The sequence below is a fragment of the Plutella xylostella genome, chromosome Z, assembly GCF_932276165.1.
Source record: "Plutella xylostella chromosome Z, ilPluXylo3.1, whole genome shotgun sequence".
NCBI lineage: Eukaryota > Metazoa > Arthropoda > Insecta > Lepidoptera > Plutellidae > Plutella > Plutella xylostella.
The window spans coordinates 101,912-230,358 of NC_064012.1; the positions used below are offsets into that span (position 1 = coordinate 101,912).

Genomic DNA, 128,447 nt, shown 5'->3' on the forward strand with positions numbered 1-128,447 from the left:
GGCCGGAAAACCGGGGCAGAGCTCCGTGGAGGCTCCTCCCCGGGCAGCAGCAGTGGTGCAGAGAACAACCGGCGCCAAGACACCCCCGACACAAAAATATAAAAACAAGACGACGGAAGCTAGAGCCTGCCTGACAACTGCAAAAACCTGGCTAGGGAAGGCGAGGAACTTGAGGACCGACATAAAAAATGAAGTGACGTAATTACTGGAACGAATGTACCAGCTGGTGAAGGATGCTGAAGCTTCAAAGACTGGTCCTCTTGAGGCTCTTACACAGGCGCAAACACCGTCAGATATCCAGGCAGACAAAATTAGCCCACCCGACACGCAAGAAGGAGAGGCTGTTCAAACAAGCCTCATTAGGGAAATAAAAGAACATGGGAAGATGCTGCAAGAAAATCGGGTGGAAATGGATAAACTCAGAGGAGTATTACTAAGGCAGCAGGAGGTGGCAGAGGCGGTCAAGATGACTTATGCAAGTGTCGTGGCCGCTCCGCCCGCAGCCCCGCTGACGGCAGCTCGAACCCCGGCTCGAGCATCTCTTCACTCGGCAGTTGTTTCCTCAAGTGAGGTGAATGACACGAGTGGAGAGGTGATTGAGAAAATAAGATCTGCGGTGGATGCCAAGACCAGTGGCCTGCGTGTGGACCAAAGAAGAATTGGCTAGATTAACCGCAAAAATAAGAGATTCTAATCATCATCTGCAGGTAGACGAAGTCCCAAACAAGGACCCGTTGGTGATTTTCAAGGACGTCATGACTTATAACACCGACGAAGACATGCTCCTGTCCTTGAGAAATCAAAATAGTCGTCTCCTGGAAGGAATCCCAACAGAGGAATACAGAGTGTCGGTGAAGTATCGGCGGAAAACCAAAAACCCCCATACAAACCACGTGGTGATGCAGGTGTCTCCAAAGATCTAGGGCAGACTCACGGAGGCGCGTAAGGTTCATGTGGACCTGCAGCATGTGAAAGTCACTGATCAGTCTCCGTTAGTGCAGTGCTCTCGCTGCTTAGGCTACGGCCACGGCAGGAAGTTCTGCACCGAAACCGTCGACTCCTGCATACACTGCGGTGGACCCCATATGAGGGCCAAGTGTGAGGACTGGATCGCCAGAGCAACTCCCAACTGTCGGAACTGCAGCCACGCAAAACTGGACAAGACTGACCACAACGCCTTCGACGCGCAATGCCCGACTCGACAGCGCTGGGACGCCCTCGCTACAGCATCAGTGGCGTATTGCTAAGGTGGTAATGTGGACCGTGGCTAAAGCAATGATAGGACTGATACCACTGGACCTGAGCGTCAAGGAGGTAGCGTCAAAGGAAAAGATGGAGTTAATTAAACCAGCTCACCAACATACACAAATATGTTTAGTTTACGGGAGTTTGCCCAATATAAGATACGATAGATTCAATAGGTTTTTCTCTTCTTTTATAGATAATAATCATATAGCAGTAGGATGTAAAATAACAAATGATAGAAATAGTCGAATAGTGTGTAAATTTATTAGTCTTAAGATACCTGTGGAACCCAGTTGTAATATAATGATAATATATAACGAGTGTGTTAGAATAGGTAAATTAAGTACAAGTAACTTAGAAACATAGGCTAAGAAAACTAATACGCGCAATATAGTAAATATATTGTATAGTGTTAGGTTAAATGTAATAGATTAAGAAAAAATAAAAACTGAAAAGAAAAATTTATACATATAAAATACAAAAAAAAATTAAATAAACAAAAGAAAAGAAAAAGAAAAGAAAATAAAAATATCCAAAAAAAAAAAAAAACAAAGTATATAAACAAAAAAGAATATTAAAAGAAAATCTGTTGTTTTAGTTTTAAGACGATCGCCCGCGCGGTCACCTTTAGTAAATAAAAAGTCATGAAATTGTAAGATTTAAATTAATAAAGATTAGATATAAAAAGTCCCAGATTATGTCCGGGGAAAACTGGAAAGGGAGGGGTTTTAGTCGGTGAGAGTCCGACACTACCTGACAGTACGGGCTGTCAGGTGTCCATTAGGATTTCCCCTCCCTACGAAAAAAAAAAAAAAAAAAAAAACCTAACCTAACCTAACCTAAACACTATTGTGTAGAGACAGGGTTCCCTATTGAATCTTCAATAATTCCTATAACAGTGTTCACTCAAAGTTCCGGACATGTTTGGGCACCGTACGCCACCTGTACATATAATGTCGGGGCAGCGAACAACCGCTGAGCCCCAAGAGGCGAAGCAGGGATCCGCCTCACACATCAGACGCAGCATCGAGGAGTGGGAGGCCGGAAAACCGGGGCAGAGCTCCGTGGAGGCTCCTCCCCGGGCAGCAGCAGTGGTGCAGGGAACAAGCAGCGCCACTACACCCCCGACACAAAAATATAAAAACAGGACGACGGAAGCCAGAGCCTGCCTGACAACAGCGAAAACCTGGCTAGGAAAGGCGAGAAAGCGGTGGAGCACGTCCTCCTTGATTGTCCGGTCTTGATTGCTTAATTATAGGTAAACAATTAAAAAATAGGAATAAGTAAATTATATATAGTGAGTCATATGTACTGCATCCATACAACAGTAAATAAGCATTTAAAATAGATATGAGATTATTATGATAAGAAAACCCTAGGTTATTAAAATATGCTATTGTTAAGATAAGATTAAAAGTTCAGTTTATTTAGTTTTAATTTAGAAAAGTAAGATAAAATTGTATTAGAATGTAACCAAAAAAAAAAATATTTAAAAAGTAAAAAAAAAAAATGAAATAAAGCTATAAATTAACACTACCTGGGACATCTTCCCAGGTGTCCATGATGATTTTCCTCCGTCGGTAAAAAAAAAAAAATAAGAGCAGAAAAGGTCTCTGAAAAAATTATCAGAGGACAAAAGAATATAAAAAAAAAAACCTAACTTAACCTAACCTAACCTAACCTAACCTAGACCTGGTTTCTCATGATTCTGTTAGTTACAGTCTCAATCACGGATTTGCTGACGACGCGTTTAAGGATTACTTAATACCCTTGTTAATTACATGAGCCCCATGACGAAAATCTAACAGACCATTCATAAATCAAGCATTATGTGAATCATTCACTCACACTTCATTCAATATTCTGTCATATTCATTGAAATTGGTGTCTATGTCTCTATAATGTCAAACAACCTCAAACAACCAAACTTTTTGGTTTTGAGGTTGCCATGGTTACTATTTCTATCGAGGTTGTTTTTTGACATCCGTCATTGAAAATAATATCATTACGCCATGCCCTTTGAAGAACAATACAACGAACTAGATGGAGTGTCAGTGCAAAAGAAAGGACTCAACAAATAACACCTCAATTTCTAAGTAAGGTCTTATTTTAAAATATTTTGTTAGAAGATTTTTCTCTTAATTCAATAGTTCTCATTAAGTCATTAGGTTTAACTTCTTATATCTACTTCTGTGGTCTAGTGGTAGAAGCTCAGCTTCATCACCCAGGGATCCCGGGTTCGATTTCCAGGTAGGGCCATCAATTTGTGTTTCTATATTGCGGTTCCAAGATATGTTAGGACATTAAATTAAAACTTTTATCTCGGTTTTTGACATTATATAAAACCCAGACAGTATTTCGCTTCATTTTTTATGTCACCCAACATCTAGTTCGTATATTGTTTATCAAAGGCTCTGTTCATTTTTCCATCTTGAATTCTTGACAGGTGTGTCAAAAGTCAACAACCCGTTGCCTGGTTACCGGTCTTAACCAAGTCTTAGCGGAACCCCACAGCAGCAATTAAGTTTATAACCCGATCAAGGGAGTTAACCCCTTGATTTGGCATGGTGGGACACTCACTAACCTCGGTCCATGATGTAACCAAACCGAGGTATTTTTAACCTTAACCTAACCGAATGGTGTGAAATTAGGCCCTAACCTTCTTGTTTTGAGAATCTTGCAAATTTTTGGTCTTCCATAATTAGTAAATAGTAAGTAGGAAATTATTTCAGTAGGTATTTGTTTTTTTTTCAGTAAGTATAGGTACCTAACTGTTGTTTTAAAATTGGTTTCAGGAGACTCTGGTTATGCTCTACGGCCATGGATGTTAACACCTATCCTCAATGCAGCTGTAGGATCCCCAGAAGAACACTACACTGATCTACACTGCCGTGTCAGAAATACTGTGGAGCGGTGCATTGGGGCCTTTGGGGCCCTTAAAACACGCTGGAGATGTTTGCTGGCACACCGTGTGCTTCACTATGAGCCCACCAAAGCTGCGAAAATAGTAAATTCCTGCTGTGTGTACACAATATAGCAAATACACACAATATACAAAAGAAGTTGTACCAGTGACGACAACTTGCCAGCTGCTGGTAACATTCGGGTGCAGCATATTGGTAACGTGGCATATGGTGCTTCTGATGCAGATATGCAGGGCGCATGAGGGCCAACCTTGTCCAGAGGCTGTGAATTTCAAGGAACTAAAATAACCTGACTCTCATAGGCTGATTTTTGCTGTATATATGTATAATTTAGTAATAAAAAACACATTTTATATTAATGGCTTTTATTTTTTATTTTAAATCACATTTCTACCTATCACATTTTGCTTCAACCAGTCTTACTATAATCATTATTAAAATATTTTTTCTACTTTTACCTTTAAATTATGATTTCACATTGCCACTTTACATGTGAATGCCCGTCAGAATTTTTGACCAATTGCGACCAATCCATTATACCACTGAGGAAAAAAATACTACGTTATAATTATACGACGACGAACACAACCTGCGCGGCACAATGTAGAAGCCAGAATGAAGCGGACGCGCGAGTGTAATACCCCATTTACACTCTCGCCTCGGCCCTCGCCTCCTCGCTCGCCTCGTCACTCGTGCGGAGGCGCGAATGTAAACACCCTGTGTTTACACTCTCGTGCAGAGTTCAGTTGTCTTTGAGCTAGCAACGATGGAGGACGTCGAAGTTTTAGCCGCAACAATAAAGAATTTATGTATGATCACCGATTACTTCGCCGTTTATGGACCGATTTTGAAAATTCTTTTTTTATGTATTGGGTTGAGATCCCATTTTTTTCAAATTTTGATTCCACCTCCAAGGGTGGGTAAAGGGTTAAAAACAGGCTATGAATTTCCATTTTGGGTACCTATTAACCGATTGTAGTTAATGAAATTTAGAAAGTACATAGATACAAACCTATATTTTTAACATTAAAAAAAATATGATGGTGACCTTGAGCTGATCTGATGATGGAAACGGAAGGTAGTCAAGGGAACTCCTCAACGGTAGGTATATAGCAACTACTTCTACTACTGACTAGTAGGACTTATAGGTATCATTTGCTTCTTAATTTTGATTGTCAATTATTGCAAATAAACTAAGTATAAATAAGTAATAAAATAAAATAATGATAAAAAAACGACTTCAAAAAACCACTAAAACGTAAGAAATAATTTAAGGTTTGGACATGGTTTAGACCTATTCTATGTGACAGTACTAATATATCTAAGCAGGTAAGTACTGCTTTTATTTCTTACGTTTTAGTGTTTTTTTATTATTATTATTTTATTGAAATATTTACCTATATGAAATTAAATGTTTCGTCTTGCGACCAATCCATTATACAACTGAGGAAAAAACACTACTTTATAATTATACGACGACGAACACAACCTGCGCGGCACGATGTAGAAGTCAGAATGAAGCGGACGCGAGAGTGTAAACACACGCTCGCGTGCGACGCGAGCTCGACGCGAGCTCCTTTGACTCGTGCCCCAAAAACCGCTCCGGACGCGAGCGCCGCGAGTGGCGAGGCAAGCGAGGAGGCGAGCCACGAGCGTCTGTTCACACTCGCGCCTCGCCCCTCGCCTCCTCGCTCGCCTCGCCACTCGTGCGCGAGTGTAAATGGGGTATTACGGATACCACTAGCCGACTGAAATCGGCATCCTACATAGGCCAAGTGTAAACAGCAGCCTTACTCCCAGCGATTAATAGTTGCTATCCAAAAAAGCCAATTAAAACTCAGTTCAAAAATTTAGGCCGATTCAGTTGGTACCACCACCTCGGTTTTGACTGAGCCGCGGACCAGGGACAACGTAGAAAATATATCAAGAAACGACTAGTGATTATTTTTGAAACGGTAGCCGAAGTAAGCCGATATCAGGCCGATGTTGCGATCGTATTTCAATAGAGGTGAAAGAAAGAGATGTCGCTCTATAAAATTGTATAAGATCTTGTGTTTTTTCTCGCTCTGACAAGGAAAAAATTGGTGTGCGTTCGAAGTACTAGCGAAGCTTGAAATAAGAAATCCGGTAATCATCAGTCCATATTATGTTTTTATTTTTTCAATGTTAGTAAAATATTAATTAAAATACTTATTAAACACTAGTTTAAAGTCATCACTCATGCCATTTTTTACTTATTATTCACAAAAACTTAACGTTGTAAACGTTAAAATTTGAAATTAGGGGCTTTTGAACGCATTCAAACTAAAAATCAAATTACTCTGTGAACCTGTGAAATTCATTCATACAACATACAATAACAATGATAAAACAAAATTACAAATGGAGTTTCCTGAGTCACGAAAAAAAAGCGCGGGAACCATTGAAAAGACCAGGCGGGATTTTTGAAAAATTTATTAATAATATTAATTAAAACTACTGCAAATACGTAAATTACTAAAAAAAACCAATAAAAAGTTTGTTGCATACACAATAAATTAAAAAATAGCAATGGGGAAGGTGAGAACAAGAAAAAAAAGGAAGAAGGATGATGAGGGTGAAAAGTCCGACGTCGATACGACGTCCTCCGAATCAGAGGTCGAAGTTTTGGATATTTCAAAACCTTACTTAGTTACAGATTACAAGAGGCGTTACCCAGAGGATTCCGGAGCTGCAGAATTTGTAGTTTTCGTAGAGTCGTCTAATGCGGAGATGCCCATCGGAACCAGAGACCTTATGTCCATATCGAGTTGCATTAAACGATTCAATAAAGGGGTAAAATACTTAAGATCGATGAACAAATTTAAAATTGCAATTTATTTTGAAAAGGCCAGCCTTGCAAATGCCTTTCTGAATAACTCCACGTTTCTAAAGGATTATCAATTTAAGGCTAACATTCCAGCACAAAGCACAGAAATTACTGGTATTATTAAAAATGTGCCTACCAACCTGACTAACAAAAAAATCTTCACCATGCTGTCTAGTTACAAGAAGATCATATCTGTAAGGAGATTTACAAAGAGGACAAAGATTGACAACAATTTTATTCTACAGCCCCTGCAAACTGTAGCCATCACCTTCGCGACGTCAGTCCTTCCAGACTACGTCGACTTGGACGGATGGCGGCATGATATTACAGCGTATGTTCCGCCAGTCAAGCAATGTTTCCGGTGTCTCAGGTATGGCCATTTAGCAAAGTTTTGTAAGAACTCGGAACGCTGCTCCATCTGTAAAGAAGAGCACTCTTTCAAAGTATGCACAACACCTATTGAAAAGGCAAAATGCTTCCACTGCGATGGCAATCATGTCAGTATCTCAGCACAGTGTCCAATCAAACAAAAAAAAATCCAGGAAAACAGACAGAAAGTTAAGCCACCATCATTTGCTGACATATTCAATAATGAAAGTTTCCCCCCTCTAGGTCCAAAGAAGCCTCTTGATCTTCTGTCTTTATTGAAAAGTAACGACAAGGCACTAAACCTTTTAGTGCAAAGCATCATAAAAATGATAACATTAAATAAGACCCAAGATACCCCAATATCTTCTAAAAATGTGTTAGAAGTATTGAATGATATTTGCAACCCCAGTGAAACAAAAAATATTAGTTCCAATTCACAAACAAATTAAAGATTGTACAGTGGAATGCTCAAAGTTTGCTATGTAATCGACATATTTTTACAAAATTTTTGTATGATAATAATATTGATATAGCTTTAGTTTGCGAAACATGGCTTAAGCCTACACAACGCTTAAATATTAAAGGATACTCAATAGAACGCAATGATTGTGGTAATAAACATAATGGTGTTGCCATAGTCATTCGCAGTAGTATAAAATATAATAGATTAAATACATATTATGATGACTCACTCCAAAATATAACAATTAAAATAATATATAATAATAGCTCTCTCACCTTAGTTAGTATGTACATACCAACAAATTGCACGCCATCTTTTAAAAAAAATAAGTTAGTAAATTTAATTGATTCCTTACCTAAACCATGTTTTGTATCAGGCGATTTTAATGCTCATCACACCATTTGGGGCTGTCAATCCGTCAGTGCTCGTGGAAGAGATGTCCTGGACTCTATAAATGATTGCAATTTAGTTTTATTAAATGACACTTCACCAACCACAGTAGGAACAAATATCTGGAGACCAAATGGTTTAGATTTGACAATAGTTAGTCCTTCTATAGCTCTTAATTGTAACTGGACAGTTCATGATGATCCCCTGGGAAGTTATCATCTACCCACAATAACAGATATTCTATATAATACAGTTAGCGATCCATCTTTAAACAACTTTACTTCTCAAGATGACATAAAAGAAGTAAAAAGACCAAACTTACGTCTAATAAATTGGGCAAATTACTCAAAGCTAGCCAATAATTTAATTAAAGAATTTAATGTTAATTGTTCCGATCCTTTACAGTCGTACTATGACTTCTGTACCATTTTAAATAAAGTGGTAGATCTATCTATGTTTAGAACTAAATCCCATAATGTAAATAATAATAGTAAGCCAGCAGGAAACCATCCTAAATATCGATATTCTCCTCTTCCATGGTGGAATGAAAAGTGCGCTAATGCTGTGCAAAAAAGTAAAGAAGCATTTATTGCATTCAAACAGGATCCTAGTGAATCAAATTATATTAATTTTAAAAAGTTTCAGGCTGAGAAAAAACTAATTATTAAGTTAGAGAGAACAGATAGTTGGAATAAATATTGTTCAGACTTAAATAGATCAACTCCTATTTCAAAGATCTGGCAATCTATGCGTAAATTTAATAAATCTTACAGTAAAAATACCAAACTCCATAACAATAGTGAATCATCTTGGATTAATAACTTCTTAAGAAAATATACACCTGATTTTGTCTCACAACCACTGCATTTAAATAATACCTCAATTAACCCCACCAATAGTTACATTAATAATCCTTTCACTTTAGATGAATTAAAAGCAGCAATTAAATCACGTAGAGACACCACCTTTGGCTTAGATTGCATTTCATACAAAATGTTACAGAATATTAATACAGATAGTCTACACAAATTTTTACACATTTTAAATTTACTTTGGGATAAATCAATAATTCCTAAAGAATGGAAGCAAGATTGCTTGGTTCCAGTTCTTAAAGCAGAAAAAGACCCAAATGATGCAGATTCTTACCGACCAATAGCTTTAACATCCTGTTCAGGCAAACTCTTTGAGCAACTAATAAAACAGCGTCTTGAGTTTTATATTGAAAGTAATCATATCCTTCCAAGAAATCAATTTGGGTTTCGTCGTGGTCGTTCAGCAAGAGAAAGTATAGGTCATCTCTTCCACGATATTAACACTGCCATTAACAGTAATAAACATCTTATATGTATCTTTTTTGATATTGTAGGCGCATTTAATAACATTAACCATTCAGTTTTATGTACAACTCTTTCTTCTTTGGGAATACCTGAAAAATGCGTAAGGTGGATTCATGAATTCATTAGTGGAAGGGAAGTTTATGTAAAAATTAGCTCTAATTCAATTTTTGGACCCAGATTATCTACTAAAGGCGTTTGTCAAGGTGGTATTTTGAGTCCTCTTTTGTATATACTTTATATCCATAGGCTAAATGAAATGTTAGGATCAGAAGTAAACAATTTACAGTTTGCTGATGATTTGGCTATTTATTGCAGTGGTGATAACATCTCAGACACAAGTAAAAAACTAAATTTAGCTTTAAAAAATCTTCATAGTTACTTTCAATATTTAAATCTAGAAGTTAGCCCTACTAAAAGTAAAATAGTTGTATTCTCAAAGAAAAAAGTTTCAACAGTTAAGATACAGTATAATAATAATTTGATACCAATTCATCCATATGCAAAATTTCTGGGAGTAATATTTACTCATAACCTGTCTTGGTATAAATATGTCGATTGCATAGCAGAGCGAGCTCTACGTTCTACAAATATTTTGAGATCTTTGGTTGGCACTCAGTGGGGGGCCGATTCCAAGATTCTTTTAACTTTATATAAAGCCCTAGTTCGAAGTCACTTTGACTATAGTTTTTTCTGTTACTGCATAGATTCAAAATTAGTAAGTAAACTTGAAAAGATTCAAAATATTAATTTAAGATTAATTTTGGGTGCCTTCAAATCAACTCCTATTAACTCAATGCAAATAGAGTGTAACTTGTGTCCATTAAATATCAGATTTAGTCATTTAAAATACAATTTTATTCTAAGATTGTTGTCTGAAACTGACAATCTTCTTCTTTCCAAACTATTGAAGTATAATTCTAATCATTTCCTATGTCATAACATCCAACAAATTTTAACATTTAAGAGTGAATATAATATTCACAATAGTACCACCTTGCCCTGCTATGGGGGAACATATGGAAGCAAATTTTGTAGCCTTAACATTGAAATAGATAGGACACTGACTGACAAATATGCTGTTTACAATAGATTGGATGAATACAGAGACTTTAAGCAAATTTATACAGATGGCTCTAAATGTATCGATAACGTTTCTATGGCATATTATGTTCCTGATTATAAATTGGGTCATGGCTTAAGATTACCTTCTAACGCAAGCATATATACAGCAGAAGCTCAGGGCATTTATGCAGCCTTAGAATACATAGAAGCAACTAACCTCAATTTCAAGAAATGGTTGATAATTTCGGACAGCATGAGTGTATTAATGGCTTTATCAAATCCTTCTTATAGTAGTGGCACAAATTACATCATATACAACATTAGGCAGATTTATAGCAGGCTTTGGCTCAATCAAGACAGAGAAATCCGTTTTATTTGGACACCTTCACACATTGACGTTTCGGGTAATGACCTCGCCGATAAACTTGCCAGTTCCATAGTAAAAAATCCCAATATCCAACAAATACCTATTAAAAATATTAAGTTGCCAGGTTCAGACTGCAAAGTTTTAATCAAGAATATTATAAAAGACCAATGGATGACTCATTGGCATGAAACAATCCAAATTAAAGGAAAATGGTTCAGCTCTATCAACTCCGAGATTACTCAACCCTGGTTCATCAAAGGAAAATTTATAAACAGAAACTTTTATTCAACTATTTGTCGTTTAAGACTTGGACATGGCAGATTCAATGAACACCTTTTTAGATTAAAAATGATACCTTCCCCAAATTGCACATACTGTAATAACGATATAATTCAATCCCTGGATCATATATTTTTTGATTGCTCTGCATTTAATATACAAAGGATTATTCTTATTGACAATTTACTGGATTTATACAAAGAAGCCCTGGATGTCCCGCGCTCTATTCAGGATCTTCTCAAGAATACGGATACATTCTACCCCATTTATGACTTTATCAAGAACACGATTGGAGTTATTTGAAAAAATAACAAATACCGGAGAAATACTTAACGATAGATAAGGCTATAAGCCTCGACAATATAATACTAAAGACTTGGTTTCGACCTTATATTTACAAGAAAATTTGAAGACTACAACGAAAGACAAGGCCTTTGGCCTCGAACAAAATCACATAGAAGACAAAATTAAATAAGACCAGGCGGTATGGGATAATGCCCTTAGCCTTTTCCGTGAAAAGGAAAAAAAAATACCAAAAAAAAAAAAAAAAAAAAATGGAGTTTCCTTATTTAAATAGATATTTGTGCACTAAATACATAATAATATGATGTAAGTATAGTATTCTGATGGAGTGGTTAAGTTGCAGACTCAGATCGACTCGATTTATAAAATAGACCGATAAAATATTACGATAATTTGTTACAAAGTTATAGATATTAAACTATCAATCATTGTTTACAGAAAGAAGAAGAAGACGTTGCGTGTCACCGTATAGCCAAGGAAATATCTTGTGAAAGTTTTAAATCAAGGCGGAAATTTATTGAAAAAATACTCAACATAACCTACAATTACAGTGAAATACTAACAATATCTTGTACCGTGATAATATTTCTGAATAATAAGTGCAAACCCATTCTCTAAGATCGTGCTTTCAACCACATACTTAATACAATTCCATAATCATATCGAAATCCAAAAGTTCGTAAGTCGTAAGTGATCATAGTTTAGGTATGTACTTATTAGACTCATGCATTGTAAACTCTATAAACGATTACTCGTAATGTATTAATCATATTAAAAGTTGAATGCGGCTGTTTTATTTTTTATTCTTTATGTTTAAAGCAGTTCTAAGTAATGACTAGTAATAAGAGTTGTAACAATATGCATGGACCAAGTGTCTGCTTATTTAAAAACACAATGTTATCATGTAAGTAAACCCTGCTTTAAACATAAAAAATGTGTCTACCTAATCTTCATAAAGCAGATAATGCTAACACCCTGATTACACCACCAAGTAGAGCGGCCCGAGACAGTGTCCTCCGCTGAGCACTCTTGTTAAATTGTGATCCGCGGAATGGTTTAAGATCGAAGAGTACTGTCTTGCCACTCTGCTCAGTTGGTGAAATAGCAAGGGTATAACATTGCAACAGGTAAGGTATCCATATATTAAAAGTACAACTTACAATGTTACATACTTATACAATTCTTCCATGTTGCAATGTTATCATTGCCGGACTCTTAAGAAGAAATACTTCCTATCAAGCCTTTATAAATCAATAGGATCATGAATGACCTCTTAGTCAAGTGCAACATCAACAGGTAAATAATGAAATGAAACATGGTTTTTGCTGTATTTTGTATTTATTAAGTATCATATTAAATCACATCACAATTATTATTAGTGTTCTGAAATATCAAGCATAAGGTTCTCTTCTATTAGCTAAAAAACTGCTTCTTGATTATCTGAAATAAGATAGAAATATAGATTAATAGTAATTCTATAGGTTAGGATATAATAATAATATATTGTACAGTCAACCAAAGAGATATGTATGCCACCCCAACGCAAGCCCTTAGATATTATGACCACTGATAGGTAATATTTATGTAACATGGAAAATAATGATAACTAATATTAAGGTAAGTAATACTTAAGTTAGTAAGTATAGATAAAATATTATTATTCCACCCATGAGGATCAAATTTTTGTTACTGGGGTGGCATAAATATCTATTGCTGACTGCACTATCAAGGTATTGATACAACTTTATTTAGTAGATTTTCTATTCTATTCTATTCTGAGAGGTGGTGAAGCTCCTGTACGTGGCTCTCTTGAGTGGAACCTTTGTACATATCCCCTTAATTTTAGCTCAGCCAGCCTTGCTCTCAAGTAAAATGGAGCAGCAAGCCTGGGTGTTCCAATAGCTGAGATAGGCGTTCTGTTGGTCCAAGAATAGATAGTCTTGTTTCTGTAGTAGGCGGAGATTGAGCCAGCATAGGTATATTTTTTTACTACAAACAATACCCACCGCAGCACTACAGTTTAATCCTAAGGTACTTAGAAAACAGATGAATCAAATAATATTTTATAGATTTACCCCCTTATTCATAGAGAAGTTACAAGACGTTTTAACTAATAAACTGTTTTGTCCCTCTCCGACAAGGAACAATTTGTTCTTTGACAGAGAGGGACAAAACAGTTTATTAGTTAAAACGTTTTGTAACTTTTCTATGAATAAGGGGGATAGAATCTAGATAAGCAAGCCAAGTAAATTATTTTTCATACTGTCAGTGCATCATAAAATTAAAGTGTTTGTGCTAGGGTTTTTTTGCTACAAATAAGAAAATTGAAATCAGCTTAAGTGACTTACTCAGTAGCAGAATGATATGCCAATTTAGTTTCTTATGTAGGTAGGTATTAACTTCATAAGATCTTAATACAACTTGTTGTTAAGTACTTCAGATAGGCACTTGAATATTTAGTCTTGGTTATAAATTCCAGTCTGGAGCCAGTTGCAACGCAGTAAAAACCTACGAATACCAAAATTCTGGTTAGTATCATGGGGTTTAGGTTACAGACATTATGATAGTATAGGAAGGTTTATCTTATTATTATTATTAGTAGGTATATATTGTTAGCCACTGGACTTGGCTGGAGCGAGACCAAACATAGGTGGTTAAACAAAGATAGGTGGCAGATGTTATGACACCTCTGGGGTGCCATAGGACTACAACAATGGTAAAATAAGGTTTGTCTTTGTTTTGAAGGATATTTCCTTTAAGGCTTCTTCTTCATGCCTTAAGAACATGAGTGTTAAGGCGGTCATCCACTGGCGAGGCGACGGTATAGATTGTTGCTTGTTGGCTTGTCGAATCTCGTTGGTGATCCATGAGCGAACCAAACAGTCTACACTCATCATTGGCAAAGTCGTGGCGTGCTTCCAGACCAAGGGTCTTTGTCACTTTACTTCAGCAAACCTTCTTTTTGTAACCTCGTTGGAGGTTTTTTAGACCGCGGACTTAGAGGTTATTGGAGGTTTTGCTCGCGAATAGATCACCGCCTTTAGTTGAAGAAACTTTCACATGTACCTCTATTATGTTCGTGGATACTCACCTTATTTGTTACGCTAAAATCAGCTAGTTTCATGGAGCTAAAGTCTTCAATCAAATTGTCCGTCAACTCCTTTGAATATCTAGGGAGACTGGTTTGCAATCCTCACGTATTCTCAGTAACTACTTTCACATCACTTTGTAGGTATAATTACAGGCTGTTTTTCTTACAAAAATAGGAAAATTAGCCATTGTAATGGCTTTGCGTTGCAAGAATAAGAACTTTTTTCAAAGGGGCGGCTCAGTGCAATTTTGACATTATAATCTAGTCTGTGTGATGAGCTCGTGGTGCGAATTTCTGGCTTAGTAACGCTATAATTTTCACTGAACGGTTTGCGTGACGTCATAACACAATGAGCCGCAAAAATGTGCGGTGGGAGTACGATATTAGCGATTTTGTTGAAATCGATTCAGCCACTCATCGCTGGGAGTAAGGCTGCAGAACGTCCTAAGTCCAACTTGTAGGACGCCAATTTGTAGTCGACTACATGTAGTCTAGTCTAATCGCCGCTTATACAGTCGCCGGCCAACGTTCGATGCGTGAGGGTGTAATATAGTATGTAGGTCTATGGGTAGTGTTATTTTCTTTTATAGTCTATGGTGTGGAAACATTTTAAAAAAACCTCCAAAAGCATGGTATCCACAGAGTAGGTAGGTAATATAGTAGTAAGAGACCGGACTTCCTTAGAATAAAAACACAAAGTTTGGATAATGAATCATTACCAACCTGTGTCACTTAAACCAGTCAGTGCTGCCAACATTACAAAAACAAAATAGTGATGTACCAAAATAGTGATGTACCAAAATAGTGATGTACCAAATTAGTGATGTACCTAGGTATTATTTCATATCGATAATCGACGCCTCTTGTAATTGTTGACGTAGGTATACACTACAAGAAATCGTTACGATTATTCTGCATAGTTCGAACGGTATCGATAACTCGTAGCATGTATGTTATAAAACTGTACATTAACATATTTACAACGAATTATCGGTGCTCTTAGAACTGTGTAGTCTGGCCGTAACGATTTCTCTTTTTTTATATGGCTAAAGCTAGTCAGTTTTTAAATGCTTTTCTTTTTGTTTAACTACTATGCAGTACCTATACGACTTGTTTTAGTATGTATGTCATCAATCCCCTTATAAATTAGAAGTTAATCAAAAAGTAAAACAGTTTTTGATCAGTAAAAGATTTGATATAAACAAAAACATTTTTTTATTTAACAATATATATACATTTATGCATATGTATTAGCATTTCCCGCGAGCTTTGCTTCACCTTGAAAGATTTTCCCGTGGGAAATATTTTTTCCTGCTAACTCCCATTCCTGTAGAAATTTAGCAATATCCTATTGTAACTAAGCCTTAAGTTTACGGTACCTGAATGCCAAATTTCAAGCGTCTAACTTAGATTTGGTTTAGATTTTTCATACAAAAATATTATCCCGCTAATTTCCGTTCCCGTGGGAAAATCGGAAATTTATTTCTTAGTGCTCACCTACACTACCTAAGGAACCTACTTGCCAAGTCTCATCATTGTAGCTTGAGCCGTTTGGCCTCTACGTCGATGTCTATTCTATTCTGGTAGGGGGTGAAGATCCTGCACGTGGCTCTCTCGAGTGGAACCTTTGTACATATCCCCTTGATTTCAGCAAAGTCCTGTCGTGTCGTGTGTACTTCTACAGCACATTGTACTGGTGGAATATTGGTCATATTATTATCTGTAGAACATGATGCACCTTGTTCTGTAAAATAATCAATTAAGAAATAGTTAGAAAAACATAGGTAAATGCCACTCAATGGAACAAATTCAATTGTAATTGTACAGTCCCCCTCACATATTAACAATGCTTCTGGGAGGGGTTAGGTTTCTCTGCCCCTGGGTGTACATAATGTGTATTATAAAATCTACCAATTATACCTACTCTTCTTTCATAGTTTCAAAGGAAATTCTTTTAGTATTTCATCAGAGAGTGGCTTTAGAGTTAGTCTTAGCCTTGGAACCGCAGTTTTTTTCAACCGACTCCTCTTCGTATTAAAATCTCTAGCATTGAAGTGATTTCCAAATATAAATTTTAGCTGGTTCAGTTTTTCAATGGGAACATATACTAAATCTTCCTAGCCCGTAGCTATTACCCATTTTTTACACCTGAGAAAAATATCGATAGTTTTAAAATTGTCTCATCCCAACACTATATTTTGAAATGAAACGGAGCAAATTATGTTTTCTTACAGAAATATCCCTTTATATCGAGGAAGATACGTTGCTTTAGAAAGAAAGAAAGAAAGAAAGAAAATACATTTATTTCACACACACACGGAAACAACACAAAAATAAATAATAATAAAACAAATAATAAAGAGGTTTAAATAAAGAAAAATGAGCAAGGGTGTTGCTTCCCGGTGCAGAAACGGGTTCTAGCTCAGCTTGGTGCTATGATAAACCATAGCGCTGGTTTTCAGCTAGAACCCTGGGTGAAGTCACGGACTGACTTGACATAAAATATTTTAATCAATTGAGCACATAAAAAGTAAACAAATAAGAACTTTAGTTATAGATAGATACATATACATAAATTATATACTTATGATTATGAAGCGTCGAGAGCGCGAGCATAAAGTGGGTCACAGGGGAACGCGGACGGGCGGGGGGGAAGGGAGCCGGCGGCGTGCCTCAGCCTGCGGCGGCGCGTCGAGCCATTTCAGTCTGAAAAAGTCGCCCACGCGTGTTTTGAAACTATACAAGGCCAGAACGCACCCATAGTGTACTAGCACTGTATAGTTTCAAGTGAAAAAAAATATTATTTGACTTGAAAATATACACGATTTGTGCGTACTAATCGCGTATACTTTCAAGTTGGGAATTACTGAATCGTTCTTGAAAATATACATTGCTATTACGCACATTGCTTTATTCGCGTACTTGTCGCATATAATTTGTACCTACATGCTGATTCAGATTTGCTTAACTATTTTGGTAAATGTACATGACTACAATTTACTTTATCTGCCTGTCATACTTATAGAATGTTAATAAATAAAGATGAACAAGCTCTAATTTGATTGATAAATTGATATTTATAGCAATCATACTTGCAAGTTACTTACTTATATCTTATTATTTATATGAATTAATAGTAATACACTCACGAGCAATGAAAAAGTTTCAGTGACGATAGCTCGTCGGCAATATTAAAATACATTTAACAGCGCATCAAAATATTATTAAAACCAACTAAAAACGTACATTTTGATCAAATTCTAAATTAAATGTTTAAAAAAGTTGGTGTTGACTTTTTGCTACTTGGACTTATTTATTGCTCGTGATTGTAGTAGGTATTACCCTATTACAAACCTATTTTTATCAAGTTTTGAATTCACCGTAATTGTCTTTTATGAATTGTTCTACACCCTCTTCTCTTTTAATATTTACAACAGTTCTACAGTTTAATTTAAATCAATTTACTTTGTAACTGTACGATGTAAACAAAAAACGCGTTAAGAAAACATTGACAAGTGCGGAATAATGATGCAATGTTTAGAAAGCAATAGACTAATTACTATTTCGCATGAAAGAAAGAGAGAGCAACAATTCAAAAGGGCTACCTGGTAACTAATCATGTATAGTTTCAAGTGCTCGCATTGCCGCTTGGCACTTGAAAATATACACGATTAGTACGCAGTGGTAACTGCTACAGTATATTTTCAAGCCATAATTTTGGCCCAACTTACTTGAAAATATACGCGATTAGTGCGTAATGGCCTTGTATACTTTCAAGTAAATAATGGCACCATTTTAATTTGAAAATATACGCGAGCAGTCCCAACCTCTGCGTTCTGGCCTTGTATAGTTTCAAAACACGCGTCGCCCACGCCTGGAGCACGTCCGTGCAGCTCACACCCCGCTCCCCGCGGCGCCGCGTGTTTTGAAACTATACAAGGCCAGAACGCACCCATAGTGTACTAGCACTGTATAGTTTCAAGTGAAAAAAAATTATATTTTACTTGAAAATATACACGATTTGTGCGTACTAATCGCGTATACTTTCAAGTTGGGGTTTACTGAATCGTTCTTGAAAATATACATTGCTATTACGCACATTGCTTGATTGGCGTACTTATCGCAAATAATTTATACCTACATGATGATTCTGATTTACTTAACTATTTCGGTAAATGTACATGACTACAATTAACTTGTTCTGCCTGTCATACCTATAGAATGTTAATAAATAAAGATGAACAAGCTCTAATTTGATTGATAAATTGATATTTATAGCAATCATACTTGCAAGTAAGAATACTTATATCTTATTATTTATATGCATTAAGAGTAATACCTACTACACTCACGAGAAATGAAGAAGTTAAAGTGACGACAGCTCCTAAACGGAAAAGACTAGCTTAATGACGGCGTCGGCAATATTAAAGTACATTTAACAGCGCATCAATAAGCGTAGCAAAACACTGGAGGAAGTTAGCTTAGTGCATTTACACGATAGAAGAAGAAGAAGCGCATCAAAATATTATAATAGCCAACTAAAAACGTAAATTTTTATCAAATTCTAAATTAAATGTTATTTACATTTTGCAACTTGGTATTGATTGCTCGTGAGTGTATTACCCTATACATATTTTTCATCAAGATTTGGGGAGCCTACCCTATCTATCTATGGGTATTAAATATAAAAACCTACTACCTGGTAACTAATCACGTATAGTTTCAAGTGCTCGCATTGCCGATTGGTACTTGAAAATATACACGATTAGTACGCAGTGGTAACTGCTGCAGTATATTTTCAAGCCATAATTTTGGCCCAACTTACTTGAAAATATACGCGATTAGTGCGTAATGGCCTTGTATACTTTCAAGTAAATCATGACACCATTTTAATTTGAAACTATACGTGAGCAGTCCCACCCTCTGCGTTCTGGCCTTGTATAGTTTCAAAACACGCCGCGGCGCCCCGGAGCGCTCGCGGCGCCCGCGCAACCTGTTTCACACGCACACATAGCACACAGTAACGTAGTACTACGATGGTTTTGCGTGTTGGAATATTTGGTAGTGATTTTATTGCTTTACTTATAGCTACTTATTTTTTACTTACCGAGATACGTCCAAAGGAAATCTGGCCATAAAAAAACGTCTTTGGCCGTCTTTACAATTCGATTACAGTCCACATATTTCGCACTTTCTTGTTAACATTTTGGTAGTGATTTTATTGTTTTAGACACCACATACACTTAAAAGGAAACTGATTCTATCCACCTTTTCATTAACATGGTATTATTGTACTTATAACAAATTGAAAATTTAAATATAACCGACATTGAACAAAACGACTGACAGCAGTGAGTGACACAGACCACAGAGTAGGTAATATAGCACAGAGTAGGTAAATGACAGATGACATTTTATACAGAGTATAGTGCGACAAACTTATCTGTTCCGGTGAGAGCGAACTAAATTGATCCATATCTCATAACTTACCTATGAATTATATATTCATATAGATTAGATAGGTTTATGAAAACCGCAAGGGTGAATTACCACTACAGGCTAACTTAAAATCTTATACAATCAAGAAATATTAGACATATACGTGAGCTCTCACCGGAACAGATAAGTTTGTGGCACTATAGGTAATTTTAAGACATGAAAGGTTAGAGGAAGTGAGTGAGATAGAATGACTCCACCATAAACAAAACTATCCAAACTCCATACATTTGTGTTTGAAGCTCGTTTGAAGTTATAAGTTGCCACAGACTGATGGTATCACTGAGGAAAAAAAACACTACGTGTATAATAATGCTCAACAGCATTTTATATTTTAATTTGTTGTCTTTTATTGTATTATTTACCTTATTTTGATACATAATAATATTCGTACATTGGAAATGGAAAGAATCGATGTCGCTGATGTTTATGATGTTGTTTTTAACCCGTGGTACATGATCCGCTTTGTCAAAAAAGTTTTAAAAGCAACACGGAAGTAAGTATTTTATATACAAGGTGTACATTCAATGATATATTATTATGTAAATGTAGTTAGGTACATCTTGGGCCTTTGATTATATACAATAAATGGTCGAAGATCTTGGGTATCCTTAGAGTCAATTCACTCACACGTACCACAACCACACCACAACGACGCCGTGTGGTCGGGCGTATATTTTTTATTGAAAATGAATAATCCAATTCACACGTGCCACATTTTGCTGTTGTTATCGACCACCTGCGTAATACGACCACATCGCAACCACATCGGCGGCACCGCGGCCACCTGCTCTCCCTATCAACTGCACATGACCACGTGGTTACCGACATTTTGTCGCTGCCACAACGCAACTGCAAAAAGCCGCTGCCACACTATTCACACGTAACCACAGCATGACCACATTGTGTCGCTGCGACGTGGTGTGGTTGTGCTACGTGTGAATTGATACCGCTGGACGTGGTGTGGTTGTGGTACGTGTAAATTGACACTTATAATATTAGTAGGATAGGATAGGATTGTATTTATCTGTAAGTATATAAATGTATAAACATCTTATAAACTTCCTGAGTATGTCAGTAAAGTTTAGCAGCGGGCCGAATGGTAGTATGAAATGGTGAGCGGTGCGTTGTCGGCAGCGTGGCGTGCTGCGGCGCGTGCTGCTGCGCGCTGTCGCTGTTCGCGCTGCTGGCGGCGGGGCTCACGCTGCTGGCGGCCGGCACCGGCTACCTGTACGCGGACACCAAGATGACCCTTGACGCGAACGGACTGGGTGAGTCACGAAGCGTTTTTAACATTTACGTATGTACAATATTGTACAAGTATTATTAGAAAGAAAGAAAGAAAGAAAATACATTTATTTCACACACACACGGAAACAACACAAAAATAAATAATAAAAAAACAAATAATAAAGAGGTTTAAATAAAGAAAAATGAGCAAGGGTGTTGCTTCCCGGTGCAGAAACGGGTTCTAGCTCAGCTTGGTGCTATGATAAACCATAGCGCTGGTTTTCAGCTAGAACCCTGGGTGAAGTCACGGACTGACTTGACATAAAATATTTTAATCAATTGAGCACATAAAAAGTAAACAAATAAGAACTTTAGTTATAGATAGATACATATACATAAATTATATACTTATGATTATGAAGCGTCGAGAGCGCGAGCATAAAGTGGGTCACAGGGGAACGCGGACGGGCGGGGGGGAAGGGAGCCGGCGGCGTGCCTCAGCCTGCGGCGGCGCGTCGAGCCATTTCAGTCTGAAAAAGTCGCCCACGGCTGGAGCACGTCCGTGCAGCTCAAATTTATTATTATCATTAAAATCAGCATTTTCTACCAGTTAACTTTTGGTAATGTTGAAAAAGTGATTGGTAGTGCTTAAGGCTTTGACGATAGACGATGGTCTATATTGAGTACGTAACAGGAATATTAATATATAATCTATACCATTATAAATATACACATTATACCTAGGTATGTACGAGTATAGTGAGTGGTAATCCAGCTATACATAGGTATATATTATAATACATACATAAACTTAAAATTACCATCATCATCATCTTCACACAGATAGGGATCAGTTAAGTAGAATGTTCTGCTCTTGGAACTTGGAGGTAGTGGAGACTTATGTACAAATCAGCTAACTGCTAAGTATACCGGTATACCGGGTGTTAAGATGAATGCGTTTGAGCGGGAAATGGTAGATACACTGATGATACTGAACACGATAAGACATTAAAAAAAGTATTTTATTTGCTTTAAGCATACCAACATTTTACAGTAGTTTTATTTAGTAAATTTAAAAATTTCATAGTCACCCTTTTCATGTCCGTGACCGTGGTTTTTCCTCTCTAGAAGTCCTTTTAAACAGAATCGGCATGGATGGAACTCGATGTCCTAATTTTGACTGAATGCTGGTTGGAGAGCTACAAACCTCCTCCATTGTTAAAAAAACTATACAATATACAAATCAACCGTACCAAGAAATAAAAACGATGGATTAGCTCTGCGATATATGTAAAAACAAGTATTGCATTGCACTGCACGGTAGAAGAACCTCCATGCGAAGGTGGTAATTGCCTTCTACTTAAAATTGATAAAGACATAGTTGACAAGCTACAAGACTAGTCAAGCCAAGTTCGAGAAACAGAACTGGCGAGCCGCACCGTGTGTAATATTACACGAACCATTTAGAGCTACTTTTGACCCCCTCAATCAAAAACTATTTAGTATAAACGTATGAAATTTGGCTCATATATTGAGACTTGCGAGATACATATATTATGTGTTCAAAATTTCATGAGCGTATCTCAAACGGTTATTTAGATATGAATGTCTAAAAAACCTAATTTTTATCATTGACTGGCTCACCGATAGATTAAAACTCTTATGGTAGGTACTTACTATCGTAACATAATAAAATATGCGATAACTATGAAATGGCTTTGAGATGCATAGTATGTTAGTATGTTATTGTTAACTAGTCTAAGAAGGCTGTAAATGGATGGGATCGGATACGATCGACACGACACGACACGACATGACACGACGTGACGCAACGCGACGCGACACGACACGACGCAACGCGACGCGACGCAACGCGATGCAACGCGACGCAACGCGACACGATACGATACGATACGTTACGACACGACACGACACGACACGACACGATACGATACGGTGTATAAAAACTAGCCAAATCAGACCTTGGGCTACAATACATTATTTTATGTTATAAGATACTGTTACTGTACTAGGTGCAGGTACTGTTACCCCCACAGAGAATAGAATGTTATAAGATAATATAAGATAATTATGTTATACTGTTTATTTATTTATTAAAGATACACCAACAGCATACATATAATTACAGTTTTAAAATATACATTGGAAGAAGGTCTTACAATCTAATACGATATGCCAATAACAGGCGTATAGAACATACTTATAAATAAATTTCAGGAGTGAGCATTGAACTTGACGCCCATTTAGATCTCACTTCTTTTGTCGTTGAAGTCAACAACCAAGGCAGTTATCATAGTATTGAAATTGGCTCATATTTTACATTTATGTTTTTGATGGGATAGCTATATATCGGTCACCAGAGTTTAAAAATACCGGAAGTTTCATAATATCGCTAGAAAATATTATCTGTACCATAAGTGGTACCCAAAATGTCACATACTAAAAGGAGACATCCATAAGCGACAACGGGACACAATTTCTTAGCTTCATAATGCAACAAGTGATGTACTGCCTCCGTATCAAGCATGCCTTTACGCCTGTCGCGAAAGATCGCGAATCACATTTCGACTTCACTTAAATCGAGTAGAATTTTCAATAGTGTAGACGAGCCTAAAATTTATATCGGTAACTAGTGGGTAGAAGTGAATACGGGGCGACTCGACGGGTGTGGTGGAGCGCCACTTTTGTGTGAGCAGCCGCGGTGAGCAGACGGTCAGAGTGAGGGAGTGATCAGTACCGTGGGATCGTGAGGACCCGGCGCAGCGGAGCCGAGGCGACCAGGCACGTGGAGCCGAGGCGGGAGTGATGGCCCGGTTCAGACAATAGTTACAGCGAGTACAGCTAAGTGATCTTTCTACTTACTTTTTATCTCTCGTTTATGATTGATAAGTTATACACTTTATTTCTTGATGGACCAATTGTGTTTATAATGAGTAACGAAACTATGGAGATAATGTAAGTGGAAACCATTTTATACTTTATTTTCTTGGTTTTGAATTGTGATTGCTATTGACATTGATTATACTAATGTTGGTATGTCGTTAAGCATACGGTAATTTGAAGTCGTACCACAAATAAGAGTGGACTACTGTGACTTGGGTAAATGTTTAACTAGAGTGAGAAGAGAATATACTGTGTGGTCAGGGAGGGCTATAAGGGGTGGTTGGAGGCCCTTCGTCGGTATCTACAGAACCGACATTTAATGTTTATAAATCATTAATAGTGACGAAACATGATATGAGAGAGTGATAGATGATGAAAGAATGATAAACGTATGCACGTGTGCATTGCGATGCAGGTACGCGTACTACGGCCTTTAGCGAAGACGCGAGGCATGAGCTAATGACAGTAATCGTATGCGAGTGTGCATTGCGGTGCAGGTACTCGTATTACGGCCCTTAGCGAAGACGCGGGGCATGAGTTGATGATAGTAAACGTGTGCGGGTGTGCATTGAGGTGCAGGTACTCGTAATACGGCCCTTAGCGAAGACGCGGGGCATGAGTTGATGATAGTAAACGTGTGCGGGTGTGCATTGAGGTGCAGGTACTCGTATTACGTCCCTTAGCGAAGACGCGGGGCATGAGTTGATGATAGTAAACGTGTGCGGGTGTGCATTGAGGTGCAGGTACTCGTATTACGGCCCTTAGCGAAGACGCGGGGCATGAGTTGATGATAGTAAACGTATACGCGTGTGCATCGTAGTGCAGGTACGTGTATTACGGCCTTCAGCCAAGAGGCGGGGCAAGTGAGGATGCTATTGACATATATTATGCAGTCTGAAGCTTTAGTGCAATGCAATGGCAATGAGAGTGGATGTATGTGATTGGCGTGTAATGTTTTAATATAGGCTGTGTTACCACAGTGCACCGATTTGATTCACCCGGTGAGAGTTGGCATATTCGTATTTATTTTAATTTCATTTCTTATAGTATGAGCACAACGTTACCATATGAGACGGTCCGGCAGGGTACGATTTCCTGTGCCTATTCTACAAGAATCACAACCTCATATTACATCTCTTAAATATTACCTATGATTGAATAGTATCATGACAATTCGTGATCGCCATAATTATGGCGGTTCGCGATATGGTGGAGATGCTGGGATCTGAGTCCAGTTTTACAGCTTTGTTTGACTTGGGTGTATAATTTATTTTTCCCTGCAAAAGGGTTTTGCAAAATACAAGAAAAGGTATTATGAAATATCATGATAAACGTTCACCAGTGAATACTTTAGTTGTTTGAGAGAAATTGGGGACTATTCTTGAGACTCGTAAAAGGTTTTAATGTAAATATATACATAAAGATTAAGATACAAGTAAATTAGTTTGGTGTAGCTGTTATATTAGTAGTCAATAGTATTTTAAGCATTACTTATTGAGTATTTGATGAAAATATAAATATAAATTGAAGTAAGCCTATAAAATGTGAGTTTAAAGGTTACATGCTTTAGTTAAAGTTAAAAACGATATACGAACGATTTTCGCTGTTATGATTGGAATGTTGGAGTATGCCAGTTTGCAGTTAGCGATTGATCAAAATTAGACCAGCAAATGGGCGAAGTCAGATTTGAAGTTATTATTTCTCATGCGGATATAATGTGAAAGTACAGTCAGGTCACCGAAATGTGACTTTTAGATAATTTTTTTGATAAATTTTATTTAGGTATTGTAGACTGCAATCTGTTCACACAGTATATATTTTTCCTTAACATACAGAATAGATGTTATATCAAAGGAAACATTGTATAAGTCAGAAGTTTAAGTAGTGTGAGTGTTGAGTGTTGAAGCAAAAGGGTACCTAAGTCTCAATTAAAATTAAAGATTAACAATTTTCATGTTAAATATTGAGTACTTACCTAACTAGAGAACGGATGTGCAAACTGGTGCTTACGTACTATGTATTAGACTTGAAGAAGGATAGATAGAATATATGCAACACATGTAGGTACATGTGTTGCACATGATGTTGGCTGTGTTTTAGTGTGAATAAATGAAATGAATATTTGAGGCCCAATTGGGATGTAACTGAAATATGATGTAATTATAAGATAAGATAAGAAGACCTTAGTGCAAGTATGCAGATTGGGGCATACAATACCGGATAAATTTTCAAGAGTTCCGGTATTACAACTCAATACCGGGATTCCGGTATTGGTGCCGGTATTAGACTTAATTGTAATAAATGGCATATATTGTGTTTAAAGGTCGTGTACTCGTAGGACCAAATTAAACAAGAAAAGGCAATAAAATTTAGTTTTACTTACAACAATTGAGTATTAGAGTTTATATTTTAGAATATATATTTTTTAACATTGATTTTTGTTTACGCATGGACAACAGTAGATTTCCAACGTCCAAAAACTGCATTAAACGGTTGGAAACAAGTGGGCTTTCATGGTATATAGGAACACAAGTCTAACTATATCCTAATCGCTTTATTTATAGCCTAAAAGGGTCCGATAGCGGTATTGCGGTGTTGCATGCCCTAATGCAGATAGACAGATATGAAAATGGTAACCTGTGTGCATTTTATAGTGAATGGGTACTACTATACTTGTTCATTGAGTCAGAGTCAGAGTCAGAGTCAGAGTCACAGTCAGAGTCAGTGGCAAAGTCAGTGCCCGTTGTAATTGGAAAGGTAGAGCTAATTTATAAGTAATGAACCTACCCATACATCTGAACTTTCATAGAACGTTGAACAGAACTATAGACAGAACATATAATTGCATATATCGGTGTATCACTAACCGTGTCATCAAACTCTGTATAATAACCAAGTCCAGTGTCAGACCAAGAGAGAGTTAGCCTCAGTTTAGGAATACTAAAGTATCTTATTCATGATCAGGACTTCTCTTGACTTTTATGTGGGTTTACTATCACATAATATTCCCAGCAACTTAGGCCTATTACAAATACTTGTTGCAATGAATGTTTCCAAACTTATATCATAATCTGTTAATGATAAAGAGACAGATTATTTAATGGTATTCTAATATGAAGGGATGAAAAGACAGAATAGCACTCCTAAAGTTCAAGCATAACAATAATGATGGAGGTTACAGAATGTAAAATATTACAATACACAGAAATTTACTCTAATGCTTGTTATAATAAAAGCTAAGGCTTAGAGATGTTCAAATTAAAAGTTTTTCTGTGCCGGGGAGGGTCTTCGAACGTAGTTCAAGATACTAGCTTGTAGTAGCTAACACTCCACTTATACCAAAACATAAATACATATAGAATAATAAAATTGAGTTAGAGTATGGTTATAGAGGAAGAGATTAATATAGTTGTTGTAGATTGAACATTCATTTGGGATACTAATATTATATACTTAGAAGCAAACTAGCAAACAATAAATACAATATAATATAGATAAATGATAAGAATATGACATGATTATGTTGTTTAGTGTGAAGCGTTAATTTAGCTATATGGGAGACGTGTCGACACCGAATACATTATTGTGTGTTGAAATAGATCTATTCTATTCTGATCAGAGAGGGTGCGAAGTTTCTGTGCGTGGCTCTCTCGAGTGGAGCCTTTGTGCATTACCCCTTGGTTTCGGCTAGGCCAGCCACAGCTCCCGAGTAAACTGTCACAATAGTTTGTTTGCTAATTCTTATTTGATTTAAGATTATCGTTGATTGAGTATTAAGATATAGTGTTCAAGTGTCTACATGCTGAAGTCAACAGGACCAATAGCTAAAAGCAGAAAATTACAGTACAGTCGTGTGTGTTATGTGACAGATACGAGTATCAGTAATAAATGTAAATGCAAGAAGAGGTATAGGTAGTTAGAAAAGAAGAGGTGTAGTAAGAATAGAAGATAACAGAAAAATAGGATGAATTATTTGTAATAGAAGCCACATAGTAGAAGTATCAAATATAACTTGCAATAGAAAATTGCTTGAATTAATGAATAATGTTGTAACAGTATACTTATTAGTAAAAACAGTATAGTAATATCATAAATCATACTTATATACCTACTACTATAAACGGATTTACCGATACTACGTATAGTGTAAAATAGACATTATTTATTGACTTTATATTATTATTTCACTTTCTTATTGCCGGGAGTGTCGAGAAAGATCGCGAATCACATTTCGACTTCACTTAAATCGAGTAGAATTTTCAATAGTGTAGACGAGCCTAAAATTTATATCGGTAACTAGTGGGTAGAAGTGAATACGGGGCGACTCGACGGGTGTGGTGGAGCGCCACTTTTGTGTGAGCAGCCGCGGTGAGCAGACGGTCAGAGTGAGGGAGTGATCAGTACCGTGGGATCGTGAGGACCCGGCGCAGCGGAGCCGAGGCGACCAGGCACGTGGAGCCGAGGCGGGAGTGATGGCCCGGTTCAGACAATAGTTACAGCGAGTACAGCTAAGTGATCTTTCTACTTACTTTTTATCTCTCGTTTATGATTGATAAGTTATACACTTTATTTCTTGATGGACCAATTGTGTTTATAATGAGTAACGAAACTATGGAGATAATGTAAGTGGAAACCATTTTATACTTTATTTTCTTGGTTTTGAATTGTGATTGCTATTGACATTGATTATACTAATGTTGGTATGTCGTTAAGCATACGGTAATTTGAAGTCGTACCACAAATAAGAGTGGACTACTGTGACTTGGGTAAATGTTTAACTAGAGTGAGAAGAGAATATACTGTGTGGTCAGGGAGGGCTATAAGGGGTGGTTGGAGGCCCTTCGTCGGTATCTACAGAACCGACATTTAATGTTTATAAATCATTAATAGTGACGAAACATGATATGAGAGAGTGATAGATGATGAAAGAATGATAAACGTATGCACGTGTGCATTGCGATGCAGGTACGCGTACTACGGCCTTTAGCGAAGACGCGAGGCATGAGCTAATGACAGTAATCGTATGCGAGTGTGCATTGCGGTGCAGGTACTCGTATTACGGCCCTTAGCGAAGACGCGGGGCATGAGTTGATGATAGTAAACGTGTGCGGGTGTGCATTGAGGTGCAGGTACTCGTAATAAGGCCCTTAGCGAAGACGCGGGGCATGAGTTGATGATAGTAAACGTGTGCGGGTGTGCATTGAGGTGCAGGTACTCGTATTACGTCCCTTAGCGAAGACGCGGGGCATGAGTTGATGATAGTAAACGTGTGCGGGTGTGCATTGAGGTGCAGGTACTCGTATTACGGCCCTTAGCGAAGACGCGGGGCATGAGTTGATGATAGTAAACGTATACGCGTGTGCATCGTAGTGCAGGTACGTGTATTACGGCCTTCAGCCAAGAGGCGGGGCAAGTGAGGATGCTATTGACATATATTATGCAGTCTGAAGCTTTAGTGCAATGCAATGGCAATGAGAGTGGATGTATGTGATTGGCGTGTAATGTTTTAATATAGGCTGTGTTACCACAGTGCACCGATTTGATTCACCCGGTGAGAGTTGGCATATTCGTATTTATTTTAATTTCATTTCTTATAGTATGAGCACAACGTTACCATATGAGACGGTCCGGCAGGGTACGATTTCCTGTGCCTATTCTACAAGAATCACAACCTCATATTACATCTCTTAAATATTACCTATGATTGAATAGTATCATGACAATTCGTGATCGCCATAATTATGGCGGTTCGCGATAACGCCATTCTACCATCCGGAATCGAACCCAGTAGAACGTAGAAATACAGATCTGAAGACGCAGCTAGCTATATTAGTTGGGGATGCCCATCGTGATTGGCCCGATACAAACATGAACAGAGACGTGAAAACACACGACATCAAGTGTGCAATGTGTAGCGGAGAGCACTACATCTACATTAAATACCAAATTTAACAACTTACCTAAATTTCAAACAAATAAAAAAAACAAAAAGTACAACTCAAACACTAAACACCAATCAATACCTATCTAAACTCCAAATACATAACACTTACTGAAATACACTGCTTTCCTATCACAACATAATTTACCTAACTATCACAGCATAAATTAATCTGCAATCACCACATATACTGTATACATTTACCCATCACGCACACTCTCACAGCTTGGACATGATCACTTGTAACAAATATACTTCACGACCCTAACCCACAGTCATACGATGTTTGCTTCAATAATGGTCTTTATTGTAATGAGGATACGGAACACATAAAATGTTCCTTATTCATTAGCTGCTTGAACACTTATCATATCGATCGTAATATTCAAGTATTTCACTACCTACCCTAAATTTTTTGTTGTTTAAACTTAATCATAAGTAACTCACTATAAATATAATTTGTAAAACCTACTGGTTAACTGATTGCTATAAACTTTTATAGCAATCAGTTAACTAGTCCTATTATAACTATACTACTAACTATATATTAAGTATTCGATTACTTGCTAACTACCTACAGAATATTTTTTTTTTCTAAAATATTTACTTAATAAAATAAATTATAAATTTTAAATAGTTCCTAACTACTTGTTGTCGTCATCTGAGTATACGAAGGATGCCTGGCTACCCATAGCACAGGGTATCCTAGTTTGGGAGCCAGGAACCCATTTCTAAACCAAATAGGCAAATAAATGTTTTCAAAAAAAAAAAAAAAAAAATTGCAAGAAATTCGGAGAGATGCCTACTAACGAGAGACAGAACTTCGTGCAGTCCAACAAGCTATGCTTCAACTGCCTCGCGCCGTCCCACTCGGTGCTGAGGTGCCGGCAGGCGGCGTGCTGCAGGCGCTGCGGGCGGCGCCACCACTCACTCCTGCACTTCGAGCGAGAGCAGAACACGGAGAAGCCCACTGAGAGTCAAACTACGAGTACATCTACAGGTATTTCGAGCGAGTCGTTGTCGAGAGGTAAGCCGTTGTCTAATGATACACACATTGTAACCACTGTTGTTTTCTAGTGAGCAAATGAAACCTAACTGTGTACTTTTAGCTACTGCTAATGTGATAGTTGAGAGTAAAAATGGTTGCAAATATTTGATTAGAGCTTTATTAGACCAAGGGTCACAGGTGTTATATACGGGAGATGAGTGAAACGAATGCTGGCTTGTAGCACACTGACGTATATTCAATATTGCCCTATACTTAACGGTGGCGCAGCCACACCTATACATATGCCTATGTAATATCCCTCCACCAATAGCTAACTGTTATCCCTTATACTTTAACAATAGCACAATTGATACTTAAACCTAAAAGAACTTCTTATAATCTACTTTAGGAACATTTCTTAAATGCATGGTAGTCAGCCCGGCTCCCCTGACTGGACTATGGTCGTCCCGGGCGGGCGCGGCGCCGGGGCGGCTGCCGGAGCCGCGCTCACTGGCCGCCGCCGCTCTGGAGTACCTTCTACAGGCAACTCTCCCTCCCCATTAAACCTATCATCGTGTTGATAGCAGTCATTAGCAAAATCAAAATGTTCATTCAGACAACTACTTGGCTTTTCTTTATATAAAAATATTTGGTTCTTATGCCTTTTTAACTGTGCATCACTTTCATTGTCTTTGAGTAAATACACCACTTCGCCCAACTTCTTTACAATAACACCTTTTGTCCATCATCATCATCAGCCAATAATCATCCACTGCTGGACATAGGCCTCTCCCAAGGAGCGCCACAACACTCGGTCCTCGGCCTTCCTCATCCAACCACTACCCGCCACCCACCTAAGGTCGTCAGTCCAGCGAGCAGGAGGGCGTCCCACGCTGCGTTTGCCTGTTCGTGGTCTCCACTCGAGAACTCGTCTACCCCAACGGTTATCGGTTCTTCGGCAGATATGACCAGCCCACTGCCACTTCAGCTTGCATATTTTGACAGCTATGTCGGTAACCTTAGTCCTCTGACGGATAACCTCATTTCTGATACGATCCATCAGAGAAACCCCAAGCATAGCTCTCTCCATAGCACGCTGAGCGACTTTAAATCGGTGGACCAGTCCTACCGTCAGTGTCCACGTCTCTGCACCATACGTCATCACTGGCAGGACGCACTGGTTGAAGACTTTTGTCTTCAGGCTCTGAGGAATGGCCGAGGAGAATATGTGACGAAGTTTCCCGAATGCAGCCCCACCCAGTTGGATGCGCCTTGCAGCCTCCTTGTCGAAGTTGCTTCTGCCTAGCCGAATAGTGTGCCCGAGGTAGACATATTCTTGCACAACTTCGAGTGTTGCCTCACCAACGGCGACCGGCTCCGGTTTGATGTGAGCATTGTACATGACTTTCGTCTTGTCCAAGTTCATTCCGAGGCCTACACGCCGGGAAGCAGCATTTAGGCCACTTAGCATCCAGCTGAGTTCCTGCAGAGATTCTGCCATAATAACCATGTCGTCCGCGAAGCGGAGGTGTGACATGTACTCGCCATTTATACATATGCCATGTCCTTTCCAGTCCAACGTCTTAAAGACATCTTCCAATGCATTGGTGAACAGTTTCGGAGATATCACATCCCCCTGTCTCACTCCACGTTGCAGTTGGATAGGTCTTGTCTTGTGGTCCTGTACTTGGACAGTCATAGTAGCGGCATTGTACAGACATCTCAACACCTCGATATAGCGCCAATCGATTTGGCATCTCTGCAAGGATTCCAAAACTGCCCAGGTCTCGATGGAGTCGAAGGCTTTTTCATAGTCCACAAAGGCTAGACACAGAGGCTGATTATACTCTTCGGTCTTCTGTATAATCTGCCTTACTGTGTGGATGTGGTCTATTGTACTAAAGCCTTTTCGAAACCCAGCCTGCTCTGGGGGCTGAAACTCGTCTAACTTTTGGGCAAGACGGTTCGTGATAACCCTTGAGAACAGCTTGTATACATGGCTTAAAAGCGAGATCGGTCTATAGTTCTTCAGAAGGGTTTTGTCACCCTTCTTAAAGAACAATACCACGACGCTCTCAGACCATGCCTCCGGTGTAATGCCATTGTGAAGAACCGAATTGAAGAGCCTCTGGAGCTGTTCGAGGATTGCAATACCTTCAGCTTTCAGAAGCTCTGTAGTAATTCCGTCTTCACCCGGAGCCTTGTTGTTTTTAAGCTGCTCAAGGGCTATCCTAATCTCGCCTATGTCTACGTCAGGGATGTCGTCAGTGTAGTGGCGTATTAGTGGCGCTTTGGAATCGGTGAGCTGAGCCACAGACTTCTGCGCGTGTGAAGCATAAAGTTGTCCGTAAAAACCTTCGATTTCGACAAGAAGAAGGCTTAGAGGCAACGATATTACCATCTGCAGACCTCAACTTCGTCAAGTGGCTTCTCCCAAGTTGCTGAACGAAGACTTTTGACCCCCGATTTTGCTCAATTGCTGCTTCTATGGCGCGTGTGTTGGAGCGACGGAGATCTCTTCGTATCAGCTTCTTATACGCTTGTTGAGTACCCGTAGTTCTGACGAAGTGTCACCTGCCGACGGAAATTCGCGTCTCTGCCTCATAAGCTCGAGTGTCTCGCTTGAAAGTTTAGACTCCTTGCTTTTGCTTCTCATGCTAAAATGTCTGTGGCCCACCTCACGAAGAGCCTTCACTATTTGGATTGTATCCGCGTCAATATCCGTAGTGGTTTCCAGCGATTCGAATCGGCCCTGTAGTTCTCTCTGGAAGCTGGTGTTGCCAGCTCTAATTTGGTGCAGTGTGGGACGAAGGGTCGACTTTACCAGACGTCTCCTCTCCAGCTTGAAGTTAATATTCAGAGTACCTCGGAGAAGTCGGTGATCACTCCCAGTTTGAAACCTATTGATCACTGAGATATCTCTGAATATGTGCCGCTTGTCAGTCATAATGAATTCGATTTCGTTTTTCGTCCTACCATCGGGGCTTGCCCATGTCCACTTCCTCTGGGGCTGTTTCTCAAAGGAAGAATTCATCAAGTACAGCCCCTCCCTTTCGAGGAAGTCAACAAGCATTTGCCCTCTCTGGTTTCTGCTACCAAAGCCATGAGGTCCTACCCTCGATTCGTCGCATTCTTGTACTCCCACTTTGGCGTTGAAGTCCCCCATCACAACGGTGTATTGGGTCTTAGCAGTACACTTGATAGCTCTAGAGATATCTTCGTATACTGCTTCGACTTCTGTGTCAGAGTATGCCGAGGTTGGTGCATATACCTGTACGACCTTCAAGGAATACCTCTCGGTTAGTTTTAGTACTAGGTACGCTACCCGATTCGACACACTGCTGATCTCCACTACGTTGTTGACAAGGGTCTTGTTGACGAGGAATCCTACGCCACCTTGGGCCAGTTGGTCGCCCTCGCGATGGTAGAGCATGTGGCCGGACTCCAGGGTCATCGTGTCCTCGCCCTCTCTACAGACTTCTGATAGCCCTAAGATGTCCCATTTTATTTCGCTAAGCTCTACCTCGAGTTCTACCATCTTCTCGTCCTCTCTCAGTGTCCGTGCGTTGTATGTCGCCAGTTGTAGTCGTTGATGGCAGCCATTCGTAACCCGGGGATTCTTCGCACCCCCTGCCCTACCGTTACCTAGACCGCTGCCGTAGTCAGGAATAGTAGGGCTGCCGGGAACTGGGGGCCGGGGCTTTGGGTGTGACTCCATGGAGGATTTTGCCATAATCACCACGCTTGGCAATGCGGGTTGGTGATCGCAGGGCTACACTTTTCGTACCGGTGACGCTGCTGCCCATCGCCGGCCTATGGGATTTAGTGTAGTTGTTTTTGGATGGTTATACCGCCATCATCCGGTCGCCAGAGCCTCGTCTGTTATTTAGCAGGGTGCACCACGGGCAGGTGAGGTTGGCAATTGGTTCATTCGGATGTTTAGAACCCTTACACCCCTTTGTCCAGTGATATTTATTTTGTTTACAAGTTTTTGTACATAACAATGTCTCCCTGCACAAAGTGTGATCGGATTGTTCCCCCGTAGTAATCACTCTGTAAGGACTGTTTATATTCGATGAGATTAGGCGAGTTGGACGCAGGCGAGGACCGCGGGAGGCACAAGTCGAGGCGCGACCTCAACTGTCGGCCGAACACCAGCTGTGCCGGCGACTGCCCCGTGCTCGAATGTATCGAGTTACGATATTGTTGATTTTATTGAAATAAATATAAATTAAATAAGTAGGCCATAGGGCACTACCTACCTTAATAGGTAAAAAATATTTTCTAGGTCACCGCCGTCGTTTGGCAAGGTTCCCAAGAGGCTGGCCGCATTGCCCCGCTGAATGGCGAGGCTTATCCTTTGTCCAAGGTATGTGCCAGCCCAGTGAATATCGTCTTGGTTTCGCCCTGATAGAAGTGCACTCCTTAACCCTTTTTTTACAATTTTTACATAGCTCTCTGCTTGCCTATTAAAGCCTCGTATTCACTATGCGACAAATTGTCGCAGAACCTGTCTAGGCACATGTCGTCTACGTGTCGCCGCGATGTCGCGCTCTGTTCTGCGACGTCGCACGCGACTATACAGCGACATCTACGTGTCGCAGAACAGGTTCCGTGTTTTGGCTCGCGAGACAAAACTTCCTGCGACATCAGACTAGCGCACAGAGTACTTTGTGTCTAGCGACCGCTGTTGCAGAGTGTGGACGCGTGCGCGACTTCTAGCATCAACATGCCCGTAGAAAAAACTTATTGACTTCCTCGGGCGACATGTTGGCGGAGACTGCTGGTGTGGACAAGCAACATGTATCACGACATGTTACCAAAATGTTCTGAGAACACGCACCGTAGATGTTCTGTAACAGTCTCAGAACTTGTGCCCTATTGAATTCGAGGCTTAAGCCTCGTATTCACTAGGCGACAAATTGTCGCAGAACCTGTCTAGGCATATGTCGTCTACGTGTCGCCGCGACGTCGCGCTCTGATCTGCGACGTCGCACGCGACTATACAGCGACATCTACGTGTCGCAGAACAGGTTCCGTGTTTTGGCTCGCGATACAGAACTTCCTGCGACATCAGTCTAGCGCATAGCATAGAGTATATTTTTTTTACTAGGTCTAGCGACTGCTGTTGCAGAGTGTGGACGCGTGCGCGACTTCTGTATCACGACATGTTACCAAAATGTTCTAAGAACACGCACCGTAGATGTTCTGTAACAGTCTCAGAACTTGTGCCCTAGTGAATTCGAGGCTTTACTCATTGGATGATACACCGGTGACGTCATTACCGCGATATCATTTAGGCCCGGGTCTCCTATTACGCGCCGTAGGTCGCGTCCAGCGTCACGCCGCCGCCGTAGGCTGCGTCACGATGCTCACTACATCTACGCGCCAACTTCGGCGTGTGAGGGAGACCGCATCAGTACATTTCTATCCCATCAAAAACATAAATGTAAAATAAGAGCCAAGTTCAATATCATGATAAATGCCTTGGTTGTTGACTTCAACGACAAAAGAAGTGAGATCTAAATGGGTGCCAAGTTCAATGGTCAGTCCTGTAATTTATTTATAAGTAACAGATTTTCGGACATTAATATCTTAATAACCGTTTGAGATACGCTTATGAAATTTGGAACACATATGTATCTCGCTAGTCTCAATATATAAGCCAAATTTTATACGTTAATATGAAATAGTTTTTGATTTATGAGGGGGTCAAAAGTAGCTCGAAATGGTTCGTGTAATATTACACACGGTGCGGCTCGCCAGTTCTGTTTCTCGAACTTGGCTTGACACGCTACCGCGTGTCTAGATAGTGAGCATCGTGACGCGGCCTACGGCGTGACGCTGGACGCGATCTACGGCGTAAATAGGAGACCCGGGCCTTAGACGACAAAAAGTTACAAACTGCTCCGAAACAAACGATTGAGCGTTATCACTAACAATAGTATGGGGAATACCAAAGGTCGACATGAAATAACACAATTTACCAATTACTGCGGCCGATTTAGTATTCGATTTCATGTCGAAACATTCCACCCATTTTGAGTGAGCGTCTACGATCACTAGGTACATATGATTTTGTATTGGCCCTAGGAAATCCATATGTATGTGGAGTGTATGTGTAGGTGCACGCCCCTCACCGCCGCGCGCCCCTCTCGCGCCCTGGCCCTACCCGGCGGAGGCTTTTAGTAGGACTGTTGACGCGGCGCGTGACGTTGTGAGCCGAGTGATGACACGAGGCGGGCCGGCTGGTCGCCGCCGTGTTCTGTGACCTGTCGCGCGCGCGTGTTTTGAAACTATACAAGGCCAGAACGCACCCATAGTGTACTAGCACTGTATAGTTTCAAGTGAAAAAAAATAATATTTTACTTGAAAATATACACGATTTGTGCGTACTAATCGCGTAAATTCAAATTCAAATGGTTTAATCGACGTAAAATTTTACAATTATTTGTCGATAGTCATCTACCACCATTTCACAAAGGCCCCGTCATTGAGAAGGAAAGAAATGGCGAAAGAAACTCCTCGAGCATCTTTTCAACTTTTTCCTTATAATCTATTACAATTTTTACTTATATCTAGTACCTACAATTTTACTTAAGTACCTATATCCATTTCATTTTTTCAATAGCCTTAGCTGAGGTGGACAAGACCACGCGTTTTTGTCGTTTAAATAATCATTTATACTATAGTAAGCTTTACTACATAATGTAGCTTTAACATAATTCTTAAATTTTTGCTCAGTAAGGTTTATTGCTTCATTTGATAATTTATTATAAAAACGTATACAATTCCCCATGAATGATGTGTTTGTTTTCGAAAGTCTGAGTGTGGGGAAAAGCAACTTATTTTTGTTTCTGGTCTCAATACCGTGAGTGGCTCCTACTTTACTAAATGAATTTAAGTTTTTACGAACATACATAATATTTTCATAGATATATTGGCATGGAACAGTTAGTATACCTATTTCCTTAAACGTATCTCTTAATGAAATTCTAGACCCTAATACATATATGGCTCGAATTGCTCGTTTTTGCAGAACAAAGATTTGATTAATGTCAGCCGCTCGTCCCCACAATAGAATTCCGTAAGACATAACACTATGAAAATAACTAAAATACACAAGCCTGGCTGTATCTACATCTGTTAACTGTCTAATGGTTCTAACCGCATAAGCTGCAGAACTCAATCTACCGGCTATCCTCTCAATATGGGGTCCCCATTGCAACTTTGAGTCAATTGTAATACCCAGGAATACCGTTTCATTTACTAACTCTAGCTTATCGTTATTCAATGTTAAATATGTCTCTACTTGTCTTACATTAGGCAAAGTGAATTTAATACATTTTGTTTTCTTGGAGTTAAGAGCTAAATTATTTACAGTGAACCAATTAGCAACTATGGAAAGAGTACTGCTTGCATTGTCAAAATTGACTTCTTGTCGCTTCAACTTAAATATAAGTGAAGTATCATCAGCAAACAGTACTATCTCACATAATTTATCTACCAAAAACGGTAAATCGTTAACATATACAAGAAACAAGAATGGTCCTAAAATCGAGCCTTGGGGAACACCCATACTGACAGGACAGCCAGCCGAACGCACTCCATTTATGTCAACTAGTTGAGTTCTGTTGCTCAAGTATGATTCCAATAATGTAAGAGCTTTGCCACTTAGCCCATAATATTTAAGTTTCATAAGTAGAGTGGCATGATCCACACAATCAAATGCTTTCGATAGATCGCAAAATACACCCACAGCATCAAGACGTTCCTCCCAAGCACTAAATATTTGTTTGACCAACGCGACACCAGCGTCAGTTGTAGATCGACCTTTGGTGAAACCGAACTGTTGGTTATGGAGAAGGCCGTGAATACTAAAGTGCGAAAGCATTTGATGCAGCATAATTTTTTCAAATATTTTACTCAGTACTGGCAAAACTGATACAGGCCTAAAATTATTGGGGTCATTTTTCTCACCAGATTTAAAAAGCGGTATTAGTTTACTAAGTTTCATCAAATCGGGGAATACACCGACCTCAATGCATCTGTTAAAAAGATTAGCCAAGTGGGGTGCTAGGATATCAATAACATGACTAATAACTTTAACGGACATGCCCCATAAATCTTCTGTCATTTTTAAATTTAATTCTTTATCAGTGGTAATTATGGTCTGTGTATTTATACCATGAAATTGAAAGTCGAGATCGCAAGGCGGTGCATTCCCTCTTAGCAAACGTTCAGCTTCAGCGCAAGATGAATCAAGGTTCTCAGTTGTAGCTATCGGTATACTACGGAAAAAATCTTCAAAGACGGAAGCCACTTCTTCACTAGATGAAACAATTTTATTATTAATTTTAAGTTCAAAATTTAAATCACGTGGTTTATTCTTCCCGGTTTCAGTATTAATGATATTCCATACGGTTTTAATCTTGTTATTAGAGTTTTTAATCTTTCTATTTATATAATCTGATTTAGCTTGGTGGCGAACGGCTCTGAATATCTTTGTATATTTCTTTACATAATCTCTAAAGTTATCGTCATGAGTAAATGTACGCTGTTCATAGAGATCATATAATTTACGTCTGCTCTTATAAATTCCCGATGTTGCCCAGTCATTAAGACTTAGTTTACAATTAACATCTACTTCTTTCTTAGTGAACACGTTTTCAAATTCTTGAGACAAACCTTGAAATATTTCCTTAAAGGCATCATTGGGATTTCTTTCAGAGCTTCTACAGTAGCCAAGTTTACTGTTCAATCGAGATTTAAACTTATCAATTCTGTATGATGTTACTGGTCTGAACTTGAAAGTGGCTGACTTACGTTCAAAAGTACAAGGAAACGTAATAATTTGCCCACTGTGGTCGGATGGTAAACAATTGATTACAGAATGATTAGTAAAATCACAATTACAGTAAATATTGTCAATACAAGTGGCTGAGGTGGGAGTAATTCTGGTAGGTTCCAGGAAGACATTACTCAAATTATATGACTTGAACAAATTAATTATACAACATTTCATAGAAGTCTCAACTAATAAATCAATATTAAAATCTCCCACCACGACCACTTGTTTTGAGCTCTTAGATAAGATGGTAAGACTATCCTCCATCACTTTCTCAAATACTTTATAGTCAGAAGAGGGGGGCCTGTACACGCTTAAAATTATATACTTGTCCATCTCAACACAAGCTAGTTCAGCTATTCTTTCGACCGATAATTTTACAATATCTTTCCTATCCTTACATTTTAAATTTTTCTTTACAAATATTAATGATCCTCCTTTGTCTAACGTTTTCCTATTAAATGAGCTAATAACATTGTAATTTTTTACATTAAAATTCATGTCATCATTTTTAAGGTGATGCTCAGTAATACAAATTATGTCTATGTCGTATTGTTCTAAAAATAACTCTAGCATTAGAAGTTTGCGAGAAAGCCCCTGAATATTCTGGTGTACAACTCTCAGTTGCTCATCTCTTGTCGTGCATGGCAGTTTAAATTTACATTAGTATTACTACTAACTATCGTATCAGTTGGTCCTACTTCTGTTATACTACTTATAACAGGGTCATAAATATTGTAAGCTAACAATTTAGCTATCTGTCGCTTATAAAACTTAGGTACAAATAATGTACTCTTGGTCAAAATAAAATTGTGAATAAATTTATTTGTATCGAAATACATCATCTGTTCCCTATGACCAAATGTCATGTTAAATATCAACATATTTAACTCATGTATCTGAGTGTTCTGCTTATGAGACCGTGAAGCGGAATAGGGAAAAGCACAGATTATCGTTTTCTTGATTTCCATGGTAGAAAGGGCGTCATAGCATCTTATTAAGTCATTTTCTGTCACATCTAAGCTGTTTCCAATTAACAATACTAATGTAGTGTTTGCACTGTATTGTCCTGACAAAATTCTATCTACAATTTGGTTATAAGAAGCCCCTGGCATACATATATTAATGACTTTTTGTTTAAGATAGTCATTTAACATGTGACCCATTTTGCTACCTAGCTTATCTGAGAAGACAATTGTCTCATAAGGAGCTTCTTAGGTATACTTTCAAGTTGGGATTTTCTGAATCGTTTTTGAAAATATACATTGCTATTACGCACATTGCTTGATTGGCGTACTTGTCGCATATAATTTATACCTACATGCTGATTCTGATTTACTTAACTATTAAGGTAAATGTACATGACTATAATTTACTTGTTCAGCCTGTCATACCTATAGAATGTTTACGGATGGCAACACCGCCTTTGATAGTAAACACTAGCTTTTTGTTTATATTTATTCAATAATTAAAATAAGGTTCAAAAAGTTAATTACCTGAAAGCAATTTGTTCAGTAGTGACAACATAACCTCAACTGACCATTTGGGACTGAAAATACCACAGTTTCTTCATTATTCACGGACTTCATCACACAAAGAGGTACCAAAATAACTGATTTTGAATTTGAATTCTCACTCACACACCGATAGCACTGCTAAAACAAAAGATTTGTAGACGCGTAACGTGCACTCACACCAACTCGGAACAGCTGACGTGACGCCTGACAGCTGACAGGTGACATTTGTCAACGCTCAGTGTGACCAGTATCGGTAGCTGCGTTTTGTTTCTGCAACACCTGTACAATTATACGTTCCATTCAACGAATAGTTTATTATTATATCAGTTATAATAATATTTTTCCAATGTCTTCAAGACCAACTACTCGGAAGATGGGGAGTGGTAGCCCAAGTACCAAAGACATTAACCTTGAATCTTTGATGAGGGAATTGCAGGAGATTTATAAAGAAATCAAAAAAATTAAAACCATTAAGGAGGATTTGAAGGGCATAAGAACCGATATAGAGGAAATTAGGAAAGGTACCCAAGATACGAGTGACAGAATTTCTGATGTTGAGAAGAAGCTCATGAGTCATGATAAAAAAATTAGTTCTATAAAAAAAACTTGAATCTGATATATCACAACTCACTACTACGATTAAGAAGATTCAAAATGATAATGAACATCGGGAACAAGGTTACAGAATGCTTAATATTGAGCTAACTGGAATACCTGAGACCAAATCTGAGAATCTACAGTCAATGCTGATGAACCTAGCAAATAAATGTGACGTTCCGATGGAAAATGCTGATGTAGAATTTGTCAGTCGTGTAGCTCAATTCAATCCAGGGAATGGCCGCCCTCGATCAATAATAGCAAAATTAAAATCGAAGCTCACTAAAGATACTCTTATATCAGCTGCCAGGAAGAAACGGCTTACTACAAGTGCACTTGGACTGCCCGGAAAATCTACGGAGGTTTTTGTGAGCGAGCACCTGACGCCAAGCAATAAACTTCTGCTGAAGAAGACCAAGACACTGTGCAAGGATCTGGGGTTTCAGTATGTCTGGGTGCGAAACTGCAGAATATTTGTAAGGTGCAGCGATGGTGCGAACAGAATACAAATAAACTGCGAGGACGACCTGTCAAAACTATCCCGGAATGTCCCAAATTAAATATTAGCCCTCAGTATCATCTGTGCCTACCATTGAGTATGAATGGTCTGGAGACGAAATAGGCAGACGTTCCCCTCTGGCGGGGTGGTAGGCCAGAAAGGCCCACCGATTTATAAAAACTAGTTGCAGTCTCAATTTTCACTAGACTCAATCTAGTTGGCAAAGCGTTCGTTTCATAGAAAATGATTTGTTTACATACTAAAATGACAGCTTCAATTCATAGAATATCCGGATTCCGGATTTGATCACAGATTTGGTCATGGTTTATTGTTATTAGCTGTTTCCTAGCAACCAATGTCAAAAAAATGCAATAGTGATGTACCGGTATGTAGACATGTATTAATCGACAAAAAAGGTCATAGTTGGGAAGCGTCCGTAGTCGAATTGGCTTCAGTAATCGTATAACTGATCACTGAGGTTAAGCAACAACTGACACGGTCAGCCATTGGTAGGTACAGCATGAGTTACCGATTTCAAATGGTTCTTTTCTGGACGCTTCCGTGCTTCGGACGGGACGTTAAGCCGTGGGTCCCGGTTGCTGCTTCGGCAGCAGTCGTTAAGCCTAGTCAGAGGCCGCCCGAAGGGGCGGCTTGAAAGCATCTGACCGTCGGGTTGCCCACTTACTCGACAACTTCAGTGCATTGTACTCATTCAAAAACGGCGATACGGCTCGCGTCCTTTCACGTGAGTATAAATGTACAGCGAAAAGCGGGTGACTTCGTTTATTAATCATTCATAATTAAATTTAACTATACCTAATTAATTTGAAATTAGTATTTCTAACCCATGTTCTCGAATTCATCGATAACACTTATCGATAATTGGTACATCCATGGCAAGAAAGAATGACGACGCTTTGTTCATAATTAAATGTCTCTTCACATAACCCTTATTGCTAGGAAGTAAAACTCATAATGATATGTCCCATGAGACAGAATCAAGGTAAACGGTAAAATTTCCCCCCGCAAAAATTGGCAGACTTTTTTGTATCAAGAAAGATCGCTATGACGCTTCCCGAGGGTACACCCGAGTCCGCGTTGTTCTATGGTGCCTACCGTATGCTGTTTATCTTTTTATGCTGACATACGCAAACTCACACTCACAACATAACACACCACACAACTCACCACTCTATGTCTATTCACTTACGTCTGTTTGTAAAACAAGTGAACCTTTATTTTTGGATTTGCTGAAAACATTTGTTGCATGTTTTCTTTTTGGTTATTTAATTATTTATTAATTCAATTTTATTTATCAGAATGTGCGAGGTTTGCGCACTAAAATAAATGATTTTTACATGAGTACATTAAATTTTGAATTCGATGCCTTTTTTGTAACTGAAAGCTGGTTAAATGACGGTTTTCATGATGGTGAACTCTTTGATATTAGTAAATATGATGTTTTTAGAAAAGATAGACTTGCTTCGGTTGCGCTTACTGGTGGAGGAGTAATGGTTGGTATAAAAAAGTCTTTAAATGCTGCCATTGTTGATATAACTTGTTTCGTTGACAGTATATGGTTGCAATTGCCACTATCAGGTTCACGTATTCTTCACATTTGCTGCGTTTATATTCAACCAGGTCCAAATCATCATGAGCAGATGATTGAGTTTACTGAAGCTCTTATGAACTACAGAGACAAATATATAAATGATGATTTTGTTGTTTTAGGAGACTTCAACTGTTCAAATATATCTTGGACTGGTGATGGGTCAGGTGTATATAGTACGGACTGTTTTAGTGGTAAAACAAGCATGATATTATTAGACACCATGGCTTATGCGGACCTTGATCAATTTAATGGAATTCCTAATAAATTTGATAAAATGCTTGATTTAGTATTTAGTAACATACATGTAACTGTCCATGGAAATGCTGACTCACTGGTCAAAGAAGATGACTATCATCCAACTCTCTCCTTATAACATGGACTAGTGAACTTTGTGCCATCATGTCGAACGCGGATGCGAGCCCGTTCAACCGCAGCTCCAGGACTGCCCGGAGCCCCCCTCCTGCCTCTTCCTGCACGAGGGACCATCAGCATCATGACGAAAAACCAGAACCGCCAGTGATAGAAGTTATTTCGACCCCTGAGATTCAAAAATGGATGGCTCATATAGAAAGTTGTCTAAATGAGGTCTGCATTATCTCTACTGAAGGAAAACTTAATTCGGACCAGAAGTTACGAATAGCCACCCTATGCCGTAAGATTGGTGCTGGGACCTCACAAATGGCTGTGCAATATCAATCAGTGAAGCAGCACGCGATCTCAGCCCAGGAGAAGATTAAACATCTTTATGAACAAGGAGGTGTACGAAAGTGTCTCGAAGCCCTCAACACTTCGATCCAAGACGTGTGCAAGAATCAGCCGATTTCAAGAAGCAGCCAGCCTTCCTTTGCGGATGTTATCAAAAAGGGTAACAACCAGGTCATTAGACCTTCAAACTCCAGCTCTATAGCCATTTTCCCAGCTAATAAAGAAAAAAGTAGTGAAGATACCAAAAACTTAGTCCAAAAAATTATCAGCCCTGAAGAATTAAAACTGCACGTGAGTAGCGTCAGGAAAACAAAGAACGGTGGCGTCATTATAAGCACTGAAAGAAAGGAAGATATCCAGAAACTGAAGCAATGCGAAAAGTTCAACTCTTCTGGCCTAACTATCTCAGAGGTCAGCAAACGGAAACCAAGAATTGTTATTATTGATGTCCCCAATAACTTAAGTAATAATCAAGTAATAGATTACTTATATGAACAGAATATAGCTGACCATTTCCCAAACTCAGAACGAGAGTCTATAGTAAGCAATATTAAACTAAGTCATCTCTCAGGAAAAAAAGGAGGCCTATATTCTAACTATATTTTGGAAGTCCCAGCTGACTTAAGGAAACTACTGATATCACAGCGTCGAGTATATCTTCACTGGTCATCATGCCCCGTTAGAGACTACACATATGTCTCGAGGTGCTTCAAGTGCCAGCAATATGGCCACTCAGCCAAATTTTGCCGAGAGCCCGAGTCAACTTGTGGTCACTGCGGACAAGTCGGCCATACCATCAAAGAGTGCCCCCAGACAACTGAGCCCCCAGTATGTGCGACGTGCCTCCGCTTCAAAAAACCTAGTGACCATAAAACCGGCGAGGAAGCCTGTCCGGCTAGGAAATTTGCCGAATTGAAGATGATCAACTCTACTGATTATGAGGTCCCTACGTGCGGTCTAATTTAAAATAGCCTAGTAATATGTAATTTACCTGCGTAATTATTATGTATGACACCGTTTTATTAATCTTAATGCTGACAACTCTTTTCACATGCTGACATAAAAACCTTGCTGACTAGTCTAAAATTGTATTGTAATAATTTTGTTTTGTTTACTCATTTTGCTAATTTACCTAATAACCTAGTTTTTATATCTATGTGTGTCTCTAATTAAATTTAATCTTTTACACCGTTAGTTTTATATAGATCGGATTAACTAAATTTTACTGTATTATTTTTGGATTTTTTATTTACATTATGTGCTCTTTAACCATACCTGAGATACAAAGTACATAGCGTACCTTAGTTCAGGTTTGATTAAGTATATTTAAGTTCTATAAATAACATATTTAGAATAGTTATAATTTGTATGATTTTTGTGGAATTTTAATAAATTTATCTTATCTTAATTTATCTTATCTTATCTTATACATTGACATCTTGCCTACTTCAAACAGTAAAACTAAATCATATGTTAAACAATTCTTTAAAGCAAATTATAATTTAATAAATGATGAAATAAATAATATTAATTGGAAAATTGAATTGAATGATCATAACTTAGACGTAGCGGTAGATAAATTTTATGACATAATTAATAGTATTATAAGCATTCATGTTCCCACCAGAATTAAAACCACCAAGAGCTATCCACATTGGTTCTCGCATCCCTTAAGGAAAGTTATTCGTGAGAAAGCAAAGTACCACAAGCTCTACAAGCTCTATAAAAACCCCCGCGATTATGATACATTTGCTCTCCTACACACGAGACAAAAGAAACTAATTCGAGAGGACTATCGGAAATTTACCATAAAGTCAGAATGTAACATTTTAGATGATCCGAAACAATTCTGGTCTTTTGTCAAGCTCAAAAAGGGCACATCTTCGATTCCCACTAGTATCACTTGTGGAAGCAATGTTGCTAACTCACCAGAGGAGATAGTTGACTGCTTTTCGGATTATTTTGGTAGTGTTTTTAATAAAAATGATAGCATGGATATTATGGACACGATTGATACGTATCACGGAAATTCTTGGAATATGGAATGCCTAGGAACTATCACTATCACACCTGACATAGTAAAAACATATATTGATAAATTGGACATGGAAGCAAACTGTGGAAATGCTATCCACCTCCGGCGAAATAAAAACAACTCAGGAATGCGATGTGGGGGATGAAGCTGTCATGAATAATACTGCAAATAATGCCACCCTGGAGTTCCATGTTGACCTCGCACTGGAGATCAGAGCTTTCAGAGAAGAGTTAGGATCTCTCAAGACTCATTGCAGCAAAGAGATAAAGGGAGTGTGCGGCGAGTTTAAGGAACTGAGGGAGGAAATTTCCAGTTTCAAGGCTGCGATCTTTGCGTGCAACAGCAGGCTCGAAGATATGGAGAAGCGAGTGGAAGCCATGGAGACGAACTACGCAAGCAGTAAATCTCCTGCTATAGAAAGCCTCGAGCAAGCGATTGAGGATTTAAAAATGAAACTGCAGGATCGTGATCAGGATTTGTTAGCAAATGATATACAAATAACACATATACCGGAGACCAAAGCAGAAAACCCCTTACATCTAGTGAAGGTCATAGCGGTGAAGCTGGGCATGACCCTCGACGAGCGCGATATCGTGAGCGCCGTGCGGGTGGACGCGCTGCGGCCTGCAGCGGGAGCGGCGGAGGGCGCAGCGGCGGCGGCGGCGCGCGCGCGGCCCCTCGCCGTGCGCCTCGCGCGCCGCGCCACCCGGGACGAGCTGCTGCGCGCCATGCGCGTGCGCCGCGGCCTCACCACAGCCGACATGGGCCTCGAAGGTGAACCGAAGAGGTTTTATATAAACGAGAGGCTCACTAAGCTCAATAGGCAACTGTTTGGCAAAGCTCGAGATCTGGGTAAGCGGTTTTCATGGCGTTTCATTTGGACAAAGGATGGGCGTGTGTTTGTACGCCAAGCTGAAGGCAAGCCGTCATTTAGAATTAGATGTGTTAATGACCTAACTAATATTTTTGGAGAGGAACCAGTTCGCTCCACTTTGTAAATGTGTATTTTTTCATATTCTCTTCTGTATGTGTCTGTTCTGCCTGGCCATGCTCTGTTGCCTCATTGTAGATAATCTGCAAAATAAAAACAATGCTACTATTAGTGAACTTATAGACTGTATTATTTATTTGCGAGTGTACCATAGTTTAGGATATTTTGAATGCTGTAATGATAATGATATTAACAATGTGTATAAATGGTGTATAAATATTGCTTACCTTATGTGTGCGATCATTTTTCTAGTAGGAGGCATGAACAGGTGGTGGAGCGTCGGTGCGGCGGGCGGATTGACCCCGGGCTCAGCAGGCTGGCTGCAAATCCTGTTGTGTACTCACTGGAATGACAAATATATATATTATTGTATCATTTTTATATATATACGAAGTTACGAAGTTATAAGTATTATTGTTGCACTTTCTACATTGAATTTTCATCAATTTCTTATTCTTCTGTTTATTATAGTCTTCATCTGTCTTGTTTAATAGTTGTAAATTTTATGCATAGGTTGGCGATTGGTTACTTACATGTGTTGCCTTTTTTCCTTCACATCCAAATTGTTTTGGCACTTCTAATCATACATAACTATGACTAACACAAAATACTTTAAGGTTGGTTTGTTTAATGCAGGTTCTATTGGTACAGGACACGACGAGCTGACTGTGACTATACACAACTCTTTAGCAGACGTGGTGGCGATAAATGAGACGTGGTTGCGTGACGGCGAGGAGGGCCGCGCTCCGCGAGTAGCCGGGTATCGACTGCGTCACGTGGCGCGGCCGAGGCGACTGCGCTCGCGGGGCGGAGGCGTGGGATTCTTTGTGCGGCAGGGCCTCTCCGCCCGCACCCTACCACACCCCCCCGCTACTACCGTCGAGCAAATGTGGATCAGATTAAATGTAAACGCGAAAAAGATCATTATTGGCACAGCTTACAGACCAGATTGGGTAAACGTAGACTTATTTTTAGACGCAATGACAGACTCCATAACTTCATTTAAAGACTATGACAGAATCGTTTTATTAGGGGACTTTAACATAGACTTTTCAAATTATAACTGTGCATCTTTTAAGTCACTAGACAACTTTCTAAATACACTTAACTTGACACAACACGTACAGGAGCCCACGCATTTTACAGAAACCAGCCAGACGACAATTGACCTAATATGTACAGACGCTAAGGTTCGAGATGTTAATGTCATATACAAACGACCCTTAGGACGACATGCTTTTGTTACTATAACGCTTGACATTAAAAAGACAAAGACCAAACCTAGGACTATTACTTACAGACCAATTAGGGATATAGACATTGAACAGTTTAATAAAGACTTAGATTTACTAGACTGGGACAAAATAAACAGACTGGACGATGTCAGTGAAATGGTGAGGTGTCTCAATCAATCGATCATAAGTCTCTTTGACCTGCACGCGCCTGAAAAGACGATCGTAGTGAGAGAGACACCACATCCATGGATCACTGACAATATTAGATTCATGATGCAGTTACGTGACGACGCCTATGACGAATACAGAAAGACTAAAACTGACGCAAAGAGACAATACTACAAAGACTTAAAACATCAAGTAAATGTGGCCTTATATTTTGAAAAAAAAGTGTTCTTTGAACGAAATATCAATAACAACGCTCATGACTCTAAGACATTGTGGAAGAACTTAAAAAAGACTGTACTGCCGACTAAAAACGATAATGACCTACCGACACATTATAATGACCCGGACGAAATTAACAGACATTTTCTTGACGTACCTGGTAACAATGACGTATCTGCATCAGATTTAACGTACTATACAACAAACAGACACTCAGACAAGACATTCGGACTCACGACCGTAACTGCGGAACAAGTTCATAAAGCTGTGAAACGAATTAAAACAGCGGCCAAAGGAATGGACTTGATTTCGATAGATATGGTAGAAATGACATTGACGAAAACTATGGACAACATACTGACTATAGTTAACAAAAGCATACAGACAAAGACATTTCCCGACGATTGGAAGATTGCTAAAGTTTCCCCTTTCCCTAAAAAGCCGAACCCTTCGCAACTCTCTGACCTACGGCCGGTTAGTATCCTGCCGTGTACGTCAAAGATAATAGAAAGGGTAGTACATGATCAGCTGTCGCGGTACCTGGAGGATGCGGGAATACTTCCTAGTTTGCAGTCCGGCTTCCGCAGTGGTCGCAGCACAGCCACAGCGCTGCTAGATGTAGTGGACAATGTGCTTGCGGAACAGGAGAAAGGTCGGAGTACAATTCTTGTCCTTCTCGACTTCTCCAGGGCCTTCGACTGCTTGAATGTGTCCCTTCTATTATCTAAAATGACGTACTATGGGATCGATGAGGCATCAGTGCAGTGGTTTGGTAGCTATCTATCAAACCGCTCACAGGTTGTAGGCCTACGTAGGACAGATGGCAGCACCATACTATCCACACCGCGTCCGCTGACCAGAGGAGTCCCGCAGGGCTCAATATTGGGACCACTTTTATTTATTCTGTACAGTGCTGACATTATATCGTCGGTGGAACATTGTCGCTATCACCTCTATGCCGATGACCTGCAGCTTTATCTTTCGTGTGATCCTCAAAACATTTTGGAGACCACGCGGAGGATAAATGCTGATCTGGAAAGGGTAGTGCAATGGTCCGAGAAGAATTGCTTACTGCTAAATCCAGGTAAATCCAAGTTCCTAGTCTTCGGAACAAGTCTCCAGCGTACGAGAACCATTGAGCAACTGTCGGCTACTACTATCCAGGTACGTAATGTGCCAATAGAGCGGGTAGCTCAAGCTAGGAACTTGGGTTTACTAATGGATGGACAGTTAAAATTCGAGGACCATATAGTAGGGGTGGTAAGCGGCTGCTTCTACCGGCTCAAAGTACTGTACAGAATACGGGACTACCTCAGTGTCGAAATGCGGATCAAATTGTGTGAGTCACTGGTGTTGTCCACGCTGAACTACTGCGACGTTGTCTACGGTGGGTGCCTCCTTGGTAGATCTGAACGGCTGGTGCAGAGAGTTCAGAATGCGTGTGCGCGCTTCTGCTTCCGTATCCCCCCCAGGACGCATGTGACGCCGTATCTGAACAACGCTGATCTGCTCAAAATGGCGGCACGAAGACGATTGCACCTTGCAACGTTGCTATTTGGAGTGGTCAAGCGCGAAACCCCAAAATACTTGTATGAAAAACTGCAATGGTCGTTCAATTCATACAAGTATAAGGTCCGCTTGTCCGTGCCACCGCATCGATCAGCCGCCTTTCGAGGCAGTTTCAGATATGCGGCGTCCAAGTGCTGGAATGACCTCCCCCCTCCTTTGAAAAGGCTACAATGGTAGGTACATCAATACCTTTAAGTTGGCACTTAAAGGTTATTTGTTGACTATGCAGAAATCTACATAGTAAAATTCAGCACTTGATGATAATTTAATGTACTCACTTGCTATTGTATTATTAATTGTATCTTATAGGCTAATATTATTATTTATTTAAATATATTTTACTCTTTTGTCACTGACTATTTTGTTTTTTAATTTATTTACATAATTATTAGGTACCTACTAAATTGTATTTTTTTATTTTTTTTGTCTCGACGTCGTTTCCGTGAGTCACGTAAAGGGTCCCTGCTGAAAATACATTTATGTACGTGTAGCATATGCTGAGCTCGGGGCCTTTTTGGCACTGCGCTGATGCACCACCAACACAGACTGGCTAGGTATTCTTTATTAGTTTCTTTTGTATTTTTTGTATGTTTCTTTTTTATTTTTTATTTTTTTGTGTACTATCTGTGTTTGTGTTATTAGCGTATTTATGTAAATTGTTTTTCTGTGTATGTGGTGTATTTGTGTAGTACTAAATAAATATATTTTCTTTCTTTTTCTTTCTTTCTTTCTTACATAAATAAGGGTAGTGGTATTGACAACATACCGCCAATTTTCATCGTAAAGTGTAAGGAATCCTTAGCTATTCCATTAAGTATACTGTTTGGTAGATCGATAGCAGAAGGCATCATGCCTGGTAAATGGAAAACAGCGAAGGTGGCGCCAATTTTCAAGGGAGGCTCTAAATCAAGGGCTACTGACTATCGGCCCGTATCTGTACTGTCCTGTATTAGTAAATTGCTAGAGAAAATTGTATACGACTCACTTTATCCACTAATATCCAAGAACATCCCAGAAAACCAGCATGGTTTTATGCGGAAACGTTCGGTAGTTTCGAATTTATTGCAGTCTTCCTGCTACGTGCTCAATAATATTGATGGTGGGAATCAAGTAGATGCTATTTATACCGATTTTTCAAAAGCATTCGATAAAGTGAGCCATTACGTTCTTTTGACGAAACTCAGCGCCATGGGGGTACATGGTAGTCTATTAAGATGGGTAACATCTTATGTTACCAATCGAAGCCAGGCAGTAGTTGTAGGAGGGGCACGTTCTGAACTTGTCAAAATGAGTTCTGGTGTACCGCAGGGTTCACTCTTGGGACCACTATTCTTCAATGCTTATATCTTTGACATCTGCAATTGCTTTCAAAATGCGCACTTTAATCTATTCGCAGATGATCTAAAACTATTTCTTATAGTCAATTCTAGTGATGACTGCATTAGATTACAGGATGACTTAACTCGTTTGCAGACTTATTGTGAGAATAACAAACTGGAACTTAATGCTAATAAATGCTTCAAAATATCTTTTACGAGGAAAACTAATAAAATAGTATATAATTACACAATAGCTAATACAGTTCTGATGGAGAAAACCAAACTCAGGGATTTGGGTATCATTATGGACAGTAAAATGTTGTTTGATGCACACATTAGCCACATAATAACTCGTGCTAATAAAATGTTAGGATTCATTATGAGGGTAGGTCGTGATTTTTCTTGTACAGAAACCCTAAAAATTTTATACAACATGACTCACGTCCGACGTATTCTAGAATATGGCTCACCAGTGTGGTCGCCCCAGTATGACGTTTACAAATACAGAATTGAGGCAGTACAACACAGATTTATTAGGCATCTGGCTTATAGGGAGCGAATTTCGTACAAAAATAATTATAAACTTTTGGAGAATTATTTTGGTTTAGATAGTTTAGAAAACCGTAGGGTGGCATCTGACATGAGATTGCTCTATGACATTGTTCATGCTAATATTGACTGTCCTGAACTGGTTGTCGTTATTGCAATGGTGTGTTCCTAGAAAACGTACCAGAGTAACTCCGCTTTTTAGACCACTGCCCTACCATACCAACTACTGTTCCAATAACGCTTTAAAAAGAATTATGACAACGTACAATAAAAGATTCAGTAGCCTAGAGATATTTTCAACATCAAGAAATGTTTTTACTAATAATATCAGAATAAATATTGCAAATACACCGGGTTCGGAAGGTGTTTTAAACGATGAGTGATGGACATATTTTATGTTACAGACAAACCGCACACAACCACACACATACACACATACACACATACACAGCACACCAACACTCACACTTGCTTGCGTATGTAGGTATACTATAACTTTTTTTCTTCATTATTGCATTAATTTTTAATTTTATAATGTTTTAAATGATCATGAATTTTTGTAATGTTTTATATTTTGTATTTTTAACGGTACTTAACGAATTTTATATTAATTCTTGTTTTAAAATTTTGTATTAAGTATCTAATTGTGAATTTTATATTAATATTACATGTTTTAAATATTGTGTTATAATAATTTTGAATTTTATATTAATTTTTGTAATTTTTTATTTATTTGGTAATGTTTTAAACTTTGTATTAATTATGAATTTTATGCTAATCTTGAATTTTTAAACTATTTACTAATTTAAGCTAATATTTTTGGTGTATAGTCGAAGCATATAATTGGCAATTTATAGTAGTAAGTTATTCTGTGATAATTTTCCCTTGTACATTGCTGTTTGTTTCGCAAATAAATAAAATAAAATAAAAATAAATAAATAAAAATGTTTATAAATAAAGATGAAAAAGCTCTAATTTGATTGATAAATTGATATTTATAACAATCATACTTGCAAGCAAGAATACTAATCTCTTATTATTTATATGAATTAAGAGTAATACCTACTACACTCACGAGCAATGAAAAAGTTCCAGTGACGATAGCTCCTGAACGGAAAAGACTAGCTTAATGAAGCCATCGGTAATATAACATTACATTTAACAGCGCATCAAAATATTACAACAAACTAAAAACGTAAATTTTGATCAAATTCTAATATAAATGTTTTAAAAAATTTAGTCATTTTGTGTTGACTTTTTGCTACTTGGACTAATTCATTGCTCGTGAGTGTAGTAGGTATTAACCCTATAGACCTATTACAAACATATTTTTCATCAAGTTTTGAATTCACCGTAAGTAATTGTCTTTTATGAATTGTTCAACACCCTCTTCTGAGATAATTTTGACTATTAAAAACAGTTTAATTTAAATCAATTTACTTTTAAATTGTACGATGTAAACAAAAAAAAAGTTACGAAAACAATGCCAAGTGCGGAATGATGATTCAATGTTTAGAAAGCAATAGACTTATTACTATTTCGCATGAAAGAAAGAGAGAGCAACAATTCAAAAGGGCTACCTGGTAACTAATCACGTGTAGTTTCAAGTGCTCGCATTGCCGCTTGGCACTTGAAAATATACGCGATTAGTACGCAGTGGTAACTGCTGCAGTATATTTTCAAGCTATAATTTTGGCCCAACTTACTTGAAAATATACGCGATTAGTGCGTAATGGCCTTGTATACTTTCAAGTAAATCATGGCACCATTTTAATTTGAAAATATACGCGAGCAGTCCCAACCTCGCGTGTTTTGAAACTATACAAGGCCAGAACGCACCCATAGTGTACTAGCACTGTATAGTTTCAAGTGAAAAATTATAATATTTTACTTGAAAATATACACGATTTGTGCGTACTAATCGCGTATACTTTAAAGTTGGGATTTACTGAATCGTTCTTGAAAATATACATTGCTTGATTGGCGTACTTGTTGCATATGATTTATACCAATATGCTGATTCTGATGTACTTAACTATTTCGGTAAATATACATGACTACAATTTACTTGTTCTGCCTGTCATACCTATAGAATGTTAATAAATAAAGATGAACAAGCTCTAATTTGATTGATAAATTGATATTTACAGTAATCATCTTGCAAGTAAGAATACTGATATCTTAATATTTATATGAATTAAGAGTAATACCTACTACACTCACGAGAAATGAAAAAGTTCCAGTGACGACTTCTCCTGAACGGAAAAGTCTAGATTAATGACGCCGTCGGCAATATTATAATACATTTAACAGCGCATCAAAATATCATTATAACCAACTAAAAACGTAAATTTTGAACAAATTCAAAATTAAATGTATTAAAAAATTGGGGTCATTTGCTGTAGACATTTTGCAACTTGGACTTATTGATTGCTCGTGATTGTATTACCCTATAGACCTATTAGAGACATATTTTTCATCAAGTTTAGGGGAGCCTACCCTATCTATCTATGGGTATTCAATATAAAAACCTACTACCTGGTAACTAATCACGTATAGTTTCAAGTGCTCGCATTGTCGCTTGGCACTTGAAAATATACACGATTAGTACGCAGTGGTAACTGCTGCAGTATATTTTCAAGCCATAATTTAGGCCCAACTTACTTGAAAATATACGCGATTAGTGCGTAATGGCCTTGTATACTTTCAAGTAAATCATGGCACCATTTTAATTTGAAACTATACGTGAGCAGTCCCACCCTCTGCGTTCTGGCCTTGTATAGTTTCAAAACACGCCCCAACCTCTGCGTTCTGGCCTTGTATAGTTTCAAAACACGCGTCGCGCGCATTCGAGCTAACATGTAATTAGTATTCTTACGGAATTCTGACAGTTATCAATTTTAGACAAATCAGAGATCACAAACCTTTTTGGGCTGGGCACTTTTTCAATACGAGTCTGGACATCTGAGACTATAATAATTTTTTTTTAGTCCCTGTATCCATTTTATTAAGTGCGGCGCTCCAAATTAAAAGGGGATTTACCTACGGTGAGAAATAATTACCGTACCTAAATATATCACAAACAGTGAAAAATACAATTAAAGATAATCTCAATTATCTTATATAATTATCGCTGTCGTAGAAAATATATCTAAAAACAACTAGTAATTCTTTTTGAAACGGTAGCCGTAGTACGCCGATGTCAGGCCGATGTTGCGTTCGGAAGTCGGAATTTCGTTCCTGTAGAAAAACGCGTGAACCTTTCGTCGAATTGTCGTAAAAGTAAAGTCATCAAAATGTATGAAAGATAGTTGCGGACCGCTCTTTTTCGGTTTCTGAAACTCTTTTGTGTCTTTATATTCTTTGATAATTTTATAGACACTTGACAGACTCACGCCAATCATCTCGGAAGTCTTTTTAGCACATTCCTTTGCACTCCAATCAGTTGTTTCCGGCCAATTTTCTATATTATATTTGTAAATATTTAGAATGATGGTCTTTTCGTTTGGCGAAAAAGAACCACGAGGACGCTTTTTTCTGGGAGAGAGAAAGTCTGACTCTTGTGCTCTGTCAGTTGGGGCTGTTTCCCGGGAAGGGCCAGGTTGTGGCTCCATAACGTTTATAAAAATCAACAAACGATCACAACGCGAAAAGTCAACAAGGAAAAACCTAACAGAAACTTAACAAATATAACAAGATGTAGACAAGAAATAGAAGCAAATTACACTGAGACTGAGAACATATGAGAAAGAAGTCGAATGAAAATCTTTCTTGAAAACTCACTAACCGATTTTGATGAAACCTACACTTGGTTCCTACGGTCGGAGGATCCTCCCTTTGCCATGGGGAAGCGCCTCCAGCATCTCCATACTGCCTTCCTAAGCTTGGACCATTTCCCACCACGCTGGTCCACTGCGGTGTTGGTGGGTTCACACATCTAGATGTTTTCCTTCTCCGTAAGAGCGATGGTATACATTGTACTTAAATTCAAAGAACTCATTGTTACCTACATGTCAGCGCCGAGATTCGAACCCGCATCTCTTGCTTCTGAAGCGGGCGCTTACCCGACTGAGCCAGTTGGACTCGCGCACTGAGTGTTCCGTACAAGTCTACTTAATTACCTGAGGTAGTTTTCCTTTTAATTTCATCATATTAATGTACATCTATACGAAATATCAGCTTGATATCTTTACCCGTTTCCGAGAAAAAAGGTGGTGACAACAAAGTGTGATCCTATCCTATAAGGGTTCTTTTTTTTCCTTTTGAGGTACGGAACCCTCAAAAAGAATAGTGACAATCGGATCAATCGTTTCGGAGGTATGCGTGGACAAACATACATACCAACAAGCATATAAACATACATAGGTACATAAACATTTATAAAATTTTGAATATTTGTTTATTAGCCCTAATACATATATTGTCATATGTCAATATGGTGCAGTTCCAATAATCTTACATACATACCGAACATATATGTACTTACCGAATAGACAATCTTTTTTTGAAATTGATTAAAAAGGTTTATTATCCCTGAATTTTGTAGGAAGTGATGCCATGCTAAAGAATAAAATAAAGCAATTAAAATTATTTCGATACATTGGTCGTGAGTCGTGATCCTACTTCATATTATAAATGCGAAAGTTTGTAAGTGTATGTGTGTATGTATGTATGTATGTACGTGTGTATGTTTGTTATTTCTTCACGTCAAAACGGCTGAACCGATTTTAATGAAATTTGGAATGGAGTTAGCTGACACCCTGGATTAACTCATATGTTACTTTTTATCGCGGAATTCCCACGGGAAAACTTATTAAGGCGAAGCGAAGCTCGCGGGAACAGCTATTATATTGAAATATTTATTATTTTTGTATTAGTTTACTTGAGCAAGTAAATATTTAGTTTTATATATTTTTTTTTTTTATATATGTATTTAGTTTTATATATATATATTATATTTATATATTTATTTATCTTTTTGTATAAAAATATTAAGAAAAAATTATTGCCCAGAAATGGATCGCAATTTTTCCTTTTTTTCGGTAAAGAACTTTTTTAGTAGGATCACTTATAAAATGTCAGAATTCTTTTCAATTAAAAATTAGAGAGTAGTTAACCACCAACTTCTTTTAAAGAAACTTAAATTGTAGGTACCCACATAAAAAAATGAACATACTTATGTTAGAAATACAACAATAATAATCATACCGTCTTACTCGTATTAAAATACCTCCTGTAATGTATTACTGGCACTGCAAAAATCCATAGTAGGTACAAATGTTTCTATCGTAGCTTCGCACAAGTATATAGGAATGTTTATTCGTAATCACAAGACGTCACAAAATTACCACTTTTTACCACTATATTGCCCATAACACTTTCACGACACGTTATCACGGATTGCCGCTCTCGACGTCCAGCTCCTCGGCGGGCCTTGTCCTGGCCCCGCAGCCGGCGCACCGGGGCTCGTCGGCTCGGGGGCTCGCTCGCAGCGCTCTGCTCCGGAACAACGATCTCCTCAGATTTTGTCGCAGAATCTGGTCATTTATCCAGTCGTGGTGGCACTTCTTGTAGCACTTGTAGGCGAGATAGGCGGCTAACAGAAGAAGAAGGCATAAAATCATCATCATCACTGTGCTGATGGCCGATACATGAAATTGGAGTTGCTCAGTGCTGGCCGAATTTGTGCTCCCGATTCCATTTTGATTTATTATCACTTCCTCTTTTTGGGGTTTAATTGTATTGCCCATATTATAAATTTTAAGTTATACTCGAACGGAAAATGACTGGAACATTGTTATACGACTCGCGGCTGCCTCCCCGCGACGCCCGAGTCCGTACGTGGCTAGGGTCGCCATGTAAGGTAGGGAGGAGGAATAAGTAGAAACGCGGTGACTGCTGAGTAACAACTAACTTTATTCACGTTCACACGGACATGGTAAGTAAGCAAGGTAAGCATATATATCTATAAAGTATATCTATCACTACATCTGTAACGTTGTTGCTATTTTTTTATTGAAAGAAACTTTTATTATTATTATTCAATGATTTCAAAAGGAAGGATACGCCCTTCAGAACATTTTACTCAAACCTTCTTCATACAAGCAAAATAACTGCCATCTGTGATAATTTGTTGGAACTATGTCAGAGCCGAGCTACTTATCCTGACGACGCAACCTTGTACGTGCGTTCATATTTTACCGTCACCGGACAGTAGGTACATAATAATATGAGTGAGTTGCATGCGGACGTCCGTACAAGGTTACATCGTGCGGCCATTGTAGACTTTGGTAGTAAAATAATTATCGCTTTAAAATGTGTTTATTTATTAATTAAGGATGATACGATATTCCATATTCCTTTTTGACCTTCGTACCATAGTTTTTGTAGCCTTTCACAACAAAAATAGGCATATTTACACAAGAAACAAAGACTCATCTCTCCGTCACAGACAACTGTCGACTGAGGACCGTTGGCCCTAAAATGTCTATTTTAGGGCCAACGCGCGGGTGCCATTTTCTTGAGTGGTTTGGCCTGTCCTTACGCAGTAATATATATGTCAATGTTATTATTATGTTGTGTCGTTACCATCTCGGGACCATGGGGTCCCGGGTATTTGGAAGGCGTGCATGGGGCCGAAGCCAACACGTAGAGGCCCGTTTGACAACATTAATATATAATATGAAATGTGACACCAACCGACGATTTTCCCTGTGTAAACTATGGAAGTAAACCCAAGGAAAATCCCGGGTTAGTGCAGGCCTATTGTAGGATATAGAGAAAACTAATACAGGGCTATGGAGTTGGGTGCTTAATGGACTGGGTAACTGGGACTATGGCCCCTGCCTGACCCTTGTTTCACACACGGATAAAAAGGCAGGGGGTGACTCGCACACACATTAAATGGGCCCCCCAAAATAGTCGCTAGCACAGTACAGTGACGTAGCAACAAGGGGGCAACATGGCATGAAGTGCTAAGGAACGAGAGGTATTCCACGGCTCTCAGGTCAATCGCGTTATCGGTCAAGATCACTACAAGCACCTTACTGGGTAATATGGGTAGTAAGTATGGGGTGGTAGCGTCGGTATAGACAAAATATTAATTCTTCAAAAAAGATGCATACGCATTCTTGATGGTTTAAAATCAAACCGGGAATCATGTCGAGATTCCTTTAAAAAACTTAAAATACTGACTATTACAGCCTTATACGTCATTGAACTCTGCAAATTGGTCAAACGCTATCCAAATAAATTTCCCCTTAGGACTCTGGGTGCCAGTAACCGTCTAAATGAGAAATTTAAGTATGATCTGGAGGTTCCTGCTAGTAGGACAGTCACATACTCACGCACAACGAAGATGGCAGCTATCAAAGTATTCAACAGTCTTCCAGATGAAATTAAGTCTCTGACGGGTACTAAGTTCTTTACTAAATTAAAAGAGTTCCTCATTGTTATGTGTCCATATAGCCTCAATGAATTTTATGATTTCAAGCCTGCTGCTTAACATGAATTGAAATTAAATTTTAAAATGTTAAAAACTAATTCATTAAGTTCTTATACTATTAATAAAATGTAATAACTAACATAATTTTAATAATTTAATTTATTTTGCATGACATTTTACTAACTATATACATTTTGCTACACCCATTGGGTAAAATTGCATTGAAACTTTTTTATAAAATTATATAATGTAAATCTATATTTTGTAACATGTGATTTAAGGCAATAAATAAATGAAATGAAATAATACTTCATTCCTCGAGCATATCTGCACTAGCGGTACACCACTCAAGCCAGCCAATGAAGGCAAGCAAGAGGTGGGAGATCCTGTTTCTCGTCAGTGTTCCTCTGGACAACCAATAAAGGCAAGCCAGAGATGAGGAACAGGGGTTCTCCCCGGCATCGGGTGGGTGGGGTCGCTAATGCCCAACAGCTCGCCACAAGCTGCCCTGCCACTTTATTATTATTATTATTACTTAGATTTCTATGTAACCCGTGAATTTGGCCCTAAGTGACTCTATGATCTCTCAAACTGGTTCTAATGACTTTTCATTCGCTGTCCGTTTCGCACTCACATTCATGCCAAAAGAGTCTACCTTCTCGCTTGCACACTCCCTGCGTCTAGTATATTAATGTCCATGGAAATATCAATGTCTCACTTTTTTGTCATTTGAAAATGACTCATTTGTTGGTTGGCACGTGTGTACACTGTACAGTGCGACAAACTTATCTGTTCCGGTGAGAGCGAACTAAATTGATCCATATCTAATTACTTACTAATGAATTATACAGGGTGTTGCAAAATTGGTATACTAAGCCGAAACCTACAAGTGCAGCATGGTATATGTAAGCCCGAAACTGAAATCAGAATTTGGAAATTCGCGATTTTTTTTTTTTTTTTCCATAGTAAAAAAGTCACGTGACCAACAAAGTTTATATGAAAAATGTAAAAAAAAAATCGCGAATTTTCAAATTCTGATTTCAGTTTCAGGCTTAGATATAACATGCTGCACATGTAGGTTTCGGCTTAGTATACCCTTTTTGCAACACCCTGTATATTGATATAGATTAGATGGGTTGCGGATTTCTTCATTACGAATTCTATCTCGCAGGGACACGCCTGACATTCCCTTTCCATAGCATTCTGAGCAACTCTGAGCTTGTGGGTAAGCCCTTTGGTGAAGCACCACGTCATCGGCTCCGTAAGTCATCACTGGCAACACGCACTGATTGAAAACTTCAGGAGAACTAAAGTTACCGACATAGCCAAAAGGATTAGCACGCTGAAGTGGCAATGGGCTGGCCACGTAGCCCGCAGACCGACGTCCGCTTGAGTACAAAGGTTCTGGAGTGGAGACCCCGTGTCGGCAAACGGCGTGTCGGTCGCCCTCCAACCCGTTGGTCTGATGATCTGCGGAAGGTAGCGGGAAGCCGCTGGATGCAGATGGCGGGTGACCGTTTGGGGTGGCGATCGTTAGGAGAAGCATATGTCCAACAGTGGACTATAGAAGGCTGAGAGAGAGAGAGAGAGAGAGAGAGAGAGATGGGTTAATTAAAACCGCAAGGGAAAATCACCACTACGGGCAAATTTAAAATTTTATAGAGTGAAGAAATATTACACATTTAAGCGACTTCTCACCGGAACAGATAAGTTTGTGACACTGTAAACAAAGTTTATGACACTTGTTAGTGTCATTTAAGTTTTTTTTTCGAGTCTATGGCATAAGACTAAAATCATAATGGACAACATTTCAAAGAAACTTAAGCTGCTATAAATCGAAAACCATTTCGAAATTTAGCTCTAAAGGCCATTAAAAAATGTTTTTGTATTTTTTGGATGTATCATTTTCGAGTAAATCATAAAATAGTAAAAAAGTGCTGATGACGTCATGCATCAGATCGCATCGCGCGCCTGGCCCCGGTGCGATGCATTTTGATGGTCAAAGCCTATAGATTTAAAAACCAAGTAACTGTCACTTTCATTTTTGATTGACGTTGACGTTTGATTGTGACGTTGTTGTTTATGTGTACCATTTTCATAATTCTGTTCTGACACTTTCTGTCATTTTTTTTAAATTTATCATAATATAAAATGGTTTGTACGACCTGAGATGACCTCTATATAATATGTCCCAGAGCATGCCACCGCCTACACAGCACGGGCTTAGATATACCATGCTGCACATGTAGGTTTCGGCTTAGAATACCAATTTTGCAACACCCTGTATATGTATGTATGTATGTATGTTTGTCTGTTTCTTTGTTCCCTCCTGTAGCCTAAACGGCTTGATAGATTTTGATGTATGAGGTACCGTTAAAAGCGTATTGATTGCGCGATGGTTATAGGATGTGACGTTACATTAAAATGTACATAGCGCCCTCTAGAGGACATAAAGTGATGATCGAAAAAATAATATTTTTCCAACTACGCCGTGTGGGGTATCAAATGAAAGGGCTTGATTAGCACATTACAAAAATATGCATATTGTAGGTAAGTATTTAAATCACTACACCAAAATTATTGAAATAAAAAATGTTCATAAACTAAAACTACTGACATAAAATTTCATAACATAAAAAGAACTAAAAAGTAACAAATAAAAAAATCATAATTATAAATAAACAAAAAACCCGACTGCACGCTAAAAAAATGAAAACAAGCCCCAATGTTAATGGAAAGTATCGCAGGCGGCGACTAACTTGACCGCCACCGCCACACACCTATATCTAAGTAACATTCAGCTAAATGGTGAACCCTCTGTTGGTCCCCGCCTGCGATACTTTCCATTAACATTGGGGCTTGTTTTCATCTTTTTAGCGTGCAGTCGGGTTTTTCGTTTATTTTTAATTATAATATTTTTTAATAAACTTTCCGAATAGCTAATAAAAATATAAGTAGGGTAAAAAAATGAAATGTTGTCCATTATTATGTACATAATCTGAATCTGCGTTTTGAAAATGATGGTTGATGGTTGTTGTTGCAGACCTGCAGTTGCTGCGCGACGGCAGCGGCTGGCGCAGCTGGGAGTGGCACGAGTGGTTGCATCTCCTCTGCTACTGGAATCTTTTTAAGCGTTCCTGCGATTATTACTTTTGGAAATGTTTCGATAAGTTTGAGACCTCTTACTGTGATCGATTTTTTAGCAGATATCCTAATACAGAGGGGAATCAACATTTGAATTGGGTATATAAGCCTTATAGGCGTGCTCAGAGGCGCGTTTTCGCCCGGTTATTTAATTTGAAAAGCGCGCACACTCCCACGCCCCTGCATCAAGTATTCGATGCTACGGGGTTCAACATCGAGGAACTTATAAAAATTATGAAAGTGTACAAATGGGCACAAGACGCAAAAAAAAATAGTACTGTCAAATATAAAGAAAGATATCCCACGGGCAAAGAGCCCATCGACCCATCGGCGGTCACATACGAGGACTATAACGAATTAGACGCGATAAACAATAGAGATCGCCTGACGCCGCCGCCGCCGCCGCCGCCGCTGCGCTGGCCGCAGCACTGGTCGCGGCCGCGCCGGCAGCCGCCACCGCCGCCGCCGCCGCCGCCCTGACGACGCCACCGCCGCCCCGCCGATGCCTCCACCTTATACATTTTTTATTTAGAATGATTAAGATGTATGTATTCTTAATAAAATTATTTCTATTGTATCTAGAACTACAATAACATTGTGCAATATATGAATTGTGCAATATGATTGAAATGCGTTTTATCCAATCTGTTTCCTAAGTGGCAGTTTTTTCGTAAACGCGGTTAAACGAGACTACAGCGAAAAACGATTACTCGTTGAAGGAAAGCGAGTATCTAATCCTTGGCAGTGCGAGTCGGTGTCGGTACTATCAGCCGACGTCACGTCATTTGGCCATGCTACCAATCTATGATATGTATTTTTTATAATTAATTTTGAAAATATAGACCATTTTAAGAAACTAATTTCGTAATTTTTGTATTTTATTCATTACAAATATTTATTTAAAATTTGGCCGGCTGAATGTATGTGACTTCACATAAATGCATTATAGGATTTATCCTTGTCTGCGCTACAAAAAAAAGCAAAAGTGTTACTTAACGTCAGTGAGGTAGAATGTCATTGTCATCTAACTCTAAAATCATTATATTGTTAACCCCTCACCTGTCGGCGGCCATTTTGCATATTTCATTCAATATCGTTATTTCCGGGATGTAGGAGAAAAATACCACAATTTGTATATTTACTTCATACCTACTTAATATATTATTTATTTAGATAATATTACGAGAAACAAGATTAAGTACTACTCTGTGTAAAAAGTATCGGGACTGGGTCAATAAAATCATCATCAAACATGACATATCAAGATATTAAGTGCACTGATGGCAATGCAATCTGTACTGCTTTCAATGATTTTTTCAACTCTGTCTTTATTGCTCCATCTCAACATTATCCAGACATCGAGTTACCTCCACCACAGTCAGGCTCAATATCTCATGTTAGCTCTATAACTTTAACAACAAACGACGTACACAAATGCCTAAGCAATATTAACATACACAAAGGACCAGGTTGTGATGGTATACCAGCTATATTTATACACAATTGCGCCCCTGCCTTAGTGCCACCTCTAACTTTAATATACAATAAATCGCTTCGTGAGCGTGTATTCCCCACTAAATGGAAAAAAGTATTTATTACTCCCATACCAAAAAAAGGTTCCAAAATTAAAATCGAACAATACAGGCCAATTTCCAAGTTAAATATCTTCAGTAAAATATTCGAAAAACTAGTTTACGACACACTGTATTTTACTGTTTCTAGTAGTTTACCGGCTGAACAGCACGGCTTCTTACGGGGACGCTCCACTCTTTCAAACCTCTCAGTTTTCTTGAGTTTTTTGCATGGAGCTATGGACAAGCAAAAACAGGTTGATGTGGTCTACACGGATTTCGAGAAGGCTTTCGATCGTGTGGACCACATCATCCTCATCCGGAAACTTGAACACCTAGGTATCCATGGAGATCTATTAAGATGGGTAGAATCATATCTAAATAATAGATCTCAAGCAGTAGCACTTGGAGGGTTCTGTTCAGACTTCATCAATATTACTTCGGGTGTACCACAAGGGTCTCTCTTAGGGCCTCTGTTATACAATGTCTATCTATACGACATATATACTTGTTTTCATGACTCACGTTTTCTTATGTATGCTGACGATACAAAAATTTTCATTGATATTAGTAATATAAATGATGCTAATAAACTACAATCTGATTTAAATAGACTTAATGAATACTATGAACTTAATAGAATAACCGTTAACTCAAAAAAATGTCAATTAATTACTTTCACTAGGAAAAATAAACCCTTAAACTTCTCTTATTCAATACAAGGACACCCTATAGAACGTACTAACATTGTCAGAGATTTAGGTGTACACTTTGATTCAAAATTAAATTTTAGTGAGCATATAGATTACATAACAAACAAGGCTTACAAGACACTAGGTTTTGTTATGCGCACTTGTCAACCTTTCCAAGATTTGGTTTCCATTAAATGTGTATATTATGCATACGTAAGAAGTATTTTAGAATACGCTAGCCCTATATGGTCACCACAATATATTAACCAATCTGAACAATTAGAACGAATACAAAAAAAGTTTATTAACTTCTTAAATTATAAATTTAAAAGAGGCTTTCGAGACTATGAAGATAGCTGCAAACACTACCATAGTCTCACTCTAAATAACCGCAGAAAACTAGCAGATATGTCCATGCTTTACGACCTAGTGCGCGGTCGCGGAGACCCAGCGCTGCTGGCCCAGCTCGGGCTGCTGGCACCCTCCTCCCGCACGCGCCACACGCAGCTTTTCCGCATCCCGTATCACCGCGTTAACTACACTCAAAACACTACTTTAACTCGTATAGCTAAGACATACAATAATATATTTTCTGATGTGGACCCCTTCATCTGTTCAAAGCTAACCTTCAAAAAAAGTATAATTGAGCATCTTAATGAACACTAGATCTATTTTTTGTGTCTTTTTTATTTAACTGACGCAAAAACTATTAACTGTACCGTATGATATAGTGTTGCTTTACATTGCTTTACACGACTGTACTGACTTAGATTAGAGTAAAGTAACTATATGTCCATACCTAGCGGTCTGTGTATTATCGCATGACGACCGATCCCAAGATATATTTTTTTATAATCGTAGGGCTAGGAATGTATGCATATAGATTAAATTATACAATTGAGAATTTAGCTCAAATTGTTGTTATTGAAACTTAACCAACTAAAGCCTAATCGTGGGCATCTTCTAATTGACCGTATAGCTATAAATACATACCTACACCCTTTGATATGTTTGTTGTCTATGCTATCAGTTGAATATCCTTATAACAGTTATCCATACATTATCCAGCAGTTTAATCACTGATCCCAAGACTCGCTAAATGTCAGTCATAGGGCACTGTTATATACATACCTAACAGTTATACCTATAACATTTTTTTCTAGCAGTTTAACTACTGATCCCAAGATTCGCAAAATGGCAGTCGTAGGGCACTGTTATGTTTTTATTAAGTATATACTTATCAGTGATGGTCAAATAGGTATGAACGTTCTGAAGATTCTCAGTTGTGGCGGTCTTTTGTTCTTTATGTGATGCAAAATGTTATTATTTAAATGATTACAACCGATTACAACCTACTACTATTTATTTACTGTATGATAAATGTATATCTTAATTCTATACGCCGGCCTCATCAAACCTAAACATCCTAATAAGTACATATATATAAATATTTTTTTGGTTGGTACTTTATGTTGCTTCTGGGAACTACAAACTGCATACTACTACTTTAACTATTGTTACTTAATTATGTAAGTCGTTTTTATATTACTTATATGTATTCTTTGTTCTCTTCATGTTTATAACCTTTATATTTAACTATGTCCTCTAGAAAGACGATGATTTAGGACTTTAAGCTTCTTTACTGTTTATTTTTTATACGTGGAAACCTGTAATTGGCTTTGTTATGTAACCCTTACTATAATGCACAAATGTACCTAGATATAAGCTGTTGGTTTTCCCATCAATAAATAAATAAAAAAATAAATAAAACAAAAAATGTTTGTTATTCATCCAAATTATTTATTTTATCACCTTCAAAGTATGCTCCTTCAGAAACGATACACATAATACGCCATTATACAGAATTATCCAATCATCACAACATTGTTTTTGTTGTAGAGTTGTGTTTAGTACTCGCGGCGGTTTTTCCATACATTGCACAAATATAAGAAATAAATGTACAAAATGAGTGCTTAATGCTAAGAGCATTTTCTACCAGCCAACCTACTGGAGGTACAGGGAAACTAGTTCAAAATATTAATTATATAACACCAATAAATTAAAACAATACGCTTCGTTGATCATTTTTATTATTTAACTAGAGGTCGCGTTGTGGCGCGGGCTGCAAGCAGCCGCGCGGTGCTTTGATACTTTTGGTTTAGGTGGGTGTCTGTTTTCAGTATGAATTTCCATTTCAGCAGGGTATTGGCTTGAATATACCGTGGCAAATCTTTCTTGCGTTTTGTTACGCCTTAAAACTGTGTTCACTATGATTTTTTAAAATTAAAGGGGTACTAACGATTTTGTTTGACGTGGGAAACAGTTTTCAGTAAGTATGAATTTCAGTTTCAGCAGGGTATTGACTTGAACATACCGTAGCAAATCTTTCTTGCGTTTTGTTATGCCTTCAAAACTGTTTTCACTATGAATTTCTATATTAAAGGGGTACCTACTGATGATTTCGTTTTCAGTATGAATATTGGTTTCAGCAGGGTATTGAGTTGAACATACTGTAGCAAATCTTTCTTGCGTTTTGTAAGGCCTTAAAAACTATTTTCATTATGAATTTCGATATCATGTCGGTATTGATGCTTTTGTTTTTGTTTTCAAAACAGTTTTTTAAGTATAATAATCGGTCAGCTGGCTTTACTTGTAATATACCAAATTTCTGGCGTTTTTCTTTGTATTCAAATTTGACTGAAGAATACTTATGGCTTTATGCTTATGATTTTCTTATTATGAAATGTTGCTATTATAATGGACAACATTTCAAAAAACTAAAGCTGCTATAAATCGGAAACCATTTCGAGATTTAGCTCTAAAGGCCACAAAAAAAAATGTTTTTGTATTTTTTGGATGTATCATTTTCGAGAAAATCATAAAATAGTAAAAAAGTGCTGATGACGTCATGCATCAGGTGCGATGCATTTTGATGATCAAAGCCTATAGATTTCAAAACAAAGTAACTGTCACTTTCATTTTTGATTGAATTTGACGTTTTATCGTGACGTTGTTGTTTATTTGGGTCATTTTCATTAATTCTGTTCTGACACTTTCTGACTATTGTTTTATTTATTATTAAGAGATGACCTCTATATAATATGTCCCAGAGCATGCCACCGCCTACACAGCTGAAAAAATGCTTCTGCTTATTTTTTTACATGATAAGTACCTACTTTCCATCATCAGGAATATCAATGTCATTTGAAAATGACCCATTTGTTGGTTGGCATGTAAACAAAGTTTAAATGTCACTTGTCAGTGTCATTTATGTTTTTTTTCGAGACTCAGGCAATAGACAAAAATAAAAATTGAGCCTACTATGTGATGTCACTTCCGGTTTTAAAATAATTAACTTTAAAGTTAAAAATAACATGCAAAAATTAATGTATATACAAAATAAAAAAATACGGGTCCACTAATTTTCTATAAACTTTCCGAATAGCTAATAAAAATATAGGGTAAAGAAAATGAAATGTTGTCCATTACTTTAGTGGTATTCATTTCGCCTTAAAAATACCAGTAGGAAAATTCAGGTAGGTATACTTTACAATAACGTAGCGGATCTTTCTGGTGTTCAAGTCAAAGACGCATCCAAATATTCGGACCATATCCCAACACTCCATCCCGTACTCGTACTCAAAAAATTGGTTCCTGTTACGGATTGTCTCACACAAATACGGTAGAGAAACTAATCTATATGAAAAAAAATTGGTTTCGTAAACTTTACCTAGTATCGAGCCGACATCGTTTTGTGTACAAATATTGGGTTTTTTAATACCTCATAAATCTGAGTCACCCCCATTCGCGCGTTTTTCTAGCATCTCGATTATTAGTTTACTCTGTCCTGAAGAGAAACTTTTTCATAGAAAAGAAATAAACAGGCTTTTTTTTTATTCATTAATTTCTTACGTGGGTTTGCTGTTTAAGACTATTTTTACAGAACTATGTTTTACTTCAATTTAATCCATAATTGGAGCTATAAACGCCCAAACATACACTTTGTCTTTTTTTTATTCATTCAAGATATTTCTTAGTGACAATCGGCTCTCAGGTTATATAGTTGTGTTGACGAGGGTTTGAGTGGTAGTAGTGGGAGGGTATGAAAGCGGTGGTAGCTCAGTCGGGTAAGCACCCGTTTCTCACGCCAGAGATGCTGGTTCGATCCCGGCGCTGACATGTACCAATGAGTTCTTTTAACTTAAGTACAATGTATACCATCGCTCTTACGGTGAAGGAAAACATCGTGAGGAAACCTACATATCTAGATCTGGCACATCTAGATATGTGAACCCACCAACCCGCAGTGGACCAGCGTGGTGGGAAATGGTCCAAGCTTAGGAAGGCAGTTTAGACCTCGGGGATATGCACAAAGGTTCCATTCGAGAGAGCCAGGTGCAGTTACTTACACCCCCACAGAGAATAGAATACGAGGGCGGGTCAATAAGTCCGTGACTTTTTGAAGAAAATACTGGTTTTTGGATATTTTTTTTATTTATTTTTCAACGTAGTCTCCTTTGAGCTCTATACACTTTGTCCAAAGTTTCTGCAATTTTTTTAGCCCTTCCAAAAAATGAGGTTTCTCGAGGTCATCAAAATACCCACCTTGGCCTTCTTTGGCGCCGATTCACCCCGAGAAACCCACCGTTTAGACTCATTTTTGGACTCTGGTGTGTTGTGGTGGATCCACATTTCGTGCACGGATACAAAACGGCGCAAAAACTCGTCCGAATTTCGGTTTAACAACGCCAAACACTCCTCTGCGAAGTTGTCATTCGATTGCGTTTGTGAGCAAACGCGGCACCCATCTTGCGGAAAGCTTTTTCATACCCAGTGATCATTCAAAATTGAAACCACTGAGCCACGTGATATCCCTGTGGCTTCCACTATCCCTTTCACTTTCAATCTCCGATCGGAATATAATTAGCATTCGACACGTTAACATCAGCTCCACGGAAAAAATCCAAATAAATGGTATTTTTTGAGCTACGCGCAAATAAGTGTTAGTGTTCAGTTTATTGGTGTTTGACTCACACGGACTGCTGTTGGCAAGAAAATTCCTGGAAGAACTTCGGAGTTACGGGACTTCAAAAGTGGTCAATCTTACCAGCCTCTCCCGGGCATACCACCAGCCACCAGGTATTCACATCTTATTATTCTGGAGAAGCTCTATCCAGTGAGACGAGGAGTGGGAAAATCGGCCGGAAACCATCAGCGCTGCAGGGGTTCAAAGTTTTCCTATGAACTCTTAGTACGGCTAGACGGCCAATATTATCTTGACGCGCGAGGTTTACGTACGTGACATATTTCATCTAGGTCACGCATTCCAACGCACGCGCTAACACTCATCTTGCGATCACATGCAACTACGACAATAATAACTGTCACTGGTGATTCTATTAAAATTAATAGCTGTCATCGGGTACGGGTCTAAATTGTGGACCCCCCCCAATTGTCATCCCACTTAATAACTGATACACAACACCAACCACAAGGCCTTGCCTTGCGCGAACACCTGCTGAACTGCTCAGTGAAGCCCACAACATCAGGCTAAGGAAGAAGATATAATATATATAATATAATATAATAATAATATAGTATTGTAATATAGTTTTTTTTTTATTATTTTTTTTTTTGTCTTTTCATATAGGTATTTTTTGTTCTTCATTTTTGTTTTTATTCTATATTGTAACATTTGTATAAGTACTTATAGAGGTTAGTGATACATACATACAAATACTCTTTTTAGGATAATAAACAAGTTAGAACTAATATTATTGATAGTTGTTATTGTATTGATTGTTGAATCATAAAATGTCTTCAAAATCCGCTTGTGATTCCGCTCCCAACCCACGAACTACCCAACGGCAACGATCTCTTCGTGAAATGGTTCTTACTAAAGAAACGTCAACCAAAACAGCCAAGCAGGGGAGAATGGAGATACCGGAAAGAGTCACAAAGACATCCCAGACAAAATCCGAGGCCAGTACAAGGACGTCCGTCCCAGAGGTGCCCGAAAGGAAGAAGCGCAAGTCGCCATCACCACCAGCGATTACAGACTTACAATCAGACAGTCAATCGGAAGCAACGTCATCAGTTCTGGAGCAGACGTCAGCAACTGCCTCCGTGGTATCTAGAGTAATAAATTGGGAGCAATGTGACATATCCCCTCCTCGAGAAGTCCTCTCAGACACGGAGTCCGAAGCGTCTAGCCTCGACCTTGCCGGGTCCAACACAAGCAAAGGGCGGCCGAGCATGCTATTTGCTCCCAGTGGAAAACGCAAAGGCGCAGTTAGAAATGGACCTGGCGACAAAACTAGCGACCGAAATGTTCCAAAAGGGGAAAGATGCAATCGAGCAGGCCAGTAAGATAAAGCGAGAGCACAAGACCATCGTATTAGAAAGCATTTCTGGCCTGTACGAAATAGTGCTTTCCGTTTCGGACTCTAGATCGCGGGCCAAGTGCGACCTGGAGAAAGAAAAGGCGAGGAATGCTATAGAACTGATGAGAGTGGAAAGAGCGCACACAAAAAACATAAACGAGCTCAATAAAAATGCTCGCCGGGGAACTGGGACTTGCTAGGAAAGATCTAGCTGCAAACCTTGCCGAAACCAAGGCAATTAGGGACTGGCAAGGGTACGAGACTCAAGAGCCACACAGGCTCATAAAGGAGACCGCCGAGGCCATAGAAGACCTCAAAAAGCGCCTGAAATCGTTAAATGACACCGTAGCTAGCCAAACTGGACACCTTACATCAAACGAGCCTATTCTTAAGGATCACGCCTACATAAAAACAGGCGTCGAAAGTTTAAGAAACCAGATAGATGAGCTACGGCGGGACATGCATACAGAAGGCAAAAAGGCTTCCGAAATCCATGGCCTCAATACAAAAATGATCGGTCTCCTGGAGTCTCAGCCCAAATATTGTAAGACCGATACCACTGCTGAAATGAGCAAAGTCCTAGAAATCCTAGGTAAAATCGACTCCAAGAGGATTCCTGAGTCCACCCCGCAGCCCATCGTTGTCAACCTTAACGAGCAGTTACAACCCATAACTGAAACGCTGGAGGCCGTCAAGTCCGAGCTCCGCACTATGCGAGAGGAGAAGCGGACTCTGCCACCGTCATCCCTAAGTCTCGAGGCAGAAATGGCCATTGCGGAGGGTGAAAAAGGAGCGAAGAGGACTTACGCCAAAGCAGCCGCACTACCTCCTCCACCACTTAAACCGAACCATACCCTAATTATATCGTCCAGTGACAACAAGCAAACCGGAGACAACTTAATAGACCGGATAGCGGTAGCACTGGACACAAAGAAAACGGGGGCAAAGGTGGACAGGATTAGAAAAGCCAAAAATCAAAAGGTTGTCCTTAGTTGTGGAACGCGCGAGGATCTGAACCTCATCCACAACAGAGTCCAACTGGACAAAGGCTTAAAGGTGCAGGTGGCAAAGGCCGGGAATCCTCTTATTATTATAAGAGATGTCATTAAGGCCCATACTGACGCGGAAATTGTGGAGAACCTCTTGGCGCAGAACAAGAACCTCCTCCAGGACCAAGACCTCAAGGAATGCACAATGAAAGTGCGATACAGGAAAAAGGCACGCAACACCCTTGAGTGCCATCCGGTCTTGGAAGTTTCCCCGCTCGCCCACAAAAAACTTGTAGAGGCAGGGAAAGTGTATATCGGGCTACAAAGAAGACCTGTGGCAGACCATTCCCCTCTCGTGCAATGCACTAAATGTCTTGGGTTTGGCCACACAAAGGCAATCTGCAGGGAAACAGAGGACCTCTGCAGCCACTGTGGAGGTAAACACACGTGGGAGAAATGTCAGTTGAGACTGGACAGACTGCCACCTAAGTGTAAAAACTGCTCCTCCACAGCCAACGGTGAAGGTAACGACCTCAAGCACAATGCGTTCAGTAGTGAGTGTCCCGAAAGAATGAAATGGGATGCTATAGCACGGTCTCGAATATCCTACTGCTAAAGGCTCCTCACAGATGCAAAACTCATCCCCCCAAAGTGTCAATCAACGTAACAATGAATTAAACGTAATTCAAGTGAATCTGCATAGGTCTAAACTGGCAACCGCAGAACTATACCAGGTGGCAATGGAGACAAAAGTTTCAATAGCTCTTGTTCAAGAACCCTACGTGGGAAAACATGGCTATATGAAACAACAGCCAGGAACACGCCTTATCCAGTGCACACTAAACCGACAAAAGCCAGTAAAGGCAGCCATCATCGTCTTCGGCGACTTGCTAGAGGTAATCCACGATCCACAGCTGGTGACAGAAACCGAAGCAGCAGCCGTGGCGATCGGAGGGGGCACAAAACTGGGCCTGGTATCAGTTTACTTTGAGGGGGATCAGGACATAGATCCATACATTGAAAGGACTAAAACATTCTGCGAAAAATTGAACACGCGAAACCTCATTGTAGCAGGCGACGTTAACGCATGGAGTCACTGGTGGGGAAGCGTCTCGGAAAATGACAGAGGGGTGGCGTACAGCTCATTCCTAACAGAAATTGACCTCCAAATTCTCAACACAGGAGACACACCAACCTTCGAAACCTACAGAAATGGAAAAATATGCAAAAGTACGGTAGATGTCACCGCCTGTAGCACGTCCCTTCTGGGTAAGATCGAGGACTGGAAAGTCGACGCAAACTTAATAACTTCTGACCACAACGCAATCACCTTTACACTGCGAACGGGAAAGGCACTAGAACACCTAAAGCCAATCACAACGCGTATGTATAATACCAAAAAGGCGAACTTAACGACGTTAACGCATGGAGTCACTGGTGGGGAAGCGTCTCGGAAAATGACAGAGGGGTGGCGTACAGCTCATTCCTAACAGAAATTGACCTCCAAATTCTCAACACAGGAGACACACCAACCTTCGAAACCTACAGAAATGGAAAAATATGCAAAAGTACGGTAGATGTCACCGCCTGTAGCACGTCCCTTCTGGGTAAGATCGAGGACTGGAAAGTCGACGCAAACTTAATAACTTCTGACCACAACGCAATCACCTTTACACTGCGAACGGGAAAGGCACTAGAACACCTAAAGCCAATCACAACGCGTATGTATAATACCAAAAAGGCGAACTGGTCGAAATTTGCGTCAAAACTAAAAACCCTCCTGGTTGAGAAAAATATCACAACTACGTCCGTACAAGAGTGTGACAATCCAGAAGATCTTGAAAATATGATCTCAACGTACACTGAAGCCATCCACGAAGCCTGCGAAACGTCCATCCCAACCGCAGGAAAATGGAAAGGGGAACCCAAACCCCCGTGGTGGTCAAAGTCGCTTGAAGATCTCAAAAAAGATGTGTTGAGGAAAAAAAGAAGAATAAGGAATGCTGCTGCAAGCAGAATGCCCTATGTCATAGCGGAATACCAAAAAACTAAACTAGAATACACCGAAAAAGCCGAGAAAGCCCAAATAGAGAGCTGGAAGGAGTTCTGCACGACTCAGGAAAAAGAAAGCATGTGGGACAAAATCTACAGGGTGATAAAGAAAACCTCAGGCAGGCAGGAAGACATGCTCCTCAGAGACACTGCGGGCAACACTTTATCCCCACAACAGTCAGCAGAACTCCTAGCAACGACGTTTTACCCAGATGACTCCGAAAGCACCGACCAACCATTCCATGCGGAACTGAGAGAAAAAACCAAGGAAATACCACGGGAACATCTAAGAGATAACGACTCACCCTTTACAACTGTGGAACTCGACCTTGTGCTACAAGCAATGAACCCAAAAAAAGCCCCAGGACCCGATGGCTTCACTGCCGATATCTGTGGCGCAGCCATCCAGTGCGAGAGGGAGGTGTTTATGGCGATAGCCAATAAATGCTTATCATTTAGACACTTCCCATCGCAATGGAAAACGGCGCACGTGGTGATCTTGCGGAAAGCTAGCAAAGAGGACTACACGCACCCAAAATCCTACAGATCTCGGAAAAATAGTTGAAAAACTAATGGTCGCTCGCCTACAGTGGCATATCTTACCGACGCTCAACAAAAACCAGTACGGCTTTATGCCCCAGAGAGGTACCGAGGACGCTCTCTATGACCTTGTAGCACACCTAAGAGAGGGAATGAACACCAAAAAATTTGTTGTACTTATCTCCTTGGACATAGAGGGCGCCTTCGACAACGCATGGTGGCCCGCTTTAAAACATCAACTGGCAAAAAAAAGGTGCCCACAAAATCTGTACGAGATGGTATGCTCATATCTCAGTGACCGAAAGATCAAGGTCAACTACGCTCGAGCGGCATGTGAGAAGGGGACCACTAAGGGATGTGTCCAAGGCTCCATAGGAGGACCAACTTTCTGGAACATCATCCTCGACTCACTGTTGCACAAACTAGAGGCTGAAGGAGTGTATTGTCAAGCATTCGCAGATGACGTGGCCCTTGTCTTCACAGGTCTAGCAGTAAAAACCCTAGAGGTGTCGGCTAACAAAGTACTCGATAAAATAGTGGAATGGGGAACTCGCAACAAACTCAACTTTGCACCACATAAGACCAACGCGATGCTGTTAACAAAGAAGTTGAAATACGATTTGCCCCAACTATTCATGGCTGGTACAAAGATAAACCTCGTAGAGGAAATAAAACTGTTGGGCCTCATCATAGACCGCAGGTTAACTTTCAAAGCTCACATAACCGCTCAGTGTAAAAAGGCAGCAGACATTCACAAACAGCTAGCGCGCGCAGCGAAGGTAACCTGGGGACTAAACGGTGAAATTGTGAGGACAATCTACATCGCAGTAGTGGAGCCCATCATGACATACGCCGCAAGCGTCTGGTCACAAGCCGTCGAACTGGAAAGTAACAAAAAACTGCTTTTCTCGCTACAAAGAGGTTTCGCACAAAAAATATGTAAAGCCTACCGAACAGTGTCGCTCACATCTGCACTGGCACTGTCGGGCTTGCTGCCTCTCGACCTCAGAATACAGGAGGCAGCAAATCTGTACAAATCAAAAAAACTCTTGTCAGCTGACTACCTCCCACCGGGCAAAGATCTCGAACGGAATGTAGGGTACTTGGACTTACCACATCCGTCCACACTTACCTCTACCAAGTACGAGATCCTTGAAAACACCACCCTGCTGGACACCGGCTCCCAAATCTTCACGGATGGAAGCAAGATAGAGGGAAAAGTCGGCGCCGCCCTAAGTTGGTGGGAGGATGGCAAAGAAAAACTGTCCGAGACTTTTGGTCTCCACCCATCGTGCACGGTCTTCCAATCGGAACTTTATGCACTTCACAGGGCAACAAAACTGGTGAGCTCTAGCACGGATAAAAAAGTGAACATCTTGAGCGACTCGAGATCATCACTCGATCTGCTCCAAAATCCGAAACTCAGCCACCCCCTGGCAAGAAGCATAAAGGAAAACATTGCGAGGGCTGTGAGCGATGGCGGAGAGATACAAATGTTCTGGTTGAGGGCGCACGTAGGAACTGCCGGGAACGAAAGAGCCGATGAGCTCGCCAAAACAGCAGCACTACACAGCACCTCCCACGACTACGACAAAGTTCCCCTGTCCTATGTCAGAAAAAAGATCAGAGAGGAATCGGTCCGAAAATGGCAAGATCGATACGCGACCTCGAGTACAGGAGCAGTCACGCGTAAATTTCTACCGGATGTCAACCAAGCATACCGAATTACGCGAACTTCTAAATTGACCCCTGCTCACGTACAAATGCTGACCGGACACGGGGGGATAGGAGAATATTTGTACAGATTCAAACTTAAAGGAAGCCCTGGATGTGATTGCGACCCCAACATCAGTGAATCGGTATGGCACATCATTCTGGACTGCCCCCGTTTTCTTGCTGCAAGACATGATCTGGAGACATCGATAAACAGGAACTTGGTGGAGTCGGAATTAAAAGATATTCTGGCAGACACCAATCACAGACCTCATTTCCTATCATACGCAGATCGAATCTTCCGAGTAGCAGCAAGGAGAAACAGCACAATTTCTCGCCCTGAAGCCCAATCAACATCAGTATTCCAATCATCAAACCCGACCATCCCAGCACCACAACAAGTGACTCCAAAAGCAACAGCGACAAACCAGCTGTTGTCTTGTGGCGAAAAAGGAGAAGCCGGACTAAGACGCCGAAGTGTGGCTCTGTTCATGGACAGTAGCAGCGAAAGACTCGGCATCAGCTTCTGCGTCTCGGGGGCGCGAAAGCGTGTAGCCATATCACCCGGCCTAGCCTCTCTCCTAAATGGAAGCACATCCAAAGCTACCATGAAACGTAAAGCCTATGACGCACTGCCGGTAACACTAGTGGGAAATCAGTCCTGCAGATTAGTACGATGCCGTAACAAGACCATCGCACTATTGGAATGGGCCGATGACACCCCGTTTGTCCAGGCATGCTCATGGCTCACTACGCTTGGAGAGAGAGCACAAGATAGTAACGTCCCCAAGATAATAAGCGTAGACGCAATGGTGATCGAGCATAAGAAAGGTGAAATTGTTGACCAGCTGGGCTGCCTAAAAGCCTCAAAACAACACGAAATAGTTGTGTATGAGGACAGAGGTGAAGACCTAAGCTTTCTCAGTGGACACATACCCGTGAGGAACAACAACCACCAACAAACTGAAGCGGTCACCGGATCAGAACGCCTACAGGAGAGGATGGCTTCCGAGTCCGTCGCTGCTGCTGAACAGCAGGAAATAAATATGAGGATGCAGAGCAGAATCTCGCAGGGGCGCGCACAAGGGTTCCTTCAGGCATTCAAATCAGCTGCCCAAAGCCTTATGGGGAAACCACAGAGGACACCTGAGTGGCGCCAAATCCCCAAAGGCCCCATCCGAAAAAGAACGGCCCAAAGAACCATAACAAGAGCCGACATGGGTCAGGTGGTCCCACCGAAGCTAAAAACAGCAACCTCCCCTAAAGAGCATTTGGAGAATGCCGTCATAGAATTTGTGGCAATAACAACCGCCACAAAGCAGGTAAACCTCTTGTCGTGCAAAACCATCATGCAGACCTACAGGCAAGAAAACGAAGGCCGGCTAAAAATTCTACTCGAGGAAGCCGAAGCCTGCATATACGATAACAGTAGTTGCCAAGTCCTCAGAGGCAAAATGACTGGAGCGTATATGGCGGCTTACAGCGAGGAAAGCGGATTTGTACCCTGGGAATGCAACTCCTCAAAATTTACTGTGCCACACAACAACCAAATAGTGGTCGTCGCCCAGTGCACCAGGATTATGCTAGAGGATAAAATCCTAGCAAAAGTGGAAACCATCAACGCCAACTGGAATCACTGGACGATGCCCACTATCACTTGGGTGAACGGGGTACCTGGATGTGGGAAGACAACCTGGGTGATAAATAACTTCGATGTGAGCAAAGACACCATTATCACAACAACAACTGAGGCGGCCATCGACATAAGAAACAGGCTAGCGCATCGTATTGGTGACATGGTCAAAACTAGGGTGCGTACGATGGCATCAGTCCTGGTAAACGGCTTTAGAGAACATGTCGGTTGCCAACGCCTGATAATTGACGAAGCCCTGATGAACCATTTCGGGGCAATCGTAATGGCCGCCCACCTGTCTCGTGCCTGTGATATTGCTCTGATCGGAGACATCAATCAGCTACCATATATCGACAGAGAGAACCTATTCGAGCTTAGGTACAATCGCCCAACACTGGTAGCAAACATCACCCAGGAGCTGTTGTGCTCATACAGAAACCCCATGGATGTTGCATACGTCCTAAAGGAAGTATACTCAGGCATATACGCAGCCACAGCGCGCATCCAATCCCTGCAGCTGAAAAGGTTAACAGACGCAGTAATTCCCAAATCCCAAACCAACACTCTGTTCCTGGTGCATACACAGGAAGAAAAAGAGACCTTGACCAGCCAAGGGTATGGTGAAGGAATGGGCTCACGCGTCCTAACCATACACGAAGCACAGGGATTGACGTACGAATCCGTTATTATCATAAGAACAAAAGATAAAATAAAGTTGCACGATAGCATACCTCACGCAGTAGTGGCGCTGTCGAGGCACACCACCGCCTGCACCTACTATGCGGATGACACCGAGGACGCTATCGGCAACCTCGCTAAAACGGCAATAACAGCGCCAAAGAAACGCATCCTCGAGTACAATCTAAAAATGGCAGTTAAGAATCGAGACGAAGAGGTCATTGCACTTTCTGGGGAAATGTTAAGAAGGCAAAACGGGGCGGAATAAATCATAAAATATAATTTTGGTTAAGAGCGCAAAATATAGGTCAAATTGGGAAAATAATTTATATAACTAACCTATTGATTATGATATCATAACTAACAATTAAAATAAGTTATCTTTAAGAACAGAGTCACACACTAACATCAGGCAAAACATGACCTATAACGACTGAGGGGCCGAGCCATTGCCAGGTGTCTACTAAGTTCTCCGAAGACAGCTGGCATTGGCCCTGTCCTTGTTAAGTTTGTTGCCATTACTAATGTAAGTGTGACTCTGAAAACCATTAATTTAAAAAAAAGGAAAAAAAAAGAAAAAAAAAAAAAAAAATTCTTGTATAATGAGATACACGGCTGGGGGTTTTTAGTCGGTTAACGCCCGACACTACCTGGGTCCTCTTCCCAGGTGTCCATGTGGATTTTCCCCCAGCAGTGGAAAAAAAAAGGGAAAAAAGAAAAAGAAAAAAAAAAAAGAACAATATATATATAAAAGATAGAATATATATACCTATATATAAATGAAACTTCCTTACCGAGTAGAAAGTAGATAAAAGAATTAAAAACTATCTCATAAAAATTACCACTCTTCAAAAGGCACGGACATAAAGTCTGTGGAGTGATAACAATTTCTTAAAAAAAAAAAAAAAAAAAAAAAAAAAATCTCCGATCGGCCAACACCATGTCGTGAATTTTTTCAATCATTTCAGGTGTAGAGACCTCTACTGAGTGCCATGAACGTCCGGCATCTTCCGTACTTGTACGGCCACAACGGAATTCAGTAAACCACATAGATATTGATGGTGCAGAGTCCCCATAATCTTTATCAAGCTTAGCCTTGGTTTCAGTGATGGTTTTTTTCCGTAAAAAAATCATGCTTAGTGAGCACACGAAATTCAGTTTTTTCCATTATGTTTTTAAATCACGCGGTAGTTGCTAAGAACGGGTGTAAAACACAAACCAAGTGACGTAACTTGTGCAAATTTTGACAGATGTCTACTGACAGATGCCTTTTGACAGGAGCAGTGTTGTTCTTTTAGTTAAGTGGCGGGAAATTATAAAAGTCACGGACTTATTGACCCGCCCTCGTAGAATAGAGGGTTTGAGTAGTGTTGCCTCGCTTCGCTCGGCTCTCCAGGGTTTGAAGTATGGTGGTTCGCATTGTTTTGCCTCGCTTCGCTCGGCTCCTCTTTTACGGTAAGGTTATACTTAAGTTGTATTGCCTCTCTGCGCTCGGCTGTTCAGTGGTTGTGGTATGATGTTTTGCCTCGCTGCGCTCGGTTCACCAAGGTTTGAGGTATGACGGTTTGGATTGTTTTGCCTCGCTGCGCTCGGCTCTCCAGTCAAACTGGCAGTTGGTGATTAAAGTAGTTTAACGCGCCTCAATGAGGCGAATCGAGCACCAGGTTTTATAAGGATATAAAGGTCGGTTGGGAGCCGATTTAACAGCCGATAGGTTATATGCCATCCTTGTCGTTTTTTTTTACACTTAGTTGAGGTTAAAGCAAGATAAATGTAGTTCACATAGGCAATATCGCTCACTTAAATACGGCAAACCAGTAACATCTTTAGAGATGGCGGGACATAATATGTGGACTATTTATTGTGCACACCTTATAAAGTTTGGTCGACAGCCGAGGGGTTAAGCTCAAGGCAAATTTCGAGAGGCAGCATTTTCGAAATGAGCCTCTCTTGTTGCCATCGTAGTATCCACTCGTTTATTATTTATTCGTACTCTCTGATTTTTAATTGAAAAGAATTCTGACATTTTATAAGTGATGCTACTAAAAAAGTTCTTTACCGAAAAAATGAAAAATTGCGATCCATTTCTGGGCAATAATTTTTTCTTAATATTTTTATACAAAAAGATAAATCTAAATATTTACTTGCTCAAGTAAACTAATACAAAAATAACAAATATTTCAATATAATAGCTGTTCCCGCGAGCTTCGCTTCGCCTTAATAAGTTTTCCCGTGGGAATTCCGCGATAAAAAGTAACATATGTGTTAATCCAGGGTGTCAGCTAACTTCATTCCAAATTTCATTAAAATCGGTTCAGCCGTTTTGACGTGAAGAAATAACAAACATACACACATACATACATACATACATACACATATACACTTACAAACTTTCGCATTTATAATGTGAAGTAGGATCACGACTCACGACCCATGTATCGAATTAATTTTAATTGCTTTATTTTATTCTTTAGCATGGCATCACTTCCTACTAAATTCAGGGATAATAAACCTTTTTAATCAATTTCAAAAATTGGTGTGGGCTCAAGTGAAGGGGCATGTCGCAAGACACAACACAAACTACAAAATGGCGGAAGTTAAAAAACTACTACTAGAAGGTATAAAAAATGTTACTCCTGATAAATGGCAAGCATGCATCAGCCACACAATAAAAGAGGAAGATAAGATGTGCACTCTCGACGATTTTATCGACAGAGTTACAGAATCTCTAATAATTAAAGTCAGCGATGCTGATGATGAAGATACTGATGATGATGATGATAATAGTGATGATTAGGTAGAGATTTTAATAAACAAATCCATCATCATCCATCCATCGTCATACCTATAGCAGTTCACTGCTGGACGTATTCCCTCCCAAAGCACGCCACTGGATTGGACAGACTCTGCAGCTGGGTAGAAACAACTTCCAATCAGAGGTCAATAGAAGAATACAATTGGGCTGGGCAGCATTTGGCAAACTTCGTCAAGTCTTCTCGTCGCCCATACCACAAAGTCTCAAGACGAAAGTCTTTGATCAGTGTGTCCTACCGGTTATGACCTATGGGGCTAAAACGTGGACACTTACTGTGGGACTGGTTCACAAACTGAAGGTCACTCAGCGAGCTATGGAAAGAGCTATGCTTGAAAGATCGCATCCGGAACGAAGTAATCTGACAGAGAACTAAAGTCACCGACATAGCTCACCGAGAGAGTAAGCTTAAGTGGCAATGAGCTGGTCACATCTGTCGAAGAACCGATGACCGATGGGGTAAACGTGTTCTGCTGTCTTACTCCCAGCAATGAGTCGCTGACACAATTTCACCTGTATCGCTAATTTGGTACCACCACCGCACATTTTAGACTCACAGTTTGCTGTGACGACACGCAAGCCAGTCAGTGCACACAATACCATTTTATAGAGCGACATCTCTTTTTTTTACCTCTATTCAAATACGAACGCAACATCGCCCTGACATCGGCGCGGCTACCGTTTCAAAAATAATTACTAGTTGTTTTTAGATATATTTTCTACGACAGCGATAATTATATAAGATAATTGAGATTATCTTTGATTGTATTTTTCACTGTTTGTAATATATTTAGGTAGGTACGGTAATTATTTCTCACTGTAGGTAAATCCCCTTTTAATTTGGAGCGCCGCACTTAATAAAATGGATACAGGGACTAAAAAAAATATATTATAGTCTCAGATGTCCAGACTCGTATTGAAAAAGTGCCCAGCCCAAAAAGGTTTGTGATCTCTGATTTGTCTAAAATTGATAACCGTCAGAATTCCGTAAGATTACTAATAACAGTGTAGTAGAGTTTCAAAACAAGGTAGAAAAGATAAATATTCTTCTTGTAGTGCCTTTCCACCATTGGAACTCTCTTTACTAGTTTAAGTAAATATTTCTTCCACGGTTTTTACACCGGTCCACTCTTTTATATTGCACAGCCACGTCAATTTCCTCCTTCCAGGCCTTCTCTTTCCTTCTACTTTGCCCATTTATAAATTAAATCAATTTTTCTACTTCTAACTCTCTGTAACAAATGGCAAAGATTTATTTATTTTATTTATTTATTTACAAAAAACTAACACTATTATTACAGTTACAACCAATTCAATAGTGTAGCTACTTAACATAATTTTATATACTTAATAATAATTTAAGGTCTAGAGCTAGACCCACAAACAATAACATTTAAAAACAAACAATTAAAATACAGGAGCCTCCCTATCCGTAACAGATAACAAACAAAGCAACTTTCGTGAATTCACTCAGCGGACAATGATGAATGTCCGTCCTATCATCGATCCTGTTCAAGAGGTGTATCGCGCGGGTGACGGGCGCCTGCCGGAGCAGGGCGGTCCTGCCGCAGGGTGCAGCAAACGTGCGGGATTTACGCGATCTTAAAGAATTGCTGGGCACCGTCAGCCGCAGCTGCTGAAGTATACTGGGATTGCCAGTCTTTCCTCTCCATATCCTAAAAAGGTATGATGTCAACGCCAGATCACGACGAACTTCCAACCTATTGTAACCTACCATTCCTAGCACGAATAGAGTTGGGTACAACAGTGGGTATCCGGGATAGACTCCGTACAGTTTCATGTAGAGAAAACGTATGAATTTATTCTGAATCTTGTCAATCATGCTACTGTACTTCACTTCACTAGGAGCCCACACTACGGCGTTGAACTCTAGTTTGCTACGAACTAAAGCATTAAATAGAGCTTTAATGGCCGTGATATTTTTAAAACCTCTAACTGTTCTGAGCACAAAACCCAAAGTCTTAAACGCTTGTTTGCATACTCCCGTTATATGTTCCTTGAACGATAAATCCGAAGTCATTCGCACGCCGAGGTCCCGTACCGAGGTTACTCTCTCCATTGGGCTCCCCCCTAGAGTGTACTGATGTTGTACCGGATTTTTACTTCGACTGAAAGTAATTACGCAGCATTTGGAACCATTGAAAGACAGTTTATTCTCACGACTCCACTCCTCGACATTGTTAATGTCCTGCTGGAAGCGAATCTGATCATCCTGACATGAAATTGGGGCGAACAACTTGAGATCGTCTGCAAACAATAGACAACCCGAAGATTGTACGACTTCAGGCAGATCATTGATTAAAATGATAAACTGCAATGGCCCCAGGTTGCTTCCCTGACTTACTCCGGATAGCGTGCGGTAAGGGTCTGAGTAATGGTTTCCACATTGTACGTACTGTTTGCGATCTATTAAATAGCTCGCAAAGAATTCCAGCGTCTTCGGAGTGCATCCTGCTCTTGCCAATTTTAGAAGAAGCACGTCATTATCAACTAGGTCAAAGGCCTTACAAAAATCGAAGTAGGCCGCGTCGACCTGCACTCTCTGATCTACTTGTGGTGTTATGGCAGTGACAAAGTTCAGAAGATTCGAGGTAGTGCTACATCCTGAGCGGAAACCGTGCTGAGCATCACTCAGTTGTCCTTTAATCTCTGTATAAATAACCTTATATAGAGCGGATTCGAAGACCTTAGAAAATGTGGAAAGAATAGCCACCGGTCTATAGTCTTTGACGTCAGTTCCTCCGCTGCCCTTTGGCACCGGGATGACTCTAGTCAATTTCCAACAGTCTGGATACGTGGAACTCTCTAAACATATATTATAAATGTGACAGAGCGGGCCCACCAGCACCTCGCGGCAGTCTCTAACTAGGTATGGTGGAATGCCATCCGGTCCAACCGCTCGCTTGGGCGCGAGCGCCCGCAGAGCGTCGCTCACGGCGGCCGGCGCTAGCGCCTGCAAGTGCACTCGCGCCGCGCCCTCACCGCCGCCCGCGCGCGACGCCTGCGACGCTGATAATTCAGGCGCTCGATCACAGTAAACTGAGTGAAAGTACCGAGCGAACTCAGTAGCACACTCTTCGTCGTTTAAAGCCGTCCCATCCTTTTCAAGCCTAGATTTATTTGAACTTTTACTCCTAGATTTAACAAACCTCCAAAAGGACTTCGGTTCGCGTGCAAATTCACGTTGTAACTTATCTTGGTATGCGCTATAGTCCCTATGTATTTTTTCCTTAACTCTGGTTCTAACCTTTGCAAAAAGAAGATAATCTTCTTTAGAACCGCTGGCCTTGTATTCTTTGTGAAGTCTCCCCTTCATCTTAATATCCTTGATGAGGTCTGCTGTATACCAATCAGGGTAAATATATTTATTTTTGTATGCACCTAACCCTTTTTTGGGCACGAACTTATCTATTTCCTTGTTTAGCCTAGAATACAGAACATCAACCGCCTCATTAGCATCCCTTATAAGATATAGGTCAGACCAGTCAATATTAGCAATCGCAGAATACAGTGAACGGAAATCTGCTTTGTAAAAGTTCCAAGATTTACAAAAGGAGTCGCGGGAGGGGGCGAGAGGCGCGGCAGGCGCGGAAGGCGCGGGGCGCGCGGGCGGGCGCAGGCGCAGGCGCACTGCGAGCGGCGGGTGGTGCGCGTCCACCGGCACCAGCGGCTCCTCCGACAGACCCACCGTCACCGACGCAATACCCCCTGTACTTAAAACTAAATCTAAGCAACGGCCATTACTGTTACGAACAAAGTTATGCTGAGTGAATCCACAAAAGGATAAAAAGTAATAAACAATAAACCAATGACAAAGGAATAAAGAGAGGACCTGGCATAAAAATCGGTACTTAAAAATATATCGTCGTCTCTTTTTAACTTATTGGTGTTATCCTACGTAAAAAAGGACAACAGTAGTTTTGTCTTTGCCTAAAATTACAACATTGCGACCGGTCGCCATGTTGATTGACATCCAAACACAAGGTACTTCAGCTGTCAAACAATTTGTTTCTTTACATTTTTCAAGAAAAAAGCCGCCATTTTAATTGACACCAAAGTTTAGGTAGGCCACAGGGGTATAATCGTGACAGTTGAGACATTGCGAAAAAGAGACGCTTAGCTACATTAAGGGTGGGTTGCATCAACATCCCGGTTATCGTAATAGTTAAGGTTAAACTTAGCAATGACAGAGTCGTTACAGTTAATATTTTACTGTAACGTGTTGCACCCATTGAGTATGAATGGTCTGGAGACGAAATAGGCAGACGTTCCCCTCTGGCGGGGTGGTAGGCCAGAAAGGCCCACCGATTTATAAAAACTAGTTGCAGTCTCAATTTTCACTAGACTCAATCTAGTTGGCAAAGCGTTCGTTTCATAGAAAAGGATTTGTTTACATACTAAAATGACAGCTTCAATTCATAGAATATCCGGATTCCGGATTTGATCACAGATTTGGTCATGGTTTATTGTTATTAGCTGTTTCCTAGCAACTGCCTCTGTGGTCTAGTGGTAGAAGCTTCGCTTCATGACCCAGAGGTCCCGGGTTCGATTCCCGGGTGGGACCATCAATTTGGGTTTCTAAATTGTGGTTCTAAGTTTGGTTAGGACATAGAAGGCTGATCACCTGATGTCCGAAACAGTGAAACGATCCATGCTGTCGGATGGGCATGTAAAGCAGTCGGTCCTGCGCCTAGCTCTCTCCAGTCGTGTCGGTCAATCCGTCCCATTGGGCTATGAGAGTGATGGAACAGAGAGTGCTCCTGTGTACTGCGCACACACTTGGGCACTATAATCTACTCCTGCGTAGATGGCTGATCTCAATCGAGATTGGCCGCCGTGGTCGGAATTCGGCTAGGAGGACATTCCTAGCAACCAATGTCAAAAAAATGCAATAGTGATGTACCGGTATGTAGATATGTATTAATCGACAAAAAAGGTCATAGTTGGGAAGCGTCCGTAGTCGAATTGGCTTCAGTAATCGTAACTGATCACTGAGGTTAAGCAACAACTGACACGGTCAGCCATTGGTAGGTACAGCATGAGTTACCGATTTCAAATGGTTCTTTTCTGGAACGCTTCCGTGCTTCGGATTGGACGTTAAGCCGTGGGTCCCGGTTGCTGCTTCGGTAGCAGTCGTTAAGCCTAGTCAGAGGCCGCCCAAAGGGGCGGCTTGAAAGCATCTGACCATCGGGTTGCCCACTTACTCGACAACTTCAGTGCATTGTAGTCATTCAAAAACGGCGATACGGCTCGCGACCTATCACGTGAGTATAAATGTACAGCGAAAAGCGGGTGACTTCGTTTATTAATCATTCCTAATTAAATTTAACTAAACCTAATTAATTTGAAATTAGTATTTCTAACCCATGTTCTCGATTTCATCGATAACACTTATCGATAATTGTTACATCCATTGGCAAGAAAAATGAAGACACTGTGTTCATTATCAATTGACACTTCACGTAACCCTTATTGCTGGGAATTAAAACTCATAATGATATGTCCCATGAGACATAATCATGGTAAACGGTAAAATTTCCCCCCGCAAAAATTGGCAGACTTTTTTGTATCAAGAAAGATCGCTATGACGCTTCCCGAGGGTACACCCGAGTCCGCGTTGTTCTATGGTTGCACCATAAAATCGTCGGTCATTGTTAATGTTATTAGGGTTGCTATTCGTTTGAGACATAATTATCCCCAAAGTTATTGTGGGAAACGTTTTTATGTAAGGCAATACCAAATCTAGCTGTCGGACTGAAGCCGTCACAGAGTACATTGTAGCCGTCATTCTCTGTCAAAGCACTCAAAGTCAACATGTCATAGGAACTAAGTCTGTTGTTCCTCCAAATATTGACCAAAAGATTATCATCAATAAAACCCGCGACAAAGAAGACTCTAATAAGCCTTTTTTAAGAGCGGTGGTAGCTCAGTCGGGTAAGCGCCCGCTTCTCACGCCAGAGATGCGGGTCCGATCCCGGCGCTGACATGTACCAATGAGTTCTTTTAACATAAGTACAATGTATACCATCGCTCTTACGTTGAGGAAAACATCGTGAGGAAACCTGCATATCTAGATTTAGCACATCTAGATATGTGAACCCACCAACCCGCAGTGTACCAGCGTGGTGGAGAATTGGTCCAAGCCTTGGAAGGCAGTTTAGACCTTGGGGATATGCACAAAGGTTACATTCGAGAGAGCCAGGTGCAGGTACTTACACCCCCAGAGAATAGAATAGAATAGAAGCCTTTATTATTAATTATCTTATTAATTCATTTTAACAAGTTGAAATAAAAACTAACGATGTAATCTATTAAAATCACAGGGGTATAATCGTGACAGTTCTGACATTGCGAAAAAGAGACGCTTAGCTACATTAAGCGTAAGAAAGAAACGTTAAGCTGTAAATGTTTTTTGTCCTTTTTGCTGAGGCGCCTGTTTACGTCAGTTCTCTGTGCCAAACAATGAAACAAATGAAAAATCTGTGCCAAACAAAGGCTGACAGTTACAACAAAATTTTCTAAATGCTATTTATTTTTGATTTGCTAGTGATTTGTGGGTGTTTATTAAGTTTATTAGACTATTATCATCACTTAACGAGTGTGTGACATGGGTGGGTGGATTTTGTTCGGTTGTATAGAGCATTATTGAACGAAAACACGATGGAATGATGGATGAGATATATTTTCACATGTAAGTAGATACTATCAAGTTTAACAAGCTTACATTCATCATAGTACTATCTATTGGCTCGATTTTAATATAAAACGATACTAATTTTAATACTGTAAGGTCTTTTAGTATCAGTTTTAAGTAAAAATTACGAGGTACCATATCATAACAAATCACATGGTGTTGCAAGTTATTGAAAATTTATTTTACCCACAAATATTATAGTATGCAAAGAAAACACTAGAAATTGTAACGGACTCGGGTTGGGTTTACAAATGGGGCGCACGAATTCGGTTTTTGTGAAGATTGTATTTTGTAGAAGTCATTCTCCTCTTTCAAATGAGGTGCCTCCCATTGTGAGGAAACGTTCGTTTCGTTTTTTTCTTCTATGTGTGATTTCTTCTGTATAATATAAAGTTTATTGTATTGATACGAAATACGTGTTTCCTTTAAAAAAAACCCCATCACATATTTGGCCCACGATTATAATGCTCATGCTCATCCATTTATCTCTGCTTCATAGGTTTCCGACAGAAAAAAAAATATCAAGAAAATGGATAGACATTACCGGTCGCACAAATTGGGAACCAAAGAAACATACAAAAATTGTGTTCGGCACATTTTGAAGAGGATTGTTTCGATTGGACGAAGACAATGAATCGTACAATCAACTCAGTTTGTGTATATTAAACAATTATATTGAAATCAAATAAGTATGAGTAAAGTTTTTTTTCTTATATCGTCGGTTGACAGGAAAAACTCACTAAGGCAGATTTTTCAATATTCAGATAAATGTTATGTGGGTAATACAAACATTGAGAAACATTGAGACGCAACAGCATCAAAATTATTTCCCAGCAAAACTTTTATCTGGCTATTGAAAAATTAGCCTTTAGTGTCTTTTTCCTATCAACCGACGATATACTCAAGTTTTGTTTTTGTTATTATGATAAGTTAAATTTCCCCATATTTAGGTTTAATTTTTTTGTCGGCAACATCTATGGTTTGAGTGAGAAAGAGAATAGTGCACACGGCGATTGCCAGTCTAGAGGTAGTAGGTCTATGATTAAAATCATTATTTATTGACATCCTGCATAGACAGGTTCCTCTTCATCAGATGATGAATCTGTTGTGTAGTCTGTGGTAGTGTCAGTGACACACAGAGTAATAATCGTTGATTCATATTATCATCTGTCATCCTGTGATTTTCCCTCTCTTTTAACGCGTGCTCTGCACGACATTGTAAGATTTACTTAACATAATATTTTAACTAATAAACAACGTTGTGTTCCTAAATAAAGAGTTTAATTATTAATAAAACATGGCGCAGCCGACGGAGTAACCACTAACCCGTGATGGAAATAAAATCTAACACATCTAACGACGACAATTCTAATATTGAGATGGCAATGGCGGCGGCCGCGATTGAATACCGGATGCCGGCACCCATGGACCTGGAAGTACTGGACAATTTATATCCTCAGTGGCAGCGTTTCAAGCAGAGCTTTAAGATATTCCTTTCTGCAGCTGGACTTGGACAAATTACGGAAACGAGAAAAGCTTCAATTCTGCTAAATTGCATTGGACAGGCAGCTCAAGAGTTGTACTTCAACACATTATTAACAGGCGAAACAGGCGATGATGCGAAGGCAAGTACTCTCAAAAGCCAACCCGATGCGAACCCTAAACTCGACGATGTGATTAAAGCATTTGAAGAATATTTCGCGCCGAAGTCTAATGAAGTGATAAATACATTCCACTTCAACAAAAGGTCTCAAGAAGATGGTGAAAGCTTCGATAGTTTCTACACACAAATAAGGAAAATAGCAGCGAATTGCAATTTCGATACGCAACTCAACAGAATGTTACGGGATCGAATTATTGTGGGCATAAGGGACCACAGAACTCAACAGAAATTACTTGAAGTCAAGGAACTCACACTGGACCGAGCCGTGGACATCTGTAGATCAGCAGAGATGTCCAAAGAACATGCCAAGGTGTTAGCCAAGCAGCCAGACTTAGCAGGGGTGGATGCAGTTCAAGCTCGGCAACCATATCGCCACTCACAGCAGCGGCAACAGCATGAAAACAAAGCTAAGTATAATGAATTTAAAAATAATAATGTATCTTACTTGTGTAAAAAATGTAACACAAGGCATGGACCTCGTAGTTGTCCTGCCTATGGGGAGATCTGCTCGAACTGCAATAAGCCCAATCATTTTAAAGTAGGTTGTAAGAAGAAGAAAGATGTAAATGTAATTAATAAAGAATACAGTGATGAGAGCAGAGAGGATTTATGACTTGTAAAGGTATGCCACTCTATTAACAATAAGAATAAAGAGTGGACAGAGGCTCTTGTAACTGAAGGAAAAATTATCACTTACAAGTGTGACACAGGAGCACAAGTAAATGTGTTATCTTTGTATGATTTAAAGAGAATTGTCAATGATGATAATGCTCAAATGTCTGAGACAACAATAGTATTAGAAGCATTTGGTGGAACACAAATCAGACCTGTAGGGAAACGATGTATAAAAATTTATCATAATGAGGAAATTTTTGAGACTGAGTTCATAATAGTAAACCAAAAAGTACGACCAATATTAGGTTTGAGCTCACTAATAGAACTAGAACTACTTAATAATAATGTAAACACAATTAAAAGTAATGAAGACAAAAATTCCATTATTAATAAGAATGTTGAACTGTTTCAGGGAGTAGGAGAGTTTTCCGAGCCATTGGAGCTACACACTCAGCCTGGTACACGGCCAGTGGTGAGACCCCCACGCCGTATCCCACATGCCATAAAGGAGCGTTTACGGGAGAAGCTGGAGTCGCTGGTGAATCTTCAAATCATTTCTAAAGTTGAGCATCCAAGCAGCTTTGTGAGTAATCTAGTAATAAGAGAAAATAAAGATGGTACATTAAGAATATGCTTAGATCCAAAAGACCTTAATGAAGTGTTATTGCGAGAATATTATTTAATACCAACATTAGAGGAAATAATACCTAATTTATGTAATAAGAATATATTTTCAGTACTAGATCTCTCAGAAGGTTTTTATAATATAAAATTAACTAAGGAATCCAGTGATCTCTGTACGTTTAATAGTCCCTTTGGTTGTTATAAATTTAACAGGTTACCTTTTGGTCTATCGGTAGCCCCAGAAATATTTCAAAAATACAATGAAAGAGCTTTTGGAGACATTCCAGGTGTAATAATATATTGTGATGACCTGCTTCTCTGTGCTGACAGTGAAGCTGAACATGATGCGATATTAAAACAGGTTTTTGAAAGAGCGAAATTATATAATGTAAAGTTTAATAAAAGAAAATTTCAATATAAGCTTACTGAAGTAAAATATTTTGGTCATATATTTTCTAAAAAAGGCATGAAAATTGATCCTGAAGGAATACAGGCAATTGCAAATATTAAAAGTCCAACTAAAGTAAAAGAGCTGCAAATTTTTCTTGGGATGGTTAACTATTTGCGTAGATTTGTACCCCAATTGGCTGATTTAGCAGCACCACTACAATTACTTTTAAAGAAAAATGTAGAATGGTTATGGAGTGATGTACATGAAGCTGTGTTTAACAAGCTTAAAGAGAAAATTAGTCAAGCCCCAGTTTTACAAAACTTTGATCCCAAGCTTCCAATTGTTATACAATGCGATGCTTCCAAGGATGGCCTTGGATGTTGTTTATTACAGAATGATAAACCGGTGTGTTTTGCTTCTAGAAGTTTAACATCAGCAGAACGTAACTTCTCTCAGATAGAAAAAGAACTATTAAGTGTAGTTTGGGCCACTAGAAAATTTCATTATTATATTTATGGACAGAAATGTATAGTATTGAATGATCATAAACCACTAGAGTCTTTACTTAAAAAACACATACATGAAGTACCATCACCAAGACTACAGCGATTAAAATTGAAATTATTGAGGTATGATCTTGAGTTTAAATATTTAAAAGGAAAATTAATGTATATTGCTGATCTTCTATCACGAGCCTTCACTGAATGTGATGACACTGATGACTCTTATATGCATGAGGTAGTTCACTGTGTAGGCCTTGCTAACTATTTACAATGCACTGAGGAACAAAAGCATGAATTAATAACAGAAACTAGTAAAGATAGCGAGATATCAAAGGTTATAGAATATACTAAATCTGGCTGGCCAGCAAAAATAAAACTACAGCCGGATATAATACAACGTTATTATAAATTAAGATCTGAACTAACTATTGATGAAAATCTGTTATTTTTTAATAATAGACTAATTATACCCAAATCGTTAAGAGTAGACATTATAAAAAAATTACACGAGGGGCATTTAGGCATGACAAAATTAAAACAACTTGCAAGAAAGCTATATTATTGGCCAAAAATTGATGAACAGTTAGAACGGTATGTAAAAAGTTGTTCAGTTTGCCAAATGTATCAGAATAACAATGTTAAAGAGCCACTACTGTCTCATGAAGTTCCAAGTCTACCTTTTTCTAAAATAGATGTGGATATCATGGAACTAAAAAATAAAAATTACTTAGTAATGTATGATTATTTCTCTAAATGGCTTGAAATTAAACATATTAACAATAAAACTTCAAAATCAATTATAAACGCTTTAATAGAAGTATTTTGTACACTGGGTATTCCATTAGAGATAGTGTCAGATCATGTTCCCTTTGACTCAAGAGAGGTTAGAGAATTCGCTAGGGAATGGGGTTGTAAATTCACATTTTCAAGCCCAAGATATCCTCAATCAAATGGCATGGCTGAACGTGCTGTCCAAATAGCTAAAAAAATGTTAAAAAAATGTAATGATGACAAATCTGATTACAGATTAGCATTACTTCAGTATAGGTCATCTCCAGTCTGTGGAACGAATTTTTCTCCTGCTGAATTGTTAATGAGTAGGAACTTACGAACTAAGGTGCCTGTTTCTCATACCTACCTAAAGCCAAAGTTAAATAACAATATTGAGACTGATTTTAATAAGATAAAGTCTAGGAGTAACAGAAATTATAATTGTAACACTAGGATAAAAGCACCATTTATTGTTGGACAAAATATATGGTTTAAGAAAGATGTGAATATTAATAAATGGCTACCAGGTACTATTTTATAAATGTAATGATTTTAGGTCATACGACCTGATAGATTATAATGGAGTTAGATATACTAGAACTTCTTATCATCTTCGACCACAATGATTTGGGGATTCACCAATATAATTACAGTGTAAGCATTGGCTGAGTGTGCTGCTTGAATGGGTCTATTATCTAACTTTGTATACTTTAGGTATAAGCATGAACTAATAACTAATGTACCTACAGATATAACTTTCCTTTAGTACAAATATTACTATACATATGTAAACTGTACACTTTGAATTTGTGTTTAATTTTAGATTTAATTCAGTTTACTTAATTAGTACCTAGTACAAATGTTAAATTAGAACTACGTATAAACATCTTTGTTGTGTAGTCAACATTTTTTAGTTTATATTAATTTGTTTAGAGAAGGAGGAAGAAAATGTAAAATAGATTTTCATATAAATTGTTAACAATTACGTTAAGTTTAAGTGTTACAAACGTAGTGGTTGTATAGGTATTCATTGTTACTAACATTCTATATATTCATAAATATTTTCAGTTTATATTCATTTGTTTGGAAAAGAGAAAGATGTTGTGTAGTCTGTGGTAGTGTCAGTGACACACAGAGTAATAATCGTTGATTCATATTATCATCTGTCATCCTGTGATTTTCCCTCTCTTTTAACGCGTGCTCTGCACGACATTGTAAGATTTACTTAACATAATATTTTAACTAATAAACAACGTTGTGTTCCTAAATAAAGAGTTTAATTATTAATAAAACAGAATCATCATAAAAAACCTAGCTGGTGGTACAGCACAGGGTCTCTATTTTGTTTATATAATATATTATGCAGCTATGCCGTAGCCACAATAATGGGCTGCACTCTTCTTAGTTCTGTCCTTATTTTCATTGATATATTTCTGTATTTGAGTGATTGCAAAATTTCTGAAAACAAGGTTATTCAATTAAAGAGTTACGTAGGTTACTTTGATATTAGATTGCTGCGCTGGACCGGCAACCGGCAGGTAGCCGGTAGTGGCTGGATAAGGAAGGCCGAGGGCACAGTGTTGTTTCGCTACTTGGAAGAGCCCATGGCTAGAAGTGGACGCTTATTTGGTGGTGAAGATGATCATTACACCTACAACATAATAATAGGTGCACTTACTTCGTCGTTGAAGGCAGTAAGAAAGGTTTTAGTTTTAAAGCCAACACACGAGCCACATTTTTGAGACCTGGAACTTGCGAATCTATCAGTTCTCTGAAAGTACACCTTTCTCTTCATATTTCGTAAGTTCCGTACTTACTCCACCTCAATCTCAATTTCTGAGGAACTTGTTTCAAGCACTATTTCACGTAGAAGCGACATGATAAGAATTATTGAATATTAATATTTGTACGTACAGTTCTCCCATATTAATAATGCGCATGCAAATCTTCGCAAACTGTCGTATTCCCGGAAACACCCGAATCATTGAATCGTAAGAGCCTTAAACAATTTTGATCCTTGTTCGAAAGAAATAGTAGTCAATATCATGTGACACATAATCGAAAACAATTTGGGCGGTCGGTGGCTGTCACCGATCAGTCAAGGGTCTCAAGGTCAAGATCATTATTACTTTTGTGGAATTATAAAGAGCTGCAATTACACATCGTTCTTGTTATTTTTTTCAAATGTGAATTTGATTTCAACTTTAATTAATTTTGACGATGCCATATTATGAGGCACATTTAAGAATAAAATATACGTCACATTGATAGACATCACTTTGCCAATAAAACCACACCCAAAAGACCAAGTAATATTATTGTGAATGATCAGCGCTGTAAATACTTTTGAACTGAGATTTTAATGTAAACATTTTTATTAATGTGAAATAATCAGTGCTGTAAATACTTTTGAACTAAGATTTTTTTTTTTTATGTAAACCTGTGTTTGAAATCCATTTCTCCTTATAATATAAACCTTGTGTTATTCAAACCTTCTTTCATCCATCTTTACATCAGCTTTCAGTAAGACACTTGAAAAGTACCTACTGTAACATTTTCGAAGTAAATTTTAATATGATGGAATATTATGAATTATCGAATCAAATTTCGTTACTGATAAATCAATTATCTCTTTTAGCACCAATTACATAATTCTACTAAAATTTCATGAAGAAAATGCACTTAACCACTCTAAATACATAATAGTTTTCTAACGCTCGGGAATACGACCGTTGCCGAACAATGACGAAGATTTCTATGTGCATTATCAATTTTAGGGAACTGTAAAACTGTTATTTTGAGGTTATACAACGGGTTTGACAGCTACCTGACTTTAACTTTAACAGTAACCGGCCAACATGGGGTGGTTATGGTTATGGTTAAAGTTATGACGTCATTTTAACCATAGTTGAATGGTGCAACCAATTTTTCGCTTAACCGATGCTTTGACAGACGATGTGACGTTTGTTATAGTTAAAGTTAAATGGTGCAACGCACCATAAGCGTAAGAGAGAAACGTTAAGCTGTACAGGTTTTTTTGTCCTTTTTGCTCTGGCGCCTGTTTTGGCAGTTCTCTTTGCCAAACAATGAATACTATGACATGACTATGACAAAAAGGCTGACAGTTACAACATTTTTTTTCTAAAAGTTATTTATTGTTAATTTGCTAGTGATTTGTGGATGTTTATTAAGTTTATTAGACTATTATCATCACTTAACGAGTGTGAAACATGGGTGGGTATAGTTTGTTCGATTGTACAGAGCATAGTGAACGAAAACACGATGGAACTGTGGATGAGATATCTTTTCACATGTAAGTAGATAATATCAAGTTTTACAAGCATACATTCCCTACAGTACTATCTATTGGCTTGATTTTAATATAAAACGATACCAATTTTTATACTGTAAGGTCTTTTAGTATCAATTTTAAGTAAAAATTACAAGGTACCATATAATATCAAATCTCATGGTGTTGCCAGTTATTGAAAATTTATTTTACCCAGAAATAATATAATATTATGTAAAGAAAATACTAGAAACTGTAACAGACTTAATAATATAAGAATTCGATGCTGCTGGCCATAATTGATATGGGTAGAAGATGAACAACTTAGATTCTGGGAACTCTAATTGAATAAATGTTTGATTTCTTCTGTATAGGCTTATCAAGTTTATTGTATTGCTACAAAATACTAAGGTGTTTCCTTTAAAAATAACCTCCATCACATATTTGGCCCACAATCATAATGCTCATGCTCACCCATTTATCTCTGATTCATAGGTTTCCGACAGGAAAAAACATTAAGAAAATGGATAGACCCTACCAGACCTATAAATTGGGAACCAAAGAATCATACAAAAATTGTGTTCGGCACATTTTGAAGAGGGTTGTTTCGATCGGACAAAATCAATCAATTATAAAGAAGGGCTAAATTAAATACGTGGACACTTTGATTATTTTATTTTATTTCAAATCACAAACGGGCAGAGTAACGCCTTACACAAAAGTTATAGCAGAAATGAGAGACGAATCAACTTGCGGCTAGACTTTTATAGGCAGGCGTAGCTGTTCCCTCCACTGCGGCCGCAGTGGGGCGCGCACAGGCTTTCGTGCGGCTGGAGGGGGCTGTGACGTCGGCTATGACGTCGGCTTGGCTAGGGCTGGCTTGGCTTGGCTTCTATTGGGTGTTACATTCGGCCATCCTGCAACAATTGCTCCCGCAATAGGAACAGAAAGAAGGTCATTAACTCTCCAAAAGGTCAATCAAATCTTCGGTTTCTAGTTGCTCATCAGTACTACTAGCACTATCTGACATGGGGGCTATGCTTCTATAGGGCCTCAACGAGTCCGAAGCGACTAGGGCTGTGAAACTTTTGTAACCTCGCATACCCTTGATACTTCTAATCCTATACCGATCGTTACCTATTACTTTGCTAACAATATAAGGGCCTGAGTATAGGTCATCTAACTTAGTGTTGACTTTACCCACACTGCTAGTAGGGGCCTGCTTCCATAGTACAATGTCTCCCTTCCTATATACTGTACTGTTTTTACGCCGCTTGTCGTAATTACGTTTCATTCGTTCAGATGCTTTCTTAATTCTCGCACTAGCTTTGGCGCGCTTGGATTGTACCGATTCGTTTCTCCGATCGGGAGTTGAAACATCGCAGACCGGCCTACCAGTTTGAGTGAACATTAGTTCGTACGGCGTAAAGTTAGTTGTAGCGTTCATAGTGTTATTTATGCCCCAGACTACATCTGGTAAACTATTGTCCCAATTGTTTGTCGTTTCACTACCTTCAGTTGTCCTTAATGCATCTAGAATTGTACGATTCGTTCGTTCTACTTGTCCGTTAGCGCGCGGACAAGCAATTGCATTCAATGTATGTCTAAATTGTTTTTGTGCCGAAAACCTCTTAAAGTATCGACTAGTGAAGGCTTTTCCATGATCAGAAACAACGCGCCCTGGGTATCCAAAAAGACTGAATATCTTCTTGAGTACTCTGATCGTTTCTACGGAATTAACAGTGCGAGTTGGCTCAGCAATGACAAATTTGCTGAATGAGTCAGTGATAACTAGAATGTATTGATACCCCTTTTTCGTCCTGCAGAAGGGTCCGAGATGGTCCACATGAATCATTTTCATAGGTTCTATCGGCTTAGGAATCGGATGCAATCTACCCTCTTTCCTACCATATTCCCCTTTACCATAAGCACAATTTAGGCATGACGCAACGTATTTCCTTATAAAACGGGTCATTTTAGGAAACCAGTAATCTTTTTTTATTAATTCTAAGCATCGTTTGAAGCCTACGTGTCCTATTTCATCATGATGCATTTGTACTATACGCCACCGGGCCAAACCGGGTACTACTAAGCGTTTGCCATCGAGAGTTTTTCTGTACAACCGGCCCTCAACTAACTCGTAGTTATTCACGATATCGCTGTCAGTACAACCATTATTTAATAGATCAATAGTGTGTTTCAGCTTTTCGTCTTGACATTGTATCAAATAGAACCAATCCGCAACTTCTAACCTATTTACATTCGCAACATCTATAGGATTTCGACTTAAAGCGTCAACGTGCTTCATCCGATCCCCCGGTCTGTACTCGATACTAATATCGTAATCTTGTATGGACATCCACCATCTTGCTACGCGCGGGACTATATCACGTTTTGTTAGAGTGTCACGGACTGCACTACAATCGGTCACTATTTTCACATGCATTCCTACTATATAGACACGAAATCTACGCAATGACTCTACAACTGCTAGAGTTTCCAGCTCATAGCTGTGATAAACGCTCTCTTCGCGACTAGTTACACGACTGAAATACATAACCGGTCTCAATGTCCCATCAGTTTGACGTTGTAATAATATACCAGCTATCCCTAGTTTGCATGCATCCGTGTGAATTTCAGTTGGCAGCGTTCGATCGTACAAAGCGAGTACTGGCTTACTACATAAGAGACTTTTCAACGTTTCAAAACTATTTTGATGGTTTTCATTCCAAACCCAGTCTAAGTTTTTCTTAGTAAGTTCGGTTAAAGGACGAGCTATAACGGCGAAATTGAAAATAAACTTTCGAAAATAGCTACATAGGCCAATAAATTGACGTACTTCGTGAACGTTACATGGAATGGGAAATTTGTCAACAGCGGCCAACTTTAATTCACCCGGCTGAATGCCTTCAGAAGAAATTTCGTGACCTAAATAGGTGATTTTTTTTTGTAGAAAAGAACATTTGCTCATGTTAAGCTTTAAGTTCGCGTCATTAAATTTTTGTAACACAGTGTTCAGCAGATGCAAGCCAGAAGGAACATCATGAGACGGCAATAGTAAATCATCTAAGAAAGCTAGTATTTCCGGAGGACCTGAATCAGACTTTAACTCAGAGGATTCTAGATTTGGACTTTGACTTGAGTTTCCTATGGACTCTACGATTTTATTGATTAATCGCATAAAAACAGAAGGCGCATTTGCTAAACCGAAGGGTACGCGCAAGTATTCAAAGTGACCTTGTGTTGTAATGAACGCTGTTTTATGAGTATCCTCGGGACAGATTTTAAGCTGATGGTACCCCTGTGACATGTCTAGACATGTAAAATAACTTTTACCGGCTAACTTTGATATCTGGTCATCAATATTTGGCAAAGGGTACCGGTCACGTACCGTTATAAAGTTTAAGGCTCGACAATCTACGCATAACCTACTATCACCGTTCCTTTTCTTAACGAGTATTACGGGAGATGCATAGCTAGACTCAGATTCTTTTATTATTCCCGCACTTAACAATTCCTTGACCTTGGAATTAACAATTTCTTGTTCAGGGTGCGAAAGGCGATAGGGGCGACGATACACTGGCTGTTCACTAGTTAGTTTTATACGCATTTGTACTAAATCCGAACAACCTAACTCACTGGTATTGCTAGCAAAACATGATGTATGTCGGGACAACAAGTCTATCAAACAATTACGTTCATGTTCACCAATAGGGCCGATTTTTATGTCGTCAATGGCTACACCCCCAATACTACTTATGCTTGAACTGGCAATGGGATTACTAAATAAAGCTTTGGCTACAGGCTGAAGGCTAATAATGGCTTTAGGGCTGACCTGTCTATCCTGGTGATCAAGGGATGTCTGCTCGCAGTCTTCAGCTCGCACCAGCACCTCGCCTGGCTGCCACGTGATCTCCTCAGACCCGACGTTGATGATCTTCATGTACCCTTGACTGCCTCGGAGCACGGAAGCCGGTAAGGAGTATGACTTAGCTCCCAACTCGAAGTGACGGGCAGGCGTTATGACGTCATTTCCTTCCTTATTTCCCAGTATGTGGACTTTCACTATTGAAATTCCACGTGGCAAACGTTCCTTATCGGCTGTCACGACCCTGAAGCGGCTGTTTTCTTCGGCTTCGACGCGTGATAAGAAATTACAATCTTGCTTGAGAGTGGCTGTACCATTATGTACAATTAGCGAAAAACCTTCATTGTTTATCACGGGCTGGCCAATCAACAAATTTACCCCATCCATGTCCATGTCTGACAAATAGGCTTTGCGATCTATTTGTAAGCCGTCTATCTCCAATTTGAATTCAACTTCACCCCGGCTCGTTATAATTCCACCGGAAAATCCTTTTAATTGTACATTGGTTTTAGTAACTGATAAATTCAAAACGTCCGCTACTTGAGTTGATAGGACGTTTACTTGACTTCCGGTATCGAGGTAACCTTTCACAAAAATGCCATTTACCTTCACAGTTTTCTTGTAAATCTCGTTGTAGTTTTGTATCAGCTTAATTTCTTTGATGACGTCATTACTGGTCGAAATACTTGGTTTACTGGCTCCTGGGCATTTTGGCGCAATATGACCTTGATTTCCACATTTGTAGCAAGTACGTTGATCAGGTAAAGGGCAAAATCGTACCATGTGCCCTGTTTTTTTGCAGCGAGGACACGGATCAATATCTGGATTTATAGACATAGGTCTTTTCTCTGAAATCTGACGAGGTCCATCTTTTATGCTTCCTCGTAGGTCAGGAACTGGTGCACGGTAGTCGTCAAATGCTGCAAGGAAGCCTTCGTATAGCTCGTCAGGTCGTTCACATTGGAAAGCTCTTGCATTTGACTGTAGTGATGGTGGCAGGCCGCGTATGATGCATGACACGCTGGCCTGATCGGATAGTTTACACCGGAAGCACATGGCTATTTTTTCCTGATAATACTTCGTCATGCTTTCTGAGGCTAGTTTCTTCCGGTTGATCATTTCTTCTAGCATACTTGCGAAGTCACGGTGTTTTGGGAATGCACGTAATAACATGTTTTTCCATTCTGCCCACGAATAATTATAATCTTCAAGGCGGTTGTACCATTTTCTTGCTTGCCCTCGTAGTTTGTCTTGCAGATGGAATGACATAGTTTTTTCATCCCAGTCGTGAATGTCTCCCAGTTGCTCTATTTTTTTTAACCACGAGGTGACAGTACATTCTTCACTATCAGGATCGAACTCTGGTATCAATGATGCTGCACGATGCTTTGAACGCAGATACACTGGCGTCTCATTATTCAGATCATTTAGGGCTCGATCTACCTCTTGCACTAGCAGATTTTTGAGAAGCTTCTTAGCAGGTGGCGAGTCGTCTTCATCTGGATCTTCAGCTTCTGGCTGTACGCTCGGCGAGGTTGGGGGCTCTTCATCTGGAGGTCGCAATCGTTTCTTGCGTTCTGCAGATCGTCGTATTACTCTTATCATCGTGGATCACTTATGCCACTTCTGAGTATAAAGAAGGGCTAAATTAAATACGTGGACACTTTGATTATTTTATTTTATTTCAAATCACAAACGGGCAGAGTAACGCCTTACACAAAAGTTATAGCAGAAATGAGAGACGAATCAACTTGCGGCTAGACTTTTATAGGCAGGCGTAGCTGTTCCCTCCACTGCGGCCGCAGTGGGGCGCGCACAGGCTTTCGTGCGGCTGGAGGGGGCTGTGACGTCGGCTATGACGTCGGCTTGGCTAGGGCTGGCTTGGCTTGGCTTCTATTGGGTGTTACACAATCATACAATCCACTCAGTTTGTGTATAATCAATAATTATATTTAAAACAAATACAAATAAAGTTTTATATTAGAAAATTCTGCTTTATATAGTGTGTTTTTCCTATCAACCGACGATATGTCAAGTATAATTTTTTATTATAATCGTAAGTTAGAATTCCCCATAATTAGTTTTTATTTTGTCATATCATTTTGTGGCCACATCTATGATTTGAGTGAGAAGGAGAATGCTGAACACGGCCATTTCTCCTCTATACAAATACATACTCTAAGAGGTAGGCGCATTTTTTTCGTGGATATGCCATGTCCTCTCTTTATTCCTTTGTCAATGCAATAAACACACGATTTATAGATTGGCAAGTTGCTTGGCGACCCTCCTTGCGGGGTGAAAGACGCGGAGGGGACGAGGTACCCAAGACGACAGCGGGTAGCGGGAGGGTAGCGGGGAAGGGCAACGCGAGCACTGCATGTCATTGTTACGGCAGTCTCGGCCGCGCAGCCGAGGCGGCCACATGTCTTATATAGTCTGTCATAATTTGAGTGCGACCCACATGAGATCATTGATCCTGAGATCATTAGTCTTAGGATAAGTTGAGGCCTTTTTAATATTATCATTATCTAATTATTAGGTATCTATAATTCGTCAACAAAATAACGTTAAAAACAACAAATCGTATAATGTCTCAATATAGGGGCTTCTTGTAGAACAGCGTACCGGATCAGTCATGCTACGCAGCTAAAGGTTGATACTGCGCAGTCAGATACGAAAAAGTAAACAACAAAGACGAAGAGTCCATATGACAGTGCGTCAGTTGTCAGTTCTTGTAACTAGGAAGCAACCAAAATTGAAGGTGGAAGATGATAATCTTCTTCATTAAGGGTCTGCAATAGGGAATCGAGGGTTGGCATTGTCATAGAATTATGTAGTAAATGATGCTCTACAGCCTTGAAAAAAATCACACAGGTAGTTGAAGAGTCTAGCTAGGTGCTGAATCATTCGAATTTAAGTAAATGATTATGGATAACTGTAAATTAATTTCAGAATATCAAGAAAAACCAGTCAATCACACTCCCGTATTGTAACAACTGTGTCGTAATTATTAAGAATTTTCATATGATTTTTATCATATTATAAAGTTAAAAGCTTGGACTAGGCGCTAAATACCTTGTTTTTTAATAAACACACACTTATTTTGTGTAAATTAATCCCAAACTTGAGCAATTTTTTTCCCTCAATTCTTCATACAAATATCTATGGCGGCTTTCTGTGTTATAAAATCATAAACACAAGTGACGTTTGACTCAGTTGGCCGCTGGCCTCCAAAGAAGGGTCACGTCGGTTTAGGCAGCACTGACAGCTCGCGATCTTATCGTGTACAGATACAAAATCACTGCACATTGGTTGTCATTGCACTTTTTCAACTTTTATGACACCAACATAATTTGATTTGAAATTGAGGAAGCATAATTCTTCCAGTATATTCAATACATTAAATTAAATTAGATAGTGTGCAATATTCTCGTAATATTACAGTCTCGTAAAGGTCTGATGAGGAGCAGGAATATAGCGAATGGATCTAAGTGATGACAATACGCACGAACATTAGGTTAGGGATCAAAAATACAGTCTCTTGGTGCTGGTTGAGGTATGGTCTCGTGAGGATCTGATGAGGGCAGTAACACGGTGGTGGCTCAATTTTATTTCAAAGATGTTAATAGCTAAAAGCATCGAGTTTGGGCTATTAAGTATGTTTTTCAGAGAGAGAGAAAGAGATTTTGTTTTTCCTCTGGATGTGTTAGGTTTACTGGGTTTACTAAGTTCATTCTGTTAATGGCATCAAGTTGTTATGTGTTCATAAGTAATAATTATTTATTAACAAAATGCTGTTGATTCTCCACGAAAATGTAAAAATAAAAATAAAATAAATAAAAATAAATTCGTAACGTAAAATTGTCAATGACGGAATTTCTTCTATAGACAGTAGCCACAAAAAAAACAAACGATAGATGGCGTGATTTGAAGATAAAGATACATTTTTTCGACACATAGACAGCAACAACAAAAAAATACAGATTTAAAGAAAAGAAACACATACTTATACAAAACAACAAAGAAAAAAAAAGGATACACATCAAAATAACTGGAAAAAATATAAGCCCCAATTTACTTGTGTGGGACAGGGAGTACCATAATATTTTTTTTGGGGTACTCCCCATCTATGCGAAATATAAGCTTGATATCTTTACCCGTTTCTGAGAAAAAGGGCGGTGACAGACAGTCAGTCAGACAGACGGACAACAAAGAGATCCTATAACGGTTGCTTTTTTTCTTTTGACGTTCGAAACCCTAAAATTAAGTAAAAATATTATGCTGCCAAAAAATGTACTTACAGGTATTGAAAAAGCGGTATATAAACAAATTATACCAGCAGAGGGTTCACCATTTAGCTGAATGTTACTTAGAAAACGGCCTTGAGTGGCGGTCAAGTTGGTCCCCGCCTGCGATACTTTCCATTAACATTGGGACTCGTTTTCATGTTTTTAGCGTACAGTCAGGTTTTTAGTTTTTTATAATTGTATTTTTTTATTTGTAACTTTTTAGTTGTTTTTATTTTATGAAATTTTACGTCGGTAGGTAGTTCATGATCATTTTTTATTTCAATAATTTTGGTGTTGTTATTTAAATACCTTCAATATGCATGTTTTTGTAATGTGAAAATCAAGTCCTTTCATTTGATACCTTACACGGCAAAGTTGAATTATTATTTTTTCGATCATCACGTTATGTCCTCAAGAGGGCGCTATGTACATTTTAATGGAACGTTACATAGCCTATAGCCATCGCGCCATCAATACGCTTCTAACAATACCTCATACATCAAAATCTATCAAGCCGTTTAGGCTACAGGAGGGAACAAAGAAACAGACAAACATACATATATACATACATACAATAAAAAAACATTACCCTCCTCCTTCGGCAGTCGGGTAAAAAGGAGTAAGACAGGGGGTCATTCTGAACTTTTGCTCTACGAGTTTTGGAAATTAACAAAAAAAAACCTTTTTCATAGAAACTTTGTTGGACATGTGACTTTTTACCATGGAAAACGAATATTTTTTTTCGCGAATTTGCAAATCTCGTAGAACAAAAGTTGTTCAGAATGACCCCTTGAGTCATCCCCTTTTGGCTTAGTATAGCCCTTTTGCGACACTATGTATTTACTTTGCTTTGTCGTCGGGGTTCAGTTGGCTGGAGGATGCCCGAAACTTATTATCTACACTTTAATACTTGTAGTTACCTTTCTACAAGTAAATACCACATTTGTTTGAGAAAGCTAATCGGGTTCCGAGTATAGAGTAAAGTGGCACCCCTATTAATTTCTACTCTTTCCTGGTGCCTACCAGTGTAAGTAAGAATTATACTTACTTACCCTAAAATCACCCAAAATGTACTTGAACATAATTGTCAATAAAGTTGGCGAGTAAAAGTTTATCGACCCACTGTGCAAACTTACATGTGTGCGTGTCACTGCCTGTGCTGTGTGAAGAGCATTGAAAACCCAAAATTGGCGCGGCACGTCACCCTGTACGGGCCCTTAAAGAAAATGGAAGTCACTAATAATGATTCTGGTGAAATCGAAGTTGTGGAACACAAAAAGACATTATTCGATAGTGTAAGCATCTCTGCAAATAAAATATACACATGTGAAGAGAATCAGAAAGTATACACGAATAATAAAGACATAAGCTTCGCCGAAAATAGTGCTGAAATTGATAGAAACATTCCATGGTAGGAAGGATGGAGGGAGAGGATGACCAAACAACTAATGCGACTCGGAAGTGGTGGCCAACAAGGACGGCTTACAATCGACCCGTTCAACCAGCCAGAAGAAGTTGCGATATTTCACATCGTAAGGATTCCGGAACCTTGGAATATTTACCTTTTTACTTTTTATAATTATATTACCTTTTTTAATACCTAACGAATATTTGCCTTTTTATATTTGTTTTATTAACTATGATTCGTCAATAAAATAATGTCAAAATCAACAAATCGTATTCGAAAATCATTGAAGTATAATTTACTAGTCGCAAATAGATTAAATCTCATTATAAAACTATAATCTTCGGGGGTTTCCTGTTGAACACTGTGGCGGATCAGCCCTGCTACGCGGCTAAGGCTTGGTGCGGCAATAATGAGTAAGGGCGCCTTCAAATTAGTCGCTAAGTGTCGCGCGACTGCAGCGCTGCTGCAGCGCTGCAGTCGCGCTGCTGTCAAAATCCATATAAATTTTGTAATTTAAAAGATGCGCGACTGCAGCGCCGCAGCAGCGCTGCAGTCGCGCGTTAATAATTTATATGGAATTTAGACAGCAGCGCGGCTGCAGCGCTGCAGCAGCGCTGCAGTCGCGCGACACCTAGCGACTAATTTGAAGGCGCCCTAAGGTTATTACACGACAGACTAAGGATGTTGTATATAAAGTGTATAAGTATTTTGAAAGTCGCAAAAATGACCGGTCGACGATTGAATATGCAAACGATATTAACGATATTAATTATAAATCTGATAGAGTATTTGACGATGTATTGGACAGGTATGTTATTGTTTAAGTATTTATAATTTAATGTAAATTAAACATAAAATATTATATATATATATATATATGTATATATGTATATATGTATATATATATATATATCTATCTGTTGGTTTTTGGGAATCATTTAGGACAAAATAGAAAAACAGAGTTTAACGCTTTGTAGAAAGATATTCGTTTAATCAGCGTTTAATTTTCTTATAATAAATTTATATTATTTTAGAAGGTATACGTCCGCCATATTGAATGTCGTGTAACAGAAAGAGAGTCGGTCAGCGTCTGTAGCTGCTTATATAGGCTTAGGGTGGCGAGGTTCAAGCAAGTGATTTTTGCCAAATAATTTACAAATACTAACACTATCCAGACCGTTTTCGGTCACAGCGACTGTGGGTCCTGACTAGCGAGAGCTTCGTTCATGGGCTCTCATGTGACTGACGTAGCCAATTTTTGCAGTGCATGTACGACCACATACTCTGCACGTCAGCACCCCTCCGACGTAATTATAATTAATGGCCGCAGCTGGTCGGGCCTTGAGCTCGTCTTCGAAATATTATAGGTGTACACTGAACTAATATGACTGGCGTACTCTAGTACATTATACTTCAAAGTAGGTATAATGTTTTTTGGTTTTTGTCTTAGATTTATAATTGAAGTTAATGAAAACGATGATGAAGATGAGGATGACAACGACGATGAACAAGTTTAAACAGAGAGTGAAAGTGACATGGAAATTGATTTATAAAATAAAACACTTTTACATAAATAAATTCAAATTGGTAGATATTCTGAAGGTAAACATCCAAATTTTAATGCTGTCAAACTATAAATTTTAAGCTAAATATGAAATTTACGGGAACACTCATAGAATAAAATTTTACTTACGTCAGAAATAGTTACAAGCTATCGCGAGATTAATCCGGGCACACTTTTCTACGTGTGTAGCATGTCGTGCTACCTCGCCCCCGCCACTTCTTTCACCCCGCAAGGAGGGTCGCCAAGTAACTTGCCACATTATAGACGTTTGCTTTTGACGTTAACAGTTTTTTTGTAGACAAATGCCACAGGGGAACACCCAAATATTCCGAAAAACTTTTTTCCGAATTTGATAACCCCGAATATGTAATTTACGAAATATTGCAATACCGATTTTTTAAAATATCGAATTATAAAAATCACGAAAATTATAATTTCGAATATTATAATCACGAATATTGTTATTACGTTTGTTAAATATACGAATGTTAAAAAATACGATTACTTTAATATACGAAAAATAAAATACCGATTTATTATAATCACGAAAAAGTCAAATCCCGATCGGAAATATGATAATTCGTGATTTTGACAAAAAAACATAAACGTCTTTAAAACTTTAGAACCAAAACCAAAAGATAGGTGCGACGACGAGCAAAGCGAGGAGGAGCGTGTTAGGTGCACATAGATATCGAAAAACAAAGCAGAGCGCAGCGAAGCGGAGCGGAGCGTTTCAAATATAGAGCAAAACAATTGTTAGAATTTTTATGGTGTTTAAACTTAAAAACCTTAGGACCTAAACCTAAAGATAGGTGCGACGACGAGCAAAGCGAGGAGGAGCGTGTTAGGTGCACATTGATGTCGAAAAACAAAGCGGAGCGCAGCGAAGCGGAGCGGAGCGTTTCACATAATATAGCTTAAAAAATATTGTTTTTATACGCATTATGCTGCATTATTCATAATAGATAACCATTTCTTGTTAAGTAAGAAACATTGGGGAATTTGTATTTTCGGAATATTAAAACTTCGGGATTCGTAATTTAAATAATTCGATATAATAAAAATCGTACTTTTGAAACATCGAAATAATAATATTCGGAAAATTGACTTTCGTCATTTTAATAAATGTGTTGTTTGAAATTTCGTTTATAAACTATTCGTGATTTTCGTTATTCGGAAACTTAAAATACGGGATTGTGAATTATTCGGAACTATGAAATTCGAAATTTAAAAAATCGTTATTTTCATATTCGTAAAAAAGTAATTCGGAATTATGTAGTGTACCCATGCCACAGAGTACTTTGTTAATTGGCAAATGCATTATGTGCATAAATCCCAAAAAAAATCTAATGGTAAGGTCAAATGAAGGTTATTAGTTTTTATTGAATAATTTAAAAAATAGAGACTTAATTTAAAATCTGATAACTAGAAATTGTACAGAAAGCATATTCCTCGAAACGGTTTTAAGCATTCCATTCTTGTTCAGAAAGTTAGCATGGCCAATTCCTTTTGGCGACTTAGGTCTATCAGGAAAAATGACTAGGAATAAAAATGGCTAGAACGTGATATTGTCAAGAAAGAAAATTGGAGAGATGTATTATTTATGAAGAATAAGCCAATCCACCCAAATTCTGTTAGCACTGCATGATAGAGAATACTTCAATGAACTTATAGACATGTAACACATTTAACAGCGTGCTCTCCGAGATTCATTGCATTAGGTACAATTTCTTCGGCCATGTTGCTGACTTAATTCATTATTTTGAAGTCCCTTGACCATATACGTACATGAAGTAGTTATTGCTACGATGTATTTACCATCGTTTATCCATTACATACACTCGATGAGTGGTAGATTAAGTTCTTACCAAGTTTTAACTTGATTAACATAACATCATATTTTCCTATATGGGCGACTATTGTTTCATAATTATGAAAAATAAGCCAATCTACCCAAATTCTTTTAGCACTACATGCTAGAGAATACTTCAATGAACTTATAGACATATAACACATGTAACAGCGTGCTCAGAGAGATTAATTACATTACAATTACTTACTTACGGCGACATAGCAGCAACTATGAGTGACGTCATGCGTCACGTCATGCCCCTCAGCAGCAGTTTAGCAAAGTACCAAGAGTGGTAACTGCTGCTAGCTGCACTCTATAAGGCGCACGCTACGCCGTTTAGTAATTGTGACTTTATTAATCTCTCGGAGCACTCTGTTAAATGTGTTATAAGTCTATAAGTTCATTTAAGTGTTCTCTAGGATGTAGTGATAACAGTATACCGCTGAATTGGCTTATTTCTTTATTATCATGAAAAACATATTCGGCGGTACTAAAAATTGCTGCTGACCTTTCTGCTGCCAAGTTCACAGACCTTATTATCTAGCCCAGTACAATGAGTAGGGCTACTGGGCTACAGCTACACGTGATGTAATGATGATGATGATGGCCTCCTCGTCGTATCCGACGACAGCGACCCTGTCTATCTTCTCGCATGTGCTCTGATGTGGCTGGAGAATCCGAACTTGTTTTTAAACACCCGGTCACATTGGGCGCAGAATAGTTGACCGGAGTCGTTGTATGTATACGTATAGGAGGGCTTTGGGCGAGATTTTCGAATTTGTCGTTTCGCTTCCAGGTCTTTAAGTCGGGTCTCTTCGTAGTTCTCTAGACCTTTCCGGACTGCGGAACGCCATTCTGGCCTTACTTGTGCGAGCTCCTCCCAACGATTCGGTGGTATGCTGCAGGCGTTTAGGTGGCGTTTTAGGACGTCTTTGTATCGGAGGTATTGTCCGCCATGGTTCCGTTTCCCGCGGGTAAGTTCGGAGTAGAACACAGTTTTCGGCAGCCTCAAGTCATTCATTCGCGTTACATGTCCACACCTTCTTAGCTGATTCTTCATTATTTGGGCTTCTATGCCAGTCATATTTGAGCGCCTCAGTGATGTAATACACAGTACACAGTAGGTATATGCATGTTCACAGAATAGTGGAAGTTATAATTTTACCAAAAGGTAGTCGTCTCGTGCAAGAGCACCGTTACTCGATTTATTCGATAAACAACTAGTAGACAGCTGCTGCGTAGGAGGTTACGCATTTTTCAACAAAGAGCTCGGACACACTCACAATCCACTGGGACATAAGGAAGGCAGCTAATATGGTGCCACTCCGAAACCGCGATGACACTCTGATCATGATCACCCGACAGTAGGATCATAATAAATTCGGTAACTTGTGAAGCGGTATGGTATAGCAACAGCGACTTTCACGAAATCAGGAATTAGCTTAGTGCTTTCAGGTTGAACACTCGCCGGTGGGATTCACTTTGCTCACAGCCGAGAAAAGAAAAGCCTCAAAGCTGGAATCTGCCGATGTGTCATGACACTCAAAGATAGTGTCTGGGGGGTCACTTTATATGACGAAAAACGAACTCTCAATGCACTGCGGCGCGAGCCGCTCTATCTGTTTGTATGTACGAGTATTAAACATTCCGATTGCACGACAGCTCTCGTTCGTTCGTTTCTCATCAGTTTAGAGTAACGCTCCCGTACTTACCGTGCGTCACCATTCCCATGAGCAGTCCAATGATCTTTAGGCAGTTTAGAACAAAAGCTGCATTAGACAGTTTCTTCAGCAGAGACATCGAAATAAAAAATTGATTGCACAATTATCCCCAGGAGCAGTCTACAGGTCACTTTGGGCAGTTCAGAAGAAAGCTGCTTTAACAGAATACCCTACCTCAGCGGAGGCATAAAATTTAAGTGCTATAACACTTCTAGAAGCGGTGCACGTTACCCGATTTGTCGTCATCCATGATGCGATCTATGCGGATCCGATGCGGCTATGGTGACTGCAGGTGGTTACTCAGGGTGTCCACTCATAATGCTTGAAAAATTTCCCTGACTTTCCATGACCATTTCAGAAAATTTCCCTGACCAGAAATCAAAATAAAAACCCAATTTAAGTAATTTGAAAACAAAAGCTTTATGTTTTCCGTTCATTCCTTTGGCAATTATTTTTTATTTTTTTCATTTATTGAAATCATTGTTTATTGTTCATTTATTGAATAGGCTTATTATACATAATAGATTTTTGAAATGAAATGAAATAGTTTTATTTGCACGAAAAGTGGTACAGTATAGGTGTTTAAAGAGTTTACATTACAATAATATAGGTTCCTCACAATTCACCTGTTAAGGCATGCAAAAATTTGTCACAAAGCTATACACTATAATTATTCATGTTAATTTTAATGTTAGGTATCTTAAACTAACATTATTTACATAATTAAAACTTAAGTAGGTGTATTAGAATTTACAGTTATTTACGATATTATAAATGTAAGTTAGTTTTATTAGTTATTCGATACAAATATGATTAAAGTTAAGGTACTCTTCGATGGAATAGAAACATTGATTCACAAGCCATTTATGCAATTTCTTTTTAAATATGATAAGGGGATGACTCTTCAATGGCGCTGGTATTTTATGATATATTTTAATTAACATTCTGTAACAGCTGTGCTGGCAAAATGTTGTTCTACATGGGGGGTACACTATTTTGTTTGGATGACGAGAATTCTTTTTTATGTCATCATACCATGTGAACAAGGTTCTATGTTTGTGAGCAAAACACGCCATTTCGTAAATGTAGAGACTCGGCAATGACAAAATATTCAATTTTTGGAACAATGGTTTGCAAGTGTCTCTAGGGGCTGCACTGCAAATGGCCCTTATACACCGTTTTTGTACAATAAAAACTCTATTGATGTCTCTGGCGTTTCCCCACAGTATGAGTCCATACCGCAGAACTGATGCTACATAGCCGTGATATGCTGTAAGTGCTGTAGACTTATCAGCGGTTTTTTTTTAGTCTGTGTAGGGCGTAGACAAAGCGGTCTAATTTGTTACAGACTTTTACTATATGCGGAAGCCATGTACATAACTCATCCATGCATGATTATGCCCAAAAATGTTGTAGAAGTTGTATTTTCAATAATTTTATCGTTACATTTTAGTGTCATATTTAGTTTTGTCATATTGTTGTTTCTGAATTGTAAATATTTTGTTTTGTTTTCATTAACTTTTAGATTGTTTGCACTTAACCAGTTTGTCACCTTATTAATAGTAGTATTTATATGATTTTCAAAATTAACAATGTCATTATTTTTTATAACTATGGAAATGTCGTCTGCGAATAATATACACTTATCATTTGCGATTTCAGGTAAGTCATTGATATACAGTGTGTCCCAAAAGTCAACGTCATCCCTTAAAGGGCTGATAGGTCAGCTCATGAGAGGCTATCTCTTTTCCCACTCCCGGCCACGCCACCTATTTTACTTTTACTCATTCCAACATGACTTACCCTTAATAAATTCAGTCAGATAAATTTCCTTCAAACAATTTTACATCGAGGTCGTTTTGTACTAAAATAGCAATAACTTTTTTGTTAATTGAAACAATAGCAACGTATTATAGCATTTTGGAAACTGCATTAAATGAGAAATCTTTTCAAATATGGTGCCAGGTTTGCGTCGTATATTTTTTTTACAGTATGTAGAGTCAAAGTTGTTTATAAAAAAAATACGATTACCTTTTATGACTTTGAAAACCGTGTTTTTTTAAACATACAGCATTACTCGATATTTTTTTTGGCTGCGATCAATAGCAGGGCTATACAGGGTGATGCAACACCAAACAAATTCTAACTATATGGATTTTTGTACCGGCGGCACGCAAAAAACTGATCCAAGGTGTCGATTTTCAGCAAATTTATAAAAGTGTCAATATCTCGAAAATTATCAAGTTTTTACTAAGGTCATATTGGTATCGATTCTGAAAGGCACATTCTAATTTTAACTAGGTATTTAAGAACTATATTTAAACTATTTAGACTTTTAATTATTTAAGAAAAATAATATTAGGAATAGTAAAGGCGATAAAATCCCTCCCTGTGGAACACCATAGTTATTTGTTTTGTTGTAGAGCTGTGAACTACCAGCTCTCTGTTTTGCGATAGTGTTGTTATTTGCACTATTTGTTTACGATCCGATAAGTAGCTGTTTAGCCAATCGCGTGCTATACCTATATATTGGCATACTAGATGTTCCCGCGAGCTTCGCTTTGCCTTAATAAAGTTTTCCCATGGGAATTCCGCTTTAAAAAGTAGCCTATATGTTAATTCAGCGTGTCAGCTGACTCCATACCAAATTTCATAAAAATCGGTTAAGGCGTTTTGACGTGAAGGAGTAACAAACATACTAACTTTCGCATTTACTTATAATATTAGAGGGATTTATACCCAAAAGAGGCAATTCTAAACAAGTTTCGTTCTACGAATTTTAAAAATTCGTAAAAAGCTTATCAAGCAAACTAACATAAACTAACTTGTATTTTTCTTGTATCTTGTTAAGATAATGAGTATGTACGGTAATGTACCTAGTATAAGTTTTTTACTTAACTAGATAAATATACATGTACTAGATGTTGCCCAATTCAAATTCCCTTTTCCATAGAAACTTTGTTGGCCATGTGACTTTTTAGCTATTACTATGAAGAACGTTTTTTTCGCGAATTACCAAAACTCGTAGAACAAAAGTTGTTCAGAATGACCCCCTGAGTCGTCCACTTTCGGCTTAGTATATCCTTTTAGCAACACCCTGTATATTAGTTTACCATGCAAAACCTCTGAACTGAGACTGAGATCTACTCGTAGCTAATCTTTTAAAATATCTACCAATTTTTTTTCATTTTAGTCATATTTTATTAATACTTTATGTACCTAGTATGGATCGGTAAAGTAAAAATGTTTGCGAGATTTTATTTTATGCCTTTTGTATTTCACGTCAGAAATAATAACGAAAAGTACGTAATTAATCCAAAAAATATGCTAAAATAGTGTTTTTTCCCTGACTTTTCAGGTGGCCCATCAATTTCACTGACTTTCCCTGACCACCTAGAGCTTCCCTGACTTTTCCCTGACTCTCCCTGACTTTCCAGATAGTGGACACCCTGTTACTCAGGCTTCGTTGGTGTGCCCTTGTATGGCTAACATGACCAACCTTGGCAGTAAACGTTCGTCCGCATATGTCAAAATCACTGATGAATAGCGCACGTTACCCGATACCTTCTAAAGAAGTCACTCACAATGATGGCTGATGATGATGATGATGATGATGACCGTGCTAGCAATAGTGCAGGCGGTTCCGCTGAGCATAAAATCTCTTCCCAGACAGGGGGCGTTTGGATCTGGCAACCAGAACAGGAGTGCCAGGTGTGCGCAGCGATGCAGGTGGGACAACACAGCCGCCAGGGCAGGAGTGCATGGCTGGGTCTATGCAGCGATGCAGGTAGTACAAACCGGTGGCCAGGGCCAGGACCGGGTGTACGCTGCGATGCAGGTGGCACGAGACGGCGGCCAGCGCGGGAGCACAGGGCCGGGTGCAGGTTACACGAAACTTCAATTTCACCGAATCGGCCTGCCTACCCTCAGCGGGTAGGTACCGGCGGATCACATTACTCGCCGCATATGCCACAATGTCCCAATCCCAACATACTGAAACTCGGAGCCACGTGCTTCCTGTAAAAAATCCTATGACGGTCCTGGAAAGCTCCTGTTTGTAAAGCCTTACATAAGCTATAATCAAGTGCATTATTGTAATAGCAAAGTTTTTATCAACTGTTTTCGAAAAATATTAGAAAATGCGGGTAGAAAAATATATTTTTATTAGGTATTTTTTCCTGTATAAAATTAACATATACTTTACTTAAGGGCCGGTACAGGTGACGTGCCGCGTCAAATTTGGGTTTTCAATGCTCTTCACACAGCACACGCAGTGACACGCACACATGTAAGTTTGCACAGTGGGTCGATAAACTTTTAATCGCCAACTTTATTGACAATTATTTTCAAGTAGTGATTTGAGGGCAAGTATATTTTTTAATTACACTGGTAAGCACCAGGAAAGAGTAGAAATTAAAAGGGGTGCCACTTTTCTCCATACTCGGAACCCGATTAGATTTCTAAACAAATGTGGTATTTACTTGTAGAAAGGTAACTACAGGTATTAAAGTGTAGATAGTAAGGGTATACTAAGCCGAAAGAGGATGACTCAAGGGGTCATTCTGAACAACTTTGGTTCTACGAGTTTTGCAAATTCGCGAAAAAAAATATTCGTTTTCCATGGTAAAAAGTCACATGTAAACAAAGTTTCTATGAAAAAGGTTTTTTTTTTTGTTAATTTTTAAAACTCGTAGAACAAAAGTTCAGAATGACCCCCTGTCACACTTGTTTTTACCCGACTGCCGAAGGAGGAGAGTAATGTTTTTCGATTGTATGTATGTATGTATGTTTGTAAGTATATATTGGTAGCAGAATAATATTTTTTCTTATTTTTAGGGTTTCGTACCTCAAAAGGAAAAAAGCAACCGTTATAAGATATCTTTGTTGTCCGTCTGTCTGACTGACTGTCACCGCCCTTTTTCTACAGAAACGCGTAAAGATATCAAGCTGATATTTCGCATAGACATGGGGAGTACCCCAAAAAAAATATTTGGTACTCCCTCTCCCATACAAGTAAATTGGGGCTGATATTTTTCCGGTTATTTTAATGGTGTAGGTAGAGGTAGGGTATCGTTGAATAGGTCATTTAATATAATAGGTATAAAAAAAGGTTAAAATATATAACGGGGAGGGGTTGTCGGGCATCTCGTCTGGCGATGGATTCATCGTGCCGGCAGAAATAATAGGCTCTTCGTGTAGTTCGTATCTTGATTACTTAGAATACAATCATCACTTAATCAGGGTGTCCACTCAGAATGCTCCGAAAAATTCCCTGACTTTCCCTGACCGTTTCAGAAAATTTCCCTGACCAAAGATCAAAATATAAAACTAATTTAAGTAATTTGAAGACAAAATCTTGATTTTAAAGTTTTGCGTTCATTGGTTTGACACTTATTAAAACTCGATTGCGTAAAATATGTATACAGGGTCGGCAAAAATGGTATATTAAGAGGGAAGTATAGCACTTTACACACACTAACGTTCTTCAACTTTTAAATATTATCGAATCTCCATGATTTTTTTAGGATATTTAAGACACAATAAATTACTAAGACGACCGAATGGCGTAGTGGTTAGTGACCCTGACTACTGAGCCGGACTACTGAGAAGGTCCCGGGTTCGATTCCCGGCTGGGGCAAATGTTTGTTTAAACACAGATATTTGTTCTCGGGTCTTGGATGTGCCCGTAAAATGGCAATAGGCCCGCCCCCTATTACATTGGGACTAACATATCAATCTGGCGAAAAGTGGGTGCAGCAATGCACCTCTGCCTACCCCGCAAGGAAGTACATTAGTACAAGGCGTGAGTGTGTGTGTGTGTGTGAATAAATTACTAGGTGTGCGGGATGCACCTATTCCGGTTGAGGATGAGGGATCAGGAATGAAAAGGCTTCTATGCGATCACCGGCAGGAAGTGAGAGAGCTAGGGCTGTTGCTTGCTTGTTCTTCTTGAGTGCACTTTTAGAACTGTTTTGTTCTCTGTTTACTATTAGACTGATTTCACTATTAGAACTGTTTTGTTCTCTGTTTACTATTTAACTGATTGCTATTTTCTGTTTGAACTGTTCTGTTCACTTCACTATTTACTATAAGACTGAATGACTGTGAGGCGCAAGCGTCGCCTTTTATACCATTCTCTACGGAAGATAGAGTATTCCAGAAAGCTCTAGAAAAGACTTCATGTTCTACTTCTTAGTAGAACATTCTAATTGCGTGCTGCCATCTGTTGTCCACTAGATGAACTACATAGTTACGCTACTTCCTACTAGATGGCGCTAGTTTCCTCACTTCCTGTGACTTTTATTTATTAATTAACTGTGGTTGAGTACATAACTATTCCCTGACTATTTCTTGTCCCGAACATTACTCCCGCCGTGCATTGACGCCGTGGTGGTCATTGCAGATCTCGGTGAGGGATGTCTGGTTCCGCAGGCTCGGAGGGCAGGATGGCCAACTCGCTCGTCGCTCCCTGTAGGCTCTATCATTAGTTGTTCTCGGCGACGGCGGCGGCGGCGGCGGCGGCGGCTGCGGTGGCGCGGCGGTTCTCTTCGTCTGTGGCATTGATCTCAAATTCAAATCAAAATTCAAATTCAAATTCAAATTCAAAAGGTATTTATTGCCACTAAATGCACACCGAAATACAATAATACAAAATTAAATTAGGTTACTTAACTAATTAGTAATCTAGGCATATAGTGACAAAAGGAACAGTCTCAGACATGTTGCGAGTTGTGTAACAACAACACAACGCTGGTTTTCAGACTGCCCCTAATACTTAACTAATCTTAATTAAACTTAACTAAACTTAAAAGCTACTGGGTTTTTACTTTTTAATTAGAGTGGAGATCATGCATCAAAGAAACGATTAATGTTGTATAGTAATATAGTGTGTGTGTATTGGTACTGGTGGTATTGGTACAAACAATATTCAATACCATTCATTTATAAAAGCAGAAAAATTACTGTGTTCGAATCAAAGATAAACTATTATATTTATTGTGTTCTATGTATATTATTATCATTCATTATATATATTACCAGAAAAAAAAAAAACATTTATAGATAAGTAAAATCTTGCTGTTGCTTCATTAGTAAGAAAGAACGTAATTTAGTTTTGAATGTGTTTGGGGATTTTATTTGTCTTAAGGGCGGAGGCAAATCATTCCATATTTTAGATGCTGCGTAACTGAAACTTCCTTTATATCCGACAGTTTTATGTACAGGTATTTTTAGTTTATTATTAAATCTGTTTCTTGTGTTATATAACAGAATATCACTTTTCCAAATAATTTTTTCGTAAAGATATTCCGGTACCTGCTTATGCACAACTTTATGCAATAGATTCGCCAAATGTAAATGACGTCGTGCTGTCATTTTAAGAATACCTTTTTCATTGAGGAATGGTGTAATATGTGCTCGCCTGGGTATTGTAAAACAGAAGCGGGCGCATGCATTTTGCACGCGTTGGATAGCTCGCTCTGTCTTAGAAAATAGTCTTGGCCCATACACGACATCCCCGAAATTGAACAGCGATAAAACTAGGGTTTCCGTTAGTGTAACTCGGACTTCCTCGGATAGAAATTCTCGATATCCATATAGTACTTTGAGTCTATAAAAAGCATTTCTAATCTTAGAGTTTACATGATCTATGAATCTTAATTCACTGTCCATAATTAGACCCAAGTTTCTAGCGGATTTTACCATATCTATATTTTTGTTATCAATTTTGAGAATAGGTATTTGTTTTGTGATTGCGCCAGATTGGTGTTTGGTACCTAGAACTAAAAATTTGGATTTTTCAGGATTAATTACGAGAGAATTATCTTTTGACCAACTTGTTATCACGTTGAGATCTTCATTTATTTTTTGTATATTTTCATCTATATGTAGCGGGGGAAAAGAGCGGTATATTTGGGTGTCGTCCGCGTATAGGTGCACTTTACAATTTTTAAGATGTTTAGGCAGATCAGCAGTATATATAATAAACAAAAGCGGACTTAAAATAGAACCCTGAGGACAGCCACGTGGTATGTCAAGGATTCTTGACTGTTTCATGTTTCCGTTCTCATCAACAGTTTCAACGTATTGTTGTCTATCATTTAAATATGACTGAAACCACGAGCAAGCTGTCTGTGATATACCGTAGTACCTCAGTTTTGCTAAAAGTAACTGCGTATTAAGGCAGTCAAATGCTCGGGAGAAATCTAGCAGCACAAGAATACTACCTTGGCCCTTATCCGAAGCTGTCAGAATGTCATCAGTGACGTGAGCCAGTGATGTGTCTGTTCCTCGTCCGCTGCGAAAGCCAGATTGCAAGATGGGAAGTATTTTCTCTTTCTCTAAATACTTAGTTAGCTGCACACTAACCACTCTTTCAATAATTTTTGAAAGTACTGGTAGTAAACTGATAGCTCTTAGGTCTTTGACCTGCTCCACTACGTTAGTTTTTGGCAAAGGTTTTACCTTAGCTAACTTCCACGATTTGGGAACGGTAGTTGTCTCTAAAGACTTATTAATTATTGATGTTATTATTGGCAATGTACAAGGGAGAGTCATGCGTATCATTTCTATAGATATTGTGTCAAATCCATAAGCGTTTGTACTAATTGAGTGAATGATTTTATTTACCAATTCCTCCGAACAGAAATCTAAATTAAATTCATTGTCCGTGTACCTATTTTGTGCATAATAAAGAAGATTATCCGAATGAGCATCTGAGATTCCAGGTATATCTAAAAAGAAGTTGTTTATGTCGTCCGGACAATTTAAATGCCTAGGTATGTTTGGCTGATCGGGTTTATGGGTTACCGATGAACGCTTTAAATACTTCCACATTTTTTGTGGTTTTTTGATATTTTTATTGACATAGTAATTGAAAAAAGCAGCTTTTTCTCTTTTCAAAGAGCTATTAACTAAGTTTTTTAGTTCTCTATAATATTGACGGTGGGTATCTAATTTAGTCTTATTAGCTCGCTTCAGTGCTTCATCCCGGTGTACCATCATTATCTTAATGACGTCTGTTATCCATGGATGTTGCTTCTGAGAGACGCGAATTCGTTTCAGTGGCGCATGTTTATCAAATAGGAGTATTAGAAATTCGTTAAACTGGTCTAGCATTTCATCAACGTTACTCCGTACTGCTATAGTGTGCCATGGTAGAGATTTCAAATCTAGCATAAATTCTTCGTAGTTTATTTTATTAAGAAGTCGCTTAAATATAAATTGAGGGATATTTTTTGGTTTCTTAATTTGTAGTTCTGCCAAAATAATGGCATGATCACTAAGTGTCCGATTGTGATGTACATCTATTTTACGGACCAGTTCTGGGCTATCTGTAATGAATAAATCAAGAAGTGTGGCTGTTGAATCAGTTATTCTGGTGGGTTCATTAACTAGTTGAGAGAGGTTTTGCTGGTTAAGAAAAGAAATCACTTCCGGAGCTGGGGACTTGAAAGGTAGCAGAAGGTCAACGTTAAAATCAGTCACTAATAAAATATGATTGCAGTATCCGAACGTGCTAATGGACTGACTCAAAGCGTCAATTGCACTGCTAACTGTAACACCTGACTCTGGGCGATACGCGGTGCCGATAGCTATACGACCCACGCCCGATATGCTGATCTGTGGCTGTAGTCTGGACCACACTGTGGGGGCGCCCTTTGAGTCTGTGTACATCTCGCGTAGCTGTGCTGCTCACGTTCATTTTCGATGCCCATCGCCTGTCGTGGACTGTACTATGATCTTCGATTGAGGCGTCGCGACGGGCTGCGTAACGGCGACATGAACGTGAGGCTTCTGTTTGTTTTGTACACTTGACGAGAGTACTGGTGGCGCGTCCTTCTAAGTTGCTTTGGGGGCGTGTGGGGTCGATGAGCGGTTTACGCATAGTCAGTTGGTTGACTCTATGGTGTCTCTTATTCACTGTTCTCGTGTGCGCTCCATGTAGAACCCAGCCTAGGGGCGTGTGTGAGGCGACGGGTTCATCCTGCTGTCCTTGTCGCACCTCGCTCGCGATGAGTAGATGGCAATTATCCTGACCGATGATGATCTTTGGCCTTGCTGCTTCGTATTGCAGGTGTTGTGCGATGTCACGCAGATGAGCACAACTCCGAAGATCTTTTTTCACCGTCTGTGCGGAGAGTCGAATATTGTCGATGGTCCGCGCCTGTATCGTTTACTGTGCACGTTCTCCCTGTAGAGTCACTTTGACGCGACGAGAATGGCACGCGTTTATCTTGGTGTCGGCGATGGCGGCTATGTTGACGGGCTTGATGGGGCCCGTGAGGCCCGCCTGTCTTGCTATCGCCGCGTCTATAAGCGTGACGGTAGAGCCATCGTCGAGCAGAGCGTGCGTGTGTACTTCTCCCGCCGGTCCGACGATCTTAATAGGTATTATCTTCAGGTACGCGTGTGTTTTGCGCGGCGACCACACCGACGATACTGTTACGCTATTCTTCTTTTCCGGTCCGGTTTCTGTTGCTGTGACCGTTGATCTTCTGAAGTGCAGCAATCTATGATGGAAGTAATTGCAGCCATCTTCTCCGCAGCGGTTTCGCTTGCAACTGTGGGTTTTATTTTTGTAGCGAAGGCATCGGAAACATAGTCGCTGCGATTTGGCTATTTCCCATCGCGAGTTCACATCTGTTTCTGCGAACTTCGGGCATTTATTGATGAGATGTCCTTCTGTGGCGCAGTGGCGGCATTTTACATTTTTTTCTATGACTGTGGCCGCTGTGGTGTAAGATCTCTGCATTCTGTTTTGACTGTGCTCTGTGGGTTCTGTCTCTGGCTGTGCGTAGGGCCCGCAGAGGTCGACTTCTCTCTGTAGAAATCTGGAGAGCTTCAGTAGGTCCGGCTCTTCTGTAGTCTGAGTGGCGGCGTAGTCGAACCATCGGTAGCGTATGGCGGGCGTCAGCTCCTCTATCGTGATTTTCGTGGTATCCGGGCTTTAGAGGTAGTGTATGCGGTCGAGAGCGCGCAGACTGGCGACGACGTTGAGCACGCGGCTGGCGAAGATGCAGACGTCGCGCGGGTTGTCCGTGAGGCGCGGCAGCGCACGCAGGCGGTCGAGTTCGGACATGGCGATGGAGTCGGGGCGGCCGAAACGAGACTCCAGGGCGCGCATGTCTGTGGCGCGTGCATTCAATATTAGCAGATTCTCGACTGCTTCCTTGGCTCTTCCTCTCAGGCTTCGTCGTAGTCTTCCCACGTTTTCAGTCTCGGTGAAGTCATCTGCTGTTTCATAATATGCGGCACGGAATGACAGCCACTCGTGTGAGAGCCGGCGAAATACGGTAGCTCCGTGTGGTAGCGTGGCGTAGCTCGTTGTCCGGCCTTCGCAGCGAGTGCTATTGCGGATGCCAGCTCGGAGATGTTGATCTGTTGTGGCTGGCTCGCAGCGACGTCCCGCGGTTGGCTTCTTGACTGTAGGGCTTCATAGTAGGTACCCGCTTGTGGGTACGATGAGTGAAGCGGCAGCACGGCGTCAGTCGGGTAGGCCGCGGCGGCGGCGACCGGGGCAGCGGCAGCGGTGGCGGCGACGGGGGCGGCATTTTACAATTTTTTCTATGACTGTGGCCGCTGTGGTGTAAGCTCTCTGCATTCTGTATTGACTGTGCACTGTGGGTTCTGTCTCTGGCTGACAGGGGCGGCGTGTGCAGGCGCGGCAGCGGTGGCGGCTGCATCGGGGGCGGCCGCGGCGACGGCGACGGGGGCGGCGTGTGCAGGCGCGGCGGCAGTGGCGGCTGCGACGACGACTGGGGCGGCCGCGGCGGCGACGACGACAGGGGCGGCAGCAACGGGGGCGACACCGGCGGGGGCGCAGGGCACAGGCAGCGGAGCTTGTAGCTGTGGTGGCACTCCCGTTTGTTTCAGCCACTCTTCTACTTTGTTCCAACTTTCAGTCCCGTGTTCATACTGTTCTTCATCTTCGTCTTCACTACTTTCTTCTGCTTCCAAGATGGCGATGCGTGCGGCGGCGAGCTCGAGTTGTATTCTCAGCATCTCTTCCTTGGCTCGAGCTATTCGCAGCGCACGCGCAGACTTGCTACTCTTCGACTTGCACTTCTTCTGTGACGACGCGGCGGCGGGCTGGGGTTTCTGTGACACGGCAGCAGCGGTGGTGAGAGCTTCTGCTCCGGCCTTCTTCACGGCAGCGGAAGAGGTTTCTGTGGGCGTGGCGGAGACAGAAGCGGAGGCGGCACCGGCAGCGGCAGGCCCAGCGGCAGCGACAGCGGCGTCGGTAGTGGCAGCGACAGCAGCTTCGGCTTCGGCAGCGGCTTCGGCGGCGACAGCGGCTTCGGCGGCGGCTCTCGTGGTGATCGGCATTCTTGATCCGACTTCCTGCAACGACGAAGTATCCGGCTCCGAATGACCAAATGTGCGGCTGTGTTCCAGTGTGCAGGCGCGGCGGCGGTGGCGGCTGCATCGGGGGCGGCCGCGGCGACGGCGACGGGGGCGGCGTGTGCAGGCGCGGCGGCAGTGGCGGCTGCGACGACGACTGGGGCGGCCGCGGCGGCGACGACGACAGGGGCGGCAGCAACGGGGGCCACACCGGCGGGGGCGCAGGGCGCAGGCAGCGGAGTTTGTAGCTGTGGTGGCACTCCCGTTTGTTTCAGCCACTCTTCTACTTCGACAGCAGCTTCGGCTTCGGCAGCGGCTTCGGCGGCGACAGCGGCTTCGGCGGCGGCTCTCGTGGTGATCGGCATTCTTGATCCGACTTCCTGCAACGACGAAGTATCCGGCTCCGAATGACCAAATGTGCGGCTGTGTTCCTTCTCACGGCAGCGGAAGAGGAATGAAAAACACTTATATTATTCTTCACCAACTGAGGGGGAGAGCTATCGCTTGAGCTTGTTAACTTGAGTGCACTTTTAGAACTGTTTTGTTCTCTGTTTACTATTAGACTGATTTCACTATTAGAACTGTTTTGTTCTCTGTTTACTATTTAACTGATTGCTATTTTCTGTTTGAACTGTTCTGGTCACTTCACTATTTACTTTAAGACTGAATGACTGTGAGGCGCAAGCGTCGCTTTTTATACCATACTCTACGGAAGATAGAGTATTCCAGAAAGCTCTAGAAAAGACTCGGACTCAGCACGCAATTAGAATGTTCTACTTCTTAGTAGAACATTCTAATTGCGTGCTGCCATCTGTTGTCCACTAGATGAACTACATAGTTACGCTACTTCCTACTAGATGGCGCTAGTTTCTTCACTTCCTGTGACTTTTATTTATTAATTAACTGTGGTTGAGTACATAACTATTCCCTGACTATTTCTTGAAGAAAAAGGTCGTAACAAGATGCTGCCATCACAAACAATGGATGAAAACAGAAATCGTTCGACAAATCAACCAACAAAAGTGAGGTGTACTTTCTGTAGACTGCAAGGTCACACGATAGAAGTATGCAGGAAAAAGAAGAAGCTAGAAGAAGGCGCACTGAAACAAACGACCACACTTAAAGTTAGTTCCAGTGACATCGTGACGCAGGCGCCATCCCCTTCACAACCAAAATTTTCTTGCTATGGATGTGGAGCGCCGGGAGTTGTTCGCTCAAATTGCCAAACATGCTCATCTAAGAAGAATTCACCAAAAGTTGAAAACATTAGCTTTTGTTCAGTGAATGTACGGATCGATTCCAGACCGAGGCCGGTTGTATACATATCAGTCGACGACGTATACGGTGTGGCCTACGTTGATACATGCGCCAAGACAAGCATTGCATCCTACAATTTTTATTGCTGCCTCAAAGAAAAAGGTTACCGATTTAACGAAAAGCAAGTTAACGTAACGCTGATGGCGTGCCGAAGACACAGACTGTCATGACCGTGGATGTTCCCGTAACATTATGTGGATACACTATACCTACGACTTTCGTGGTCCTACCTGAATCCAGAGACAACAGGACTTTGCTTGGCATAGGCTTCATACAGGACGCGAAAATGGTTCTGAATCTTCCTCAATAGGGAATATGCGTAATTTTTTTTAATACTTTTATTGGATAGTTTTACATCACTTTATTTTAGTAAAAAAAATTTCAACGCCAAAATAAGTAATTTAAGGTATTTTAAAGAAAGTTAAAAAATTACAACCATCACGACCACTTTGAAATTCCCGTCAGGATGGCGGGCTGGTGTGACGTCATAATCTTTTAATTTCACGGCTCAGAATAATGAGTCCCGTCAGTCGGCATAGATTTTTTGCCTAATCAAGTAACCACAGAGTACTTTTGTATTTTCAACAACAACAAACCAATGTTGTCATGGTAACAAACGAAAAAGGAAGTGTATAAAGTGTGATCAGTGGCTGTTTTGTAATGGTGATAAAGTGTGACCAGTGGCTGTTTTGTAATGGGAGCTCGTAAATAGCTACTAGTAGCTCTTTTGAAATGGGAGCGCACAAACCAGAGGACCTTTGTACACAATATTACGCTATTATGGCAATAAGAATATAAAGACAGTAATATTTGTATTGTATGTAAGTACTTACTGTAACTTTGGTTCTCAGTAAGAGAGACTAGGGTTAGTGGGTCATTCTATTCTATTATCTGTGGGGGTGTAAGATCCTGCACCTGGCTCTCTTGAATGGAACCATTGTGCATATCTCAAAGGCCTTAACCCCCTTCCTAAGCTTGGACCATTTCCCACCACGCTGGTCCACTGCGGATTGGTGGGTTCACATATCTAAATGTGCTTAATCTAAATATTGAGGTTTCCTCACGATGTTTTCTTTCACATGCTACATGATTATCCCCGAATTTAATTCTACAAAAATAATAACGTATAACATACATATTATCTTTTATTTATAATAAAAACTTTTCCGCAGCTGGCCACAGTTTACTCGTTCATACTGCGTAATAAATTTAATGTGTCCAGTTCTTCTGATTACGAGAATTCTTCCATAACTTAATTTAGAAAAAAATAACAACTTTTGAAATATACTAACGACTGCCATTATAACCTAAAAGTAGAAAGAGCAACTTGTGTCATGTTCATGTCATAATACTTACAATACAAATTTAATTTTATTGTGTTGCAATATGGAGCATATTTGAGTGGCTCGTTGACTAGCGAGTGGCTGTTTACGCCTCATTACAAAAGAACAACTAGTGGCAGCCCATACACTACCAACAAAAAATATAAAAAGTCCTAAACTTTGCAAACAAACAAGCATATCAAACAAGAAGTGGAGAGGTTATAGGAGGCTAGGATCTATTGGAAGAATTTATATGTGACCCATCGTACCTATCTGATCACAACGAGCATCACAAACACTCGGTGACATTAACATTTCTTTGTTTACACTTGACATTTATTTAACTTCCGCCGTAAACGCAAAGAAGTATTATTCTGAGATTGATATATAAAGAATTTTGACGTCACATCCGCCCCAAGAAAAAGGGTGACGTTTCTCTGAAGTTAGAATTTCCCTAAGTTTTTTTGTACTTTTCAACTTCATTTACTTGCTCAAAAATAAATTATAATCAAAAATAATGATGGAGGCGTAGTTATGAAATAACAAAGTTTATCCTAACTAATATTATAAATGCGAAAGTAACTGTGTCTGTCTGTCTGTCTGTTACTCTTTCACGCCAAAACTACTGAACGGATTTGAATGAAATTTGGTATACATAGGGTCTAGACCCTGGGAAAGAACATAGGCTACTTTTTATCCCGGAATTCCCACGGGAAAACTTTTTAAGGCGAAGCGAAGCGCGCGGGCACAGCTAGTAAATAATATTTGACCTTTATTTGAACCTCTTGCATATTCCCTATTACAGATGTCTACGATCTAAACTATCTTACCAAAAATCACTAGTTAAGTACAGTTTACTTTCTCTAAGTGACAGAAGGATACTTTTGGATACCATGCTACTGTATAACATTGTGCATAACAGGTTTGACTGTAGTTCGATTACAAATAATATTTGCTACAGAATACCGAGTGGTTCTCAGCGTATCAGAGATACATATCCGCATCGACTGTTCCTTACCAAACTATGCAGAACAAATGCAGGACAAAGAGCACCCTTGTGGAGATTGATGCACAGTTACAATAATTTGTTCCTGGAAGTAGACATATTTACCTTGTCTGCAGCTAGATATAGAACCTCATGTCTCAATATTATATGTAATCTAAGTGTGCGTACCGTACATAGTTATTTATTTGTAACTACAAATCTTTATATATATTTTTTTGTTTTTTGGTATTCTTGTGAAAGTAGCCTAAAACCAATTTAATTTAACTGTTAACTTGTGGAAAGCGGTGCTGATTGTACAATTACCATATATTTTAATAAGTTCTTTGTTTCTTTAGCATTAAACATTGTACAATTGTTTGTTTTCCCGAATAAAATAAAATAAAATAAGGACTGACCATTGAACTTGGCACCCATTTAGATCTCACTTCTTTTGTCG

General features: G+C 39.5%; 4 protein-coding genes and 2 long non-coding RNA genes across 6 annotated transcripts; 3 read left to right on the plus strand and 3 right to left on the minus strand.

Moving 5' to 3' along the window:
* Nucleotides 1–12,910: 12,910 nt before the first annotated feature.
* On the minus strand, nt 12,911–14,779 carry LOC125491332. Its single transcript, XR_007268236.1, has 3 exons — nt 14,679–14,779; nt 13,936–14,095; nt 12,911–13,027 (listed from the first exon to the last, which is right to left on the minus strand). It is a non-coding gene; the product is annotated as an uncharacterized LOC125491332 (long non-coding RNA).
* A 5,660-nt stretch (nt 14,780–20,439) lies between these two features.
* LOC125491165 lies at nt 20,440–64,312 on the plus strand. Its single transcript, XM_048632433.1, has 3 exons — nt 20,440–20,670; nt 21,312–21,445; nt 63,588–64,312. The coding sequence occupies exons 1-3, from the start codon at nt 20,576–20,578 to the stop codon at nt 64,166–64,168; spliced, it is 810 nt and encodes a 269-aa protein (XP_048488390.1). The 5' UTR covers nt 20,440–20,575; the 3' UTR covers nt 64,169–64,312.
* On the minus strand, nt 40,340–55,204 carry LOC125491166. Its single transcript, XR_007268163.1, has 2 exons — nt 55,110–55,204; nt 40,340–41,402 (listed from the first exon to the last, which is right to left on the minus strand). It is a non-coding gene; the product is annotated as an uncharacterized LOC125491166 (long non-coding RNA).
* On the plus strand, nt 44,702–46,146 carry LOC125491164. The gene has a single exon (XM_048632432.1). The coding sequence runs from the start codon at nt 44,710–44,712 to the stop codon at nt 45,979–45,981; it is 1,272 nt and encodes a 423-aa protein (XP_048488389.1). The 5' UTR covers nt 44,702–44,709; the 3' UTR covers nt 45,982–46,146.
* Nucleotides 64,313–73,936: 9,624 nt separating the features above from the next.
* LOC125491256 lies at nt 73,937–92,305 on the plus strand. The gene is given in 4 exon segments (XM_048632776.1): nt 73,937–74,422; nt 74,761–75,921; nt 75,923–79,713; nt 92,157–92,305. Coding segments are annotated over 4 exon segments (5,571 nt in total). The 5' UTR covers nt 73,937–73,952.
* A 31,284-nt stretch (nt 92,306–123,589) lies between these two features.
* LOC125491258 (antifreeze protein Maxi-like) lies at nt 123,590–124,351 on the minus strand. The gene has a single exon (XM_048632792.1). It carries the CDS (start codon nt 124,349–124,351, stop codon nt 123,590–123,592), a length of 762 nt encoding a protein of 253 aa, XP_048488749.1.
* Between the last annotated feature and the right edge of the window lie 4,096 nt (nt 124,352–128,447).

What these genes read in the sequence shown, in the direction of transcription:
- LOC125491165 (XM_048632433.1), top strand. Translation starts at nt 20,576, where the DNA reads ATGGAAAGAATCGATGTCGCTGATGTTTATGATGTTGTTTTTAACCCG. An exon ending in GTTTTAAAAGCAACACGGAA is followed by an intron (nt 20,671 to 21,311) that starts GTAAGTATTTTA and finishes CGTTGTCGGCAG; the next exon opens with CGTGGCGTGCTGCGGCGCGT. An exon ending in CCTTGACGCGAACGGACTGG is followed by an intron (nt 21,446 to 63,587) that starts GTGAGTCACGAA and finishes TTGTTGTTGCAG; the next exon opens with ACCTGCAGTTGCTGCGCGAC.
- LOC125491164 (XM_048632432.1), top strand. Translation starts at nt 44,710, where the DNA reads ATGTCGAACGCGGATGCGAGCCCGTTCAACCGCAGCTCCAGGACTGCC.
- LOC125491258 (XM_048632792.1), bottom strand. Translation starts at nt 124,351, where the DNA reads ATGCCGATCACCACGAGAGCCGCCGCCGAAGCCGCTGTCGCCGCCGAA.